The sequence below is a fragment of the Parasteatoda tepidariorum genome, chromosome 3 (genome assembly GCF_982258835.1).
Source record: "Parasteatoda tepidariorum strain Cologne lab strain chromosome 3, Ptep-v5.0, whole genome shotgun sequence".
In the NCBI taxonomy this organism is placed as follows: Eukaryota; Metazoa; Arthropoda; class Arachnida; order Araneae; family Theridiidae; genus Parasteatoda; species Parasteatoda tepidariorum.
Window position 1 is genome coordinate 102194971 of NC_141757.1, and position 104517 is coordinate 102299487.

Here is a 104517-nt window from a genome sequence, read left to right on the forward strand (position 1 = left end):
AATTTATTCACGCACAGTGTTGATACGTGCCATATATTTGAAAAGGCGAAATACATAAAATCTTCGCAATAAGAATTGCAAAGAAAAGGAATTCATTCATAATGTATGCGTTCGATACGACTTACTGCGGAAGAAAATGTGGAAACTGAAATTGATTCTTTTATTTGTTATGAGTAGTTTCGATTAAAGATTGTTTTTAGAATATGATTCATTTTTATTGAATTTTCGCTCTGCATATATTTTTGAAAAAATTAAATATACAAATACTAAAAATAAATGGTTTTAAAGTAATATCGTTATGAGACCTTATTAACAAAATGCAAAATATTTTTTCTTATAAAAGATATAATTGGTTAAATTATCAACTTAGTGAATTGTTAATAACTTATTTTATTTTAATTTTCTTTTTTACAAGTGTCGTTGAACAGCCGACCCAATTTTGGGGCTTACGACCAACTAATGTTCAACTCCGTAGCCGAGTAATTCTGAACACAATCCAGAAGACAAGGGAACTCTTGAATCAAGTATTGAGAGCAATTTGCCTTGGTGGAAAACTTTTTGATGTAACTAACCAGCATTTGCGTTACATGGAGACGAAGACCTCAAAAACCTCTCACGGTTACTTGACGGCAAGGGGAATCTAACCCATGATCCATCTACCCCTGAGGATATTTTGCGTCAGCGCTGTGGTCGGTGCAAGCCGGATGCGGAATTCTTATCGACCAGCCATCGATGGGATTCTCACCCGATTCACCTCATGGGATGGCGAACCCTCTATCCTCTGAGTCATCTCGACTCATTAATAACTTATTAAAGAAATGTGAAATCATTTACTACTTCTTTTGTCATTAAAAAAGTTCTACAACATCTTTCCGTTAGGCACATAATTTATTCACGCACAAGGTTGATGCGTGCGATATATTTGAAAAGGCGAAATATATAAAATCTTTGGAATAAGAATTGCAAAGAAAAGGAATTCATTCATAATATATGCATTCGATACGACTTACAGGGAAAGCTGAAATTGATTCATTGTTTGTTATGAGTAGTTTCGATTAAAGATTGTTTTTGGAACATGATTCATTATTCCAAGTTCTTTAACTGCAAATATTTTTTAAGAAATTAAATATGTAAATACTAAAAATGAATGGTCATAAAGTAGTTTCGTTTTGAAAACTAAACGAAATAATGTGTAAAATCTTCGAAATAAGAATTGCAAAGAAAGGGAATTCATTCATAATGTACGCGTTCTACACAACTTATTGGGGTGGAAATATGAAAACTGAAATTGATTCTTATAAGTAGCGTAGAGTAGTTTTGATTGAACATTGGTTTTAGAATATGAATCATCATTTTCTTCTGTTTACTCTGCGAATGTTTTTGCATAGATGAAATATATAAATGCTAAAAATAAGGGGTTTAAAAGTAGTTTTGTTAATAGAGCTTAGTAAAGAAATGTACATTTGCTGAGAAATTTATTTTTATAAGAATGCTTTATTATAAAAAATTGATATCAGATGTTTTATTATAAAAAATTGATTACTCATGTTATTTTTATTTCTCACAAGATCATTCAATGAAATATTTTTGTTAGAAAGATATAAATTACAGTAGTTTTCAAAAAGCAGCTTACTGTTTTTTTTTTTGTTATTAATTATCAAATCTTATTATTAATTCTGTTTTTAAAATCAATGATAATGTAACTTCGTATGAAATATATATTCATAAACTGAAATTTTTTTTATTTCCGGAATATTTACTATACATCGTTGATATTTGAATTTTCTCTCCATATGTTACTCAAGAAGTGAATTAAATAAAATTCGAAAACTAAATTATAAGAAATTTAATGGGTGAATTATGTAAAATTAAAGAACTGTATTACATGGACCTCGTTTATTACAGCACAGGAAATAACAGAAATAATTTATATTAATTGAATTAATTGAATTTCCAGAACTTTTCAATATTTAATTAATAACAATAAATTACATCCACTTCCTAATTATTACAAAATTTGTTATTTTATTAGGAGACAGTTTTGTACATTTCACAAATTTTAACTTTTTGTACTGTATGAAGGAATAACCCACCTATTATTTACCTACCTATTAATAACCTACCTAAAAATTATAATAACCTATCTACCAAGTAATAATCTACCTAGATATTTTAGACTGATTGATTATTTAAAATTTTTGTGTAATATATAAGAGATAAAAATATAAGAACTTCAAAAATAAAAGAGCTTCAAAAAATATTAATAAAATTGTGGAAAATCGATCTCAGATGCAGCAAATTATTGTACCTTGGACCATTGAAGGTATTAAATTATAGCATAACTTCCTTGCTAGTAGGCTAAAATTTTTAACATAAAATTGCAACGAATTCACTAAATTTAAGATATATATGATAGCAAACTATAACTAACACATAATATAATTCATTCAAATCAATACCATTTTTATATTATGTTTCGCAAGTTCATATTTACTTTCCTAAATTAATGTTTTATTTCTCAGTGAATGAAATCGAAGAAAAAAGTACTTCAGTCTCAGCTATTTAAATCGAAAAGAGTTCTGCACTTTCTTAGTAAACGGTACTTAAAGTTCGCATTTCTAATTTTATTCTAAGAGGTGAAGATTTCAAGCAAATGATGAATACAATAGAAAGCGACCCCGCTTTTCCTCATCACCTTAAGTCCTTTATTCCATCTTTAAATATTTTCCTTCGATGAAATGAAATGAATTGATAGCGAGCAAGAAAAGGGGAAATAGATTTCTATGAGTAGGAAAAAAACGTTTTCAGGATCATACTGTTTAATTTACGAATCACAATGGAATTTTGCTTTTGAATGGAGTTTTTTCCGTTTCTTCCGTTGAAAGATGTTTCGGCAGGCGACACTATTTAACTGCAAAACACAATAAACTGGAAATCTTCTCTCGTCGGCAAACACCCACTCAGGGACTAATATAGGGGGTAAGGACATTTAACTTTCCCCGGGGGGGTTCAGAAAAGCAACACGCTTTTGACAGACCGGTTTTACGCACAAAAAGTGGCGTTCGCGTCGTTCCAGTGATTATTTTCTAACATCCCCGCCGTACCTTAGCATTGCGCGTAATCGATGTTGATCATTAAAAAGCAATTTAATTTAAATTCTAAAATTTTTTCATTTCCGTAAACCAGTATATTATTTTGTATATTGTTTAAAGATGTCTATTCATTGCTCATAATTTATTTGTTAGTTTATAGAACCTTTAAAAGCAGAGATCATTCCGATTACGAGCAATTATATACTATAGTTTCGGTTTTGTTTAGTTTCGGTTTACAGAACTTAGGATAATTAAAATCGAAGGAAGGATATTTGCTTATTCAACCATAGTTATTAGTTTGGAGAGTCTGGTTCTATTATAACTGAAGTATAGATGCTTATATTAGCTTTTTTTTATATTTAAAAATATGATTTAACAGAACGAGTTCAAAACTAAAATCCTTTGAATTTTATAAGTTTACTATTATTGTTTTAAAATCGTTAGAATTAAAAATGCACATTAATGACATATTTTTTTAAAACAAAATATAAGCCATAATTAATTTTGTTAAATTTTCGTAATCGTAAATTTGTTAAATTTTCCGATGAGAATTAAAAATAATTATTTGTAGCATTTATTATGAATTTGATTGAACTATCTATTAATTTCCGATCCTTATTAATGCCTTTGCACAAATAATTATTCAAATTATTATTATAATATATATATGTGTGTGTGTGTGTGTGTGTGTGTGTGTGCGTGCGTGTGTGTGTATTTAATTGCCCACAATCAAATGCTCTTCATTTTGTTTTGATTTAACAAGGAATAAAGATTGAATAACTCATAATTTATGTAAATATTTAAACATTGCTGCCTTCATGAATGCTTTTTTAATAAAACAATCATATTTTGCGTTACGCGTAAATGGAAACCACGAAAAGATCATTCAGATTGCTTGACGCTTAAGGAGTTCCAGCGAAATGCTCAGTAATCGTAATGAATATTTTTATATAATAAATCATTTTTTTAGCGTCTTTGACAGACGGTCAATTATTTCGGTGAATATAGCGAGATGCTCTTCATATTTTTTGTAATTTTAAACTCATTCCAAAAATCAAAGTAACGTGCAATTTAAATATTAGAGTAAAATAATGTTTATAAAAGCTTTTGTGGTAACCTATATATTATTTAAAATTAAATTAAAATTTAGATAAATCAAATGTGGCGTTAAATGCAAAGGAAAACCACGAAAAGTCTTCTAGATAACTGAACAATAATGACAATACAGCTGTATGTTCATTATCGCAATGAATTATTCTTTTAACCATTAATTTTTTTATCATTCTTGACAGACAATTTGTCATCTTAGTGGATGTTGTGAAATACTTTTCTTATATTTTTAACTTTTAACACGACCCAGAAATCAAAGTAACTTGCAATTTAAATATCAGAGAAAAATCATGTTTATAAAAGCTTTTGTAGTAACCTATATATTATTTAAAATTTAGACAAATCAAAAGTTGCGTTAAATGCAAAGGAAAACCACGAAAAAGTCTTTTAGATAACTGAACAATAATAACAATACAACTGTATGTTCATTATCGCAATGAATTATTTTTTTAACTATTAATTTTTTTATCATTCTTGACAGACAATTTGTCATCTTAGTGGATGTTGTGAAATACTTTTCTTATATTTTTAACTTTTAACACGATTCAGAAATCAAAGTAACTTGCAATTTAAATATCAGAGAAAAATCATGTTTATAAAAGCTTTTGTAGTAACCTATATATTATTTAAAATTAAATTAAAATTTAGACAAATCAAATGTGGCGTTAAATGCAAAGGAAAACCACGAAAAAGTCTTCTAGATAACTGAACAATAATAACAATACGGCTGTATGTTCATTATCGCAATGAATTATTTTTTTAACCATTAATTTTTTTATCATTCTTGACAGACAATTTGTCATCTTAGTGGATGTTGTGAAATACTTTTCTTATATTTTTAACTTTTAACACGATTCAGAAATCAAAGTAACTTGCAATTTAAATATCAGAGAAAAATCATGTTTATAAAAGCTTTTGTAGTAACCTATATATTATTTAAAATTAAATTAAAATTTAGACAAATCAAAAGTTGCGTTAAATGCAAAGGAAAACCACGAAAAAGTCTTTTAGATAACTGAACAATAATAACAATACAGCTGTATGTTCATTATCGCAATGAATTATTTTTTTAACTATTAATTTTTTTATCATTCTTGACAGACAATTTGTCATCTTAGTGGATGTTGTGAAATACTTTTCTTATATATTTAACTTTTAACACGATTCAGAAATTAAAGTAACTTGCAATTTAAATATCAGAGAAAAATCATGTTTATAAAAGCTTTTGTAGTAACCTATATATTATTTAAAATTTAGACAAATCAAAAGTTGCGTTAAATGCAAAGGAAAACCACGAAAAAGTCTTTTAGATAACTGAACAATAATAACAATACAGCTGTATGTTCATTATCGCAATGAATTATTTTTTTAACTATTAATTTTTTTATCATTCTTGACAGACAATTTGTCATCTTAGTGGATGTTGTGAAATACTTTTCTTATATATTTAACTTTTAACACGATTCAGAAATTAAAGTAACTTGCAATTTAAATATCAGAGAAAAATCATGTTTATAAAAGCTTTTGTAGTAACCTATATATTATTTAAAATTAAATTAAAATTTAGTCAAATCAAATGTGGCGTTAAATGCAAAGGAAAACCACGAAAAAGTCTTCTAGATAACTGAACAATAATAACAATACAACTGTATGTTCATTATCGCAATGAATTATTTTTTTAACTATTAATTTTTTTATCATTCTTGACAGACAATTTGTCATCTTAGCGGATGTTGTGAAATACTTTTCTTATATTTTTAACTTTTAACACGACCCAGAAATCAAAGTAACTTGCAATTTAAATATCAGAGAAAAATCATGTTTATAAAAGCTTTTGTAGTAAATGAAATGAAAAAATTTGAAATTTTGAATGAAAATAATTAGAATTTCCATTACACATAAATGAAAACCAAGAAAACGCTTTATTAGCAAACTAATTGTACGCTAACAGGCTAGCTTGGAATGTTTACTAAAATTCTCTTTATTTTATTTATTTTTCGTAAGTACATAAATTGTGTGTTTTATTTCATTTCAAATATTTGAATTTCAGAATGATATAGAGAATTAATTTTAAGAACATACTAGTTTTCTTTTTTTTTTTTTAATTTTAAAATTTAAAAATTATAAATCTTTAAAAAAATCTGAAAAAAAAAATTTCATAAAATTTGCGAATTTCAGATTTTTCTGGCAAAGAAACTAAATGTTATCAATTATTATTAATCATTACAACTTATATAAATCAAATAAAAAAAGAACAAATTATGTACAGCTGCAATAAACAAAAACCGCAGTTCACTAGAGGGCGTGGATATAGAGTACAAACTGGTTACTAGACCAGTGTTGTCAACGTTCACCGTGACGTCCGTTTGGTCGAGTGATTGATCTTTCTGCCTTTATATCTATGCACCCACTGCAAGAGCCAGTAATTGTTGAATGTATTTACGAACAAGGTGTATTCTATAAGGAATAAATAATGTGTAAAGGTTTCCGTATTGAAGAGAATCAAATATATTATTTTCGTTTTTGTAGTTGAATTCTTTTGAAACGGTGAACTTTCTTTTCGAAATCCGTTTTTACAGAAGTATTTTTAAGTAAAGTTTGCGAAAGCAAACACTTATTTTGATTGGTTTAAGGAAAACAGGACTTTTTCAACAGATTAGATAGAAACCAATTTTTTTATGTGTTATTTGACTATAAATACTATATTTCTAGAGAATTTGATTTGTATTTTTAGGAAGAAAATTAAATAAGTAGACGTAAATATTACAATGTTAGAAATTTAATTTCAATAATTTATATTAACAGAAATTTGTCGTATTATTTTATTTGTGTGAAACAGCAAAAATCAACGCTATCTTAAATGAAATCTCTTAGAAAGAGAAATATTCCAAATATATACCATTTTTAATAACTTATGATCTAATGAGTAATAATCAAAGTATCTTCAAGTAGCAATATTAAACGTTTGTGAGGAGTACCTTAAATATTATGATTAATTAGTAATAAACATTATTAAAAGTTGAAAATATTGTTAATACCAAAAGTGTAACACTTAAACTATAAGAATAATAAACGAATGATCTTCTAAAGGTAAACGTTGTAAAAGTTATTGACCTAAATAACTTTTGCTTTAATTGTCAGATTTTCATTTACAAAGTTGCAATCTAATAGTTCGAAAGTAGCACCTTATCTGTGCAAAGTCACTAGTTTAAAAAAAACTGATTTCAGTTAAAGGTGGTGTTAACTCTAAAAGTGTTGCAAATTATATTGTTAAACAAAAGTTCTTAGAAAAAGAAATACTGTTGAAATTAATCATCGATAATAATTTTTGATATCGTGATCGGATTACCAATTCTTACCAGTTAAAATTAGCACGAATAAAAATCTCCAAAACAGCATTATTCTTCTTTATCCTTAAGTTAGCTTTGTAAAAGCTAATTCTAATCGAACAACTTGAGTTTTATATAACAAAAAATTCGTGATTTGTTTCAACTTTCACAATAAAAAATTTATTGAACAAGGAAGATAAGCAACAATAGCTTTATTGCAGGAAGAAAAAGTCTTTGTATCTGATAGATTTCCGCTAAAAAATTAGTAAACATGATATTTGCTGCTCTATAATATTTATACAGGAAAAGCTGAATTCATAAAAGGTGAATTCATGACCTTAACATTTTAAAATGACCCAGGTTTCTTTTTTCTAATATTTGATACGTGGTTGCTAGAGTATTTTAAAATATGCAAAAAAACATGGTTAAAATTAGTTGAAGTCTTAATAACTGTAGAATTATGACTTAAATATGCTAATTAAGAAAAAACCAAATAAAATTTTTCTGTCGAAGGAGGCGTTGATGTTGCTAAAAAAAATCATCATCTATAAATTTTTATCTCGTAATCAGGCTTTCATGAACAAAGTTGAAATCTTAATAATCAAAGAGATACACTTTAATTAATAAATTTAATGATTAATTATGCAATTTTCGACCTATGTCATAGAATATTCAAATCGTCGCTTATATCATATTTTGAAAATCTTGGTTTTATGAATGTATTATGACGGCGAACTTTCTTTTCTAAGTTCGTTTTAAAACAAGCATTTTCAACAAATTAGATAAAAACTAATTTTCTTATGCAATCTTTAACTAAAAATAATATATTGCTAAAGAATTTGCTTAGTATTTTTAGATGGAAATTTCATTCAGTAGATGCAATATTTCATTACATATTTCATATTTTGATATTATATCGAAGTGAAATTTATCCTAAATCAGTTAAAAAAAACACTAATAACCTTTTTTTGAAAAGTTATATTTTATGAGAAAATATACGATTGCGATGAATCTGCATCATAATAATAGCATCCTAGTAGCAGTGATGCATTAATTGCATCATAATACAATCTCAGATAAATGGTAAAATTTTTATTGTACTGCATCATTTAATCGCATTCGTACTTCAGTGTAAATACAACTAAAAATAAAAAAACTTTTTACCCCCTATGCCCACCTGGATATTAACTGGATAGTCACTCGGGTATGAGAAGGGCATATTTCTTGACCATTCCCTCAGGGGCATCATATTAACTATGCCAAAATTGATCCCACAGTAAGATGGACAGCTAGTACAAAGAAGAGAAGGAAAAAGAACATCCTTATACAAGAATTGAATTACTTAAGGCATCCTTATACATGCCTTATACAAGAATTGAATCCAGGACCTTGAGGTCAGCTCCTTGACCACTAAACAGCCTGGTCTTGAAAAATGAAAAAACAATAAAGTAATAATTCTCAAAGCAATCGATGTATTTTGATAAAGTTCCAATTCTAAGTTTCGATATTAGTTGAGATTTCGACTGCATCGGGATTTTGGTTTCTTACATGTTTATTTGTGAAGATTTTAACTTTTGTTGGTGGTTGGATTGCGTGAATTTGTCTACAATTTCCATAGAGGTTGGTATAAGGGAGTTAGAGATAGCTTTTTAATTCATTCTGGTGAACGAAGTGGGGTCATACATATAACACGTGACAGGTTTGGAAAAGTTGCCGCATTTGGCGAGCGACTGTGAAATTGCGTTATTGGTGACAAAATCGCAATCTCGTTTGATTTTTCGCTTTACTTCCCTTCATATATCTACGAGCATACTTCTTTAAGAGAAAAAACAGAAAACTGTTTTCCCCTATTAATTGTTAAGTATTGTATTTCTGTAACAAAATAAAGAAAAAACGTTAAACAGGTTTACTAAAAAAGGAGAACCATTTCCAATATAATTTATTTACATTTGTGATAAAGAGAGCAAAAAAATTGGCTTCTCGGTTAGAAATGAAGTTAAATAAAAAAAAACAATAGAAAGCTGCACTCATGTAAATAACATGGATAAATTATTTCATTTTTAACCACATGAAACTTTTTACACATGATAAACATTTCAAAATATCACACACTTATTCTGCACTAGATAACTCTTATTATTTTTTTTAAGTTTCTAGAAAGATAACATAAATTAAATAAATAAAGCAAAAGTCCTAATTTTTTTTTTGAATTGCTTACTAAAAATATTTAATATATGATGTTTTCAATTTTAATCAATTTTTTCTTTAATTTATCATTAAAAAAATTTACAAACACTTTTGAGACTGAAAAACACACACATTTGCATCAATAATCCAAACTTTTGAATAAATAACTGAAAATAATATTTTGAATTAATGTAATGTATGTATGTTGTAAAAAAGATAAATCTAGATTAAATTATATTTGAGAAGAAAAAAAAAGACCGAAAATATTTAAGTCATTAAAAAATTAAAATTCTTTCAAAATGGTATGCAAAAGTTCTACTAAAAATATGAAATATTAAATTAAATAAAATTAGAAATAGTATATAAAATAAAAAATACGAAGTGAAAATATAAATTACCTTCCATTTTTAATTTAAAAGAAAATTCAAGACTTTTCAAAGGTCTCAATACTTATATAGTGTTTAATCTGTTGTTGTCGAAAAAAAATTTTTCAAATTAATTTATCCTCGGCCTTTAAATTATAGGTAATTTTTATTAGAAAATTTTTACTATTTTTTAAATGACATAAAGATGACCTTCTCTAAAGGATGAAAATGTAGATTCCATGGTAGGTATACATATATTTGCTTTTAATATGCAAAACAAATGTCATTTTTTATTATTTTTTCACGCAGCAAAAATTTACTATATTATTATTTAAATACGTGAAACATATGTGTAATTTGTGTCGGAAAGCAAATTTTACATATTCTAAAATTCCGGCTTCACTGTGTCAACTTAAACTTTTACGCATATATCGAAATAAAAAATTCATTAAAAATATAAATTAATAAATTTGAATTAAAGTTTTAAAAAAATATCAAATATTTATATTTAGTTACGTTAAATATTTTACTACAAAAAAAATTTATTTTAGTTTTCGAACTATTCGTCGTAAAATTCTAAACTATACGTTGATTATTTACCCCTCGAGATTGATCTAAACTGTCCGAAGATTTCATTCTGTCCCCCAAAAAAAATAATTCTTCCCCTTTTGGTACGTAGAGAAACTTTTGAATATCTCCAAACTTGCACCAAATGAAAGAAAAAATCTATAAAATACTTCTTAACTAAAAGTATAAATACAATAAATATAAATAAACTTTACATGTGAAACGTTACAGGTCCTCCTTTAATGAATTTTTCTTTGCAGTTGGAGGTACATTAATATTTAACCATATTTCAGCCTGGCTTTTAACTAAACACCACTGAACTCCATGTAAAATCTTACCCCAGTCGAAAGAAGGGTCACCCAGTCACGTGATTAAAATCTGTTCAGCAGTCAGTGGTGCTTGTCTCGTTTTTCGAAAACGGATGCTCCCTCTAATCACGGGTGGAGTGTTGCACTAAAACTTAGTCTAAAAAGGCCAATTTCCGCTTCAAATTCATACTCCAACGATATTTTATACACTAGATAAAAGTTTAGTTAGTCCACTTCCATGTTGAAAAGCTTCCGCGTCATCATCAAATGCCTCGATGCATAAAATAACCAAAAATTGATTTCAAATTCATAGCTGAGTTTAAAAAGGTTCTAAATAAACTAAATATTTGGTGAGCCTAATGTTTTGCTGACAATCTTCAAGACGGCTATAGCAAACTGTGCTGACTACAACTGGATTGAGCATGAAATCTTCATAGAAAGTTTGGTAGATAAAATAACCAAAAATCGATTTTTGGTTCAAGTTACAGATATTATCTTTTAACATTGAATCAGTTTTTCTGAAATTTTAAGGCCATTTTAACCATGTTTTTTTGTATACTTTAAAATACTCTAGGAACCACATATCAAATATTAGGAAAAAAACCTGGGTCATTTTAAAATGTTAAGGTCATGAATTCCCCTTTTATGAATTCAGCTTTTTCTGTACAAATATTGTAGAACAGCAAATATCATGTTTACTAATTTCTTAGCGGAAATCTACCAGATACAAAGACTTTTCCTTCCTACAATAAAACTATTGTTGCTTATCTTCCTTGTTCAATTAATTTTCTATTGTGAAAACTGAAACAAATCAGGAATTTTTTGTTATATAAAACTCAAGGTGTTGTATTAGAATCAGTTTTTACAAAGCTAACGTAAAAATAAAGAAGAACAATGCTGTTTTGGAGATTTTTATTCGTGCTAATTTTTACTGGTAAGAAATCAAAATTATTTCTGAATTTTAAATAAACACTTTATTCGTGTTAATTTTTTCATCCACGTCATTTATTAATATTCTAGAATTTTATTTATGAAACTATATAATTTGATTTAAAATCTCTTTATTGAAAATATTAATCTTCGACAAAGCTTGTTGGAAAATAATTTATTTCCTAGGAAGGCACAGTTGCCAATCTCAAAAATTTATATGTGTGTTGATTGCTTATCGTATCAACTAATTATTATATAAAGCAAACAAATTTTGTGTAATTTAAGAAGATGATTGGATTATATGCAATATAAATAATTTTAAGAATTTATTATTTGCAAACTTAGCAATAACTTATATAGATTCCAAAATGATCCTGTTATGCAAAAAAATCGTAAAAATATTTCAACATTACCACAAAAATTTCAGACAAAATGTTTTTTAAATAAAGCAATAAAATATAAAAGAATAAAAACTAAACATATCCGTATAAAATGATACCCACAATCCATATGTCGTTAACTTATACCATTTCCAATTCGACACATGCAATTCTAACCTGTTGCAGCTTGTTATACTTAATTATATAATATTAACAAAAACATTTATGTTTTTTAAATGAAGCCATCATTTTAGCCCTTTATACGGTCATTTTTATCGAGTAATCTTATGATAAAAATTTTTGGGATTGAGATAAATTTATGAAACAAAATCCCTTTAAGTTAATGCATATTAACTAATTTGATTGATTTTAAAAACCATTTTTTGGTGGGGTAGAGTGGGTATTTTTAAAGTTTTTTAAACTGTTTAGCACCTGCTCTTTTAAATATCCGAATTCATAACTTCTGTGCTTATACCAACAATTAAACGGGATGAGAAATTATCGAATGAATGAACGAGTAATGGACAAAAGAAAATATCTCTCCCTTTTTGAAAAAGTGTTTTTTTTCTATATATATAAAGGTTTGTTCAATATATAATATTGTAGGAAGATATGCGCTTGATATTACTCATGTATATAATCGCGGTCCTAAAAAGATTAATAGATAAATTATTTTTCTAGCATGATCTGAAAAAGGAAAAGATATGAGTAAACAGGGTGGTAATAATTAAGGTCTTCCTTTATTTACAGTGTAAATGCTGTCATCCTTTATTTACGCAGTCACTAATATCATACATGCAACACTTTTGTCTTTCAACATAACTTTCTAATTTTCTGGTAAGGGACAATAGATGTGAGAAAAAGGGGACGATAAAAGTTAGGGTTTAGGTAGCAAGCGTTTTAAATAATATTTAAGCAAATTTGCAGATTACGAGTTAATTTATGTTGCATGCCATCTTTTTTTTTGCATGATAATACTTACACGCTGCAGGATTTCAAACATTTTTGTCTTGTTATAAATTCTTTTTCTGAAACACTGTTAGAAATTTTTTGGAAAAAAATCGTTAAATAACAATTTATTTAATTTTTATATACCATATTCAAATAAAACAGTCAAATAACCATAAATAAGATTGTAATCAAACTGTTAACTGTTAGAAAAACCATTAATAAACTGCTTTCAGCTAATATGATTAAAGAACCAGAAATTTTTCTCACCATCTAAGACCACTTAATGAAGCCGCTCAGTTCCTTGCAATTGCGTAAGTATTGTTGCCGAGAAGGCTAATCTGTCAGTCTCACGATCAGCAGAACTGGGGCTCGAGTCCCTACGTTGACACCACGATATATCCTCCATTCCCTTAAGAACATGAAAAGTTTCCGGCGTTCTGCACTTGCCAATGCCCAAAACCTAACAAAAAGATTAGCACGTATGTCCAGTTAAGTTTACCGCTTTGAAGCCATGATTAAAATGGTTAAAAAAAACGTATAGTTTTTATTCATGGTTTGATGACCATACTAGTTGCAAACGGTTTCAAAACCGTAACGGTAAAATATGTCATTTGCTGTAAACTTTACGGTTAATAGGATGGACAGACTGCTGCAGCTTATTTTACCGTAGTCTTAGAATGAAAATTTCAACAGTGTAAAAGTACAAGAGATCAGTTGATAGGGTGGCAATAAGTGTTACAGTCTTCTTTAGTTTACATTTTAAATAGTGTCATCCTTTGTTTTACATGGTCTCTGGTGTCATACACTATCAAGAAATGGATACTCAAATGTCAAGAAACTCTTTTCTTTTATCACGAAACCGATTCCTTATATGCTCCGAGTGAATTTTTCGTCAAAGTGACGGAATAAATATCGTGTTTTCTTCAAAGAAACGAATTTCGCCAAAATTTTTAAAAAAATATTTCGACTTTCTATTTTCGAACAGAATAAAACAACAAATCGTAGTCCATAAACTATGACTTTATAGTTGGCACCGTTTAAGTAGATCAATGTTTCCCTAACGACAGGTAGAACACATAGTTAAATTGCACCCATTCCCGAAGCAGGATCCGAACCTGGAATCTTCCAGGTATGAGGTCAACACCTTGACCTCCTTAAAGTCCCGGACGTAGCATTATTTCCGATCGTCTAGTCTTCATCTTAGTATTGTCATTCTAGTTAACGATCTTCAACGATTCTCTACGATGAGATTTCAAGTTGGAGAAACATTTTCATCATACATTTTAGAGTTCCCGTTTCGCTTCAAATCACGTGATTTTGTGACGAAATAATTCTCAAAATTAACGAACTCAAGGTTCAAGGATTGCTGATATTTTAAGTCTTATTATTAAGTCTTATTATTAAGCCTTATTATTAAGATTGCTAACAAGCTCAAGGATTGCTGAATTGTCAGAAGTGAGAGTTTTTCGTCTGAGACTATAATAAACATTGTAAATAATATTCGAGCAAATTTTTCTATATTTATTTAAGAGGGATTTTTTTATATTGCATGCATGCCAACTTTGGCTTACATTGTCACTAATGTCATACACGTTGTTATATAGGGAACACTTAAGTCTTGTTTTAATATAAATTCTTTTTCTAGTATGGTCTGGAAAAGGACACGAGACATTAGAACAGGGTGGCAATAGGTGTTAATAAGTCTTCTTTCATTTGCATTGTAAATAAAATCATATTTTGTTTCATTTGGTTCATGATGCAATGTATGTTTTTAACTTCAAACACTTTTGTCTTTGATTAATTTAATATACATTCGTTTTTATTATAATCTAGAAAGGGACAGAGATGACTGAAAAAGGGGACTAGACTAGGAATTTAGTGTTATCTTCTGTTTACATCGTCCGAAATGTAATCTCTTGTCAACAGTAAATGTAGTTAGATTTCCAAATATTTTGTCTTGTTATAAAATAAATTCTTTTCTTGGTATAGTCTGGACAACTGAAAAAGATATGTGAACAGGGTGGCAATAAATGCTAATGTTCTCTTTCATTCACATAATGAAGTCACTAATGTCTTTATATATTGCTAGACTTAAAATATTTTTATCAAGTTTAATAACAAATTCCTTTTTAGCATTTCCTGGAATGGCACACGATTCGTGTGGAGAGGGTGAAAGTAAATGTATGCGTATGACACCTGATTTAATGAATTTTCCAGATACTGCAGAAAAAATGAAAGAAAGATGCTCGTAAGAAAGTCATACTCAAAATATCATTCACTTTTCATATATACTTACAATTATAATATTTATAATATATTTGAAAATATACGTACTTTTCTTTAAGCATTTAAACATATTTTTCGAACCCAAAATATTGCGACGTATTTATCGATATTTTTAAGCTATGTTGCGATATTTTCAACCTGTTTTGCAAACGCAAAATATTGCAATATATTTTGCAAATTATGATACGATATTTTAAAATCTAGCAAAAACATAAATATGGTATTTTTTAACGTAAAACATCGTAATGTGCTTGTAAAGTAACTGTATAAACGAGGAAGAAACTAAACCTCTGACGAATCACGACGGTGACGAAGGTGAATATCAGAACAATATGATTGACTTGAAATAGGTACAATTATTAAAAGCAGCTACAAACTACGTCTGGCAATCAAACTGGTTATGAGGCTATTTATCTGTCTTTATCACTAGTGATTTTCTATATTATGATTTCGTACTTTTCTTTTACCTCACTCTAATATTAATTTACTATCATTAAATTTCATTTTTTATTTCATTTTTCCACCGGGTGTTAATAATTATTTTATTGAAGAAAACCTGTTCCATAAGTACAAAACCAAAAAAAAATTAAAGAAAGAATTCTGATAAAAAAAATTTAACATAGTTTTTTAAATTAATTAAAAGAGTAAAGTTAGTGATAAAAAAGAAATTTGCAGCTTTGACTGAACATCAGTTTTAAAAAAAGGTCATTTTATTTTATTTAATTTTATAACCGTTGTTGAATAGCCGACGAAATATTTGAGTTACTGTTTTAGTTAACGTTCAGCTCCATAGCCTTCTAATTTTGAACCGAATCCAGAAAACAAGGAAACTTCTGGATCAAGTATTGGGAGAAATTTGTCTTCTTGTAGGACTTTTTGATGGAACTAACCTGCGTTTGTGTTACATTGAGAGAAAAACCACTGAAACATCCCACGGTTAGTCTGACTGCAAGGGTATTCGTCTACCACTGAGGATATTTTACGTCAGCATTGTGGTCGGTGCTAGCCGAATTCGTATGGACCAGCCATCTCTGGGATTCGAACCCGGTTCATCTCATAGGAAGTCGAACTCTCTATTGCCTGAGCAGTCACGCTCACATAAAAGGTCATTTCAAAAAGTCTCCCTTATGCATTAGAGGTGTAGGAACTTTTATTAAAAAAGGGACCGCATGAATACTATTCCTCTATATACTATTTCCATATACATTAATATATGTTTTAGGTTTTAATACCATTTTTATGTTGTTGCGAGTTTTGTGATGGTTCGGTTAAATTTTATCTATATTTAGACAATATCAGGTTTGCTAAATGGCAATATTAAGAACTACCAATATCTCGAAAAGCGAAAAGCATTTGTTGTTTTTCTTTTCTGCTTGAAAATCTCACCAGATTGGTGAGTTCAGTAAAAAAAAAACTTTTTTTAATATTTAAGCTTGTAGTCCGTTTTAAAGTCCAGACATTTCATTAAAATAGTATAGGGTTCAAACATATCACAAACCCAAATCAAGCAGTTGCTATACTACCTGATTTAGTATTTTTAGTGCTGAGTTGACGTTGTGTACTTTAAAGTGCTCAAACTGCGGCTTTTTCATTTTCCTTTAAAAAGTTTCATATAGCCAACTTGAATGAATCTTTCCGATTTTCTTCCGAACCAGTCGGGGCTGGAAAGGCAGATTTGAAGCCAGAGTCGAGTAATCAGGGTCAAAAAACATTTTGCAGGAGTCGTTATTGAAGTTGAACATTTATTTGACCTAAACTCCGGCTGCTTCAACGTTATGTCATATAGGTTTAAAGAAGCAAATTTGATGATGCACCACAATAGGCAGCTGCCCATTGTGGTGTTTGGGGTAATGAACTAGAAGATTTAGTTTGAAAAAAAGGTGTGAATTTATTATAAAATCCAAATACAACAACTTAAAAATCTGCATAAAACTAATTCATCGCGGAATCTTAGTACTCACACAGCTCTAAAAAGTTAGAGGAGAGTAAGCTCTTCTTTGATATCCGACAAACCAAGGGGTGATGCAGTTACGGCCTTCCGCTTATCTAAGGACCGTGATTGTCTCCGTGCTCATCTACATCGCATAGGCCTTCCTGCTACGCTTTTTTTATCCACTTTGTAATACAGGACAAGAAATGGGCAGGGGCCACTTTCTTCGATCTGGGACCATTAGTGGTCACACTGAGTTCTCACAGTATTAGGAAGCGAGGGAACTTTCAGGCCAATGATTGCGGTTTTATTTTGTCATCTCATGTACATAGTTATACTTTTTTACCTTTATCTTATTTAGGTATTTGTACTTTTTGCCCTGACATTGGAAATAAAAAAAAACCATTTACGAGTCAATATAAACTTACTTTGTATTCATATTTTTATTCCATCTTGCCATAGTAAGCAGCAAAAGAATTAAAATTATTTCCATCTCTGTCGCGTAATAAGATGAAAATTGGACCAAGACTCTATTACGAGCTGTGCTACTTCCGCACGCCTTTCGCGAGCCATAACTTGAGTTTCGTATAAAATATAGCCAAACAATTATTTTAATAATAGTATGCGGCATAGCACATCATTTATTTTTAAAATTTCTATGGCCATTTTAGAAAGAATCAAAAATAAATCTTAATTAAATACTTAAGTAAATTTTTATTTCTATAAAAATACAAAATTATTCTAAATAATTACTTAACTATTCAACACTACTTAAAATATTGCCCATACGATAACTTAACTATGATGTTGCCAACAAATGAATGAATACCCAATTTTATGGTGCCACGCAAGAGAAATATATAGATAGGCAGATAAGTTAAAGTTGGAGTCAAACTTATAAGACGTTCCACGATGGAATTGGAATCGAACATTTCAACTATAGACTCCGCAGCTCCGTTCAGTTCAGTTGATACCTCTGTGCCATACAATTGATATTCTATATTAACTAATGTTAAAAGCATAATTAGAAAAAGATAAAAGGTTTGATTTTATGCTTTTTTAAGGGCCTTTAAATCCATGGTTGAATGTGGCATAAGTCACCAAGAAACTTGTCCTAATGACTCTGCATTTTCTATAAAACCTATTTTTGAACCTCTACTGGAAAGGATAAATAAATTCTGTGACGAAACGGATATATGGTTCAAAGGTGAGAATATTTTAATTTTTCAAGACTTTTTAAACTAATTTTCCAACAAACTTCTTAATTAGTTTTTTACACCATGAAAAATGCGCTAAATTTTCGAACAAAGAATTAATTTCTGAAGATCATATGGATGGGAAAATATTTTTTAAGAAAATTAATGAACTTGTATAATTAAGTAATAAACGTATGTTTAGAGCATTCATTGCATAATTTTTTTAAAAAAATCAGAAATCGTTTCCGTATTTACCTTTAACAAAGCTTGCCAAATTTATTTCATGGTAGTTTAAAGTGTTCATTGGAGAAATGAGAAATTTTACGACATGCATACCAATTCCATTTGACAGATATACAATAGGACTTTAATTATCCGAAGTTATTGGAAGCAGATCTATTTCGAATAATCGAAATAGTCGGATTAGAGAGGTAGCATCGTTATTAATCTATTTTTAACTTTAATGTCTGAAATTATAATTATATACTATATTTTTTTAAAAATAGTGCTGCGTGCTATTTAAATTTAATTCTGAAACATGTTACTGTACATCTTTTTCGTCATACATAAGTATATTATTTAAGAATCCGCTTGTTATATAATCCAAGATAGACATTTTCCTTGGGTCTTTTTTTAACTTTTCATATTATTTTATAACATGCGTTGAAGAAGCTACCCATTTTGTTTTTTGGTTTCGAACTACCGAAGTTAAATTCTGTAACCTTGCAACCCAGAACACAAGAAAACTCCTGAAGTAAGAAACCGAATAAACAGGGACATCCTCCTGATAAATTTCGAGGAGTACTTTTCGATAAAACTAACCCATCGATAAAACTATGCATTGATTTCAGAAGAAAAAAAAACCACAGTTAGCTCAACGGGAATTCTAATCCATAATCCGTCTTCCGATGAGAATATTTTAAGTCAACACTGTGGTCTGAGTGAGCCGGGTTATGGAACTCAAATTCACCAGCCACCACTGGGATTTGAACCTGTTTCACCTCATGGGTATGCGAATGCTCCATCCTCTGAGCTACCGCAGTATCTAATTCTGAATTGCTAAAGTATGCATTTTAAAAGCTCTGTTACAACTCGAGCTTTAAAAATCGTAGCAATAAAGAGCACCTTATTTTAAATTTCTAGCTAATCTCAATAAGAAATCAAATCGAATCCAGTTTCAATTTTGCTTGATAGGATTGAATTGAATAAAATCTATCAGCATGGCAAAAACACTTATGCATTTAAAAACTATAATGCAATCTTGATTTTTACTATAATATATTTCTACAATGTGCAATGTTAATTTTTTTTTTGTTGTCAAACCAATTAGTGAAGTAATTTAAAGTTTACAAACTTCATTCAAAGCACACAATTTTAAAAAACAGTATTTTTTCTCATTTTTGTTATTATTAACTTATGCATATAGATCAATGCGCACAAATGTAAAATTTATTCATGTTATTTTTTTAATATTTTACAATGCAGTTCACATTAATTTTTATATGTTTATTTCAAAGAAATGTTACGACAAGGTGAAGTCTTAGAAAGGTTTGGGAGAAGCATGAAAAAAGAATACTTTTCAGATTGCAGGGCTGAATCAGAAAAATGGATATCCGAGTCAAACTTTGATACTCAGGGAAAACCAGATAAACGAAGATGCTAGTAAGTATATTTAACTTTAGAAATATTTAACTTTAATCATCCTCTATTGAACCTTTGCAGAAATAAAGGAACAAAAGCAAAATATATGTATTAGAGAAGTACAAACGTAGATACTTTTCAATGTGATTGTCATAAACGAATTGTTTAAAAAGGAGATTTGGCTTCTTCCTTTCGAAAAAAGTTGCCGAAAGTGATGCAATAATCGAAATGGAATTTAAACGTTTCATTCCTAAGCCAAATTAATGCGAAGTCATCCGCTTTAGCTCACCCAAGAGTTGCTGTTACTAACATAGTTAGATACGAACAGCTTCAAAATCAAATGAAAGGGAAATACACCGAAGAGCCATTACATTATGACCACCCTCCATCTATAACAATGGGCTCGCCCAGGTTTTCATGGTTTCTCGCCCAGGAACAATGTTTTCATGGGGCACATTAGGATCCATAATCCTCATAGAACAATCCCTGACATCTGTAAGCTACTTGAACATAGTTGCAGATGAGGTTTATCCATTCATGGCAACAGTTTTTCCTGCGGGGGATGGTGTTAACCAACGGGATAGTGCACCATGTCATAAGAGTCGAATCGTCATGGATTGGTTCGAGGAACATTCCTGTGACTTTCAAGTCATGTCTTGGCCCCCAAATTCACCTGACCTTAATCCAATAGAGCATTTGTGGTTCTACTTGGAAAACCAAATTCGTGCTGCCACGCTACCCCCTCGCAATGTGATCCCTCACATTGCGAGGGGGGAGGACCAGTTGGTGAGCGCTTGGTACCAGATACCTCAGACTACCTTTCAGCACCTTGTGGAATCAATGCCAAGGCGGGTGCCAGCAGTTTTGAGGGCTGAAGGTGGTCCTACATGTTATTAGCAGGGTGGTCATAATGTAATGACTCTTCGGTGTATATCAGACAACATTCGAGGGGAAGTTTAGCAACGAAATAAAAAAATACAGTTTAAACTGTAGTAAACTTGGAGAAAAAAACTATAATTTTAAACTCTATAAATCATTTTGCAGTAAAGAAGCTTAGATATTTATTATATACAATCAAAAGTTATGAAACTGAAAGTTATGAAATATTTTTCAAAATTTTCAAATATTTTAAGTCGTCGATTTTGGCAAAAATTTCTCCAATCTAGGGATTTTTAAAACAATTTAATATTCAACAAATAATTCTCACTTTCTCAAAACTTTTCCTAGTCCATCGTAGGAGTTACTATTTAAATATTAAACAATTAGACAACAAGCGCTTTTCATTTTCGCAAAACTGAGGTTTTTCCTCATGTTAACCCTTTACACTCCGAGTACTCTTAAAAGCTGTTTGATCTAATATCAGCACTATAGCATTTAAAATACACAATATAGTATTACTATACAATTTGAAAATTCTTAAAATAATGTGGTTACTAATCATTAAGGTATAAAATTTCTTACTTTTAAAATGGTGATTGTTGATGGTGCCTCCGTGGAGACATCGAAGTGCAAAAGGATATCATTTTAAGCTATTTTTATATTTAGCTCAGAGTGCTGGAGAATCTCATTTTTTAAGTCATAATTGTTATATATTCAGCATATTTCTTCTCTAATAATTATAAAAATAGCATATTTCTTCGCTAAAAAGCGTCATTTTATGTGACGACAAAGCTTTCGAAAAACAACTTTAACTCTATCGAGTTACGCAACACTACATAGCTCCATTTCTTTGCTAGAGAAGATCATGCCTAACTACATCAAAGTAGCTGAAATTATTAGCTGTTTCAGCTTGTAATGTACATAAGTTTTTACACCACTTCAATCTACGTAATTTTAAATGACGATATCAAAAATTTGAAAAGAAGAGGTGGTTATTTCTAGAAGAAAAAAATTTCAACTTCCAACAACTTTGCGAACTCAAAATACACAAAAAAGAACATTTGTATTAAAGGTTTTAAACTATCGACTGTTTTCCTGACCATATTATGATGATCATGTTTTCCATATTTCTACTACCACCAATATTTCGAGGGTCAAGAATCAACTCATCGAATAAAATGTGTGATTTTTCTTCAGAGAGAGAAAAAAATATTTCCAGATTTCGTAACTTCAAATGTTGCTTAAACCAATAAATTAGCATATTTAAGGTTGACCTCTCCATTTATTCAGTTCACATCTTAGTTTGACAATTATCTATAACGTCATTAACGTGTTCTCGTTTTTATTTCTCTCACTTTTCATCAGAAAATCTTTAATTTTTTATTATTATTTGTTATTTAGTTAAACATCTTAACAATGGAAAGATTTTGCATAAGTTTATAGTTCCCCTTTACTCTAACAATTACGCTATTCAAGCTTCACATCGCATGCGCGAAAATTTCCCAACAAATCATAGAGTCTAGATTCTTTTGATTTCCCATGACTCTATAATTTATCTTTCCCAACAAATTATAGAGTCACAAATTATAACTCTATAATTTGTCTTTCCCAACAAATTATAGAGTCATGGGAGAGAGAGAAAATAAAGTTAACATTAAGGTTAACCTGAAACAAACGCTATGAAAATCTCTCTATTATTTTCGATCGAGTTCAGAATGCTGAGCAGTATTTTGTTTTATTATTATAGTTAACATAACTGTTTTACTCATAACCAGCTTTAAAGTTGGAGTTGCAAAATGCATATTTGAAAAGTTGTCTACGGATTGTGGAACAACTGCAACAGAATTGATTCTGCACTTTGGAAAGGGAGACATTCTGTGGCATCTACTCTGTCCTGGTGACCAATATGGGATCAAAAATGAGATGAATGGCATGGGATTCTCTTTTGAACCAAAAGATACCGATGAGGAATTTAAAGCCAAGTGTGAAGACGAAGCATAGTTGTGGGAGAAAAGTCATTAACTTCACATAATAAAGCTTTATTAGTTTTAATTTTTGTTATATTTAAAAATGATAAAGATTTTGATAAGTGATTTTGTTATTTTTTAAAAAATTTACTTTAGAATCCTACTTTTCCATTAACAATTACTTTTAAAGATAATTCCGTATTTTTCAAAGCTAATATTGTTCATTACAGTACCGGTGCTAATTATAAGGATTAATTGCAACAGTAAAAAAAGTGCAACTGTAAAGCAAATTGTACATCATCAAAAAAATAGAGAAATAATGTATTAAGACAATTTTAGCCCTCTATCCAATAATTAGTTCAAAAACTTTAATTAGATCTTTCAAAGAGACGTTTAAAAAATGAAATTGGCTCAACTTTAAAGCAAATTGTCTTAATTCAATTATAAATTATTCTATTTTTTTAATGTTTTAAAGATAAACATAAAATCATTAAAAAAAATTATTGTACTATCTTTAATATTTTATTCGTTATGTCAGAGAAGCTCGAACGCAAGGTCCTAAGTTAAACAGGATGGCTACGACATAGATAGGAGTTAGGAGGACTACGTCAGTAATTAGTTCCTAAAGTTAGTAGCCTTACCTAAAGTTGTCTTGAAATCACGTGTTTATTTTGTTTATAGTTATGCTTTAAAAAAGTGCTTTTTAAAAACTAAAACTAAAGTCAATGACTATGATTTGAAATTTAAGCAAATTAGCACTGAAAAGCAAAATTAAAGGAGAAATAATGCTAATTTGTTTAGGAAGAACGTAAAAAAACGCCGTGTTAATATTGACGTCAATCATGCTTAAACAATGTCAGTAATAAGCACTAAATGAAATTTTTTTGAAAAAATGAACTATGTGCTAAAAAGAAAAAAAAAGAGAAATAATAGTTTAAAGTTATTTAAGCGAAGCGTAACGCCTCGCCATACAATTAGTGATGCTAATAATGTTTAATTAATTTTTTTCTGTAATAGTTACTAACAGTAGTAAATATAAACTAAGTATTAAAAATCAAAACGAATGGAGAATTGTATTAATTCCTTGAAGAGAAGTATAAAAAATCGTCAAACTATTATTGTCGTCAATGATGCTTCATTAATTTGGGTAATAGGGACTAATTGAAACAAAAAGATGAAATAAACTACATACTATAAACAAAATTAATAGAGAAATGGTACTAATTCGTTTAGGGTAAACGCAAAAAAAAAACGCATGCTATTGTTGACGCCAATGACGCATAATTAATTTTGGTTATATGCACAACTGGTATTATTGTAATCGGTGCAGTTTTAGTTGGTACCAAACACACTAATAGCGGTAAAATATATTATATTACAGCATTTGGTATGTATAAAAACTGCATCAGTACAAAGGAGTTGTAATATAGATACAGCCAGGAGCAGCAGCATCATCTTAAATGATACTGAATACAGTAAACTTTATTTTGATGGCATATTAAAAGCATGTTTTGCTTTATCTAATAACATAAAGCCAACAGGAAGGACAAAATATAGCAATAAATAAATAAATATTGGAAAATTTAGCTTTATTAATTGGTTTGATAAATTACTGTTTCAGTTTCGTGTATAATTTCTTATCGTTTAATCTGTTGTTCTGTACTGATTTTTTTATTTTTTACACCCCGTACAAAGAACATGTACTCAATCAGTTATTAATAATTGATGATCGTAATTATAAGGAATCAGTGTAAGGTATACCAGATAAGTTTATGCTAGACCATTGCACTTAATCTTAAAAATTATCAGAGTTGGGTACTCCGGAAGTGGTACTTTGTCTTACAAAATCATCAACGTAAGGGCAAATGTAAATCTTGCAATGGCACGCCTTACCATTATTCCAATTAATTCAAATATTGTTAGTAATAAACGATGATTATTAATAATAACCACATGGCTGACATTCAGATCCTATAAACATATTTTTCTCAATCTATCCTTACTCTATTATAAGAAAAAAAGAACACATTTTTTAAAAAATATTATTAGCTATTAAAAAAATAAAGGAGTATTTTAACACAAAATATCACGCTGTATTATATTTTTTGGATAAACTGTATTCCGAATTTTATTTTGCTTACAAACTGATTTTGTTAGCCAAACATTAAATCATAGCCTCTAACGGGAATGCTAAGTGATTTCTTTTGGTGGCGCCAATTCACGCTTACCAGGTTGATGTGATCAAGGAAAATTGTTAAATTTCAGGTGGGTGAGGAAAGGGAAAGTATTCTTAATATTCCCGTTTGAGGTGGTAAACCCATATTTGGCGATGCGAATTAATTTGGTCTTAAAATAAGTTTCAAATTGCACCAACTTCAATATAACATGCTATTTTAAATTTTAAAAAATTTATCTTTTAGGTTTAGGAATAAGATATTTTATAACAAATAAAGGAGAGATTAAGGAAAATACTAGTTACGGTAATTCTGTTTATTAGAGACGTGGTTATTATTAATAATCAGAATATTTTTTTTATATAACTGTTTATTATTATCCCCGTTAATATTAATTATTAGCCGTACATATTAATTATTTGCACTGGAATAAAGACAAAGCAATATGGTGGTTCATTTCCTAATTGATACTTATTCGGTATTACTTATGCTGATGTTTTTACTAAGGTTAAGTGCTTTTCCCTGATGTTCTGAACAAAAGTACTTTTCTTTATATATATTTAAGTATAGTATTGTTAAAATAGTAACTAGTGATTATTGATATTAACCCATTGAAGTGAAGTGTTTGTCTAGAAAAATGATCTATTGAATAGAGAAAATAATCTTTTCCTGGATATTCAACATCGTAACACTTTTTAAAAAAAAAAAAAAAGAATGCTGATTTAACCCCAACTATTTTAGTCTCAATATCCACCACTTAAAGCTTAAAAAAAATTTAAATTGCATCCATTTACTCTCTGAATATGAAAGGTATATTTTCTAGTGTATGCATGCTAAATTGAATGAAGTCAATTTCAAAGAGATCAGTTTAATGGTTAAGAAGTGGTTATATTTTCGAAGTTACAAAGATTTTTAAAAGTATAAAAAGCACAGTTTTGTACGTATAGTCTAGTAGAATAAGATAGGTTTTGAAAAAAAAATTATAACCAAGATTATTTTGGTCATCGAATGCTTTGTTGTGTCATTATAAACAGTAACCAAAAACGTTCCTGCACACTTAATCATTTTTTATGGGGAAATGGGGATGATAAGAGAGAGGGAAATCTGAGTATGAACCTAACATCCGAAAGAACTTGTCTTTATTACCGAATTATTAGTCCCATTATTCTTTAGTCGAATTATCATTCAATTTAGCGAATAATAGCGAGTATTTCATTCAAATTTATAAGGAATTATTTGGTAAATAAAGTAAAACAGGTTTTTAACCTGATACCACAAAAAAAAGCTGTTAATGCTGTTGAGTCCTGCTTGGTGTTATTCAATTTAGCGTAGTAAAATATAAAGGTAACAATATTAGGTAACTATAAGTACAAAACTTTGATACAAAACAGAAACTTCTTAACTATTATTCGATTAATCTCGGGATAATTCAATTATAACAAAAATACACCTTTCATGTTCAGATAATTCTAGGATAGCAATTTAAAAACTCTACATAACACAGGTCAAAAAGCTTGCATTTTATACATAAAAAGCTAAATAACTTCTTAAATATTCATTCAATTTACTTGTGCATAGTTTCATTCGATTTAGCTTGGAAAAATACATAGGATACAATAATTCATTTGGTTAAATAGTAAAGAATGATGCCTAAATAGGCAAAAGTCAAAATTGTACATTTTTGTACATAAAACTCTTGCAACTTCTGAAATATTAGTCCAATCGTTGTGATTGGTCTCATTTGATTCATTTTGTTAGAAAAAAATACATCAGAAACAATGCCTCATTTATCTGTGTAGAATAAATTGGAACACTCCCTCAAATCTCTTTCATTTGCCTTGAAAAGAGGGAGCTTAGCTGACTGCGCAAGCTTTAAGATATCATTTATGTGGTCAAAATCATAACAAAGCTTTCGATGAAGAAAAAAAAATATTGAGTGTCCATTTTCCGATTAAAAAAAGTGTAATTTTACAGGTTTTTTAGTTATTTATCGACACTTTTATGATAAAAAAACAATACATAAAATAAAATAAAGTATTTTTTTGCATTCCAATACGCTTCAATGACAAATTCTAAAACACAGCAAACGAAATTTTTTAAACACCAATCACGTCGCCCTACAGCCAACAGAATTTTTTTTTTCTTCTATTTGAATGTTTTTACTTCGCACAAACTTCACGCGTGTTTTTTACGGTTTCTAAACACACGTGACCATTATCTGCTTCGGTTACAATTTGGAGTTGTAATTAGGTACTTACAGTTCAAGAAGAAGACTTCGGATACCCACACATGGGACCTATGATGTCAGTTAGCAAAATGCAAAATGGCACGCTAAAGTTGAGCTAAGTTTCCCCTCGTAAGTTAGAATGTTAATTAACATAAAATTAATTAAATCCTCCAATTAGTTTAAAAGTAATACTTTCCCATCTACGTCTTTTACTTAGCTTATATTTATTATGTGCTAATGTATTTTATCGTAACCGTGATATATTTCTGTATTGTGTACCTGGCAACTTTGATGCATAATTAGTTTGCTTATGTTCTAAAAGGCTTCGTGTCTGTAAATTGCAGCAAACAAATAAATTTCACGGACGCCTTTTTAATGTTATTCAAATGAACTACTAGTTCTACAGATGAATAAACAGATACAAATTAAAACTTAATAAACATTTATTAATTCTAAAGCAATCTCAATTTAGTGATATTTTCAAAAACTAACTAATTCGAACACTAAAAAATCAACACAAAACATTTCAAGAAGGTTGCCAACATAAAAACCAAAGTTAAAGAATAAAAATTAAATGAAAGCAGCAGCAGCAGCAGTCAGAGTCACGTGACACCAACTATAAAAACATATTACAATCTCTAACATACTCCCACCTTGCAAAGTTAGGCTTATTGAACTTTGCAACCAAAATTTTACGAAAGTTGGAACTTTAAACTACTAGAGCTAAAAATAAAAAGAATGCTCATAAATCCAACCGAACAGGAACTTTGATGATTCTTCCCGACTTAGTTTTAGGAAAATAATTCACCTCTAAAGCTTCATTGTTTTCTTCAAAATCGTCAGTCCTTCTAGCAGCTTTTAAGACCTCAATATCAGTTTTGGTAGACACTTCTAATGGGTAAAGCCTTTGAAATGGACGGATCCTTTCCCCCTTACTGGTCCTCAGTTTTGCAACTCTAGGAATACCATCTTTACCAGGAAAAATTTCTAAAATAACTCCAAGTGGCCAATCGATGCGACGGACATTGTCATGTCCTATTAACACAACATCACCAACGTCTAAAACGTTATTTCTTCTTACCCCTTTGTGGACTAAAAGAGCAAGGTATTCATTTCTGAATCTTTGTCTGAGATTTTCACGTAGCTTCTGTAAATACTTTATTCGTTTTATGAGGCAAGATCGGTCTACATTATCTAGATCTGGTGTTTCGCTGTTACCGCCACCGTGAATAAACATTTCGGGTGTCAACGGTACTAATTCATTTGGATTATCTTGTATGTAAGTGAGTGGCCTTGAATTTATTACTGACTCACAGTCACACAATATCGTGTAGAGTTCTTCGTAATCGATGGTATATTTCCCTAGAACTCGACGTAGCAGTTCTTTGAGCATTCTGACCATTCGCTCCCACCACCCACCCCACCATGCTGCGGTAGGTGGAATAAATTTCCATGTGATTCTCTGAGCGGTTGAGTATGCGGCTATTTTGTCCCAATCTAATGCTTTCAATGCTCTGTTGGCTCCCACAAAATTTGTGCCGTTGTCGGAATAAAGGATTGAAATCCGGCCTCGTCTGGCAATGAATCGTCTGAGGGCTTGGATATAAGCATCTGTGGTGAGTGATTGTACCAGTTCAAAATGGACCGCTCGGTAAACGGCGCACGTAAATAAAACGATCCAAGCTTTTCCTTTTGACTTCAAGTAGAGAGGACCAGCATAATCTACACCACTTACCTTGAAGACTTTTGTCAAGGTAACTCTTTCTCTAGGCAGCGGAGCGAAGGGAACTTCAACTGGTTTAGATTTGAAACGCTTGCATGTCACGCATTTAGAAATGACATCTTTTACTAACTTTTTAGCCTTAAGAATCCAAAACTTCTCCCTAAGTCTGACAAGTACGATAGAAGAACCAGCATGCATTGATTTCTCATGCTCTTCTCGTATTAACTTCATAGCGAAACTATTACCAGGTAAAAGAATGGGAAATTTAAAATCTTCAGTTTCATCACTATTTACAAGTTTGGTTCTTATTCGCAGTAATCCCTTTTCATCTCTAAATGCTTGCATTTTGTTAAGAAACTTCTCATCTTGAAACACTTTTAATTGCATGGATTTGAGCACTTGAGTTTCTGCTTCTTTGAATTCTTCATAGCTCAAGTTACCTTTTAATTTATTTTCATGTGATGTGTTATGTATGAAACGAAGAATCCATGACACCACTCTGATGTTTCTACTGTAAGAGGAAAAATGATCGCTCCATATTTCTGTAACTTCAATATTTACAATTGAAGATACGATCGTTCTTCTTTTTTCTCTAATCACTTCTTCTTCATTGACATCTTCCTCTGAGTCGTTAGTTGGCCATTCACGGGATGGAAGGTACAACCAACAGGGACCCTCCCACCATTTTGACTGGCACAATTGCTTAGCTGAACAACCTCTACTTGGCCGATCCGCGGGATTCAAGGATCCAGGTACATGTCTCCATGCTTGAACTGGTGTCAGTTTCCTAATTTCTTGAACACGGTTCTGTACGAATACACCCCACGTTTCTTCTCTTTTCAACCAAGCTAACACTGTGGTGGAATCTGTCCAAAAATACACATTGTGGGTTTTAAACTCTTTTCGTACCTCAGTGGATAGACGAGCAGATATTGTGGCACCAAGAAGTTCTAATCTTGCAATTGTTGTCTCTTTTTTCCCACAAGGGGCAATTCTTGTTTTACTTTGTACCAGCTGTACATAAACATTAGTCATATAACAAACTCGCAGAAAGACTACTGCCGAATAGGCATACTTGCTTGCATCACAAAAAAAATGAAGTGAAATATTTTCAACTCCCTTATCGCAGTGCAACCATCTTGCTACCTTCACATTCTTCAAACATTCAAGCTCATTTAACCATCTTAGAAATTCTTCGCCCGTTTTTTGATCAACTTCAGCGTCCCAACCAATTTTAGACTTCCACAAATTTTGTAACAAAAGTTTTGGACGCATCATCACTGGACAGCTTATCCCTATGGGATCAAAAACTTTGTGTGAAGCTGATAAAATATTTCGCTTTGTGATCACTTCATTCTTTGTTTCATTAACATCAGGAATATTTATGGAAAGAGTATCACTTTGTCTGTCCCATATCATTCCTAGAATGTTTGTTGACCTTACAGTGGATTCAGCGGGATTAGTGAACTCCCACCCTCTTAAATCAAATTTTCTTTCAGCCATAATTTCTGTGTCAACTTCAATAAACTGTTCTAACTCTTGCTCAGTTTCAACACTAACTAAACAATTATCTACATAAAAACTGAGTAGCAGTTGGCGGATAATGCCTTCAGGATATCTTCCATTTCCTTGTGTGGCTTCATCTAGTTTGTTTTCTAAGTGGTATCGTATGGTTGACGCAAGCAAAAAGGGACTACAAGAAACACCGAAGACAACTCTTCGATGACGGTAATGTTTGAGCTCACCTTGTTCGTCGTGCCATAGAAAACGTAGAAAATCTCTATCTGGCTTATGGAGACCTATTTGCAAAAAAGCTTTGCGTATATCTGCTGTTATGCCGAACTTATGGAGGCGAAATCTTGTCATTATGGAAGGAATTAATTCGATCAAATTTAGGCCCTTTTCAACACAGTCATTAAGACTGGGATGTCCCTTTTGTTTAGACGAAGCATTAAACACCGGCCTAATCTTTGTTGTACTGTTCTCCTTCACTACGTGACGATGTGGCATATAGTGACAAGTCAATTTCAGTTCTTCTACAGGAACTTCTTCGATGATGCCTTCTCGTTCCCATTCTTTGAAAACATTTCCATATTCCTCAAACAAATTTTCTGCTTTAAGCTTCCGAGTTGTTACTTGCAACCCTTTTAGTGCTAAATTAAAATTGTCGGGCAAAGGCAAATGTACGTCAAGCCAAGGTAGACTAACAAGGAAACGTTAATCTTCAACTTTAACAGTCTTTAAGAAATGATCTACCGAAGCGTTATAAAGTTCTTTTTTAGTCTCCTGTTCTGATGGATCCTGTATCCCTATGGTATCCAATGTCCACATATCGGATATATCCATTTCTTTCACTAAAAGAGAAGTTACCAACATAGAATTGCATAAAGATGTATCGCTTTCAGGCACTTTTCCCGACAAAGTCCAACCAAGTAAAGTTTCTATGGCGACAAGTCCACAAGTTAATACTTTACGCTGACCTGTCATAAGCTTCCCTATCACGTCAGCTCCAAGAAGTACTTGTACAGGTTGCAATTCATTACCAATATCTGATAAAGTTATCTTCATTTCCTGAAGCTCCTTGATCCACGGACCTGAAGTTACAGGTGTAATGTTATCACATATAGAAGACTGATCCAAAGCTTCCATGTTACAAGTTATGCTGCTTTTAGGATTTCTTAATCGAATTCTATATCATGTGTGTTCATACTTATCAGAGTTAATACCACCAAATAAAGAATGTATAAATGTTTCTTTTCTTACCGGAGTATATCCCATTTGTTCCACGAGACTTTTCAAAATATACGTTTTTTGGGATCCGGAATCTAATACAGCTCTCACTAGAATTTCCTTGTTATCTGAAACCAGTTTGATTTTTAATGTCTGAAGAAACACTTTGGGACCATAAGTAATGTTAGACATGTTAATCTCAGAACTTTCACATTTCTCACCACTTTCTCCTGATTCTTTACCTCGGGTATCTAGCTTCTCACACATAAGTGGCACATGTCTTTTACCGCATACAATACATTTGATAAACATTTTGCACTTACGTACTGGATGACCAGGATTCAAACACGCAAAACAACACTGGTTTTTCCTTACTATATCTTGTCTCTCGGCAAAACTCATCCTTTGAGCGGTGAAACAGTCTGAGCTGGAGTGCTTTCCAGAACAAAAAACACATAATTTCTTTACCTCTTTTGAAGCCACAGTAAGTAAATTGGCAGCTGTAGGCACTCTACCTGAAATCAAAGGCTTTCCTTTTTTCTTAAAAGTTTGGCGATTTTCACTTGAACCCAAACCAAACCCAGCCATGGCTAAATTTATTCTTTCCTCTCCTTCAGTTTCGGTTTTCAGGAAATTCATCAAATTGTTCAGTCGTTCTTTAGCATCAGTTGAAGCTGCGTAAGAAGGACTTCTGTTCCATGCTTTCAGGAACTCTTCTTGAAAACAAGATTCAACCATTGGATAAAGTATTGAAGCACATTTATCAGTTGTTACTCCTAGTGTCTCTAATGCTCTAAGGTACGATTCAAGCTTATCATAGAGAGAAGTCATTAAAATATTTTCATTTTTCTGAACCGAAATTATTAATCTTAATAGTTCGCGAACATAAACTTCTACCAAAAGTTCATCTCTTCCAAACCGAGCTTTCAGACTATCAATTACCTTGGCGTAGTTAGCTCCGGTTGGCGGAAAGCTCTCTACAACTTCTCGCGCTCTAGATCCGCTTACAGTAGCTTGAATAAGGTACTGAAATTTATTTTCGGGAGCAATATCTACATCTTGATGAATCTGTTGGAATTGGCTCCAAAAAGGTAACCATTCCTTGATATCCCCACTGAATTGTCGAAACTCTAATTTGGGTAAATTAAATTTCCTCCTAGCACTAGTAATCATAGAATTTTCGGACTCACCTGCTATTGCCACTGGCGAGTTTACTTGAATTCGCGCCAACTCCAGTTCATGTAATCTTATTCTTTCCCGTTCTTCATATTGCTTTTGCTTTTCATCACATTCTAACTGTTTTTGCTTTTCTTCATATTCTAATCGTTTTTGATCCGCCTCTGCCAATTCTTTATGCTTCCGGTCACTAACAGTTGTTACCAAAATATCTTCAACAAACTGTGGATCTTCGGAATACTGCTTACTTTTCAAAATTGCTTCTTTCAGTTCCGATATTGTGACCTTTTGTGGTAATGTTGCGCCAATTTCTTCAGCGACGAACAACAAATCTTCTTTTTTAAATCCTTTTGCTGCTTGAAACATTGTTTCGAATCGGAAAAAATGTCCTGTCACGGACGCCAGAAAATGTAAATTGCAGCAAACAAATAAATTTCACGGACGCCTTTTTAATGTTATTCAAATGAACTACTAGTTCTACAGATGAATAAACAGATACAAATTAAAACTTAATAAACATTTATTAGTTCTAAAGCAATCTCAATTTAGTGATATTTTCAAAAACTAACTAATTCGAACACTAAAAAATCAACACAAAACATTTCAAGAAGGTTGCCAACATAAAAACCAAAGTTAAAGAATAAAAATTAAATGAAAGCAGCAGCAGCAGCAGTCAGAGTCACGTGACACCAACTATAAAAACATATTACAATCTCTAACAGTGTCTGTCTTTGTGCTAAATAAGAAGTATATGGTGAAAGAATTGAAGTCTTCGTCAAAGAATATAGATTATGTCACTTAAGAGAATTGATACTTGACGGGCTTGGCTCACTCAAAATAGAATGGGATGCACAGTTGCTAACGCAAACAAATGCCACGTTTCAGTAACCAATCAGGACTGAGATATCCACACTGTGTCAGGTATTCCATTAGAGAACTTAATGTTTGTAACTTTTGACACGTACACTTTCTACTGTCAATGCTCACACACCATAACTTTATTGTTTGAAGCAGACAAGTCTTAAATTTTGGCCAGTCGGAAGCGTTTCATAATTGCTCTAATAAGGTTAGCAATTGTATTATCTTTCTTTACATGTCTTTTTTATTTTCAGATTTAAGAAATGTGAATAAATTTTACAAATAAGATATTTATGAGTTACTGGTTAATAGTGTTAATTTCATTTCCTTACATGAGCAGTTTTCCCACTAACTATTTTTTATTTATTTGTAAATCACGTATGCCTTCATAATAAAGAATTATGAAAGCATACATGATACATGCATGCTCCACTCAATGTAAATAAAAAAAAACATTGATTGAGTGAAAGGTGGATCTATTCATAAAATATGGTTTTCAGAAAGAAAGTGAAAAGAGTATTTTAACGTGCAAAAATATTGAAAATTTTCCTCGTTTCATCACTATTGACCTTGGAAATTGTAACAATTCCCATTTTCGTGTTAAATAACTTTCCATTTCGTTAACAGAACCAGTTACATCAATCTATATTGTATACGAAGCTTCTCTTTCTCATCTCTAAATTATGTTTTATAAGAATATTTTTTTCTTGCTCTGCATTGGTAAGAATTACTATATACAGCAATCGAGAAAGCTACTCGTGTACTAAACTAATAATTATCTCCCTTCTCTTTGTCCTTTTTTTTAGTTTTTAATTGTTTTTTATTAAAAAACTTTTCGAAATTTCAATTTCCTATTTTTAAAGATCAGTTTTTCTAAAAACATCATTGAAAAAGTTTAACTACTTTATTTAAGTTTATTAATAAATTTTGATTAAGTAATTTAACTTTTCAATTAACAGATAGAAATCAGCTAGACTTACCCAATATATTCTTTTTATTACAGAAATAATATTTTTTAACCCTTTGAAAACATTTACATAATTTTTAATGAATAATATCTGGATTAGAATATAAATATGCTCCCTGCAAAAAATATTTCTCTCTCATTTCCAGTTCAATTTTTTACTATTTAATTTAAATGAGTATAAATCTGTATTATCGCTTTTGATTCTCACATGTTTAATTAAATATTAATATACAGAATATAATAAACTTAACATCTCTCAATTCGGCAATAAACGCTTCTGTATAAACCAATTTATACTTTTTGGAAAGTATTGTAAACCTCGAAGAACACAGTAAACTAAATTATAAGAAAAAGGCTATAAAAAATGATTGTGTGACTTATGAATCTTGATTTTTTTATTGCTATAACCAAATTTTTTTTAATTGTCTTCTAGTGTGGATTAGTAATGGAGAGAATATATGCGAGGAACGCGTTGAAGATATATGTAAAATACCTGAACAAGGTTACTCAATGAAATTTCCAGAATCACCTAAGGAGATGGAAAAACTTTGCTTGTAAGAAAACTAAATATATATGCATTTAGAATGATAGAAGAGATCATTTTAGGTTTCAATACTTTTTTTAAATTTCTCAAAAAGTACGTCGAGGATTATTTAATAACTTTGCAGGCGGCGCTTAGATCACGCGATTTTTCATACTTATCAATCAATTTTAAAACTATAATTTAAGAAACCGGCAATAAATTACGAACGAAAAAAAGTATTTTTAAATACTCTATTCCAGAAAATCTAGCAATAAGCTTGTGACTTGCATAGATTACTGAGGCTGTTATTTACAATGATTGCATGAATTTTCGAAAACTTAGCTTAAATATTTCGGGAATATCTTTCGTAAAAAAACTAGTTTTTTTGTATTACGTAATTTGCTATAACTTTAAAAATAGTCACCAAAATTAAACAAAATTTTTGAAGTGATTGTCAATACTTAACAAAATTACTATTTTAAAATTTAAAAAAAAATCAATAAAATTGTTTAAGATATGGGCTTTAAAAGTTGATTTTTTATACTGAGCAAGTGAGTAAAAAAAATTTTTAAAAATTCATCATTCTGTAGTTTAATCTGTTTTGGATGTCTTGAAAATTTAAAACGATTCAAGTTTCCAAGTAGTTTTTGTATTTATTAATGTAAGCTATTAATGATAAGGTTGTATTATAAGCTATTAATGATAAGGAGTTTCCCACAAATTTTATTTTGTACTATTAAACAAAATTTATTAAAATGACACCGGAATTGTGGGAGATCATCAGAGTTTGTTTTTCGCGTGTTTTATTTTTCTTTATACCATCATATTTTATTGTATTGTAAGTATTTGTTATCAAATGATGCAAAAGGAAATTTTACGGAGACTTAAACTCATAATCCAAATATAGCAGGGGATTATTATTTTATAACAGCACTTAGAATACTTATCGATAAAAAGCTAATAAATTCTATTCTAGAGATGCCATACCTTTCGGAGAATGTGTTGCAAATTATCAAGAACAATGTTCATCACGCAGTGTCATGCCATTGCAATTGGTTCAGTCTCTATTGAAAGCTGGGAAGACCTTTTGCGAAAAGAATTCTGCTTGGTACAGAGGTAATATAAAAAATAATAAACATTTATAGGCAATTCCTATAACTTTAATATACAGGGAGTCTCTTAAAGACTGTCCTAAATGTGTATTTTCAGAATCCCTAAAAAAGAAAGGGGGGGGGAAGTATCTATGTTAGGGTTCTCAAAGTGAAGAAAGGCAAAAGCACTACCAAAATCTGGCAAATAACAATAGAGGAAATGAATATGATAAGCAACAAAAAAAGTTTAATTGGAAGTTTTAAACTTGAAGGCGCTTCTAATAATCGTCTTTAAGCATTTGTTTCCTCTGGTAATCATGTCTTATTACTTATTACGCCGGCATCCTGTACTGTGATATGCCAGATTCTAATAGCGTTTTGGTTCTTTCTCGGTTAAATATTCACTTGGGAACGCTAATGTGTATGTTTTTTGCTTTCATTTTTGATAAGGATCCTAAAGGTACGTATTTAAGGTAGTCTTCACAGAAAACCCTGTATTTTGTCGTATTATTTATTTATTATTCTGATACAATGGATAAATCATATACTACGCAATTTATACACCTTTTAAATATCAAGAATAAAAACTGCATACTTTTATAAATTCATGTAATAAATTTGCAAAAACAATTATAATTATAACTTGAAACAGTTTTTAAGCTTTATAAATAATAAAACTTATTAACGATTGACATTCGGACAGATAGAATTCAAAATGTTTTTATTAAATGTCTGAACTACTAAATGTTCAAGGATTGTATTTGTTAGTGACTGTTGACTTGGACAGATACGGAAAGTTCTCTATAATATTAATGCATTAATGGAACAAATTTATTTTTAAAAAAACAATTTATAAGAAATTAATTGCATAAAGTGTTTCGTTTTCCTCTTACAAGTATTACTTTGCTTTAAAAGAAAATATATTTTTTTAATCTTACACTTCTAAAATAATTCTTAAATGAAGAAAAAAGACTTTTTTTTTCCTAACTTAGCGCGCTTGGCGGTCACAGGTATAGGCGCATTCCCAATATTTTTATACTACTTAAATAGGAAAAAACTCCGCAATTTATTTCAATTTCTTTTCATTGAAAACTCGCTTACCTCGAATAAAAGTCACGTTATTTTCTGTGCAGAAGTTTCTAAAGTTTTGTTTTGGAAATCTAACCCCAAATTAGTATACGATTTCTGAATGATCATTTTGAATTCGTTTTATTAATTACTAGCCGCAAAGGCGGCCAGCTGTCCGCCACGCTAAAGGTTTCCACAAATAAAGTTTTTTAAAACATAGCAGGAAATCTGAAGATTAGTGGACAATTAAAGTGTTTCTGTCCTGCAATTTTGTCTTCATGTCCAGTTCTGCTGCAGATGTGTTATAGCTCTTGAGGATGTTTGAAGATGTAACTTTGCTATGGTAACCTAACCTATAATATAACTATCAGGTGGAGACTTGTTTTTTTTTCTTAAAAAAAGGCCTCAGAAATTGTAAAAGCATACAAAAGTTGCTTTAAATACATGAAAAGAACACGAAAACGAATTAATTTTTTATGGTATCTATTTCTCTATAATTTTTTTATGGTATCAATTTCTATTTCTATATCGCTACAAAAATTAACGTCAGGTAGACTATATTTGAGGGTGCCCCTTGATTCTCGCCAAGTTGTGATCGCCAAGCTGGGCGATGTTGAAACCCAATCGTGATTCTCAACGGTTTAGATTTTAGCGTTATAATGTTCAACGGTATACGTAATTTCAGAGGTCCATTAGTTCTTCGTTAGATACCGGCTGGTAAGGTTACTTTTACTTCTGGTCAATAAGATCGAAGGTATGTGGGCAGTCATAAAAAGGGACTTTATAAAAAAATGTCATCACCAGTTCGGTACCACAAACGCCATTTTCGATTCATATTTCGCCGAATTTATGTGACGATGGAGGTACACAGATTCTATTCACGATAAATTTAGACAGTATCTAACTGTTATTAGATAATTCTGTGCACCTAAATCTGAGAATATTCAAGCTTAATGAAGAAGTGAGTTGTTGTTTTTTTCCTTTTCTTTCTGCACCTACTCCATTAATTTTTGCTTCGATTCAAAATCCTTTTTATTGGATTTATTAATTTTGCTTATATTGGGTTCATTGCAAGCTTTATCCGATGTTTTGTTGAAATTTTCCAATGTTTTTTGAAATATCATTATGTTTCGGCCGTTATTTCTGTTACCACGGTGTTCCGCGCAAACAGGAATAGCGCCAAACATAAGTCACCAATTTCGCCAAGGGGCATCCTCAAGTATAATTTTCCCTTATCGTCTTCGCTTAAGAAAAAAAAAGAGAGTGGAAAGAAGAAGAAAAACTTATTATAACAATTATGAACAGCGATAAATATATCAAAGAGTAGCGTTCTATTTACGTATCTAATATGTTGCCACATTTTTAGTACAAAAGTTAAAGTTTTATCCACTTTGATAAATGTAAACTAATGCGAACCTTACAATTAAATTATTAATTCCTTCGTATATTATTGGTTTAAGTTGTCGAAAATTAATGTTTCATTTGTAAGGTTCGCATTAGCATACATTTATAAGAGATATGCATTTTTTAATAGTTTTTTTAATATGGCTTTTTGAAGACGAAAAAGCATAGATTTTCTTACAAAATGACTGATAACTAAAAAACTAATCCAAATTTTTGAAAAAGAAAAAAAATACTTCTTCATTATGTCAAAACACAATTATGTGTCGAGTTTCGAGCCTGGGCGAGGCTTCTGGGGCGATATATTGTGATTACAGACACACACACACACAGCCGCTTTTATTATTATGTATAGATTAGGCTTCAACTTAAAAGTTTTATACCACTTTTATTGAGACTAATCAATTATTTTACTTCGATATTAAAATTTTATATGGTCCACGTTTATAGTTGCATTTAGCTTGAATAATTCGATTGTAAATGTTTTGAGTTGCAATTAATTCGTACATTTCAATTATAAATTTTTATCATTCTCTTTAAGATGCAGTTAATTGTTTTATTTTGATTATTATCATTGTATCACTTATTCTGCAGATTTGGGGGGGGGGGAATATTTGATGTATAGTAGTTTTGTAATTAAGTTTTTGTGATTATAAGAACCGCGTTAATGTTTTCTTGATTTACTTGTTACATGTTAGGAAGACATTTATTTGTTTTAGGAGCTCCGAAATTCGGCAACTGCTACGAAAGTTTGAAAAGGAATTTACCGTTCGATTTCTTTAGAAACTGCGCAAGTGAAATAGAAAAGGACTCTAAACTGGCTTATTTAAATGATACTAAAATTCATACATCACTGCATAGCTGCTAGTAAGTATTTCATGAAACGTAATTTCATTTGTATACCTATTGTCATTCCATTAACTTACTGGACATTCACTTTCCCAGAGTTCTTCAGATATATAAAACATTTGATAATAATTTAAAAGCAAGAAATTTTGAAAAAAAAAAGATTTTTTTGAAAACCTAAAAAGTTAAAAACTTGAATTAGGTTCTCATGTCATCTTACTGCCACGTTAAAATTTAAAATAAGAATTAAAGTCTTTTATTTCTCGGCTTTTACACTTATACTCTAGCTATACACTCTTTATTTAACTCATTCATTGACACTAATCCTATTCTCGTATTTAGTCTGCAAAATAATAAAGTAAATCGATTTTTAGAAAAAATAACTGAGAACTTCTTAACTTTATATCGTTAATTATTCGCTATACTTACTGTACTTAGGTCTCAGATATAAAGCACGATAATCTAGGTAAAAACAAATTTTCAAAATATTTTATTTGTCTAAATAACTTTATTTTTTAATGACCACCATTAATTCATATTATTTGAAATCCTTGCCAAAAATTAAATTGTAAAATATACACAATAGTCACAAATTGATATTTAAGGCAAGAAAAAACAAAACCTCAATCAAAATCAAATAACCTCAGTAACTATTTGATTGCAAGAGCATATCAAAAAACCGCTTATTATTCTAATCAACCTCACGTTTCATCTAGTTGACAAATTGGCAGTGATGTTTTTCATCCCACTTTCTTCACTAGTGATTCTACAGATTTGCATGATTTAATTTACATGATCCTCACTCTACTTAATATAAATTTGTGACCCCTTGTGTACATATTTGCAAGTTTCATTTTTTGTTTTTTAAAGTTTGTTTTTCTAAAATCATGTATTCTGTGATGCAAATGAAAAAAAAATCAACTTAAGTATTTTACGAAAGATTTTGAAAAAAAAGGCTTGATATTTCTTTTTTCTGACGATTGTACAATCAAAGCTAGAATAGAATTTATGAAAGCTGATAAAGGAAATTAAATACGTATTTAATCATACAAATACCAAAAATCCAATTCCAATTTGATTATACTGATCTCCATCAAACTAATACCAAATATACAATAATCCCAATTTCAAATTTTTTGACGCTTACATTGGTTTTCTCATTGCACAGATTATTAAGAGCAATAAATACGGTGCATTTTAGAAACTATGCTTCTTATGGCGTGATGGTAAGAGATTTTGCTTAGGATTTGTCTTTAACAACTCTCGTATTTGTTGGGAAAGTTTCGCTCATGTGTGGAGAAGCTTATTAGAGAGCTACGATGGCTCAGGGATAGGGCGTTCGCCTTTCAATTAGGTGAACTGGGTTCGAATCTCAGCAATGGCTTGTCGATATGAATCCCTCATCTGACTTGCACTGAAAACAGTGCTCACATGAAATATCCTCAGTGGTTGACGAATCATGGGTTTAAGTCCCCTTACTGTCAGACTAACCATGGGATGCTCTCGTGGTCTTCCTCTCCATGTAATGTAAATGCCGGTTAGTTTTATCAAAAAGTCCTCCGCGAAAGCAAATTTCTCAAAATACTCGATCCGGGAGTTCCCTTGCCTTCAGGATTGGGTTCAAAATAAATTTTTTTAAGGCGTGCACTTGGGACCTAGACCCATTGGCCTCAGGAATGCCAGGACTGCTACTCTCTTATCGTTACCCAGTGGTCACCTGTGGCAAAGCCACGGCTGTGGAGCAGCGTCGCCCACGTCACTCAACCACAAACCCGTTTATAGGGCGGGTCACATTCACACAATCATACACACAAAGGAGAAAGGACATAGAACACAGAGAGAGAGAAAGAAAGAAGCATCCGTGCCCTGAGCAGGATTCGAACCCGCGACCATCGGCTCCGCAATCAGGTATGCTAACCACTCGACCACCTGGTCGGCCGTTCGAAATTATAAGGCTACGGGGTTGAACAATAGTAGTTGTAAACCCCATAAATTCGGTCTGCTGTTCAATGACCGCTATAAAATAAAATAAAATAAAAGAAAAGAAAATAGCTTTAGAGTTTACAGAAAAGCGAAACTAGATGTAAAAGTTTGTTTATTTCATTACGAATGTAAAACATTTTCCTAATTTGAGCTTGAAAATTACATATAAATTTTGCTTGCGTTTTAGCTATAGCATAGAAAGTGCAAGTTGCTTAGCTGAAAAAGTGTCCAAGGACTGTGGAGAACTAGCTAAAGAATTAGGTCTGCATTTTATTAGGGAAGCTGGACCGTGGAACTTTATTTGTCAAGATCATCAAAGTAAAGCTTTGAAGTTGATGAAAGATTTGAACTTCACATTTGATCCAAAAACTTCAGAAGAAGAATTTGGCGCCTCATTGCAAAGTTAAATCTTAAGATGCTTTTAATAAATTTACTAGTTTCCTTTAAGCTGAGGCCAGTGTTGTTTCGAAAAATACAATAAATAATGTTTTTAAAAATGTTTTTGAAATGTCTTTTTCTTTAAAAAATGTAAATTTTTATTAAAAAACTATAAAAAAAATTTAAAAAAAAACAATGTTTTCAACACAACAAAAATGATTGTTTTGATAAAAAATCAATTTTCAAATATGAAAAGAATTGACGAACGCACATGAATTATTTACTGAATTGTCGCAATACTCTTAATGCTTATGCATTAATAATGCTTATTCGCTTAAGGAAAATTACCATTAGCTCGGAAGAACAGGAGTATGCGTTTGAGTTTTTATTTTCTGAAAATTTACTTCGTATTTTTATTTAGATATTAGTAATACAGCTGAAAAAATATTCCAGATTGAATAACGGTAAAAAGCCAATGTGACTATACTTTTTACCGTAAAATCCATTTTCACCGGAACAAAAAATAAGAAAAACTGTAATTTGTACAGTAATAATGTTCGCAAAATTACTGAATCACTCTTATTAAATAACTATTAATGTAAAAATTACCCTATAATATTTTACGATCAAAATTGATTTTAATGTAAAATGGATTTTACGGATAATGCACCCAAGTTGCCGGTACTTTATTTCGTAATTTGATCCGGAATTCTTAACAGACACATTATCTATATCTTAGGGTATCATCTTGAACAGTCAAGGTCGCAATTTATATTGCAATTTATAGTGCAATTTGCTATGCATTTTATTTATAAATTACATTCATAAAAAAATAAACTGATGTAAGGCATAAAAATATCCCTTCGACTTCAGTAACTTATTAAGAAATTATCTTCCATTCCGAAGCAAAGCCCGAAATAATATTTAAATATAATGAATAAGATGAGAAGCAAATTTAGCGAATTCAACTTACAATCAAAGAAAAGAAGCAAAATAAGAGATTCTTTGTTAAAAGAAGGAAAATAGGCGATTCTTTGTTAAAAGAAGCTAATGAGATGAAAAAGCAAGATTTAAGAAAAACTAGAGAGAACAAACGGGAATAGACAAATTCATTTGATATGTTATAAATAAAATCAAATTAAAATTGATATATGCTTTTAAGTATTTTCATAAAAATAAAACACGGGTCGTCTACAATGTAAAAACTGCTGTGTAACATCTCTCCAAATTTTATGTTTTAAAACCTACACTATAAAAACTTTTAGTGTATTCTAACACCAAATATGGAGGCAACTACTTTACACCAAAGTAGTGCAGAGAAACAACACAGATAACTCTTAGATCTAGCGTTTTATTACACCAAGAACAAAGAATAGTTCTTAATGTTGTGAAACACTCAGTATATTCCTTTTACACTACTTGGTGTACAGTAATTCTCATCATTTTTGTTATTGTTACTTAGTAATATTAAAATTTATTAATTATAATAAGGTATGATACACATAAGAATCAATGAAGTTGCTTTTACAAGGCAATCACTAGTCATTCATTTAGGATGCATTTATGTACTATACTTTGTTGCGAGTTAAGAAAAAACCATTATTCCTTAAGACAGGGTTTCTTAACCTGTGGTTCATGGACCCCTTAGGGGTCCATGGGTCATATTTTGGGGATCCACCGACTGCTCCTAATTTTTAAAACGTTTGGATCAATAATATTTAAATAACATTGATCTTTTTTTCTTTCTAAAAGGTGAAAATACATACATATTTGAAACTAGGTGATACCCCAAATTCAGTACGGACTGCACACAGCCCTCTAATATCCCTGTCATATTTTTAACATCCTCCACTAACCGGCTTTCAGTTTGCACCATCAGGGGCAACCCCCTGATGACGTCCGCTGTACTATTTTTATTATCCCCTATCAAGCTATGCACATTTGACACCTTGTTCAGGTTACTAGATCTAGAATTTTTTACTAAGAAGAAAGCCCAGTTTTTGAAATCTGGAACATTAGACAAACTTGGATTTGGTATTCCACAAAAACCTCTGGTTGAAGCATCTCTCAAAATTGCATATCATATTGCTAAAAGCAAGAAACCGCATACTATTGGAAAGACGTTAATTAAGCCATGTGCGCTGGAGATGGTTGAATTAGTTTGTAGATTGGAACAGAGAAAAAAAACTTGAGGCAATTCCATTTTCAAATGATGTGACACATTCAAGAATAGTTGAAATTTCTTGCAATATCTTGAAAAAGATCATCGATTAATTGAAAGTATCGCCACTTCCCTTTAGTATGCAACTGGATGAAACTACAGATATCTCGAATTATAGTCAACTTCTTGTTTTTGTTCGTTACGTGTCTCTTGATACTATCAAAGAAGAATTTTTATTTTGTGAGTCTCTTTTGCAAACTACAAAGGCAGTTGATGTTTTAGCAATGTTAAATGTTTTCTTTACCAAACAAGACTTCGACAGGAAAGAAAAACTTCATTCACTTCGTACAGATGGAGCACCTGTGATGCTTGGCAATAAATCTGGCTTTGCCCTGTTGGTAAAAAAAAGTCTCCTAATGTTCTTGTTACTCATTGTTTTTTTACATAAGCATGCACTGGCTACAAAAACTCTTCCAACCAGCTTGAAAGAAGCATTATCAAAAGTTATTAAAACTGTAAATTTTATTAGACATAGAGCTCTTAATCATCGTCTCTTTAAAACGCTGTGTCAAGAAATGGACCCAGAACATGAGGTACTTCTGTACTACACGGAATTGCTCTGGCTGTTACGAGGACAGGTCTTGAAATAATTTTTCATGTTGAATATCGAATTATCACTTGTTCTAGAAGAAAAAGATAACTCATTCTTCGAATATTTAAACAAAAAAGATTTTACCTATAGATTGGCTTACCTGGCAGATAATTTTAACCACATGAACAATATAAGTCTTTTAATTCAAGGAGCCGATATCACCATTATGGATGCAACTGAGAAATTACAAGCATTCTAATTGAAGATGCCACTTTGAAAAAAATAGAATTCAAAATGAGATACTATGCAAACTTTTAAATGTTGGACGAAGTGCTTTCTGAAAATGGATCTTGGCAAGATAATTTGTTACTGAATAACTTAAAAAATGAAATCTGTGAACACCTGAAAGTACTTCAAGTTTCATTGAAAAAATATTTTAATTTAGATGAGATAAAAATAAAAGATGAGTTGTAGATTCGTCATCCTTTTCTTTGTGATATTGACTGTATCAATGATATGAACCTTGCCAAAGATGAGCTTATTGATCTTAGAACAAAGTCCTTGCTAAAAATGGATTTCGATTCAAAAACACTCGGAGAGTTCTGGTCTTCTGTGAAAGAAGCCTACCCATTGCTTGTAAAGCGAGTTATTTCAGCTATAATTCCGTTAGCTACAGTGTATCTTAACGAAGCCGGACTTTCCACAGTTGTGACAATAAAAACATAACATCGTTATCGATTGAATGTTAAACATGTTATGCTCGTTGCTTTGTCGAAAACCATCCCTCTATTCAATTTATTAATTAAGGAAAAGCAGCAACAACCTTCAGACTAAAAATTTTAATTTTAAATATTTTGTATACTATTGAAATAATAAAATTAAATGCTAAAATAAATTAAATACTGAAAATTGATGTTTTTTGCAATTTTTTTACTCAGAGGGGTGGTCCGTGACTTCTTAAAAATTTTTAAAAGGGGTCCATTGTATCAAAAAGGTTAAGAAACACTGCCTTAAGAGAAAGCCTGTTTGCATCTAAGTGCAAGCCAAACGGATGCCAAACTCCCAGCGCATCGCCTACACTTCAAACGATGTTGTACAGCCTCCTGTTTGCTAGCTTTCTGATTAACAGCAAAAATCGATTAACACGAAATAAGAATTAATAAAAAGTTTATTTAAAAATCGTAACAAATACACTTCTTCCTGTTCGCATTTAAATAAACTGATGAAATAATAATAAATATTGTTTCTTTGCAGACGATTTTTTTCTACAGAGAAACAAAAGCAAAAATTATTTATCTCGCATTTGATTTGTTTAGAGCATGTCATGCTAAGACGTGCCATTTTTAGTGATCAGATCAAATCCAATGCTCTTACAACGTCATATAGTTGTTTCTTTTTCAATAACGAACGTTCTTCTTGTTTACCAAAATATGCTGCCGAATCTTGGATTCCAGTAGGACTACGAAGCTATAACCTTTTTTATTAATTCTATGATATATATTGTAAGAGAGGACACGAATTAAATTTCTGTCTTACGTGTTTAACTTTTAAAAGCATTTATAATGTTTTAAAAGTGATAACGAAATAAAACGGAACTATATGCAGTTGCGGAGTATTACTTAAATACTTAAATCCTCTATCGCAATGTTTTTTTAACTTGTAACGGAGTATAGTTCTAAAAATAAAATTAGTTTGTTAATCAAAACAACACATAGTACAAAGAGATTATGAATACGAATTTAGATAACTTAACAAAACTGAAGAGGGTGGATACAAAGTCATTACAAAATTATTTAATACAATTGCCAGATATTTAAACTTCAAATATAACCAATCTTAGTACACAAGTAATGCATCTTGTAATGGCAAACTTTGGTTCTGTAGATCGTGTTCGATTATAAACAGTCCACTGACGATATCCTAACCTGGGTATTTCCAATCGTGAAAATAATTCGTGAATGGTGTTAATGATCAGTAGTTTGGTGCTAGCATTCTCAATTATTGCACCCTTTAAAGTATATTAAATTTAATTGCTCCCTTCATGAAGTATATTAAGTTTAATTGCACCCTTTATAAAGTATATATATTGATATACATTCGCGCTGTTTGGCATCCAATTGGCGTGCATGTGGAGTGCAACAGGCTCATGGATCATGGTTGGTGTGATGATCGGTGTAGTGGAACACCATTTTAGTGTTAAGCAATTGCTTCCGTTTATGGGGTTAAGATATAGTAAAAATGTTTACAGTGTACTTTCGGACATCATGTGAACAAAAATAATAATATCTTTGGCTAAACGGCAGAACGGATAAAAAGCTCCATTTTTTCATTTTTTTTCTGCAGCAGTAGAAAAAAGAAGTTGTTGAAATGAAAATATTTGTCGGTTACATTTTTCTCTGCTACACTCTAGATACTGACAGTGCGTTTTGAAATTTTAGTTCAGGGACTATATTGTTCGAACTTAATGGCTATTATTATTTCACATATCTTGCGTATACAAAGAAATAATATGATTGATTGAAAAAAGAATAGTTTTGTGTGGAGCTATACTTTTGTCAGAAAAAATGAAGACAAAAACGGAACAGAGTTGTCATAGACTGTGACAGATGAATCGCAGTTTCCTGCTCATTGTTCTGACCTTGAAAAATTGTAACAATTTCAACTTGTGTGTTAAATTGCTTACGAAATTTATCAGCCAAATCATTTTGCTCTATGCACGTTGCATTTAAAGATATTACTTTTATATCTTAGTATGTGGTTTCTAACTACTTTTCTCTTGTTATGCGCTGGTAAGTATTTATATTTTGTGCTAAAATTAAGAAATGCATCATTTTTTCACAGTTACCATTTCTCTGAAAAAATTTGCTTTGTAATAAACATTAGCGCAGTAAGTTTTTATAACTCAAAAGCTTCAACGTCAAAGCCAAAGTAAGAATTGAACTCTATACTCAATACAGAAAGTTTTTAAGGACACCAAACACTGAAGTAAATTGTTCGTGCATGTACAAATTATTCAAAACTATATTTTCAACTTTTACGTGCAATACTAATAAGAAAATATGAGATAAATAAGTTTTATTACTTATACGTGCTTTTTTACACAATTTAATTCAATTTGAGAGTAGTTTTGTGACTGATAGATGGCAACACCAATCATTTGGCATTAAAATATTGAAATGATCGCTCCAAACTGACCAGCATAGTGCTCTAAGATATTTAGATTATTTTTAGGTTATTCTTTTTCCGATGCCCACTCGTCATTACGATGTCAGTAGGGCAGATTTGTTGGTACACTATATTAGGTGGGCCAACGTTGCTTCCACAGTAAGGACAGATAGTACAGAATGAAATAACTTCCATGCCTTGTCCGAGATTCGAACCCAGGGTCCTTCTAATGTGAGGCCAGCTCCGTGACCACTACACGATTCGGTCGGCGAATGTTTACAAATTCAGCTGTGATTTTTTATAGGGAAATCATATCAAACTTCGACAAATAAAGCTGCAAGTATTTGTCCTAAAACCCTGAAGAACCGGTTCAAAGATTATTCGAAAAATCACTTCCTTGTTTCCGAAAGAGCAAACAACGAAAATGATTTTATTATTATCTCTCGCATTATCTTTCTTGTTAGTTTTTTTAATGCAAGTTAAGCCAAAACTTACACAAGGAATAATTTTGATAAAAGATAGGAGTTTTTAATTAAAGTTCCGACTTTTTATTCACTTATAAAGTTTATAGCATGGTAGTCTACATGGAACATCATCCCTACAGAATCAAGTAGAGATGTTTGCTTCAATCCGTTTCTTTACCAATCTGCTTTTTTATACCAATATTTGCGCAAGAAATAATTTAGATGAAAAATTTATATTTTAAATTTTAAAAAAAATTTCAGATTCATAAAACACCCAGCATAATTATAAATCAATCTTAGACTATAATAAATATAGTTTCAGTGTAGGTATATGCATGGCAAATGGTTTCCACAGTTCTGCTGACACATACCCACTCTTTAGTCGAGCTTTTCACTGACCATTGTTCACAAATATATCTGAATTTATCTGAAACGAAGCTCAATATTTTTCTCAAATGGTTGTGAGCTAGTTGGTATATACATGAAACTTTGAAATAAAATAAAATAAAAAGGTTCTACGACGTTATAGATTCATATGGGTAGACCATCTCAATTAAAATGCATTCTCCTTTTTATTGTAGTGCTCCATTTTTAAAAAGTGTCTTGTAGTTCTACTGTCTTCTTTTCTTTCGTGAGTACTATCTAATACAGCTTTTCTGCTGTCTTCTTTTCTTTCGTGGATACCATTTTATTAAATAAATGGAGGCAAAACCCAAAACTTCCGTAAATCTTGGGAGACTTTTTATTTCGATTTATTGCGTGTCAAAGTAAGATTGATAATTTCGAATAATCGTGTATTTAGCAAATGGCGTTTATTATCACAATCCATTTTCGTTTTTTTAGTGTGGTTTGGAAATGGGGAAAATATATGTGACTCATCTGTCAGAGATGTATGTCAGCTGCCAAAACAGGATCAAAAGTTGATGTTTCCGAAAACAGCCAAAACTCTGGAGAGGCTTTGCTTGTAAGTAAACCATAACTATCATTTCAAAGGCTTCGTGAAAAAAGGTTCTCGGTGATATTTTTGAGCATTCAGAGTATCACCTTTAAAAAACATAAGATGCTAAACAAAACATATTTTCCTATCGCCATATTTAATAATCTTAAGGAAAACATACAGCTGAATAAAACATGCTTTTAAACCCCATCTTTCGTATCATTGAACACAGAATATCTTTTGGTACCTTCTTCTACTGAACTTTTCGAATAGATTTAAAGAGCCATAAAGGGTGTTCTGTAACGACCACCCTTAATTAATATTGTAAAAATTATTTTAAAAAAAAGTAAGATGAACTGAAAAAATTGCGGTCAGAACTACCAAAAAATGGTACAATTTAGCGTGTTTTTGGAACTATTGGAACGCCGAAAAGCTCGGTAGTTTTCACCTAAATACTTTAGTAATGATTTTGGTAAAATTATCAATAAAATATGGTTTTATAATATGTGATAACACTTGGTAAACGTGAAAGAAAAATTTGGTAATTTTATCATGATACCTCAGAGCATGGCAAAAGAACCATTTATTCGGTAAAATTAATTTTTTAGTTTTGCATTTTTTATTTATGTCGTAAAACTGAATTTTTAAAATCAGAATTTTCGATGAATTTTTACCATATAAACGGAAAAATTACCAAATGAATGGTTTAAAATTCGTATACTTTGGTTTTAACACCAGAATTATGGGGGTGGGTTTACCAGAAATGTCTTTACCATGCAGTGTGATAATTTTACCAACTTTTTTTTCTCTTTGTGAAATATTATACTAATTATCAGCCGTTCTCAGTAATTTTGCTGTCAGTGAGTACGAAAATCATCTCGTGATAGCCTAACAGTACTTTAGACCTTATATACACCAAGCAGTGGAAGAAGCTCGCATTCAGTATATGTAAGTATATGCATGTAACAGAAGATGCTATCAGCTGCGTTGGTTTGAATTCATGTGCTAGAAAATTTTTATTTTTTAATTGCTTAACAATTTTTTTAATCAATTTAATTCGAAAATAAAATCTATAAATCTAAAATTTAAACAATGGAATATAAAGTATAAAATATAAGTATAAATTGTAAAATCTGAATAACATCTAAATAATAATGTAATTAATCTAAATTTTTCCAAGGGACAACACTCTTCTTCGTGTACTTTAGAGCTTACAAATCATTATTTAATACAGGATAAAACAAAAATGTTATCGAAATCAATCATAAAGAAAGTGTAATGAAGAACACTAAAACTAGATCGATTTCCTGCTGAAGCTTGAAGATTGATTGCTGAAGCTCTAACGATTGCCTTTCAACTTATCTCGGTTCACATCGGCAATCAAACAAGTTTTGTTTAAGTTTCATTATTTTTTTCTCTTTTAAATATTAATTTGTGGCCCATGACTTTAGTGATTTTTCGCTTCCTTTTTGATAAGAATTTAAAAAATATACATATTGAGGGGAGAGTGTTATCGATAATGTCAACGTTCATTTATCAAAAGGTAACCCACCATAGAATCGAGTTAACACATCTTATATACTACTGAATTTGAATCATATTTTTGTAGTTATAGATACACTACAGTACTCCCCACCAGAATTATATCTGTGATAGAATTCGATGAACGGATACCACTAATTGATTCGTTGCTGTTTTGTGAGAAACCGGGAGAGCTGTATTAAGATCACTGTATTTTCTGAGTGCTATTCACGGTCGTGGGAGCTCCTGTGTTGCCTTTAGCAGTCAAGTGTATACGCTGTACGTTGTGCGTGATCGAGACTGAGTACCAACCGCGCAAAGAGGTGGATAATGTCGCAGTCACAAGCAGCAAGTCAACTGTTTAATGTGGACCAACCATCGAAATAGGCGTTTTCAGATGGAAGTGGTCATTACTGTCAAGATAGGCGTGTTAATATCGAAATGGGAGTTTCTGTCAAGGTAGGCATGTTCATTTAACGTCCGGGTCACCAATGTGGGAAGTGTTGCTATTGAGAATGTCAACCATCATCTATGGACAGGTACCCCAACATAGAACCGAGTTAGAATGTCTTATATACTAGTGAATTGGAATTATATTTTTTTAGTGGTAGATGCACTACAATATGTTAAAGTTGGTGAATACGGTACACCATCCATATACACATAATATATGGTTACCTTTTTTACATTCCTTATCATTGTTGTTTCAAAATATGTTCCCTTATTATTTTCAATACCATTAACTCCTCCCCATAAGTTATTAACCTACTTCTATTCTACTTTAGAAATTACATACCTTTTGCTGAATGTTTAGTTAATTATCAAGAAAAATGCCCTTCGCCAGAAATGCCAACTATGGAATTAACGTCATCTGTATTGAAAGCTGCCAGAACATTTTGTAATAATGACTCAGTATGGTTTAAAGGTAATATTGAAAAATATAGTTTTATATTTTTAAAAATAAATGAACCTTAATAAATTAATGTTACTATAAACAATTTAAATTTACAATTATTAGTAGTGATGTACTGAGTATCCGGAAATTATCCGGTTCTCGACCAGATTTTTACTACCCAGTTATCATCCGGATCTGGTAAAATAACTCCACTACCCGGCACTGTGCACCATTACTCAATTTCTACTGTCAGAACTTGGTACCTGGATCAGGGCAACTTTACCGGTTATCCAGTGCCGCGTAATACTCATTTATGTTAGTCACAACCACCATTCATACAGTAACCTTAAAACTGTACATAAAAATAAAATATTTCATCATTTATTAATTTATATCATATTTTATCATTATTTAAATCTTGGAAATCAAAATATTTTATCTGTTTCCGTGATGGCGCAGAAATTTAGATACTGAACTGTCACTGTGAAGAACTGGGGCTCGATCCCCAGTGGCGATGGCCCATCCAGCTTCAGATAGATGGATATCTCTTGTCTGGGAAGTGAAGGCGGCATGTGCGCCGTGAAGAGAACTATATTTCCACAATAATACCGTTAATCACGATATTGTAGAGCCTTAAGCTAAAAGATATTTCTGGCTCACAACTGCCAGTCTTGGAAGTGCTGTTCCAAATAATCAGGCTGAAATGGTTTAGGCTTGACAGGTCTTGCTTTTATGCAGAATCTTAATTCAGGATGATGTGGACATTTTCGGAAAAGAGAAATATGTTCGCTAACGAAAATCGATAAATAATTTTTATGAAAGTAGTTATTTTTATGATATTCGCAAATAGTTATGTTTTGTTTTCTTCAAGTCATATAAACTTGACAAAAAAAAACTAATTTTGAAACACATTGAGTATAATTTATTTTATTTTTTTGCTTAGATTGAAAAGAAGCATGTATGAATAAAATGAGCCATCAGTATTTTTAAACTAAATTTTCAGTATTTTTCAGTATTCTTAAACTAAACTAGAAAGCTTGTTTCTAACTCATTAGCTCAATAAATTCAATTTCCAGCCAGTCTGGTTTCAAGTTCTTTTACCGTTTGGTTAATCATAGATGGTTTCGAGTTTTTATTATCTGTGTAACAGAAATACGCGTTAGTTTTGCAGAGAAAATGTTTCATAAAAGCAAATTTGCCCAAATTGCTTGATCAAAAGTTACTTTATCTTTTGGGGGTTCAAAATTACTTGGAAATGGAGGTGAAATCGTCAGTAACAGCAAAACCGCTATTAGAATCTTCTATTCAACATCCAGTTATAAGAAAAAAAATTTAAAAAGTATTGACGCAGATCTCATTGCACGTCAATCACATTTATAGTTATCCGATAAATAAAAGCGATACTCTGATGGTTAAAATATTTTAATTTAATGCACAAACTGTTTGATTTAATAAACCAAACAGTTATATTAAAATAGTTTTAAAATATCTTACGTTTAACAGATGCCTACATTAATAAATGCTATAGCAAATTTAAGCAAATCAAATGAAAAATTAATGAATTATAAAGTTTACTATATTTGCAAATGTCTCCTCTTTACAGCAAACTTTTACGTAAAGCATTCTACATCCAATTAGTCATACAAGTTTGCTTTTCTAAACATTTTCTTAAATACTGTTTAAAAATCTCTAAAAATAAAAATATGTTTTTATGCACTTTAGAACGCAAAAAAATTCCTCAGAAATATATATCGTGAAGAAAAAAAACTTGTTCGAATAAAATATTACCATTTTTATATTATTTTACATAAATAATATACTTCCCACACAGGTAATAAATCCAAATTTTATCGGGTAACCTATAGCCGGGATAGCGTGGTTGGTAGTGCGTTGGGCCAATGGACAAGAGGTCGTGAGTTCGCACCCCACCGGCGAAGACTCCCCGAGTATGAAACTGGAGCACGCTATATCTGTCGGGATCACAAAGTCATATGATTTCCTTTAACAAATCATCACCTCTGGGGCACTGGATCGGAGATTGATCGTGCTCTGGTTCAGGTCAAAATTACGATCTGCGAATGGGTGGATGGTGTGTTAATGTGCCCTCCGTCTAAAACGGGCTGTGGCGCATGTGTATGGCAGAAGTCAAACTCATAGCCATAGATGGCGCCACTAGAATAACAAGAAGAAGCGCCATCTCCCCGCTTAGGCTTGTCAGTATTGACAAGAGGTATACGACAACAACAAAGTTGAATATTAGTAGTCGTAGTTAGTAGGAGTTGAACATCAGTAGTCGTAGGCCCAAAAAAATTGGTCGGCTATTCAATGACAGTTACAAAATAAAATAAAAACAGCAACAACCGGGTACCCTTGACCTGTCAGGTAAAAGATTCAACTTGGTTCCAAGTACCAAGTACATCTCTAAATATTAGACTGAAAAGTTATTCCAGAGGCTTACATTATTTTCCTAATTGATTAAAATCATTTGTAAGCTTTTGCCATTCTCCATTTGTTTTTATGTAATTTTAATAGAGCTAAAAGCACGGACAATGGCCTAGCACGTTAATCGGCCATTGCCGGACCTCTCCTCGCTACAAGACTATCCGGTACCGAGTTTAATGTCCTAGTATACCCTAATCGGGTGGGGCTAGAAAGCTACATGTAATTAAATTTCAGCATTTAGGTCTTAGAACGTTCAGGTTATTACGTAATCTTCACTCTTTTGCAAAAACTAAGTTAAACCAAATACAAATTACGGTTCTTAAACTATTATCAAAGCTAGAAAAAAGGAAACACTTTCATATCTCGCCGTATTATTAAACAAGAAGATGATTTTAAACTTGTTTGATTGCAGAAGAACTTTAAGAAAATGTGAAAAACAATTTCTTTTTAAATTTCATTCGGTAATTTATCTGGCTGTGACGTTTGACACCCCGACTTCTCCCAAAGTGATTCTCTATATTTCAAAAACATTTCAATTGTTTCTCTCTTAGTTATTAATTTTTGACCAGCATTATGTACACTTTTTTCGCTATATTTCTTACAAGATTTTACAAAAATATGTATTAAGGGAGGCATATAACCTTCCATATAACGCAATTATATATTAATTTATTGTTATTAAATTGAGTGGCATAAAATAATTTCGAATTCAGCAACATTTTTAATGATAATAAAATTTCGACAGCAGATCGATATACATTTTGTGGGCTAAAAGCTGAATTTGGCTGTACTGTGCCAAATTTGAAAACTTAATTCTACTATGGAATTAAAATCAATATATTTATGAATTGAAAACACAAAACTTATTCTCTAAGTTACTTTATATGGTTTTGATATGAGTGTTTTGCTTGAGTAAAAATTTTTTTAAAAAAATGAAACGTACCTTCGTTCTTAGGAGTGGTACACTACGGAAACTGTTTCGAAATTTTTCAATCAAGGTTACCAAGGGATTTCACTGAGAATTGCCGAAATAAAATAGAAATGGGCACGAAGCTGGCATATTTAAATGATCCTAATAATCATCCAGAACTTAATAGATGCTAGTAAGTATTATATTTTTATGATGTAATAAAAATGTATTATACCATCATTTTTAAAAAATTACTGTAATTTTTTTTTATTTAACAAAAATTTAAAATAAAATTCACTGAAATTTTTAATTACGTTTATTTTCACTTTTACTTTTATTTACATATTTTTTATTTACATGATTTTTATTAAAAAATTAATTTTTTTTAAAAAAAAATTTATTTTTTACATTTTTTTTGTAAAATACGAGATCAAAAAATATAAATAAAATCCTTAACTTTTCATTTCAAAAAACTAAATCTTTTAGACTTCTTTCTTTAATTTTTTCGGTTTAAAACAGTTAGAAGATATAATTAAAAATTACTTTTTTTTATTTTTTAATAAAAACACAATCTGATGCTGACCCCACATCAGAAAGGTCCTGAGTTCGAATCTCAGACAAAGCATGAATGTTCTTTTATTCTCTGTCTGTCCTTATTGCGGGAGCAACGTTGGTCCACCTAATATGGCGCCCCAGAAAGAGTGATCAACTAATATTTTCTGCCTGAATAACGACTATCATTAAGGCTGGCATTAAAAAAATTCATTTATCTTTACCTATTTCCTTTATTTTTAAATTTTCTTTATCTAATCGGTTAACACGTTCATTGTTAGCTGAGTTCAGGTGGTTATTCTATATCTATCATTGAAGAATAGTAATCTATAAGGAGAAAATCGAAATTGAATGTTCTTATTTTAGAAACCATTTTATTTTTTAAATTTTACAATAAGTTTATTTAAATAACAATAAATTATCGTCAGAACAAAACACCATTTGTTTCTACAAAAATACTACTAAACTCAGTGGCGCGACAGCCCCTTGAGGGCCAAGGCCTACTGTGCCCATCTCAGTTTTCTTGACCTTGGGCTCTGGGGTGCAGCAGCAGATGTTCCGGGTAGGCGGTCTAAGCATGCTTGGCACTCACTTATCAACCCACTGAAGGGATGAACGGTTGAGTCAACCCTGCCCAGCTCGAGGGTCGAACCCAGGACCTGTGGCACGGGAGCGTGAAACGCTACTACTCAGCCGCCGGTCGTCTTCTACAGAAATAGATGGATAATAATATGCTTCTTGCAACCACTTGATCCATTTTATTGACACAAATCGTCGGGAAGAATTTACCCTAAAATTCCATTCGCAATTTTTAAAGTCATATTTTTTAATTACAGTGATTCAGTGATTTTATAGCAAATACTATTATTGTAGAAATTACGATATGTCAGATTTTTACTTTTTATGGTAAAAATGGATTCACTCAGTGTGCTACTAATGCTTACTGTAATTTTATCCAGAATTTTTTACAGTGTAAGATAAAATACTTCAAAACCCCTAACAATGTAGACATGTTTTCAGAGTTGATGTTATAGACATATGTAAAAATACATATGTTGATATCTACTTATTAGCTTGTTCTTCTTTTTTTTTCGTCACCATGCAACTGGAGACTGGTTACAAAACTTAATTCTAATAGTTACAAATCGTTATGTAAGTCAAATGTCTATTTCTTAATTTGTAAAAGCAATTGTTATGCCCAATTTACTTGTATTTTAGTAACACTATCGAAGTTGCAAGTTGCTTAGCTGAAAAGCTATCCAAGGATTGCGGAAAAGCCTCTAAAGAATTAGCACTGCATCTGATACGAGAAATTGGACCATGGAATGTTGTTTGTATAGATTACCAGAAAGAGGCCTTTAAGTTGATGAAAGATTTGAATTTCACTTTTGATCCAGAAACTTCAGAAGAAGAATTTGCTGCTCTGTTGCAAAGCGAAATAAGGAGTGAAATGGATTGAAGTTACTATCATAAAAGCAGCACATAATTGCAAACACTGTACATTTTCAAAGAAAAAATAAAAAAGATTTGAAAAAAGTTTCTTTTAGCGACGTTTTTATAAGTTGTATCTTTTTTTAAAAATAAAAAAAACTAACAATGATAATAAATGCATTTACTTAAGCAGTCACTAATAAAGTAAGATCAGTAAAGCACTAATCGCAAGAATTAAAAAATGTTACACATATCGCAAATTTTTTAATAAAAATTATGCTCATAATTGAACAATTTTGCCTGAAACATAATAGATAACACTGGAGAACTATCATTTTTTCAGTTGCATGAGATTTTTTAATAGATCTTAGATACTTTTGTATCACTGATATCAAATATGCTCTCGGTTTTTCTTTCCAAGCTCAAGCAACTGTTTTTTTATTAATGGCATTTTCAATCTAATTTTCACGAAATTTATTGGTTTCAAAACGTTCTATGTAATAACGGATAGTATAAATGTTGCAACAAACTTCTAGGAGAGTTAGGGCACATTATTCATTATTAAAATTGCACAGGAGCCCATGCACTGAAATGTAGTCATACGCCACTATGGGTGCTTCCATATTATGAACTCTTTCACTTAATGCTTCTTTCATTTTATGCATCTGAAATGTCATAATAAGAAAACGCCTCTAACCTCTCAAAACTGCATGCTTCCGAGAATGAACATCTGTATAATTTTAATCAGGATAATGTGTCCCAACTCTCCTAGGAGTTTTTTTTAAGACTTTTTTGAGACCCCCTATTGTATATAACGTTTTTAAACTTGTACATTTCGTCAAAAAATAGACTCAAAATGTCATTTGAGAAATCTGTAGCTTTAAGACAAAACTAATTTCTGATTTGAAATCCTCTCACCCAAAATAGGCAGTGTCAAAAATCTTTATAAATGCAATTAAAAATTTGCTCCCCGGGGTAATTTTTAGAGCATAAAATATTGTAATCCATTATTTATGAATTTCATATGCATAAATAATGTGTAATGATAATGATGCAAGGCGAGAAGGAGTATAAATAACGTATTATATTAATTTGTTCTTAATATTTCACAATACTAGTCTTTAGTAAAGAAAGTAAACAAAAACAATGACTTTTTGATTAATGTTTTAAAAAATTTATTTTTTCTGTTTCCAGCATTTTGGTTTTAAACTTTTAGACAGGTAAAGTGTTTAGCATTGGGGGACCTCTTTTAATTTAAAAGTTATTATACAAGTACTTTCTCCGCGCTACTTTAGAAACTCAATTTCTAAAGTTATTAATTAACTAGAAATTATGCTTTAGTACTTTTCGTTTCATTTTAATTATTGGATTGCACAGTGGGCCAGCATCCAAGGTCTCGTGACCAAAATTAGTATTTCGATAAAATTTGTTTCAACATTTGGCGGTTTTCATTTAGGGGTGTTTATGCGCAGGTAAATTGAATTCATAGTTGAAATTTTGAAATACACTAAAATTAACCCCCAAAAAAATGGCGTCTTAAATATAGCGAGCAAAAATAGAAAAAATAATATAGTACGTTTAAATAATTAAATATAGCAATGAAAATATAATAATTTTGTTAATTTTATGTTAAAAATGAAAAGCAAATTATATTTCCGAAGTAATATTACAATAATAATTGAAACTTATTAAAATTACAAACCTTTAAATAAAAAATTTAGGAATTGGGAACAGCAGAACACATTTCAAAGCAAAAGATGAAGCATAAATGTTCAAAAATACTAATTAGCTACTTGATAAATAACGAGGCTGTGGTCACATAATTCTCTCTAGATTAAAAAGGTGAAATTAGATTTAATTTTCGATCTGATGGTGGTGTTCCTATGCAATTGCAAAAAAAACAACTCTTATAGTAATAAAGTAAAGTACATAATGTAAATGTAATACTTTTTACCGCTTCATGGTTGTTTAATGAATAGCGAAAACTGAAAGGCATAACTAAATATGATATTTTAAAAAAGGGATATGATTTTTAATTTGAATTTTTTATTTAAATTTATTTCGATAAATCAAAGTAAAGACGCAGAATTGAATAACAATTTAATTATAAGGTAGCGTAATTTAACTAAAGAAACTTTGCAGAAAAATTATCCAATAAACTATTCAATCACTCATTATATAGATACTTATTCCTAATCTACGAAATTATTTTTAAAAGTATGCTTTTTGGTTAAATTATTATTATTATTTAGCGTGAACACTTAATATTTATAAGTACTTTTTACAATTATTTACAGTTTTATAGTGACGGAAAAGGAAATAAAAATGTAACTTTTAATTTTTTTTGCTACTGCTGTATAAATAAACTTCTGGTAAATCAACACAGTAAGCCAATAATGATTTCGATATCGTATAAGGAAAAGTAATGTGATAGGCAAGTAAATATCTTTAAAATAATAATTTTACAGAATAATATGTTTCTAACTATTGTATTTCTATTGTGTTTCCAACCATATTTCAAAAAAGAGTAGCCATATAAAGTAAAAACAAAAAAAGACTTTGCACAAAATTTAAAAACTTACCGAAAGATAATCCTCCCCCCAAAAAATTTTTAACTATTATATATTAACTATATTATAACAGAAATAAGAATCAAAATATTTTTACCAGTACTGTATCAATAAATGACAAGCAAATCAACATCCTAAACCGATTCAGTTTCAGGAAAATTTGATGTACAAATAAATATTTTTTTAAATACTTTTTACTAATATAAATACGCAATTGTTTAATATTTTCCTTTACGTGCTTAATTTTCACCTTGAAGTCTCTATGTATATATTTGTTTGTCTAATGTGTGGTGGTCTACTGTATGATGGTTTAATGCGCGTATCAGTCATTTCATTTGTGAATATTTTACAAGAACGACTTGGATATCTAAAGCTAAAAATGTGGTACTTCAGCGTCTTTCTATTAATGCTGCATGTTGGTAAGATAATTTTTTATATTTTGTCTTTTTAAGTCCATACTTTTAAAAAATAACTGGAAAAAATATTTTTATTTGCAAATATGTAGCTTAAAAAATACTAACTCTTTAATTCGACAAAAAAAAACTTATTTATGGCACTTTTGCTTGTTTTATAGCAAACAAAATAAACTTATTTAAAGAAATACAGTTTTTAATAAATATTTTTTAATAAAACTCTTTAATTCGACAAAAAAAAATAATACTTATTTGTGGCATTTTTGTTTGCTTTATTGCAAACAAAATAAACTTATTTAAAGAAATACAGTTTTTAATAAATATTTATCTATTTACTAAAAAATAAGTAACTTTTATAACAGTTAAGATGAATGATTATTATGTTAACTAATGAATAAAAGAAAAGAAGCTAAACAACCCATATGACTATCAGTGTATTAAAAGATAGGCGTATTAATGAATCAGGTATGAGGGAAATTAGAGAAAAGGCATATTAATGAATCAGTGATTAGACGAATAAGAGAATAGGCCTATTAGTCACTCTATATTCAAGCGAAGTGAGTATAGTAGACTTACATATTAATAAACTAGTGATTAGGCGAATAGTTGAATTGGCCTATCAGTGCATCAGTATTTAAGGGGATCAAGAATGAGTAATTTATAGAATAGGCGTATTAGTGAACTAGTGGTTATTTGATTAAGAAAATCAGCCTTTTAGTTTATTAATATTAAAGTTGCAAGAGAAGAGGAGTTTTAGTGAATCAATGATTAACTGAATAAGAGAATAGGTCTATTAATAAATTAATATTTAGGTATATTAGAGAAGAGGCGTGTTAGTGAATCAGTGATTAGAGAATCAGTGATTACTGAGTAATTTATAGAATAGGCGTATTAGTGAACTAGTGGTTATTTGATTAAGAAAATCAGCCTATTAGTTTATTAATATTAAAGTTGCAAGAGAAGAGGAGTTTTAGTGAATCAATGATTAACTGAATAAGAGAATAGGTCTATTAATAAATTAATATTTAAGTATATTAGAGAAGAGGCGTGTTAATGAATCAGTGATTAGAAAAATTAGAGAGTAGGCAATCCAAATCAAGGAAATAATTTGCAATTAAGAAGCTTTAAAATGAGGTATAATAGTCGATAATCACATTTTTTTTTTACTTATGAACCAATGTTACTTAGTGTGGTTGATTTCCAATGAAACGACTCGTGGTCAAATCCCGGTGACAGCTCGTCGGTCTGAGTAATGCATCTGACCCGCACCGACCACAACAAATGTTAACATAAATTATTCACAATGCATGAGTGGATCTCAAAATTATTGCCATCAGAGTAACCGTGAGAAGTTTTCGTGACTTTCCTGTCCGTATAAGGCAAATTCGAGTAAGTTCTATTCAAAAGCCTTTTCGAAGGTTAGTTTTTCCTAATGATTAATACAGGAGTTCCCTTGTCTTCTGGGCTAGATTCAAAACTGCAAAGCTACGACGTTGAGCATTGATAGTTAAACAGGGAAACCAAAAATGAGTGACCTATCCAACGCCGTCTATAAAACAAAAACAATTAAATGACAAATAATTGAGTTAACGATTCTGCCATTTGCATCATGAAGGTATTCTCAATTTCGAGACGACACAAACAAAAGATAATGATAAAAATATATCATCAAGTACCAACTCAATTTTTTTTAAATTACAAATTCATAAGATTTTTTTTCTATTTCTATTGTTTTTCTGATATTTTTATAGCATTTCAAAATCTGTTATCAATGCATAGCACAGTTTTAATCTGATTTGTTTCATTCTATTTCAGTATGCTTTACCCAAGGAAGAGACATATGCCAGATAAGTCACTATAGGCAGTGCCGATATTCAAAGGATGGAGAAACATTCGCATTTCCAAAAACCGCTGAGGAAATGGTACCAAAATGCTCGTAAGATTCTTCAGGAAAGATATCAATTTGCATCACAACCTTCATTATTATTATCATTATTATTAGTTCAAATTCAACTCAACGGCATTAAACACAAAGCCTGTTGAACCACCTTTAGCCCGTAATACTGCTCGAATTTTTGCCATAGATTCTATGAGATGTTGCCAAAATGCTCGTAAGATACTTCAGGAAAGATATCAATTTGCATCACAACCTTCATTATTACTATTATTATTATTTTAAATTACAATCAACGGCGTTAAACACAAAGACTGTTGGACCACCTTTAGTCCGTAATACAGCTCGAATTCTTGGCATAGATTCTATGAGACGTTAGGAGGAGTTTATCACCAAATCCTATGAACTGCAGTTTTCAGTTCCATCTGATTGGATGGCTTTTTTCCAATACCCACTCGATTGACACTCGTCATTAAGGTGTCAATAGAACAGATTTGTTTGTCACTTTTCCAAGGGAATCCTATTAGGTAGGCCAACGTTGCTCCCACAGCAAAGACAGGTAGTGTAGAGATTGAAAGGACATCCGTGTCTTGCCCGGGATTCAAACCCAGAACCCTTCTGATGCAAGGGCAGTTCTCTGACCCCTACACACTCCGGTCGACAGCAAACTTGTCTTCATAGTACCAATTACCAAAATCAATTAATCAAAAAAAATCAGAACTTATCGATAATTTTTGGTAATTTATCGGTAAAAATTTGTTATCTAAAAGTAATATAATTTGGTATAATAAATAATTTGTAATATTTGCTTACAATTTTTCATTATTTTATTTAAAAACAGGGTTGGATTAATCTATATCACTTGATTTAAATCATGATTAAAACTGAGATGAAAAAAAAATCACTGTGATTTTTAAAAATAATCGTTGATCAACTGTGAATTTTCAAAAAGCTATCAGTTTGAGCTATCTGATTTTTTTTTAAACTTTTAAGTATAAAGTATTTCTTGTACAATACAGTTATTATAAAGTTTATAGATTTCTAGATATTATTAGATATTTAGATAGTTATAATAAATTTTTATAAAGTTTGATTGCAATGAAATTCGAGGGTTTTTACTAAGAAATAAGGGAATATTAACATGCATATTCCTTTAATTATTTCATTAAAAAACGCATTGATTTAAATGAAAAGATTTTTTTTAGTTATTGTTTCAGTAAAAAAAAAATTTATACAATTTAATTAAAAAAGTTCATTATTAGGGTGTGATTTTATTTAAAGTCTTATTTCATAAAAAGGTTTCTTATTAAGAAATAATGGAAAGTATTTGCATATAAATTATATTTCAAAATAAACTGGGAGGAATCAAAAAGAAGACCAAGCGTGAAACGTGGACGTAAGAGTGTCATGAAGCTTTTAAGTTATAATTTTCCATTAATTGTATGCAAAATATTTTGCTCTCAAAAAAAATTTATAATTATACCCATTTAGTTGCATGTTTATTTAATTTTGGTGCTTTTAAAATTTATTAAATATGTAGTTTAAGAATATCAACCAGAGTAATTTAAAACATTTTCTTCAGTTTTGTTTTTAATCTAAACTAATTTACTTTTCATTAGATATCTAATTGAGAAATAGTCTTCCAATCTTTTACATTCATTTGAGCTTGAAAAATTAAGCTATTATTTTATATATTCCATGATTATTTTTTAATAATTAACTAATAATTTTCACTATTTTACTAAAAAATTTTAACTGTTTCAGCTGAAATATTGTTTTTAAATGGCATAAAGTATTATTAATACATTTTATCTGATGTTTTGGTTCATAAATGTAAAAAAAAATGAAAAATTCTGACTAAATTTTTTAAGAAAGTCAGATTTAAATCAAATAAATTCGATTTTTTAAGCTTTCTTTTAAAAAAAATTATGATTTTTGTCGACTTTGATTAAGTATAGTTGAAAATATTTGGAACTGCATGGCACAGGACATTTACAGCAATTTAATCTGAGTATTTTCAAATTACAAGAAACAAAATTTTAATAAAATTGGTGAAATAGTTTGTGAATAATGAAATAAAACATTTATTCCTTGAATTTTATTCTCACAAACTATTTGACCGTTTTGATGCAAACTCTTTTGTGAAATAATGCAAAGAACTTTTTTAATTTAATTTTCTTTCGAGCTAACATTCGAAGAAAAGAAAGATAATATGGCGTCTTGCAAGCGTATTAAAAATCATAAAAATCACGTAAATAACTTGAAACTACTTTTAATAGACAGCCACACATACTCTTTTTAAAAACCATACAAGTGCAAAGAATTTGAAAAAAAAAACACACTTTTAAATTTCAAAAAAAAAGCTCAATTGATGGGATTTTTACAAAAAAAAATTTTTTTGACCAAAAAATGAAAAATATTTACAATACTCAAGTTTTAGTATGAATTTAAGCAACATGCTGCACTCAAATCAGATACTAATTTTTAACTAAATAAGCTTAGTACAAAACGAGAAACGTTATTCACAAAATAAAAAAAAATTGTATTCAGAAAAACAGTTTCAAAAACAAATCTTTGAATAAATAACTTAAAACAAATTACTTGAGTTTGGAAACAGTTCCAATTTAGAAAATATGTATGTTGTTTTTTTTACTTTCAGCGAATACGTTTCAGTATTTTTGGTGTAATTTCGGAATTGTTTGAGTATTTTGTTACACTTGGTGTCAGATTGCTCTGAATTAGATTAACCATATATGATTACACCATATATTTAAAAAAAGCACTGAAATTTTTGTTAGTGAAACCCTCTATTCCCTTTAACTTTAAAATTATCAATCAAATTTATTATTTTCAATTTCATCAACTGTACTTATTTATATTTCCAGAGCGCTAAACTCCATGTTGGAATGTCTAATCAATTATAAGTATGCCTGTTCAAATACTACAATCTATAGTGTGAGAACTGTTAAAAAATTTCAAAATGCAGTCAATACATTTTGTGACAGCAATTCTACTTGGTACAAAGGTAAAAACTTGTAATTTGTATGTTAACAAACAATATTTTTTAAACACTTTTCGGAGTATTTAAACGCCAAATATTAGTAATGAAACGTGTGCCGAAAAGCCATGACTACACCCGAAAGATGATTCCAACTCCCAAAGTTCTCTGTCTGGTTCAATTTAGTTGATTACTAAAAAGGAATGTTCCGAAGATTTTCGATCGAAACATATGGGTGTTTAAGGGAATTTTTGTCAATGGGCCACTGCTCAATGAGACCAGGAGAAACTAAGTATAATATCATTCAATTCTATTTTTGTCCTCAGAAATATCTAATTTTTCCCTATGATTGGAACAACAGTTTTGTCTAAGAAGACAATTTCCTAAAATGTTACAAAGTGTTTCATGACCAAAGTTTATATTTGTGCACTTAGTACATTAGTGTTGAAGTCACATAATTAGAATCTGTAAATAATTGTGTGAAAAAATTATGCGCAATTCAAACACCACGACTAGAACAAAATCAGGGCTGTGGAGTCGGAGTTGAAGAAATATTTGCAGGAGTCAGTGTTAGAAAAATTTGCTCGATTCAAAGAAGATTGATTAAATGATGGGTCTTATAAATTAAAATAAAAAGTAAAGAAAAATGCGATCTTATAATTTTTCTAGGAAGATGATCTTATAAATGTGAGTAAGGCGAGTATTAATAATTAAATGGAAAAAAATTACTCAAATGAGTATTACGACGATTATTTAAATTATAAGAGATCACAAACTTAATTCGCCCTACTTAAACGTTTTTGAGCCTGCATTTGATTGGTAAAAAATATATTCAGAGGAAAATCTATTAAGAAAAATCTATTAACTATTTAGAAAAATATTAATAGGTTATCGTTTGATTCCTAAATAGTAAAACCAAATTTATTTATCTAAACAGAAAAACTAATTAAATAGATACTCAGATGAATTTACGAAATCATAAGTAATTGTTTCCTATTTCTTGAATATTCGCCAAAGAATAATCTTAAAATACGATGCTTATGCACAGTGTGCCAGAAACACGAATTACCATAATAACTTTTGATCTAATTATCAGATTTTCACGTACCAGGACTTAATTATAATGGTTCGAAGGGGTAACCTCAAATATGCTTTTTAAATAGTGTAGACGATATTTTTAGTTATGAATTCATGCAAGATTCCTGTTTCTCGAAATATAGGAGGTTGCCACAATATGTAGAATATGATGCCGTTTATAAAAGGAAAAATATATATCATTTGTATAGAACACTGATTTACTAATAATATTAATACTTTCCTAAGAAGTTTTTAAAAAGTCTTATTGAATATAAATCAAGGTAAGAATTTAGCTCTAAGAAAACTTCAGAGTTTTAGTCGGAGTAAAATATTTCAACTAACGACTTTACATCCTTGAATAAAAGAACGAAACGCACGGAATCAAATACAGTGAAACATCGATTATCCGAGCGCCGATTTACCAAACTGTCCAACTACGGATCGTATTCCGACCTTCCATTCTTGTAAAAAACAAAACAAAAATGAGAAAATGTTTTTTTTTTTTTTTCAGAATACCTAAATATGGACTTCTCGGTAACCTTAAAAAGAGCTCACGTTCCTTCTGCTAAGTTTCAATGTGGGTGGGGTCAGCTTCTATATAAATTTTAAAAATTAGAATTTTTAAACACAACGTGTATAATATGCTATAATAGACATTATAACAATTGCCAATCCTAAGCCTTAAGAAAGTTTGAAGGGAAGTTATTTGAAAACTTTCTCGTAACTGTTCTTTTTCAAAATTTGTAAATTATCCAGATTTTCCGGATCTGATCTGATCCCGATTGGTCCGGATAATCTACGCTTTACTGTTTATAAAATAGAAGGTAGGTTGTAATTGGATCAAAGCCACAAACAGGGCAAAAGCTCGACGTTCAGAAACGAGAGAATATTATTATAATCGTAATATATTAACATTATAATCTTTGTATTAATTTATATTTTCAATATTAACTAATCAATAATAATTCATTTTTTAAATGTCAGTGCCTGAGAGAAAATTAATGATGCCTTTATGACCATGATAACCATTCCCATGATAATGGTGAGGAGTTTGGAAAATAGTGAAACCTTGAAATTCCTACTTTATTTACAAAAAGTATAAATTGAGTATATTCCATTTTTAGTTAACAATGCTAACTGTGATATAGGCGTAAAACGTCATTTCTAAGAAAATCCACAGCTTTGTAGAAATCAAACGCTTGTAATTTAATATTTTGATACTTGAAAACTAACTCCAATGCTGCATTCTGTGGAATCATAAAAATTTTTAAAAATTGCGAACTATTTATAGATATTCAAGAAAGATAGTATATCTAAATTAAAATTAAAGTTCCACTTCGAGGTAAAGTTCTACTTTGAGTTCTACTTATTTAGTACTGCTGCTTTCACATAGCCTGAGAGTATTGACCACTATCTCCGTTTTCAATACAAGCTGACAATATTTTTTAACAAAAAAAAGTTGTGTTTATTGAGAAAATATTCTAAAATTACTTACAATTTTGTTATGAGTCTTTAAAAGAAATTGCAATTTTTTCTTCTTTTAAGGAGTTGTAAAATATGGCAATTGCTATCAAAACGTTATAAACAATTTACCGAAGAATTTCACTGCCGAGTGTTTCAAGAAGATACGAAGTTACATAGATCCAGCTTATTTGAACTTTGATGGCAGTGATCGAAATAAACAAAAGTGCTAGTAAGTATTTTGTGCCATCATAATTTATCTTTATTTACTAATCCAAATTTTGAATCGGCAGCTTATTCAGTGTTTGGAACCAATGGTGGCACTTTTCGATAACATTTATTAACGGTAGATTGTTAATAAAAATATTTTTTTATAAATCTCGTATTTTATTTTTATTATAAAACGAATCTCCATCATGTGAGTGTATAAATACTGGATGTAAATCACATACGCCACTTACTTGTGACAAAACTTTTTCGCCAACCTGTCTTACAGTTAATTAAACAGTTCCAGCTTAAATGTATACAACGTGACTAATGTCTTATTTCTTACTGAAGATTAACTCCCTTTCCTGTCTGTTAACTCCCTTTCCTGTCTGTAATGCAAGGACAGACGCAATCTTGCAATTGAAATTTCGACCACTTTCTGACTAGCTAGAACACAGAAATATCTGAGAGAACTCCGTACGTGATCACAAAGGAAGTTTCCAGCATTTCCTGGCTGCAACATACAGAATAAAAATTAGAATGGCTAAAAAAATAGAAGAAGGTAATTTTATTTTTGCCAGACTTGAAGCAAAAAAAAACAGTTTTGTTATAAGAATCTATCACCACAGAAAAATTTTCTCGCGTCTTTCAAACAAAAGAGGTAGGTTGCATCACTTTCAAAATAAATCAATCAAAAATCATCATCAATCGTTCCACCAACGTCTTTTCGTCTCATCGCAAATCTTTCGTTTTTGTTCTGAATAAAAAAAATTTAAACTGTTTTCTCCTTTATGGAAAAAAATAGCTTTTCGAATTATTATTTTAGTTCATTATGTTTTTCCAATTTTAGCTTCAATTTTCGCATTTGCTTTCATTACTTGTATTGACCAAGTTAAATATTTCTACAGAAATAAACAAGCAAATTTCCCTTCTATTACTATAAAGATTATTTTCTAAATTATCGATTGATCAAAACAAAGTAATTAAGTTGCAAAAAAAATTATTTTATAATTTGTTTTATTACATCAATTTCTTAAAAAGAAAATATAAAACTATATGGTATTTATTGTGTACTATATTGTATAAATGCATAATACTGTATTGTATATTGTACATTACATAGCTATACTATTGAAATGTCAAGCTGTATTGCTGAACAGATTTCTAAGGAATGTGGAGAGGCAGCTCGAGAATTATGTTTGCATTTTATTAGAGAAGCAGGACCATGGGACAGCATTTGTTTCACCGATGACGACGACGTCACGAGGCTGATGCAAAGTTTAAATTTTCGTTATGACCCAGAAACCACAGAAGAAGAATTTGCTAATCTTTTGCACATGGAAGACACAAAGTTCTAACAGAAAACGATATAGCACATATGAAATAAAACTGTAATTGTATTAATCTATATACATAAAAATGAATATCTGTGGATGAATGTGTGTGTCCTTTATAGACTCCTAAACCATCAGACCGAAAGCTAAGCTCAAATCACGAGAAAGGTCACTGTTGACATTAGAACATTGTACGACAAACCATTCGAGCAGGATGAGTGAGAAACGAAATGGAATTTTCTGATTGGTTACGCGTTAGCCATTGTCGTAAATTTAACGACTCAATTTTTCGCATATTTTAAAAATAATATAAGTGATGATTGATCGCTTGCAGCTCTTTTTGATCAAAAAGTAAATTATTGCACATATTTAATGATTTAATTATTTTATATGCGCCATATCAGATAAATTCAATGAAAATTACTTGGTAACATGCTTGGTCTGCTTCAACAAATTTATCCTTTGTCTGATACCACGTGCTTTCATTTTATTTATATTAATTTTTCTAAACGTGTATCTAAAAAATTACTTATTTAAAACCAATGGTAATGAAATAGAAAAAAGAAATATTTAAGCATTCAGAAGCTAAATTAATGAGAAAGTGGTACTAGTTTGATTAGGAGAAACTTAGAAAATTGACGCCAGTGATGATTAATTAATTAAGGTAATATATGCATATTGAAATAACGGAAATAAGCTATATACTACGAGTCGAACGCAAAAGTAATGGAGTAAAGGTATTTATTTTTATAGAAGAACCGTAAGAAATCGTCATACTACCATTGACGACAATGATGCTTAATTAATGTTGGTAATATGTATTAATTGAAATAAAGAAAGGTAACTTCTGAACTAAGAAGCAAAAATAAGAAGAAAAGATACTTATTCGTGTTTTGGGTAATCGTAAAAAATCTGCATACTATTATTGACTCTAATGCTCAATTAATATTGATAATATGTATTAATTGAAATAAAATAATGTAAGCTATGTGCTAAAAATCCAAGTTCATGAAAGATTAATGGGATATTCGTTTAAGAAAACTGTAACAAAAAACGCCATTCACAGATAACGCTTAATTCATGTGTAGCTCTGACGGTAATATATAGGACTGGTATTATGGTAATTTTCAAACTGCTTTTAATAAGAATTTTACAACGGGTTTTCCGTACTTTCAGAAAATATTTTTTTCCAGCAGGTAGCTAAGATAGCGTATTAATATTTTAATGAATTAGAATTAAAAGAACTTTTTCCACCACTACTTATAAATAATTTAACAGTAAACTGAAGGTCAGATAGAGAAGTGGTCATGCTCCAGAAACCTTATGAAGTTTTAATATTTCCCTTTAAAAAAAAATTCGGCTTTAGTTTGCTGGCACTGACAAATATGTATTAACTCAAATGTTGAGGGTTATGCAATAAGTGCCAAATATACTGAGATAGGTATACAATATTATATTGATATATTTAGTAATTATAAAAACTGCACCACTACTAAGCAGTTTTAATACCGATACTTTGGAATCAAGCGTTTTGTGCCCCCTCATAAAGGATATGTACCTGAGAAAATCACCTAATAGTGGTAAATTTTAACTATCATGAATTAGCAGCGAGTAATGCCAAGTGATGTAAAATGCATTTTATCTTTATTCCAATGGTATGAATTACAAGCAACGATCTTTGCTTACTCCAATTACGTAAAGCCACCAAAGATTACAACATATAACATTTAACAAAACAAATTGAAATTATTTTAGCTATATTAATGGAAAAACTTAGTGGAAGAGCCAGGTAAGTGTCATTTTCCGAACGAAAAAAGAAGTTGTATCCAAATTTTTTCATTACCAATTTATTAGAGGGTTAATATTACAAATACTTCTTTGCTTTATTTTATTTACCACTGCCTAATTAGAATTAAAAATCATGCAAGCATACTGGAAACTAATATGAATTAGTTAAGATAAAAGTGAAAGCAAAAACAGTTCTCTTACATTAAACATATCCATATTGACGCAAACCCTTTATGCTAATTTCTCTAATTCATTAATTCCCCTAAAAATGTCACTCACCTGGTTCTTCCATTAAACTCTTTAATTGTGACGGTATATGCTTTTCAGTTTTAAGCGTGATTGCGTAGTGTTTCTCAGTACTGATTTATTGATTCTTTTCTTTTTTTTATTCACCCCATGCGAAGTACAGATTTTCAGCTAGTGATTATTAAAACTAAGCAAAATGAATAAAAAATAGTGTCTTGATTATTTTTGCTTGAAAGATTTTAAGAGTTTGCATACACGGAAGAAGAGTTTAATAATAATTGGAATGAAACTATAAAACGCCAAACTCTAATAGAAACCAAATAGCTTATTATTATTCAAACTGCAACAGGCAAAGTCAATAAGAAATATAGATTAATAACATTAGGTATAATTAATAATAAAATGTCCTTTTTATTTTTTCCGGGTGATTTCAAGAGAGTGGAACCATAGAGGGATGATTTCGCTGATCTTAATCACTCTGAAAAACGCAAAACTCTAATAAAGTTATAATAATAAACTAATAAAGTTAATAAATATCTGATAAAGTTATTATAGTTAAAAATAAATGAAAATTTTATTAATGAAATTAATCTTGTATAAATTATAAAGTACCACGATTATTTTACTGGAAAGATTTTTAAGAGTATGAGATCATGGAGCAAAATGTTGCTTGACTTTGTGAAACGCAAAATACCACATCTATATATATATTTCTCTTACACGGCGATAAAAAGAAGCCTCATTACAACTCCCCGAATGGCAACGCTAGAAAATTAACCAATGATTGCCGCTAAAAATGTCACATGCTAAATCGAGATTAGGTGGCTCAACATATAGCGCTTATAAAAACGGAAACTGAAATAACCAGAGTGTAAAATATTATGTGCTTATGCGCATCGTATTTTTTGTTAAATAATTTATTTATTATATATCATTTCATAGATGGTAACGAGAAGAGTTTTGTGGTTGCTATGGTGACTAATTAGAATGTAAATTGTTTTTTTGAGTGAGTGTGAGATTTGTTTTTTGAAACTGCGATGCTGTAATTTTATTGTTTAGTTAATAAATATTCCTTTTATATTAAACGTGATAGTAGTTTCCTTAATTATTTGATTCGAAGTCCTTGGAGTTTTATTTGAGGTCAGTTTATTTTGTATTTTTTGACAAGAGAGAGCATTCTCACCAAATGAGATGTTCAATGTTTTGTTTATGCAGGTTTTTCCATTGCAATTCACTTATTTCAATTTTTAATAGACTTAATTATAGCCAAAATTTTAACCTTTTTAAAGAGATATTAGTTTTAGAAATTTTATCTTAAGATTTTATACTATAGTACATTTCTAATAGGTTTAACGAATTACATGTCATTTATTTGAATTCAAATTTACTTTAATGACTTTATTAAAATAATTATATAAAATATTAAGTATTTACCAAAAATATGTAATTTTTTTTAAAAAAAAAAGTTGTTATATGGATTTGAATGATTGTTTTGAATTCTTAAAATTTTGTGCATTTGCAATATACCTAAGTTAGCGAGCGAAGCGAGCTTGGTTTGCGAAGCAAAACATATAAGATTGCGTAGCAATTTTGGGGGGTTGGCGAGCGTTAGCAAGCAGGGGGCACAGCCCACTAGTTTGAAATAAAACTCTAATTAGTAAAATTATTAAAAATGTGGATTAATGAAACTAAGTAGAATCATTAATGAAGTATAACTATTTCTTACCAATTCGTTATTCGTTAGATTTCAATAACATTTTGCTGTCAAATATTAATTTGAAAGCTCTTATATGCACAACATTTTTGTCATGCATTCTATGAATATATACAGAGGGCAGTTATTGCGGAACACTCTGCATTCCTTAACTGAAGCAATACTGCTCTGAAATGTTACTTGAGAAACACTTCATTTAAATTGAAGAGAAAAAATTAAGCCGTGTTATTATTTGTGCAATTTCTAGAAGATAGATTTCTAAGTGAAATATATTTTTACTAATATCCTCTAGCCTACGGCAAAGTATAAAACAAAGTATTCCCTTAAACGCAAAAAAGCTCTAAAATTTATTTACCATTAAAAACTAAATACAATTACGTGATACAGACATTACGAACGAACAACTTCATTTTTATATCCCAAAACATGCCTTTTGATTTTATACAATACTAAACAAAGACATTTAAAACAAAACAAAAATCAACGAAATAAACTACCTTTGGGCTATAGTTTCCAACTTAATAATCATATACAACTCTCCCCCACAAACATAATCGATCAGTATGTATTCTTATATCATATCAAAAAAATATGTATAATATGGGATACAAACCCTCTTCTGAAAAGAAAAAAAATACATAAAATGAAGAAGTTGTTCTCTTCCCCCTCAAACCCCCTTTTCCGGTTCGTACTGCATAAAATTTATATAATATCTCCCACCCCTGAGAAAAAAAATCCCTTCTAAAAGCAGAAGTGGAATTTTGAAAAGGCTTATTAGGTTAGAAACTTGAGGAAGTAGATCAAGCACTATAGGGGCATACATGTAAGGAAGAAAAGAAGGTTTGTATTATTTTGTCCCTCTGTGATTATTATTCCAAATACAAGCCGAAGTTTTTGAGGAATTTACTCTTTATTATATTTTTTTATTCTAGATTATTTCTTCCTCGAGGGGATGGCGGAAAAGATAAAATTGATGTTTTAAAAAAGAATCGGGTGAGTCGCTCCTGTTACACGCGACTCTTTTTATAAAAAAAAAATGGAATTGTTAAACCTCTGAGATAAAGAAAAAAAATCATAGAATTGCAAATATCAGAAATTGTGGCTTTTGTAGATTTGCAGGGCTATTTTTTCTTTTTCTTTATCCGCACCTCCTTTCCGTTGAGGGTCATTTCTCCTGGGCTTTGACATTTTCACACCAAAATACGTGTGTAATTTTTTTTTCACCATTTTCTTTTTAACTATAGAAACACTCTATGTAAGGTTTGTTTACGAAATTTTAACAAACTTATTAAAATTAGCTTAGAAATAAAAACCAACGAATCATAAGTTTGCGCCTTAGAAGTTTGCGTCATAGTTTGTGAAATTCAGATCATTGGATCAGACTTTCACAAATTTATGATTCAACGGTCTAAGTTGAAGTAAGCTAACTAATTTGTGAAAATATACACCGAAGAGCCATTACATTATGACCACCCTGCTAATAACATGTAAGTTCACCTCTAGCCCTCAAAGCTGCTAGCACCCGCAGTGGCATTGATTCCACAAGGTGCTGATAGGTAGTCTGAGGTATCTGGTACCAAGCGCTCACCAACTGGTCTTGCAATTCCCTCATATTGCGAGGGGGGTAGCGTGGCAGCACGAATTTGGTTTTCCAAGTGGGACCACAAATGCTCTATTGGATTAAGGTCAGGTGAATTCGGGGGCCAAGACATAACTTGAAAGTTACTGGAATGTTCCTCGAACCAATCCATGACGATTCCACCCTCATGACATGGTGCATTATCCTGTTGGTAAACACCATCCTCCGCAAGAAAAACTGTTGCCATGAATGGGAGAACCTAGTCTGCAACTATGTTCAAGTAGCTTACAGACGTCAGGGATTGTTCTATGAGAATTATGGGTCCTAATGGGCCCCATGAAAACATTGTTCCTGGGCGAGAAACCATGAAAACCTGGTCGAGCCCATTGATATAGATGGAGGATGGTCATAATGTAATGGCTTTTCGGTGTACATCATGTATTTAAAGTTGGGTCAGATGAAGCTGTTGCGACCACTTTTAACTTTTTTTAAATCTCATTCAAAATTTTAGTTATTTATGATGATTTTTTACTCTTCAATTAATATTAATCTTTTAAGTTAGTTACTTAGGCTTATAATTTCCCCACCAAAGTTCTCCAAAAGTGAATTTGGAGAAATTCTAACCAGTTAGATGGGATTTTGGCTATCAGGACATGCCCCTTCTAAAACTGTTGTTGGCTCACTGTCAGAACCTCCAGTGACCTAACGAGATCTATTCTCTTCTCGCCTATTCTATTCCAATATTAGGGATTGTGATTGAATCCTGACTTAGTTTTTGCGTATGTTACTTTTTCGATGGAATTATTTAAAATAATCAAAAGATTCGGTGGACAATCACTTGGTTTAGTGTAAAAATTCATTTTATTTACTTTTTTTACATTTTATTCTATTTTTGACCTCGAATAATGTAGCTTTTGATTATAGCAAAACCCAGACACACTTAATGGCTTATTTCCCAGTTAACTTTTTGGGAGAAAGAGACATGTTTAAGACGATTAGCATTACTGGGGAAGCATGGCCCGGCAATAATTCAAAAAGTATTCATGACGATGGCTTGAAACTCTTCTGAGAACCAATGTAATTTTCATAGTACCGAATTCTCCTGAGAAAGTGAATGAATCCAGCACTTTTCTGGCTAACGAAACGTTGTTTTCAAAACTATATAACCAAAGAAACCACAATGCAAACTTTTCTATAAATCGTCTTCTTACTCTTATGAATCTTCTTCTTAGACTCTCTTATGAATCTTCTTCTTAGACTCTCTTATGAGTCTTCGTCTTAGACTCTCTTATGAATCTTCTTCTCAGACTCTTATTAGTCGTGCAGCATTGGAAAAAGGTAGAAAAACACCTCCAAGAAGAGAGAAGACCTCAGCACAGATCAGTTTAGTAGTTCGATGTAACGAATATAAACTGAGTAATGGAGGAAAATAATATCGATTTCATTACGTTTTGACTACTTAAATTTCTAATTATGGATTAAATTTCTCTTTTATGGTTACCCGTGCTGAGGTCTTCTCTGTTCTAAGAGTTATTGGACAAACAGAGTTTTATAAGAAGTAAGATGCCTTGGATATTTGATATTTTTTAACTATTTACGTGTGTTATTTGAATTTTAAAGTAAGGAAAGAATAATAATAGATTCATAATCTATATGAGGCCATTTACAAGAGTCACTGGAAGCGAATGCAAATTTTTTGGCCCCCCAATTATATGAGTAGTTTTGTCCTTCAGATATGTATTTATTTTTTTTTACTTTTTACTGAAAGAAAAAGGAATATAAATATGTTTAAATACTATGTATATATCGTTTATATATTGGTTATAAGGATCTTGAAGACGAGTTCACCGTCACATAAGAGCAACATCTGACTCTGATTTATATAATAGGTCAATGGCTAAGAATAATACATATAGGTGTATCAAATACGGGGTAATATCGCGATCCTTAATTTTAACAATCTGTGTCAAATATGAAAATACCACGATTAATAGAAAACTAAAACTGTCAAAAAACTATAAAATCGCGATCATTTCCAAAAGCATGACAAATCAAAGTGGGCTGATCGTTAAGACAGGTTAGCAGTGGAACACCGAAGTCAAGCATCACTAGCTGCGGTCAGTGTGCGGGTGGATGACCACTTTGCTCAGCCTGCAAAGAGGTCGAGGAGGAATGGTATCGGTCCTCGTTATACTGTTCTACCGTGAAGTCCTCGACTTCGTTCGCTGGTCGTTGGGTTACCGAAGCAGGGGAGGTATCCCCTCTGCAAAGGATCATAATTGAGATGGCATGTCTTCGGACCGTAATCAGGGATGTTTCCTAGACCGTCGCCAATAGCCCATTGTAAAGCTCTAGTGTGACGTAAATGAACTACAACTACTTGCAGTCAATCCACTTTGAAACATTAGACTAGGCAAAATATTCCCAGTAGACGGTGTGAAAAATATCGAGTTAGCTGACAATTTATTTCGTTGCAGCTTGAAGCAAGGTTTATAATTAAAAAACTGATTTATTAACCCCATTATTATTCCCTACATTAGCCGGATAAGGTTTTCTACAACACCTTAACGAGATTAGAAATGATTTTTAATGTGAAAGCATTAAAGTAACAACTTACCAATTAATGTTATTTTGATGAATGAGAATGAAAAGCGTGGAGAAAAAAAATCTGAAACAAATTCGTGACAAAATTAAAATCTCCATCTTTCACCCATCAAACCGCTTTGCCTTTCCAGGAAACGTTGTGTAACAAATTAGGAGAAGGGAATTTGATTGATGAAGTCTAGTTGGGGGTCGGTGGTTCGAGCCTCTCTAATTAGCCTTTCAAGACAGTAAGAGCCTGTCTCGTTCATTGCATGCTCTGTTAGTGCTTCTTGTCCGCTTTGTTCTAATTTTGATGGATTTGCTCTTTAATGCTTTGCAAGGATTTGAAGAGACAGTCGGACGGACGTCGCTCATTCCGGAAGTAGACAGCATCTCTGAGGGTGGCAACTTGGAGTTTTCGAACTAGAAACAATTAAACTGTGTTTAAAGCAGATAAGCATTATTAAATTTTGGACAACGTTGTTAAAGCTTTTGTTACAACAGAAGCTTTTCAGCTTTTTCAGACAAACATTACTTACATTATTATATAGAAAAGAGCATAATGTAGAAGTTCAACATTTTGTAACATTTCATTTTTCGGTGTCTTTGAATAAAAGTGTACCAGTACCAACATCTCATTCAAATGTATTCATTTAAAGTATAAGTACACGTTTCAGAATATAGCTATAATCATAATTTAACATCTAGTATCTATAAATTAGAGCTATATCTAAATATTCTCCAGAAAATGAAGAAGTCTTTAAGTGGAGAAATTATTTCCAAAGTAAATTTTGATCGAGGAAATTTCAGGTATCAGAAGATAAAAATATTTTTGAAGAACTGTTAAGATCTTTGATCCCCAGTCCCAGTTCTCCATTTTTCCCCTTAAAGGGTAACTAATTTTGACAGACATCTAAATTTGACATAAATCTAAATGAAATAAAAATTAACTAACAAATCTAAATGAAGTAAAAATTAACCAACTGATTGGTGAAATGCGTACCTAATATAAAGTAATGACAGTCCTTGATATAGATTTCTAGAATCATATTGCAAGTAAATACATTAGAAAATAGAATCATTATTTTTCATTCAATTATAATTATAGTAGAAGTAAGTGGTACAAAAAAGGAAGTGCGTTAGGGATCTCAAGTCAGTATTTAGGTGAATAAAAAGACAAATACGCTACCGAAATCGAATAAATTACTAGAAGGAGGGATAAAATCAAAATCTGTTTAATTGCTAGAGAGAAACTGAAAAAGTGAATATCAAGGTATCTGACTGGTGCTTAAACATGATTTTGGGTCAAATTTTTGAAATTGAGTTATAAATTTAGAATTCCGGTACTCTTAGGTTTCTAAAAATACTTTACTTTTGTTTGTACTCAAGTTATTTACAAAGTTATAGTAGTTTTTGTGCAGGGTAATAACAGTGGATAGACTAATGATTTTAAGTCTTTAAATGCGTTTATCTCAAAATCCACCTTGAACAAATAGGTTTTTACAGTGACTGACCTTTTTTTTTGTATAGATGCAAAAAAAATTATAATTTATAATTTTAGTGAAACCACAGAGGAAATTTAAATTAAAAATATTTTTAAAAAAATTTACATTTGAGAAAACTGGGAAAAAGTGAAAATCGATTATCAGAAACACCTTTATGTTTCGTTTAGTTTTCGAGGTTTTAATGCTTACAGTCCTGCCTTCCTCAATAGTAATTCATTAGATTTTGATGATGTTTTTGTTTTTATCTCGCTTAAATATTAATTTTTCTTCCCTGATGAATTCACTACCCCCTTGAAGTTCTTTTCTGATCAGGATTCTAAAATGACGTTTTAAGGAAGATAATTACGGAACACTGTGTATATTATTGCAAATTAAGTCTCTATCATTTGTTTTATCTTGTTTGTTACATTGCAGCAATTTTTACAATATCTCAACCATACAATATCACAAGAGAGAAAAAGTTTTCAAATTCGAGCACGTCACAACTGATATAGAGTAAATCAATATCCTTTCCTCCACGCTTTTAAAAGCTTCTAATGCTTCACTTTCTGCCAGACGGGTTTCGGCTGGACTTTGAAAGAGAAGGAAGGAGGGGAAGTGAAAAGAAGAGGCGTTGGCGAGAAAATCTGTCAAATTCGGCGACAAGAAACATTCAGCCTATGTATTTATTCTGAAGCAATATCCACTCTTGATTGACATTTAAGTCGGGGTTCAAAAGACTTTGTAGCAACAAAAGTTTGCAGCCTCAGAATGACAGAGAAGCCTGAATGCAACCTCAACAAAAGTGTCATTGATTGGGGAAAATTGATTTCCCAAGAATCCCCAGAGAAACTTCTTTTTCCCTATTCGGGGAGTACGAAATGTTGAAATCAGTCACTCAAAGTAATGACATTTTGCTTTAATTACAAATTTCATCGAAAATTTTGCCTTATTTGTTACTTTTATGCGAGGATAAAAGGATAAAGCAAATAGTTTGTCCGCAACATTAAAGGAAACGTCGAAAGTGAAAGTTTACTGCTAAAGTGGCCGGCCAATTTTTATCTTTTACTTCATTTCCACGCGAAAATTTCGATTTTACTCATTTTTACTCTCTTTTAAATGCAATCATATAAATGCACGTAGAATTAGAGTTTTAAAAATAGCGAAATGTTTTAGCATTAAAAGCTATTTAATTGCATAATTACTAAAACTCATAATATTGACTCTATTCAGGATATTAGTAGAGGTTTCCTAAATGATTGCTGCAGAGTTTAAATGACTTTGAAATGGAATTGTTAAACACGATTCAATTTTTTTTCTTCGAGTTCTCCTCTCTGTTTTGTATTATATTACGAAACATAACATTTTAGCAATAGACCGCTCTGGTGCATAAAGCAAAGACTACACAGGATCGGTGAGGAATATGTTGAATTTTTTTTTTACCAAAGAAATAACGAGTGGGGTTGGAGAACAAATTATCTTGAACATATATTACCTGAGTGTTTCAATCGACAGATAAATTTCGATGTACCAGCCCCAGGTCACCCCTCAAAGTATCGGACCTTGACCTGGGGATATGATAGCCCAAAAAATCTGGGCAAGGAGATTTTTACCGATGGCTCTAGGATAGAAACTGAAAAAGAGAACACTTACAGAACTGTGTACGCTTTCATAGTTAACATAAATGGAGTAAACACTTACCAAGTCTCCACTAGAGTCGAAGACAACACAAACATCTTTATTGCCGAACTGATGGCAATTAGATCAGCACTACAATGGCTGCAAAACAACGAAATAGTAGAAGCATCTATTTTCTCTGACTCACTCTCGTCTCTCCAAGCTCTGGCTGACCCAAAGCCCTCCTCAAAAATTATTGAAGACGCTAAAAAATATTGGAACCCAAACATCAAAATGAATCGGGTAAAAGCACATGTTGGCATCCAGGGCAACGAGGACGCAGATGCTGCAGCAAGAAATGCCATCGGTTCGGAAACGGTAGATCTCCAATGTCTAAAGATCCCGAAACAGGCAAAAACTGATGTTAGAAAATATATTCTTACTAAATGGGCAGATGAGTGGAGAGATTGTGAAAAAGGCAGGCAGACATATAAGTTCATTAAAACACCTTCAACAAAAAGATTACAAAAAAATTTCCACTACAATCAATATTTAACGGGACACGGAGTGTTCGGAACATATCAAAAAAAATATTTATTAAAAATTATAATTGTACATATTGTAATAAGACTCAAACTATTAGCCACCTGTTATACAACTGCTCGCGTTTCCGAACACTCCGAAATGATCTGTTCATCAATAAAACTGAACGTCAAATTTTTGCCAGCAATGAATGCAAAACTATAATTAAAGCAATTATTAAAACAGCTCTGGAAGACCTGCTAGCAATAAACAACCACTAATAAAACATAATCTCCACTCCAACCAGTCACAAAATTTTTCTGGTAATTTTATATGTGGACCATCGACCATATCTTGAGTTTTAACTATTTCCTAAATTTTATACTATTCTCGATCTTTTACTTCTATTTTAGCCCTTTGACTTTCTAAACTTTTGACTTTTAAATTCTCCCCTTTCATATCCACATTTTGCCCTTTGATGGTTTTAAATTCTTCTGGATCCTTTTAGATCCAGTGGTTTTTAACCTTTTACTGCTTTTATACTTTACGGTTCTTTTGTATTTTACTCGGCTCAATTTTGTAAACCAGTCCTGACTCAATTATCAAGGGTGATCCAGTACGAAACCAAATTTTTCCAGTTTTTTTATGTCATGTGTGTGATCTTTTACCTCTAATTGTTTTTATCTTCTAGTCAAACTCTGAACTTGTGTAATGTTGTGGTTTTATTCAATCTTTGAATTGTGCAAGTTGTGGAAGGATTGTGAACTCATTGAAGGGCGGAGCATGGTCAGTATAAGGGTCTGTAGACCTAGTTATAAGGATCTGTTGATCCGACCAATAGCCGGAGCCGAATTTGCCCTCCCTTTTAATTATTATGTTTTTAATTAATTTTTAACTTTGTGTCAATGGCCTGTTGCCATTCTCTCTTTTTGTAATTTTGTAATTTTTAAGATTTATTTAGTAAATGCCACGGGGGGGGGGGCTTCACTCGGTCCCTCGGCCGGTACTTGTGCAGGTGGATTTTTTGTTCCTCCCTGAAAGGGGGTTGTCGCGGTAACGAGTATAGAAAATAATCATCGCATACTCACAACTGGGGGGGTCAGGACATCAACATCCTTACCAAAGAAATAATGGCTATCATTTTATTAAACTTGTTATTGGTATAAGGCAAAAATTAAATTAATTCAAAAAATTTGCATTTTTTCAAGCCTTCAAAATTGCGCTTCATGTTTTATGTAAGAAGTTCTATCATTTCTGTAGTGTAATTTTGTTCTAATTGATATATGGTTTTTTATTTTATATCTTTAAATTTATTTTTGCAGCGTGCAAAGCTTTGGAGAACGGCCTGAACCTGTGGTCGAAAGTAGGGCTCTACAAGTGATGAGTGGACTACTATAGTCACTACTGTAGTCGCTACTTTTTTAGTAGTTTGGGTAGTGTGCTACTTTTTTTTTTAAAAAAAAAAAAGTGTAGTCAGTTGAGCGATACAAAAAAAACAGTAGTTTGTAGCTATTCCTGGAAACTACTTTTTACGTTAGCTTAGTATATGAACAGGGTTCTAACACAACTAATTTTGCGAATTTGATGGGCACAAATCTTCGCACAATTTCTAAATGCCCCTGTGATTATGAGTCAACAAGAATAGTGTATTTAGAGTTAACTATAACTAATAATTAAGTTAGCTATTATGAGTAACAGATAATTTATGTCTTCGGTCACACTTTCACATGCGAATCTAGGCTCATAAAACAATGATATTTTGAAGGAAGGAAACATAATTTCGATGTACTTATTTTCTTAAAGGAAAGAACATTAAACACGCAACAAAATTACGAGCCCTAGTTTATTACCCGAGAATATCATCCAACAATTATCATCCTAGAACATGCAGAGCGTAAGCGTCTGCACTTGTATATTGCTGTTAAGGGACGCCACTTCCAAACTTAAATGACTCCCTACCCTCAATATTGTAATTCATAATTGTTTTGACAAGTTTATATTGGTCAATAAATGTATCTCTGAAAACCTTATACACCGAAGAGTCATTACATTATGACCACCCTCCATCTATAACAATGGGCTCACCCAGGATTTCATGGTTTCTCGCCCAGGAACAATGTTTTCATGGGACGCATTGGGACCTATAATCCTCATAGAACAATCCCTGAAGTCTGTAAGCTATTTGAACATAGTTGCAGACCAGGTTCACCCATTCATGGCAACAGTTTTTCCTGCGGGGGATGGTGTTTACCAACAGGATAATGCACCATGTCATAAGAGTCGAATCGACATGGATTGGTTCGAGGAACATTCCAGTGACTTTCAAGTCATGTCTTGGCCCCCAAATTCACCTGACCTAATCCAATAGAGCATTTGTGGTTCTACTTGGAAAACCAAATTCGTGCTGCCACGCACCTGGTACTAGATACCTCAGACTACCTATCAGCACCTTGTGGGATCAATGCCACGGCGGGTGCTAGAAGTTTTGAGGGCTAAAGGTGATCCTACATGTTATTAGCAGGGTGGTCATAATGCAATGGCTCTTCTGTGTATATGATAAAACTTTTGACATCCATTATATATAATTAAAGACAAAACGCAAATTTTCATTGCGTATTACTAAAGTAAATTAAACAAATGTAGACATTCAATGCGCAGTTTTATGAGTGCAATTATTACTGGGCTAATGCAATTATTATAGGGCTGCAATTACAACTATTGCTGGGCTAATTATAGGTAAAACTAGGGTAAAAATCTTAGTTCCTCTGAATTTTCCCACTACTCAAAGTTTTACCAAGACAACTGCAAAGCATTTATCTTTTGAGTTTGCATTTTAATACATAAAACTATAAAAATAAAAAACGCGTAAATGTTGCTATTCTTTTACTATTTCCTATCTTTTATTTGAGTAAGCAAGGAAAATGAAAATAAATTAGTGTTCATCAACATTTAAAACAAATAATCAAAATGAAGCATACATATTGCGTAAAATTTGAACAAAGTTGCCAACCAATATTTTACTAATGCTTAGTAATCTAAATATAAATTAGTTTCCTCTGATTCCAAATCTTTCTCGGAAAATATCGAATCTGGCATTAAAGAGTGTTTATCGTTAAGAATTCTAGATGACATCGGTCGCCATCTATCTCTTCTGCATCTCTCCAATTAAGATCTTATAACCTGCACTTGATCTGAGCCAGATTATGAAAACAATTTGGCCGCTTTGGTATGCGAGTTCCATAGCCATGGTTACGAACATTGGGATAGAGAGAGAGAATAAGTTCCAAAGGAAGAATATTTCATTCGACCTGACATTATCATTCCTTTGGCGAAATTTATAGGGCTTAGTTAGAATAAAGGCAGCAGACTAGAAGGACCAGACATTACTAGGGTTCGAACTGATTGAAATGGAATCTGCAAATCATTTCATTTAGAAATCGCCAAGATGTGAATGACTCAAGCTTTCCGGGAGAGTCTTACAATTAGGCTGGTAAAAATAGCCGATCAGAGAAATTAATTAGAATATGACTTATTTCATGTGGAACTTTGCATTTGTTGAATGAATAATTTGTATACGGTTTTAATTTATGGATATAAATTATTATCATTGAAGTGTACGCATGTCAGTTAAAAGTATAAATCATCAACTACTAATTTTCCTTTCCTGAATGATCCAGAAACTATTCCCAATACATTACTTTATTTTATTTTATTTTTTTTAAAAAAGGCTGGGAAATGAAGAATGTTTAAATTCATCTTAATTATCTTGATAATGCTTGTACTGAAATAGATTGCTGCAATTATTTGTGTGAATGTGCACTGAGCAAAATAAAAAAGGAATCCTTTTGAATAATTTTTGATCCAATGATTGGATCTTCACGTTCTATAACTCAATCTTAATGGTTCTACTGAATGAACGTACTGAAATAGATTGCTGCAATTATTTGTGGGAATGTGCACTGAGCAAAATAAAAAAGGAATCCTTTTGAATAATTTTTGATCTAATGATTGGATCTTCACGTTCTATAACTCAATCTTAATGGTTCGAGGGGGTGATCTTAAATATGCTAATTAATTATTGCAGACGATATTTTAATATAAAAATCAGACACAAAAAACGTACTTTCTCTGAATTAACATACATTTTTTTACATCGGATTTAGATTTCTGACCTCAAAATATAAAGGGTAACCGCAATCTGGGAAATATGGTCTCAATAGTTTGGTCAAAAGAGTGGTCCAAAGTTAAGTCGTATTTTAAAAATTCGATTTCTCAAAAATTATTCAACCGATTTCACTAAAATTCTGTATTCTTCCATGTAAAACTTATTTAAAAAATTGTATATCATAAATATAAAATCTTTTCGACTAATATTAAATAGAATAAGAAAAAGGGATAAATATTTATTAAAAGTTATTTTTTGTATAGAATTCGCTTAAAAATTTCTCTAGATAAGGCAAAACACGCAAAAAGTAAAATAAACATTAAGGGGTCCAAACTTTGGACCACTCTCCTGACCGAATTGGGACCATATTTCCCAGATTGCGGCTACCCCCTATATTTTAGGAGTCAGAATTCCGAATCTATCAAAAAAGAGGTATGTTTGTTTAGAGGTAGTACGTTTTTGTGTCTGGTTTTGCAACTTAAAATATCGTCTGCACTAATTAATTAGCATATTTGAAGTGGTCGTACCCCCCCCCCTCGAACGTAAGACTAGAACGTAAAGATCCGATCAATAGATCAAAAGTTATTAAGGTTGGATCATTTCTTATTTTGCTCAGTATTCATATGAATCGTTCAGAAACCATCGCAGTTAAGATAATTTTTTTATATTTTCCTAATTTAGTAAATTTATAAGAATTAAAAAAAATGATATTACTAAGAAATATTTTTAACTGTTTTTTTAACTTTATTTCTAATTTAATGTTTTGTAGCTTAAAAAATTTTTGAGATTTAACATTCATAAAATCCTTAATAATTATCCAAAATATAAATGTCCTAAATTTTTTTTCCAGAAGTTATAAAAGTAAAACTTATTTCGCAATATTATATGTTTGTTTTATTTTAAATAATTCTAGACATTCATAAAATTTCGTTAATAATATATTTAACTTGCATTGATATTGCTCAAAAAATTTTATTTATTTATTTTATTTTTATTCTGTGAACATTACCGTTTATTTATTTTTAAGCAAACCTTCGTACTACGTGGTAATGAAAACATTACTTTTTCCCCATCTTTTCATTTTTTACTACAAATATTTCTTTTTGATTCGAGGGGAAAATTATTATTTATTTTTTTAAAAAATATCAGTTTGGAGTTCTTTAAGTTTGAGCAAATTTTAATATTTAAAAGCATTTAATATTTAACAAATATATTACTAAGTTGGCTGATAAAAAGAATTAAGTATTCAAAACAAAGATGTTTATATAAAAACTACCATAATTGCAGTCAATATATTTAAATACTCAGACATGCGGCCCTTTATTGGTCAACCTACAGTCCCTGCGGCCCTTTATTGCTCAACGTACGTATGAAATCAGACAAGCCCATGTTTAGAGATACAACCCATATTTCATGTAATAATATAAATCATACATTGGTCCATATGTTATCTAATCCATAGTATTATGATACATAATCTATATATTTATCGGATTTTAGTGCGTGCTTCACATATTAATTCATATATTATACTAGACAGTACAGTCTATGAATTTTAATCTTGCTTAATGATAAAACGTCTGAACAATCATGTGTAAATTTTGTGATAACAGCTAACCCCACTAACTAATCTACTCTGTCATTATTTATGTATACATTGGATTTTAATGCCTAATTTATACCTCTATTGGATTCTAATGAAAGAAAAATATATTTAACGTACATACTTTACAAATTGATTCTTTTTTTATTTACTAATTCGTGATCACATCTGTACAGTCGTAAATGATAAAACCAATTGAGCCGATTCGGCTTCTCGTGTAAACTTTTCTTCTTTCCGGAAGCAAAAACATCTTAACTTAGTTAAGCATAATACCACAACTGCCATAAAATAATCGTAAAGATAATCCTTGGCTATTTTCTATGAGCCTTTTTATTAATTCAAGGCGTAGCCGGGAAAAGAATAATATTGATCTTACTCTTACAGTCAAACCATTCACCACACTAATTCAAACAGTACTCTATTAGTTCTTCCATCGTTCAGCAGATGGAACACAAGAACAACTTTCCGACTAACTTTCTTTTAGCCTTTCCAATTAATTTCATATTTCTTGCTGAAAGCATCAAAAAGAAAAAAGGTGAAACTAAGGCACGTACTAGTAATGGTTTCTTGATGGTTCCTCTGGATTCGCTGATTAATTCTTCTGTTCGGAACTAGTAGCTCTTTTTACCTATTTTTTATTTTTGTTATCGTTTGCAATTTTTTCGTTTCAGTTATCGTCTGCAATTTTTTTTTTCTTCGCGTGATGTGGTAAAATGCAACTGTGAGTAAAAGATAAAATGAAAGCTCGAAAGTGCTTTCTTACTTATTTACTTCTATTATTACTTTTTTATACTTTTTCCATTCTTTTTTATATCAAAATCTAGCCTTAACTTTTACTAACACCACATTTGATCTAAGTAATATTACATTAAAGAATACTTTCTGCCGTAGAAACTGTTTCTCAAAGCTTAATGTGAGATAATTAAAAATTTATTTCTTTAATCTTTTTAACCGTGAGTTACACATACTGCTACCCAAGATCTTATAAATACAGGGTGTTTATAAAGACCCGGACCCATTTTGATGTTTAGTAACTCATAAAATAATAAAGATAGATTAAAATTAATTATATAAATGGTTAGATAGACTCAAAAAATTTCATGGCCCTTGTCAATGAACTTCCACGTGTGCCCCCTTCATCTCACGGAGAATATCAAGTCGATAGTCGATTTCACGCCAGGTAGCGGCAAGCATGTCAGCATCCACAGAGGCTATTGCGGTTATACTTCTGGCTTTTAGGTCATCAATGTTCGAAACGATCCTCCTGTAAACATTGTCCTTTATAAATCCCCAAAGAAAAAAGTCCAGCGGCGTTATATCAGGTGATCTGGGTGGCCAAGGAATTGGACCTCCTCGCCCAATCCATCTTCCTGGAAAATGGTCATTCAAAGAACTACGAACGATGATACCCCAATGAGGTGGTGCACCATCTTGTTTCAAAAAGGCATGTGGCTGAAGCTCTTCTAGTTGTGGAAATACGAAGTTTTCCAACGTGTCTAAGTATACGACTGATGACACCGTCTTTTCTGTAAAAAAGAAAGGCCCAATGACTCGGCCGTGCATTAGTCTACACCACACATTCTGCAATACAGGAGAATCGTGTCGAACATTGATGACCTAAATGCCAGAATTACAACCGCAATAGCCTCTGTGGATGCCGACATGCTTGCTGCTACCTGACGGGAAATTGACTATAGACTTGATATTCTCCGTGCGAAGAAAGGGGGCTTGAACGTGAAAGTTAATTGACAGGGGTCATGAAACTTTTTGAGTCTATCGAACCATTTATGTTATTAATTTTAATCTATCTTTATTATTTTATGAGTTATTGAACATCAGAATGGGTCCGGGACTTTATAAACACCCTGTATATTTAGCAATAGGTACCGTAAAAAATGACATACAGTTTACTTACAGTTTTTTTCTTGCATACTTATAGTTTTTTACTTACAGTCTTAGCTTCTTCTGCAACAACAATGTACGAATTACTTAGATTGTAGAAGAGTGCAACGATCTCTTTGCATTAGCTTTATAGCTCTGTATTTTCCGAATTATATATTCACAATAAACTGTAGGTTGTAGAATAGCTTGATTCCATAATAAATAATGTCTTGCTGATGACAGCAATTGATCCGCCAGTTACAGCGGACAGTGGAAAAGAAATTGTTATTTAAACAAGAATGTTTGAAAATGAGCTATAAATACGTGATCAAAGAAAACTTTAGAAATACAAATTTGATTGTGAATTGTGGTAGTCCACCTATGCTACCACGATCACGTTGATCAGACAATCTGGCACAATGAATGAAAAAAAAAATGTAAGTGAAAGAAAAAAAGCGCTTTTGCTTTCCTATTTATTTACTTTTTAATATTTATTTATGCTTTTTTTCTCTTATATTCAAACTCTAATTTTGCCTTTTCTAATACTGTTACTTGATTTAAGTATAAAAGCATAAGTGCTATAGGATTTCTGACGACTCTGATAATTAATTATAAAGATTTATAGTAACCCAAAGAGCGTGACTCTGCATTTCAATAAAAATTACAAATGAAACAAAAATTAACAAGAAGATCTTGCTGTGCTTACTAGTGCTAACTAGTGCTTACTAGTTTAATAAATAAATTATTTTCAAGAACATTTAGTAATTGGCAGTCATTTTTAGTGACACGATAAATTACTTGACTTATACAATTTTGAATTTGGATCCAAGAAATTTCGTTATAAAACAGAAAATTTTAAAGAGGCTAACATCATTAAAATTTATAAATAAATCGGGTTAACTGTAAAAATTTTGAAATATTTTTCAGCGATATTAATAGATCAATATTTGAAATTATTAATTTGACACTATTTGAAAAAAAACGTATTTCATAATTTCCAAATTCAACGAAATTAAACGTTAACAACGAAATCAAACTTAATAAGTAACCATCCTTAAAACATATACATTAAGAAATATATTATAACAAAGTGACTGATTTTTGTAGGTTCAAGAGAAATAATGAGTTTAAAAAAATATGTCTAGACAAGTGATTATCCATAAATAGTTAAATAATGAAGTTTCTGAACATGTTCCCAACTTTTTAAATTTTACGTTTTTCATATTTTAATTCATAATTCAATTTAAATCATCATATAAATCAACGCATTTTTGATTACATATTTAAAATCTCATAATAATAGCACATTAAAATTTTTTATTATTTTTTTAGATTGAAAGCGAATTGGATTTTAACTATTATTAGTACTTTCCTTTTCTTATAAATAACTTTAAGGTTTAATTATTATAACTTTATAAATAACTTAAAGGAAAACTATTTTAAAGTTTAAATACATGTTTAATAACTCACTTTTTTTAATCCTTATTATTAAAACGTTATTTGAGTTATTATTTAAAGCTTCAGTTCTGTAACTGTTAACATCACCTTGATTCTGTAATCTGTAGAAATGATTATTTTAATAATGAAATTATTATCACTTTAGAAAAATTATTTTATTAAATATGCTTGAAGTGGTACAGAAAAAAACAGAAAACGAGTTTTTAAATTTGCAAATAGTTTGCACTGAGTTTTTTAATTTAATATGTACTATAAAAATATGTTTAAAAGCTATCTTTAAGAAAAACAAACAGATTTTCCAGTACAAATATTTGACTAGTTTTAGTAGGAGTTTTTAGTTTTACACTGTTCTTGGAAAATGTCACAAATGAGCCGGCCGTTCAGAAAAAAATTCTTCGATAAATTTTATGTTTTAAATTTTTTCAAAAAATTATATGATTTTCCTTGATCTATTTTATACTGAAAGTTTTTTCTTTTTTTGATAAGCAGCTTGTGAAACCAATAGAAAGATTCGACATTTTCTATAAAACTCATTTCTTTGAAAAATCTGAAAATTCGCAAAAAATAAATAAATAAAATATTTAAGAATATATACATGCAAGTTGCATTTAATTTTTTAATTTTTATTTGAAACATTTCGGATAAATTCATCTATTATCGTTATCAATAATATTTGCCTTATTAGCATATCGCATTATTAGTATATCACATTATTTGTATATCGCATGATATTTATAGTTGTTGATTATGACAACATTATCTTTCCCCTTCATTATTATAAATACTACTTCCAACTTTTTCCATATTTTTCCATATTATTTATTTTCAATAATAATCGCGGTATTATCGTAGACCATAGTTATCACATACTCAAATTTTTTGCAAAATGTAGAATTCGTGGTGTTTCATAAGAAATATTTTAAAATATCGTCATCGTGGTGTTTAACAAATATCTATAATTAAATATACATCGAACTATTCCCAACACTGTTGTTGTCTCTAATACGACTTGCCAATACCAACAAGCCTGATTGAAGGAACCAGAGCAAATTTATGGCAGATGGTGCTTTTCTTGTTTCTAAGTGGCGCCATCTATGGTCAAGAATACGACTTCGGCCACATACACGTCACAGTCCGTAAATCGCACTAACTAATTATACATTCATTCATTACTCAACAGATCGTAATTTTGACCTGAAATAGAGAACGATCAACCTCCAATTCCGCCACAGTTATGATTTGTTATGGAAACATGACTGTTATGACATTTTCAGTCGATGGGGATTGAACTCACGGCCTCTTGGACATGGGCCTAATGCCCTACGAAGTAGGCCCATCCCAGCTCTATTCGGGGCTATTGAATTATATATTCCAATTTCAAAAATGTGGTTTCCATTGAAGGCACTGTTCTATTCCAGCCTACATTAAAATGGCGAGATTTTCTGTATCTCTTTCCAGATAATGCTAAATTAATTTTCAAATATCTTTTTTTTTTTCTTTTTTCTTTTTTTTTTTTTTTTTTTCAAAATTGGAAAACTTGATTTTTGAAAGTGAAATTAAATTTTTCCGAAATTTTCGTTTTAAAATTTCTTACAAAGGATAAAAAACATCCATGATTTAAAAAAAAAATCTATGCTTAAATATGTAGCATAACAAGAGAACAAAACAAAAAACTAATTCTATATTTTCTCAGACAAGATATAAAAAATGCTCATTTCAATATATTATATTCGGTTGACACTAATTTTAAAGTGAATTAATTTATTTCAGTATTTATACTAAATTTATGATTATCGTTACCCAAATGGACGCCACATTCTTCAGTTAATTATATTAGGCGCTTTCGGCTATACTTAAGAAAAATAATACTTTTTATTTCTCAATCTTCTGAAAGAGAGAAATAAAAATTCCATACCCTATTTTTTTTTCCTTATTGTTCCTATCGTTTTCGGGTTACAGTCACCAACATCTGTTGACTGTGATATCCCCGAAAATTATGCGACTTATGTAATTACGCTGATCTAATTTGTAGCTACTTTTTCTTTTTAATCAAAGAAAGTTGGAACTAAGAATTCGATTTCAGAAGAGTTGCACTTGGTATATTAAAAGAAAGCAACCGATAAAAAAAAGAGAATTGTTTCCTTTTATTTGCCAAACGATAACTTCAAAGTAATTACTAAAATTTTTCTGGCATCACGTGCGAAGGAAAAATGGCTAAGCTAAAGGGAAATCTTTATAATTAATTACTTCCAGATAAAGAAATATTTTTGAGTTATTAGGATGTCATTATTTTAGAACTATGCAAATAAATTGATAAACATAAATATTAATGAAGCTTAGCGTCTCGCTTTAGCTATCGTTTTTAAATGATAAACAATTTTAATTAGTTTCCCTAATAGCTCTGAAAATCGAGGATGGAAAAGAATTTCAAGAATTCTAAATAATAAAAATCATACATAATTAGCTTATTAAAATTGAAATATTTAAAATATATGAGAAGCCTTTATAATCCTTAACAACTTCAAAGATTTACGTTAAAAAAAAGTTGAATAATGATAACGGACTTTAGTTTTTAAAGATCTTAGAAGTCATTTTCTAAAATCGAATAGATAACGCGAATAAAATTACTGTATGACTTTTTAACAAAAGTTGTTTTGCAAAAAAAAATGAAAATAATACTTTTTATGATTGAGAGCAAAATCAGTTAAGAACGTGACTAAAGAAATGCGTAAGTTTGAAATGAAACAATTATTAATAATTAACTACATTTCTCAAAAATATGCATGTTATACCGAGAGAAAAGCAGTTTAAATACATTTATTTAACTTGAAATCGTATTTATCATTGGTAGAAAAAAACAATTATTTTTGTACAAAAATATAAATTTTTTTGAGAAAAAAGTCAGTATTATCCCCAACAACTTCAAAAGTTTGCGTCTAAGGAAAAGGAATAATAATATACTTCTTGGAAAGATTTTGGGAAGTATTTTATGAAACCCACTAGAACTAACTTTAAATCGTATGCATCATTGCCAGCAAGAGCAATTTTTATTTTTTTACAAAACACGCTTAAATTCTTTTTTAAAAAAACAGCATTTTATTTGTAATTCAAATTTTCGCTATAGGATATTGTAAATTGGCAACACACTTCCATATGCAGTTGCATAATCACACTGTGCATAATCATACTTCGGAAGAAATTTGTGAAAGAAAATTTTTAAGGTGCAAAAGTAAAGTCTTTTTTATCTTATATTGCAGATTTTATTTTCAGAATTTCAAGTGATTCAAGGTGATAGTATGTTATAAATTATACTTTTTTTAATCTATTTTATCTTGATTAACTTTTAATATGCTTTTTCCTATGGAATGAGATGGCTGAATCACATCTATAAAAGAATGATGGAGACCAAGTTAAGAAGCTGACTATTGGAAAGTTTACAGGCAACCGAGAAAGGGGAAAACCAAACACCAGATGGATTGATTCTGTGGAAAAAGATCCTAAAACCATAGGAATCAATAAATGGAGAAACCAAATGTCTGATTGAGTCAGATGGAGACGACTAGTTGGGACGGCTCTGGCCTGTACTAGGCTGTAATGTTGATGGAAGAAGAAGAAGATATTTGCCATTGCTCTGTATAAATAGTTTCAATTAACAAGCTTTAGGCAGAAAATTAGCATTGACATGTAAGTTCAAAACAATAAGATATCTCTCTCTAAACAAATACAAGATTTAAGTCATAATCCATTAAATTTTTTATAGGTTAGAATATAATGTGGAATGTAATTAATTATGTTTAATCAAATACAAATTATATATACAAATATATACAAATACAAATAACATAATATATACAACATACAAAATAATATACAAATTAAGAAATTTACTTTAATTTGCATTTAATTATTTCCATTGTTTTAATCCTTTTTAAATGAACATTCGTAGAGTATATTTTCAGAATTCTTATCTGAAATTAAGTGAAAAATTACACACATTACAGATCGTAAATTTATATTTCAGCCATGCAAAAAATAAAAACGCTATCTAAATCTAAGTGATTCATTAACAAACTAGAAAGCTGGAACAGAAAATCCCATAGCCTGCTTGAATTGACAGGAAGAATTGAATTGAAATGAAATTTTTACAAACAATTCCATGTTTCATCAGGTAATCAACTTGGTGTTTGCGTTCTGAATTAAATGACTAAAAATATTTCAACTTTGACAAAAGACAACTCAAAATCTAATGTCCACATTATTTTCATATCAGAATGATCTTTAAGTGGTTGGAATGATGGAACTTTTAATGAATTTGCCCTACAATTGCTTGGTCTGTGCTCCTGCTATCTGAGTGACAGAATCTTCATTTGGTCTGCGCTCCTGCTTTCTATGTATCTGTGTGCCTCATTAAATGTTTTCGTAAAGAGACACAACCTATCTAAATATTATTCCAGTGCATTTGGGAGCACTCATAAAATGTGAGAAATTTCCTATTTTTTTTAATGCAATAACTTGTGTGTTTGAGAATCATACGTGGCAAAGCTTTCTGAAACAGCGGTGACGGTAGTAACTTTTTTAGTCGGGAGAGAAAACAATCAAAGTTAAAGTAATCACTTCACATATTTGCTTGCTAACACAAAATTATATTAAGAAAATTACCAACTTAGTTAGCAAATCACAAGGATAGTGGCAAAACAAGTAGTTTTATGGCACTAAAATAATACAGCTGATAAAAAAGACCGCATTTTTTACGTATTTTTTAACGTATTTTTTTTTACTCTTAAAACACTGAGCAACCCTTGAACTTTTTATTTTGCCAATCTAATCCTGATTGCTCTTTTTCCAACAAAACAAACTTGAACCGTAAATAACTTCGCCCCACGATCTGGCAAGCTACTGATTGCTAACCCTTCTTGTTTATATTATTACCTTAGGTTCTCTTTTTTTCTCGGCCATTATTTTCTCTTTTGTCTAGTCGAGTAGAAATACTCAGAAATGCTCCTTTTTTCCAAAAATCACCTAAACAAAAAGCTTTACGCCTATAAAAGACCTTCCGACAATATACAGGACGAAGAAAATACTTCTTTTGATAACCAAAAACAATTAGCTTCGGGAGGCACTCTATAGATGTCCTAGTTAATAGCCCATTCAACGTAATTCAGTTTACAGTTAGGTAAAATGTACCCCCAAGAAAGCTCTCTGGGCGATAATTACGTGAAGGCCCATAACGAGCAAAGGAAAGAATGTAGATAATAGAAGAGCTCTTGTTTCATTAGCTCTAATCATTCTTTGTGTGCCCTGTAATTGCTCGGAAATTTTTGTTACCATTTAATTGCGAGTAAAAAAATGAAAATTTAAAACTGTTCCGTTGGTATTAAACTGATGTTATTTTTATAATCATTATGAAAAATGCTTTTTTTTTCTTGCCTTCGATTTATGCATATTTTTGGAAATCATAATTTAAATTGTGATTGTTGAAGCAGATATCAGAATTGCTTAAATTACAAAAAAATTTAAGCATAAATATTTTTCATACATATATGTAATAAAGAATGTGCCATATGAGTCATTCTGTATTAATTCATAGCTTAAAATAGATTATCTCATAATTTTAAGAAGTAAAAAATAATTCTTCCGCATAGATCCGTGAGTATTCAGTATTTCAATTAAAAGATTGTTTTAAGTTAATTGGTAATAATTCTTGAAAATATACTCATTAAAATAATCCAAAATATTCCCTGTACTCTGTATGGCGTCATATTTTTGAACAAATTAAGATCTTTGAACTTGCCCTTTCGGAAGACGTTTGATTACGTTAAGGAAGATCTTGCAACTTATTCCCTTTCAGAATCCTTAAATAAAACTTGGAACAGAGCAGTTTTGCATGGCTTTTTCATATCTTCGTGTCTATAAGACTCTGTGCCCGATCCTAACTTTGAAAGATTTCAATTTGAACTACGGATATCATCAACTCAAAGTGTGAAATGAAAGTAATCTAAAATCATAATAAGTCGATTTATTTTCAAAAAATTTCCGATTTTCTTATAACTGATAACCGATGAAGGACATTTTATGACAACTATTTATGGCTCTTTATAAAAGAATTATTTTCTACGTCTTAAAATTGTAAGACAATCTATTTTAAGCTACAAACTAATATAGGAAGACTCGTATAAGGCTATATTACGTACATAATATGTTTGTCAAGCAGTTGGAACGAACTAAAAATAAGTACAGGTAGGGGTGAGAAACTGGGGATGTTGTCACACACTTTATTTATGATATTGGTGATCAAAAACAGCATCAAATCTACAAAGAAAATCACGCTTCGCTTTTCATATTTGTCAACAAATTAGAGAGATGTGTTGCAAGATCTTTAATCATGTCATAATCACGCGATAAAGAGGAAAAAATTAACACTTTTACATGTGTCTTCTCACTGAGGTCAGGCTAGCTGCACTCTGTAATTTAATCCAGGCATTTTGGATGTTCAACATATTGGTACACTTTATTTTGCTGCCCAAAGTCTTTAATATTTGGAAATTTTAAACTACGAGGGTGGGTAGAAAAATATACAAGAAGTACGATAGAATAGAAAAAAAATAAAATGCAATATTTAGTTCCAGACTTATTAACAGTTAAACTTGTATTAAAAATACCATCCGGCACGTATAACATTCCACAGAAACTGCGAAATTGAAATCTTACGGGATGACAGAGTCATGTTCATTTATAACTTAGTCACCTTACGTTTATTTACGTTAACTTAAGTTAACTTACTTAACTTAATACGAGTTTTTTTTTTTTCTTTTTTTTTTTTTTGAAATTCTTAAGTAAATTATTGCAATTTTGAATGTTTTTTCGTGAATTCTTCTCTTTTTTTTTGTTTAAATATTTACTATTTATCCATTGTTGTAATTATATTTTTTTTCTCGAGATTTTTATTTTATTTGCTCTTGCTTAAATTGGTGCAAATACGAGAAAGAGGTTAGATGTTGCCAGTTTTAACATTTTTACTGGACATTTGAAAAGTTAAAAAAAAATCATACCAGAGAGATAAAAATCACTCCTAATTTGAAATGTTATAAGTCTTCCTCGCGAGTAAAATTATTGAGTAACACTATCTGTATTTTTTAGGCTAATTTTTTTTAAGTACAAAGAATTGTTTTGCAAATCCGAGTAATCCTTCATTTCGTTATGATTTACATAGTTACAAAATGTTCTTACATAAAACTACAATAATTGTATATATTGTTAACAAAGTAGAAGAATTTGTATAAAAACCCTTTTCGTGCAAAACATAACTTTTAAGAAAATAAAGTATTATATGGGAAGCGGTTATGGGGGTTGGTGAGTGCAGAGAACAGGGGAATGGGGCCTCCTTGTTCAAAAATTTAAAAAAAAGGGGCTAAGAAATATAATTTTGAAAATTGGGGTGTCCAAAAAAACACTGTTCTTTGATTGCGACACATTGCGTCATTGGCTCTCAAGTTCAGAAATTATGCGATAATAACTGAACTAAGTTTTGATTCGTTTGATTGTTAACGTAGCAATAGAGCTCTTAAGCAACTAGAGCTACAAGACTATTTATCCTCAGTGGTGGTTGGAATTGATTGTAGTGGTTTGAATTAGATTTGAAATGCCACACTCATGCTCTTCTCTCAGTGCTCTGTATATCTAAAATTAGGGGAAGTGTTATACATTGGCTTGCTTACAATTAGTTGGTAGTTTGAAGTAATATGGAGATAAATGACAAACTACGAAGATGAATTTTGATCGAGATTCAAAGTTTTAAAATAGAAAGATGTACATGATCTGGAAAAGCCATGCAGGTTACAAAGCTAAACATTCAAAAGACAGTTCTAGTCATTTGACAATTACAAATTACCTTGCCTGGTTGGGCTAAAAACGAAATAGTTCTTGTATAAATAATTATCGGGAAAGATTTCTAGTGAAATATTACTATCGGGGAAGCTAAGCTTCGAGTACCAATTATGAAACAAAACCCTTGACAGTATTTTACATCTGGAAACAAAGAGAAGTGTTTGACGTTATTCAAAGACAATGCTGGTGCGTGGAGGTAGCGGGTTCGAATCCCGTTTAACCCTGGGTGTATCTCCGTGCTGTTTTTCTCTGAATTGTACTGTCTTCCGACTTGTAAAAGGCTTATTAGCCGTAATTATGTTATTGAGTTCACAAGTCTGCATGCCTGTGTACAAATAAATAAATAAGCGGCACATTATATCATGTAGGGATATATGGAGGGACCGCAATTCAATTTTAGAAGTATTAATTCCTTACTGTTTCTGAAACCACTGTAATTAAGGCCCATGGTAAGAAACAACGATGGTTCGAGACCGCAAACTTCTCAAATGCTTGTTCGGCATATTTATTATCACTTTTCATAAGTGGAAACATTTACCTCACTGTGTTTCAACGTGCTTCGAGACCTACAATTTTGTCCTGTTCATAATTAAGCGTTACATCTATGCAGTTGTAATGAACCTGTGATCCCAGTTTGATACCCTATCTTCCAAGCCAACTCAGCCTTTGCGCTTCATTTTTCTTGTTATAAATTCAACCACTTTTGTGGCATTCCTCATTCATTGAAACTTTTCAATCTAGAGATAAGGCACGGATATTTATAAAAAGACCGTTATCTTTAACTTAATTACTTTATTTATATCGTTCTAGAGTTGCACAATGCGCTTTTGGCGACGGTTTGATAAACATCTCTGAGGATGATCCGAAGACATGCCACCGCAATTTTGATACTCTGCAGAAGGGATGCCTCCCCTGCTTTGGTAACCCGACCACCAGTGCGTGAGGTTGAGCACTTTAAGGTAGAATAGTTTAACAAGGACCGATACCGCACACCCTCAGCCCTTACGAAGTGGTCATTCACCCGCTTGCTGACCGCAGACTGTGATGCTTGACTTCGGTGTTCTACCGCGAACTGTGTCCTTACGATCAGTCCACAGCGGGGGAAAATATCCTTATCAAATCAGTTTTCATCAAAAGATGAAAACAAGCAGCATCCATTTTCATATTACTGTATTAAAAATCTGAATGAGGGTAGTAAATTTGCAGGAATACTTCATAAAAAAACCAGGTTAATAGAATCGAACTTTTAACCTCCCGTATTTCGGATATATTAGCTGTATTTTTCAGATCAATTTGTTTCTAATTTACTTTAAATTCTGAGATTTGGTTAAACAAACATTTTTAAATAGTGTTGATTCAACAAGAAAACACATTTTTATGTTGACTTGTAATGTTGCTAAGCAAACACATTTTTAAGTTGACTTTGTCGTTGACCCTAATGGACTATAGCGATGCCTCCTAAAAGAGAGAGTCCCGCAGTGGACTGGTCATTAAGACACGGTACCCAGCAGATCACCGAAGTCCATCACTGGTTGCGGTCAGTGTGCGGATGGGTGACCACTTGGATTAGTCTGCGTAGGGACCGAGGGTGCGCAGTATTGATCCTCGTTAAACTGTTCTACCGTAAAGTGCTTGACTTCGCGTGCAGCTCGTTGGGCTACCGAAGCAGGGGTGCCATCCCCTCTGCAGATGATCGAAATTGTGATACCTTGTCTTCGGATCATCCTCAGGGATGCTTCCCAGACCGTCGCCAATAGCCCATTGTGCAGCTCTAGTGTGACGTAAATTAACTACAACAACAACAACTACTACAACCTAAACGAGGGAAGGCCTTAGCACGAATTACCATAAACATGAAATTTGATCCTTTAGTAGTTCAAACGTAATGACATCTTTCGTATTCCCTTACTTCGCAGCTTAGTAACCCGAACGTAGTGACATCTATCTTATTTTCCTCCACTGCTCAGTTTATGTTCGTTACGTCAATTTTTTGACAAAAGTGATAGATAAAACATAATTCACGCATATTTGACAAATACTGTTTCGTAGTCACAGTCATTTGAGTGTATTTTTCAAGACTCCCTTACATTACAACTAGTTTAGCTACTATGTTTTATTTCTCTCTGGTTCATTCAAAACAAGGGTAAGTCTCAGTTTATACTATTTTATATCAATCTATTTCACAATTTCAACATTTGGAAATATTAATTAACAGTCTTTGTTAAAATGTACCGCAAATGAGATAACATGCAAAATTATAAATAGCAATATTAAACCATGAATGAAAAATGACTATACACAACTCGAATCTCTGACGTTTTCGTCCTGAATCTTATAGAACAGAAAAAAGACTCCCTAGACCATCAAAAGCTTCCCAAAAACAGTTACGCTTATGAATACTGTAATTTCGAGCTCTATTTTTCTAGACGAAATCATAAATTATAATAGATAAAATTATTTTTCTTAATAGATGGCACTCTAAACATTGTATAAGTGGTTAGTATCAGAAAAACTATTAGTAATTTTTAAAAATTTTAATTCCCTAAAACAAAGATATCTATTCTAACAAACATTGCAAAATATGTTCAAAACAATGCAACTGAACATGAACATAGTAAATATATTATTGTACCAGACTAATTAAGTATGCAAGCTCTCTGATTGTTACAATCTTGGACAATTACTTAGACATTTTTTTTGACAAAGTGATAGATAAAACATAATTCACGCATACTTGACAGACACTTAAATGACATATTAATAAATGACATATTTGACACATATTGATTACCTAAATGACAAATTTGACACACACTTAAATGACTGAGACTAAAAAACAATATTTTAAGATACCTTAGAAACTTACACTACAGCTAATATAACTTTTCCAAACTGCAGTCTTCACAAACCTTTAACGTAATTTATATTGTTTTTTTTGCCACATTCTCTTTCAGCTATAATTCACATGTCACACAATAGGTAATTGTCGCATATGTACTTTTCCTCTAAATTTTATTTGAGATTTAGCAGCCAATTTATCCCTCACTTTCAAACAATGGATTTCATTTTCAGTTAAATTTATTGTCCTAGCGCAATGATGATGGGCAAATCTCACCCCCCCCCCCGCAATTTCACCAAACTGTTCCTTAGTACTGTTTCCCATTAGAAACTTTATTAATATTCACTTATGGAATACTATTAACTCACTTAACGGATTGTTACGGATTTCAATTTTACTTTTTCTGTACATGCCAGTTCAATCTAAAGTTTTTTTTAGTGAACATTTGAACTTACATTATTTCATATAACTTGCATTATTTAACCTAAGCTTTTGTGGCTTAAACAATTTCTGTGAATGTTTCTCTGTCAAAGCTTCTGTATTCTTTAGGGCAAAGCTTTAAATTTTAAAACATTTTTAACAAAAAAGTGCAAAGGAAAGTACCGAAATGATCATACTATAGTTTCGGTTCTAAAAACCTTTCTCAGTGCTAAAATACCAACTGATATTACAGAGACAAACACGTGCAAATTGGTTTAACCAATAGGGATTAAGGAATAAGTTTGAATAAGATAATAAAAAAAGGAAGATGAAACAAGTGTGAGAGAGTTTGACGTTAACTCCGTGGTGCCAAAATTCAAAGTTAAATCTACCACACTAGATTTCAGAAAATCATTCCATATTTTGAAAAGCTCAAATTTAGCTAATGATCTTTCTAGTATTCCAACATTCCTCAAGATTTGGAAATCTGTTCTAATTTAATTTTTACACTTTGAGGTTACCGCCAAACCCCCTCCCACCTGTTTTATATCTCCTTGTGTTAATTATCCTTTTGGTTTAGCCGCTTTGAATGTGTAAGTCTCTTTACTACTCAACTATCATTTGCTGTTTAAACACCGAAGAAGGTTTTTGTTCATAGGACCGAAACTATAGTGTGTCGATTTCTGTACTTTCATCTGCGCTTTATTCACATTATTTTTCTATAGTCTACTCGTTTACCATCACAAAGAACAGTTTAAAAATTAGCTTTACAAATTTGCACCATGAAACTTAAATTTTTCGGGTTTAAAGTTTTATTTATATGAAAATCACACTCTGTTAAATGTAAATACTTTAATTTTAGTTTTTTCTAAACTAAAAAGTCAATTCTTTCAGTTTTTTTTTTTCCTTTTTTAATATAGTTCAACACATTCCTAACTTTCAAACTATATACGCAAAAAATATTGATGAAATACCATGGAGATAGATTAATTTTAATCAATACCAAGCAAAGCTTTTTTTTCATTAAACCCCCCACAAAGAAGTAAATGCATAAAGGAACAAAACATACAGGAACAAAAACCTATAGAAGCATGAAATTGAGATTATCAAACCTTTCAAAAAGTTTTTTAGGAAACAAAATTAAGGTAAACACTGAATACTCTTCAAGAAACTCCGTGCCTTTTTGTTTTAATTTTTCATCTTAAAGCTGAAACATTCCTGTAAATAATTAGATTTATTTATTCCATACAGAGAATTATTCTCTGTTCTGAATAAAAGCGAAAATCTAACTCGGGGGTTTGCTTTTAACTTTATATTGTTTGCACAGTAACCTGAATTCCACCATTCAAATCGTGTGAATTTGTTTGTAATGCAATTTATTTGAATTTATAGAATCTAAACTCTGCAATTAACACTGATTATTCGTGCAATACAGTAGTTCGTATCTATCTATCCTCTTTGCCTGCTCAATGATGCCCTAACCACAAAATCCCATTTCATCCTTGTTATGTTTAACTGTTTACACAATAAGCCTCCTTGCATTGCAACAGGGACTGTGCATAAATTGCTGTAACAGTTTTTAGATAGTTTCTGTAACATCAATTTATCATCGAACATAATCCACCACCGCGTGTTGCGTACTAACGCAAGCAACATCAACATTTTAATAAGGTGATCTATCACCAGTAAAAATTAATGTTTCAATACGTATCGCGATATTTTTCCAATCAAATATATATATATATATATATATATATATATATATATATATATATATATATATATATATATATATATATATATATATATATATATATATATATATATATATATATATATATATATATATATATATATATATATATATATATATATATATATATATATATATATATATATATATATATATATATATATATATATATATATATATATATATATATATATATATATATATATATATATATATATATATATATATATATATATATATATGTACAGTTCTTTAAGTATTAAAATTGTAATATGGTTATCTAACACATTGTCTCCTCCATTGACTGTATCTTCTCCTCCGTTGACTTGTTATGTCCACGGAGGGGAAGTCCACGGAGGAAACAAAAACTAGTTCTTGAATTTTACTGATTTTTAGTTCTAAAAATACAAAAATGGGGCAGTTCTTTTTATTAAATATACTATTTTTGCAATCTGAAATTCATCTATCAAAAATGAAATAATTTTCTCTTACCTTCTTTATGATATCCACAGAGTATACGGTGAGAACTTTGCTTATAGTGAGAACTTTATATATATATATATATATATATATATATATATATATATATATATATATATATATATATATATATATATATATATATATATATATATATATATATATATATATATATATATATATATATATATATATATATATATATATATATATATATATATATATATATATATATATATATATATATATATATATATATAGCATGATGTATTAACCCTTACAAAAATTGAAGGCATTTTTTATGTGTCAAGGTTGATTTGATGTTTAGGCGAAGTTTTTTAAAAAACAACCTTAAAATATCAACCTCCCAAGGTGTATTATGAAGATGTATAAGTTGTTTTAATCACACTTGAAGTTGTATTAAGGTAGATGAAAATTTGCTTCAAATCAGCCAGTTTAGGAAGGTTGTTTTTGAGGTGTTTTGATGTATTTTTTCTACACTTCAAGTAAATATAAATATATTTGAGGTGTGAATAATTTCAACCGATCTGAATTAAAATTATTTCTGAGTTACATATGAGGTTTGTTTTATGAGGTGTAAATAATGTTAAAATTGATGTATATCAATGAGTTCATTTTTGATGCAAAACATAACCTCATCCTCTACCTCAAATATATTTTTTGCATCTGTCCTCTTTTTACATCAACCTAAAAAACTCTTTTTTTTTTTTTGTAAGGGAATGTAATGCACAAGCGTTATGCAAATACAATTTTTTACCAATTATTGCTTATGGTTTAGTAAATGCGTCATTAGCTCAAATATTTCTCGACATTTTAAGTATCAATTTCAAGATGTTATCAATGCACACCAATCTTTCAGTTGATAATGCATCGTCTTTTTTTTTCAAATTTACCTTGAATACCAGTTTTTATTAATTTCAATAAGAGAATGGGTTTGATTGCGTCTCTAAATTTTAGGGATTTTTCAACTCTTAAAAATTAGCCAAATCTTTTTAATAATATTCCAGTTGTTCAATGTTAATACTTAAAATACTATTCGAAATTATGATTTATGCTCAACTCCATCTTGCATCCGTGTTGAAATTTTTTTTAAGTCCTTCTGTACCAAGTGAAGTGATTTATTTTGCATTCTACTATTCAAGTTACGCTAATTGCGTACCCAACTGTCCATTCCATTTAATTAGTTTTTATAT

The 104517-nt window shown here is 30.8% G+C and overlaps 5 protein-coding genes across 5 annotated transcripts; 4 read left to right on the forward strand and 1 right to left on the reverse strand.

The window, feature by feature from the left end:
* Positions 1–11797: 11797 nt before the first annotated feature.
* On the forward strand, positions 11798–23244 carry LOC107454626 (uncharacterized). The gene is made up of 5 exons (XM_016071873.3): positions 11798–11892; positions 15353–15467; positions 18500–18642; positions 20149–20293; positions 22927–23244. The coding sequence occupies exons 1-5, from the start codon at positions 11853–11855 to the stop codon at positions 23150–23152; spliced, it is 669 nt and encodes a 222-aa protein (XP_015927359.3). The 5' UTR covers positions 11798–11852; the 3' UTR covers positions 23153–23244.
* Positions 23245–28261: 5017 nt separating this feature from the next.
* Positions 28262–31252, reverse strand: LOC147814119 (uncharacterized). Its single transcript, XM_087160211.1, has one exon. The coding sequence runs from the start codon at positions 31250–31252 to the stop codon at positions 28262–28264; it is 2991 nt and encodes a 996-aa protein (XP_087016337.1).
* A 3350-nt stretch (positions 31253–34602) lies between these two features.
* On the forward strand, positions 34603–42386 carry LOC107454637 (uncharacterized). Its single transcript, XM_016071885.4, has 5 exons — positions 34603–34726; positions 35407–35527; positions 36473–36612; positions 39776–39923; positions 42073–42386. The coding sequence occupies exons 1-5, from the start codon at positions 34690–34692 to the stop codon at positions 42290–42292; spliced, it is 666 nt and encodes a 221-aa protein (XP_015927371.1). The 5' UTR covers positions 34603–34689; the 3' UTR covers positions 42293–42386.
* Positions 42387–47671: 5285 nt separating this feature from the next.
* LOC107454639 (uncharacterized) lies at positions 47672–57408 on the forward strand. The gene is made up of 5 exons (XM_016071887.4): positions 47672–47805; positions 49489–49609; positions 51889–52028; positions 55396–55543; positions 57121–57408. Exons 1-5 carry the CDS (start codon positions 47769–47771, stop codon positions 57359–57361), a joined length of 687 nt encoding a protein of 228 aa, XP_015927373.1. The 5' UTR covers positions 47672–47768; the 3' UTR covers positions 57362–57408.
* Positions 57409–59764: 2356 nt separating this feature from the next.
* LOC107454642 (uncharacterized) lies at positions 59765–69387 on the forward strand. The gene is made up of 5 exons (XM_016071889.4): positions 59765–60322; positions 62132–62252; positions 65096–65235; positions 67831–67978; positions 69077–69387. The coding sequence occupies exons 1-5, from the start codon at positions 60166–60168 to the stop codon at positions 69309–69311; spliced, it is 801 nt and encodes a 266-aa protein (XP_015927375.2). The 5' UTR covers positions 59765–60165; the 3' UTR covers positions 69312–69387.
* The last annotated feature ends 35130 nt before the right edge of the window (positions 69388–104517 follow it).

Excerpts from the sequence above, each read along its gene's own strand:
- LOC107454626 (XM_016071873.3), top strand. The coding sequence starts at position 11,853 with ATGCTGTTTTGGAGATTTTTATTCGTGCTAATTTTTACTG. Across the intron at positions 15,468-18,499 it reads AAAATGAAAGAAAGATGCTC|GGCCTTTAAATCCATGGTTG; the intron begins GTAAGAAAGTCA and ends TGCTTTTTTAAG. Across the intron at positions 18,643-20,148 it reads AACGGATATATGGTTCAAAG|AAATGTTACGACAAGGTGAA; the intron begins GTGAGAATATTT and ends TTTATTTCAAAG.
- LOC147814119 (XM_087160211.1), bottom strand. The coding sequence starts at position 31,252 with ATGCCACATCGTCACGTAGTGAAGGAGAACAGTACAACAAAGATTAGG.
- LOC107454637 (XM_016071885.4), top strand. The coding sequence starts at position 34,690 with ATGTTTTATAAGAATATTTTTTTCTTGCTCTGCATTG. Across the intron at positions 35,528-36,472 it reads GAGATGGAAAAACTTTGCTT|AGATGCCATACCTTTCGGAG; the intron begins GTAAGAAAACTA and ends ATTCTATTCTAG. Across the intron at positions 36,613-39,775 it reads GAATTCTGCTTGGTACAGAG|GAGCTCCGAAATTCGGCAAC; the intron begins GTAATATAAAAA and ends TATTTGTTTTAG.
- LOC107454639 (XM_016071887.4), top strand. The coding sequence starts at position 47,769 with ATGTGGTTTCTAACTACTTTTCTCTTGTTATGCGCTG. Across the intron at positions 49,610-51,888 it reads ACTCTGGAGAGGCTTTGCTT|AAATTACATACCTTTTGCTG; the intron begins GTAAGTAAACCA and ends ATTCTACTTTAG. Across the intron at positions 55,544-57,120 it reads CCAGAACTTAATAGATGCTA|TAACACTATCGAAGTTGCAA; the intron begins GTAAGTATTATA and ends CTTGTATTTTAG.
- LOC107454642 (XM_016071889.4), top strand. The coding sequence starts at position 60,166 with ATGTATATATTTGTTTGTCTAATGTGTGGTGGTCTACTGTATGATGGT. Across the intron at positions 62,253-65,095 it reads GAAATGGTACCAAAATGCTC|AGCGCTAAACTCCATGTTGG; the intron begins GTAAGATTCTTC and ends TTATATTTCCAG. Across the intron at positions 67,979-69,076 it reads CGAAATAAACAAAAGTGCTA|CTATACTATTGAAATGTCAA; the intron begins GTAAGTATTTTG and ends TACATTACATAG.